Raw genomic sequence first — 144,179 nt, 5'->3', positions numbered from 1 at the left:
ATTGAGGGGATTTAACTTCGATGGGGATAGGGTACATATGGGATGCCCAGGTGATCAATCGGAATTCTTCAGGTGCTTAAGTATATACTGTACATCCGCTATTACGCACGTCTCTTCTTATATCTCCAGCTCAAACTTGCTTGTAGAACTATACAACGCCCAGGACCAGCTAGCACTGAATTGCAGGCCTGACACTGGCTTAGCCAGGCCCAAAGCAAACCCCGTTTGCAGGCAGGGACCACGGGCCCCTGTGGTGTAGATAAAAATGTGATAGTCCTAGTGCTAGCTGTCCCACATGGCTACCGATCCCAGTACCACCTCTTCAGCCCCTGCCAGCTCTCCAGGCTGCAGCTGCGTCGTTCCACTGCCCGTGCCACCACAGTCCTCCTTGCTGGCTTTGCACCCATCCCAGACTGCTTGCTCCCAGTCCTCCTGACAGTGTATCACTCACCAGCCTTCTTGGCTGCACCTCACTGTTCCTCCTGCAGACTTGCCAGGCAGTGTTCTCCTGCTGTCCTCTCCTTGCTTCCATGCCTCCTGTCCAGGACACCTCTATTGGTTGTAGGAAGGTCCCATCGGCACCCAAACCCAGGCCCATGGTCACCCCCCCCTCCCCCCCCCAGACTGGGGAGCTCCCTCAAGAGCCACAACAGGCTAATACCCCATCTCCAGCTTCCACCCAAACAACTGCTGGGCTGACCTAGAGTATTTGAGGGGGCCTGCCTCCTGCCAACCCAAGTTGGGAATTGGTCAGGGCCCTCGGCATACTCCAGGCAGCTCCATCAGCTACCAACCAAGCCTGCATAAATTCACCTATGCTGAAAACAAAAACCTATTTCTACTTCTAGCACTAGAGGGTACTATAAATGCTTTTCACCATGTTCGCACTCTTATTGTCTACAATTCACAGAAATCAGCCTCCCATGCTGTCTACATTTTGTGATTACATGGCCTTACTAACCCTTCCTCTTTTCCAATGCTGATTACTAGATAACAGAGCACAGACAGGAGTCAAAAATGGTGCTATGCATTTACCAAGGCATGTTATATGGCTGTTTAATGTTCTTAGAATAACTCTAATGCTTCATACACACTGTCGGACATTCCGGCCACAAAATCCGTCGGATTTTCTCTGATGGATTTTGCCCGAAACTTGTGTTACATATAAAGTTGTGCTGCACAAAGTTGACGGAAAATCCGATCGTTCTAAAATAAGGTGACGTCAAACATGTACGTCGGAACTATAAATGAGCCAGTAGCCAATAGCTTTCGTCTTAGTTTATTCTGAGCATGCGTGGCACTTTGTCCATCGGAATTGTCTACAAACTATTGGAATTTACATTAATAGTATAACACATACTGTTGTCGGAAAATTTTAGATCTTGCTCTCAAACTTTGTGCGTCAGAAAATCCGACGGATAAAGTCAGATGGAGCCCACACATGGTCGAATTTTCCAACAACATGATCCGATCGCACATTTTCCGTTGGAAAATCTGACCGTGTGTATGGGGCATAACTGTCACTTTCATTTTTAGCACATTTTTGACAGACATCTTCCCTTTTCTTAATTGACATTGCTGGGCAACATGTTCATGATGTCATAAGGTTTATGCTGAATTTAATTCAAAACCTCTCTTCTATCCAAACGTTGTTACCACTCATGTATATGACCACTCAGGAAATAATACCACTTGTTCTAACTGATGTTATACTCAGTGACGAAACAAGGTCATCTAGAGCCCAGGTCGAACATACCAAACTGCACCAACCCCCCAAAGTGTATGAGCATTATAGCATTATGTGACACCAAACCCCCCCCCCACAAAAAAATTGCACTGATCTGTATGTTTGTCCCCCTTCTTCCAGTACAGGTCCTCCCCCTGCTAGAATACCCCCTACCAGCACAAATTCCCCCCCCAACCCCCAAATCCCCCCCCACCCAAAAAAAAATAGAAAAAAATCACCCTAGCAACAAATCCTCTACCCCTCAAATTTCCCCTCCAAGTACACATCTTCTCCTCCCCACCCACTCCAAATACCCCCTCCTAGCACAAATACCCCCCCCCCCCCCCATTTCCCCTCCTAGCACAAATACCCTCCAGTCGTCCCTACTAGCACAACACCCCCCCCCCCAAAAAAAAAAGTTTCCCCCCCAAGCACAATTCCCCTCCCCCTCTATCATCTCTTCTAGTACAACACCCCCCCAAATTTCCCCTTCTAGCACAAATCCCCCCCGGCCATCCCTTGTCATACTCAAATATGTATCTCATCTTAAAATATAGTAAAATCTTTCTTTGTAAATTAAATATGAAAGGCACATCAAAAAGTAAACACTGCAATAAAAACCTCAAAGGATGGGATCACTGAAAATGCATACAGGCGTACGCTCTCCCATTAAATGTAGGTGAGTAAGATTTCATTTATACTTAATTGGGCATGGAATCTTGAGCAGCCAATTACTTTTGTGTGGGCTAGAAAGGTACTTTTTAAGCTTATACTTGTTAATGCATCCACAAATATGCAAATACCAGGTCATAAGCAGATAATGATTATCTACTTATTGTACAACAGTACATCAGGGAGCTGTTGAGGTGATTAGGAAGAGGTCATCTGGCACGGTGCCCTATGTACACGTGTGACCCATTAATCTTTGTCTCCAGACTCAGCAAAGGGCAAGATCAGATAGATACACTGATCACATGCATAGCTTGTTTGTACCTTGCAATTGCAAGTCTACAATAATTTTAAAATTATTACCATTTTACAGTTTTTCTTACAAAATAACTTACAATATTTAACTATTTCTCTACCAGGCCAATTCTGACATTTCTCTACTATATGTAAAAATCATCATTTTTGGGTTTACTTCCTCTTTGATTCCCTGGAAAGGTAAAGCATAATGGGCTACTATGCATCACATAGTAGTCCATTATGTGTCACTTACCTGACACAGGAGCCAGCGAAGTCACCGCTGTCCACTGTAGTCCGGAGCATCCATCTTCTTGGTGGGTCTCGCTGCTCCAGCGCTGTCATTAGTCAGAGCTGCGATGACGTCACTCCCGCGTATGCGCGCAGGAGCCGCCACTCGCGGCATATCGCCGTTAACTGCGGCGCGCTCAGTGCGCCTGCGCGCCACTGTCTACGGCGCATGCGCCGTAGACAGCAGTGCCTGTCTTTCGGCAAATATCTCCTAAACCGTGTAGGTTTAGGAGATATTTCTTGGACCTACAGGTAAGCCTTAATCTAGGCTTACCTGTAGGTCAAAGTGGTTTGTAAGGGTTTACAACCACTTTAAACTCAATGTTTTGGGAAAAAATACACACAAATGAACTTTTGTGCACACAAACATAATATAATACCCATTTTTTTGTCTGTAGAATCTAAAAGATGATGTTACATCAAGTAAATAGATACCCAACATGTCATGTTTTAAAATTGCGCACACTCATGGAACAGCACCAAACTAAGTTACCAGTTTAGAGTTACACAGGAGGTCTGCCACTTGAATTATTGTGCTCTCTCTGAAGTTCACGACGATGTCACATGTGTGATGTGAACACTGTTTACATATGTGTGCTGACCTATGTATGCGTTCGCCTTTGCACATTATTATTTATTTATAGATATATATACTGAGCTATGCCTATGTCAGAAATTGTTGAATATGTCAAAATGGCTTAAATATATCAAAATTACTTAAATATATACGGTCGGAGATTCCGACGGAATGTTTCCTATCGGACCGTTTTGTCGGATATTCCGACTGTGTGTGGTCTCCATCGGACTGTTTCCGTCGGAATATCCGACGGACCAACTTTTCCATCTTGCAGGTAAAATTTTCCGACAAAATGCTCCTATCGGACATACTCCGATCATGTGTAGCCTACTCTAATGGACAAAGTGCCAGGCATGCTCAGATCAAATTCCTAGACCAAAGCTATTGGCTACTAGCCTGAACGTAGTCCCTTCATAACGAAATAACGTCATCACGTTCTGTACAATCGGATTTTCCGACAACTTTGTCCGACCATGTGTATGCAACAGTTTCGGACAAAATCCAACGTATTTGGTTATCAGAATGTCCGACCGTGTGTACAAGGGCTTACAGGAAACATGTGGAAGGTGCACTTGAAATTGCACTGAAAGTGAACCTGGAAGTGCAGTCTTTGTAAATCTGAGGGGTAGATCTGAAATGAGGGGAAGCTCTGCTGATTTTATTATCCAGTCATGTGCAAGCCAACATGCTGTTTTTTTATTTTCCTTGCATGTCCCCCTCGGATCTACAGCAACTGCACTTCCAAGTGCAATTTCAAGTGCACTTTGGACTTGTAGTTTGCACATGTAGTGCAAAGTGGATTTGCCTTTAGTAAATAACCCCCATAGTGTCTAGTCGCCGTCTGCTGGAAACTCTGGGATGAAAAAGAAAAGCACCGTCTCTACCAAGATGGCTGCCATCCGCACAGAGATGTGGTGCAGTATAAGGTATGGTAAAGCAGTAATGGTGAAAGTTCAGCTGCAGAGAAACCACAGGAAACACCAGTGACAAGACCTCTGCCTGCTTTGTTTAGGCACCCATTCCAGAGTTCAGTTCCACCACACTAGTGTCCTGATCACCGCTATACCAGTATATCCTGATCACTGCCATACCAGAGTCCTGTTCACCACCGCACTAGTGTCAACAGAGCTAGTGTACCTGATTGCAGTGAAGCCAGACCGCTATATAACAGCACTGATGTCCTGATCACAACACTACAGTCCCTGACAAAAGTCTTGTCGCTTGTGTACAAATTGACCTGAAGTGCCGCTAAAATATATTTCTAATCAAGATTTTGTTACAAGAAATGGGTCATTTTAATCCCAACAGCTTTTGTAATAATGTTTCAGTGCAAAATGAAACTGACAAAAAGTATTATAATATTTACAGCTTGGTAAAGCCCATTGAGTCAATTTTTGCCAAGACATAAGTGTTGTCGCCTTGTTATATGAGCTTCACCTGTGACTAATAATGGATCAATTAGGTCTCAGGTGTGTATAAAAAGAACACCAGTACTCTAGACCTTCTCAACTGCAACTAGACCTCTGCAAACATGCCTAAGATTCACACGGAGACTAAAGTGTTGATTATCAAGAGGCTGAAGACCAGATCCACTGCTGATGTGGCAGACACCTTCAAAGTGTCTCAGCGTCAAGTTCAGAGGATAAAAAAAAGATTTGAAGAGACTGGAGACGTTTTGGACAAGGCCAGGTCAGGCCGACCCCGCAAGACAACTGCTTGAGAGGACCGTTTGTTGGCTCAAAAATCCAAGTCCAGCCCATTTTCCACTGCAGCAGAGCTCCACGAGACCTGGTCACCTGAAGTCCCTGTGTCAACCAGAACAGTTTCTCGGATTCTGTCTTGAAATGGCCTCCATGGTCGAATCAGTGCCCATAAGCCAGCACTAAACAAAAGACAATTGAAAAACCGTGTGGCATTTGCCAAGGGCCACAGCCTGCTAAAAGGATGGACTCTGGAAAAGTGGCAGAAGGTGGATATTTCAGATGAATCTTCTGTTGAATTACACCACAGTCGCTGTAAATATTGCAGGAGACCTACTGGAACCCACATGGAGCAGAGATTTACCCAGAAAACAGTGAAGTTTGGTGGAGGCAAAATCATGGTCTGGGGTTACATCCAGTATGGGGGTGTGCGAGGGATCTGCAGGGTGGAAGGCAACATCAATAGTCTAAAATACCAAGAAATCTTAGCTACCTCTTATATTCCCAACCATAAAAAAGGCCAAATTTTGCAGCAGGATGGTGCTTCCATCTCCACATCAAAGTTCCTTAAGGCAAAGAAGATCAAGATGCTCCAGGATTGGCCAGCCCAGTCACCAGACATGAACATCATTGCGCATATGTGGTGTAGGATGAAAGATGAAGCATGGAAGACGAAACCAAAGAATATTGATGAACTCTGGGAGGCATGCAAGACTGTTTTCTTTGCTATTCCTGATGACTTCATCAATAAATTGTATGAATCCTTGCCAAACCGCATGGATGCTGTCCTTCAAGCTCATGGAAGTCATACAAGATATTCAATTTGGATCTCACAGCACCACTACTTAATTTGCTGACATATTTTTGGATTTTCAGTAAAGTTGTTCAATTTCTGTATAGGCGACAAAACTTTTGTCTTGCCAAAATTTGACCTGTCTGTCTTGATTAAATGATAAATCTTTTTTCAGTGAAACTAATTTATTTCAGTGCATTAAACATCATTTGGGAGGGCTTTAGCTTTTCATATGAGCTATTTCTAACACCAATTGATTAATTAAAAGTCAGGTTAATAGCAGGAGTTTCTACAAAATAGAGAAGTGACAAGACTTTTGTCAGGGACTGTAGTGTGTAAAAATACAGTGCCTTGCGAAAGTATTCGGCCCCCTTGAACTTTTCAACCATCTGCCACATTTCAGGCTTCAAACATAAAGATATAAAATTTTTATTTTTTGTGAAGAATCACCAACAAGTGGGACACAATTGTGAAGTGGAAAGAAATCTATTGGATTTTTAAAACTTTTTTAACTAATAAAAAAATGAAAAGTGGGGCGTGCAAAATTATTCGGCCCCCTTGCGTTAATACTTTGTAGAGCCACCTTTTGCTGCGATTACAGCTGGAAGTCGCTTGGGGTATGTCTCTATCAGTTTTGCCCATCGAGAGGCTGAAATTCTTGCATATTCTTCCTTGCAAAACAGCTCGAGCTCAGTGAGGTTGGATGGAGAGCGTTTGTGAACAGAAGTTTTCAGCTCTTTCCACAGATTCTCGATTGGATTCAGGTCTGGACTTTGACTTGGCCATTCTAACACCTGGATATGTTTATTTGTGAACCATTCCTTTGTAGATTTTGCTGTATGTTTGGGATCATTGTCTTGTTGGAAGATAAATCTCCTTCCTAGTTTCAGGTCTTTTGCAGACTCCAACAGGTTTTCATCCAGAATGGTCCTGTATTTGGCTGCATCCATCTTCCCCTCAATTTTAACCATCTTCCCTGCTGGAGAAAAGCAGGCCCAAACCATGATGCTGCCACCACCATGTTTGACAGTGGGGATGGTGTGTTGAGGGTGATGAGCTGTGTTGCTTTTACACCAAACATATCGTTTTGCATTGTGGGCAAAAAGTTCGATTTTGGTTTCATCTGACCAGAGCACCTTCTTCCACATGTTTGGTGTGTCTCCCAGGTGGCTTGTGGCAAACTTTAGATGAGACTTTTTATGGATATCTTTGAGAAATGACTTTCTTCTTGCCACTCTTCCATAAAGGCCAGATTTGTGCAGTGTACGACTGATTGTTGTCCTATGGAAAGACTCTCCCACCTCAGCTGTAGTTCTCTGCAGTTCATCCAGAGTGATCATGGGCCTTTTGGCTGCATCTCTGATCAGTCTTTTCCTTGTCTGAGCTGAAAGTTTAGAGGTACGGCCAGGTCTTGGTAGATTTTCAGTGGTCTGATACTTCTTCCATTTCAAAATGATCGCTTGCACAGTGCTCCTTGGGATGGTTAAAGCTTGTGAAATCTTTTTGTATCCAAATCCGGCTTTAAACTTCTCCACAACAGTATTACGGACCTGCCTGGTGTGTTCCTTGGTCTTCATGATGCTCTCTGCGCTTTCAACAGAACCCCGAGACTATCGCAGAGCAGGTGCATTTATACAGAGACTTGATTACACACAAGTGGATTCTATTTATCACCATCAGTCATTTAGGACAACATTGGATCATTCAGAGATCCATGCTGAACTTCTGGAGTGAGTTTGCTGCACTGAAAGTAAAGGGGCCGAATAATTTTGCACGCACAACTTTTAAATTTTTCATTTGCTAAAAAAAGTTTAAAATATCCAATAGATTTCGTTCCACTTCACAATTGTGTCCCACTTCTTGGTGAGTCTTCACAAAAAAATTAAAATTTTATATCTTTATGTTTGAAGCCTGAAATGTGGCAAAAGGTTGAAAAGTTCAAGGGGGCCGAATACTTTCGCAAGGCACTGTATATATATAATGTTTGGGGGTTCTAAGTCATTTTCTAGCAAAAAAATACGGATTTTAACTTGCAAGCAACAAATATCAGAAATAGGCTTAGTTATGAAAAGGTTAAGTTGGTTAAAATCTTGTTGTTTAATAAAAGGCCATGGAGGTTACAGGAGGGTGGAGTTTGGAGAATGTGGTTTGGAAATTTAGATTAATAAAGTGAGCTCTGAACTACCCTAGTCAAGGATTAGGGCCCATACCAGTGTCCCAGGGGTACTTTTAAATCCTGTATGCTAACTTCAAATTTGTCAGCATCTAAAATCCCATCCATTTTTACAGAGCAGTCAAGTCTGTCAGCAACGCAAAATTTTAGGTCCATTCATTCATTTTTTTTTTCTTACATTTTTTTTTTTTTTAATCAATTGCGGATCGATGCCTGGTGTGCCCTATGGCCAGTCTGAGCCTGGTTGCCACAGAGCTGAAAATGAGTCATCCAGCTTGCAGATTGAAGAGATTTTGGCCCTAAAATGGAAAGATAATCTGGATGCACATGTCCTTTCCTCCATTGACAGTGGCTCCTCAGTAAAAAAAAACCTAAGAAGGTACCATCCAGTCTACAAACCTGATTGCATACACAACTACAATTAGTTCATGAGAGGTGTGGATTATAATGATCAAATGTTACAGTCCTACTTAGCCGAAAGAAGATCCATCCAATGGTAAAAAGAAGTATCCATCTACCATTTCCCCTTGGCCCTGTACAACTTCTACATCCTTTATCACAAGACCACAGTGCTTTTTAATCTAACATACCCATAGTTGCCAACTGTCCCGAATTTCCCGGGGCATTCCTGGGATTATGACGCTTGTCTCGATTAAATTTTGTCCCGGGAAATATCCCGGGAAATTAGATTATTCAAGATTTTTCGCTGTTGGCCGCTAGAGGTCCGCAGTCGCCATTTTAAAGAAGACCAGAAGGCATGCCGGATGGCTACAATAGAGATGCTGTGGCGCCACCCACCCCTGCCCCACTGGCAGTGTCTGTGAACTGTAATGGAAAGGGGCGGAAGGTGGGCGGCGCCGTAGCTCAATCTCTTTCCGCGTGGCAACAACGGTCTGGATGTCAGAGGGGAGCTAGTCTGGATGTCAGAGGGGTGCTAGTATGGATTTCGGGGGCAGTCTAGATGTTGGGGGGTCAGTCTGGATGTCAGAGGGGGCAGTCTGGATGTCGGGGGCCAGTCTGGATGTCAGGGGGCAGTCTGGATGTCAGAGGGGGCTAGTCTGGATGTCAGAGGGGGCTAGTCAGGATGTCAGAGGGGGACTAGTCTGGATGTCAGAGGGGGGCTAGTCTGAATGTCAGAGGGGGGCTAGTCTGAATGTCAGAGGGGGACTAGTCTGGATGTCAGAGGGGGGCTAGTCTGAATGTCAGAGGGGGGGCTAGTCTGAATGTCAGAGGGGGGGCTAGTCTGGATGTCGGGGGGCAGTCTAAATGTCGGTGGCCAGTCTGGATGTCGGGGGCATTTTCACATTTGCCTATGCCACGCCTATAACCACATGTCCCGCCCCCAAATTATAATACAACTCCACCTACAGCCAAAAGAGTGTCCCAGAATTTTTTTTTTTATAATTTTGGCAACTATGCATGCCTCACTATTGTATTTCTCCAGTATCCACTACCTGATATTTCCCTGTATGACCATGCCTCTACCTGCTGCCTGAACTGACACTGTCCTCTTAATCGACCATGCCTCTGCCTGCCACATGAACTGACCCTGGTCTGTTAATTGACCATGCCTCTGCCTGCTGTCTGAACTGACCTCAGCCTGTTAATCGCCTGGACTGATCACCTGCTGCCTGGACTGATCTTTTACCCTGTCATTGTAGTAGTGGGATTCAAGACAACACAGGGGTTTCAGAGCGAGGGACTCCAGAATAGTGTTTCCCAGTGAAGAAAACTAAGCTTTTGGTTTTCTCTCGGGTTTCGTAAATCCTAGATCAAGGTCTGAGATTTGAAGTAGCCTCTACTCCTGTGTCCAGTCATACTTGATTAAGGCCCCAAGCCTGATGTTTCTGCCTGACCCAATCCTTTGGCTATTTGCTAACCATGTGTCTGCCTGCTGTCTATAATGACCCTAGCCTGTTTATGGACTATATTAAACAAAAAAAATTCTGTGCTTAGGTATATATATAGCTGCAGCCTCCCCATGTGGTGCCCAAAGAATAAATAGTCAAAAAAGGTGAAAATGGTGCCGTAAAAGGTTTTAAAATAAATATTTAACAATATGAGGCAACAATATAATATGAGACAATAAAAAAGTAAATATATAAAAGGTGAGTCCGTAGGTGGTGTAATAAATACTGTTTCCAATGTGCTAGAGTGGGAGTGAAAAACCTCTAACCACATCAAAATAATTGCAACTGTCCACCATATAACTAATGCCAAGTGCTGTTGTTAGACAAAATGAAACGCCTATAAACAGATGAATAAAGTGATAAAAATATATGAATCAAATATATAGTAATAGTGAACATTCAGTCCATATATAAAAATGCTGTGTAGAAAATATAATACTTATGAGCAAGCGCATGCCGCCCAGACCCAGGAACTTGTCTGTAAGCTTTTCACATGATCGGGTCAATTTGAGCCCTATATGTTTATGCCGATGGAACTTTTTTAATATTCGTTTAATCATGTTAAATAACTAATAATTTTACCAGATTTACACTATGGATGTCCATTTTTGGGTTTTATTCAGTCAGTTTTAAGAAACTTTAAGGTGCTCATTGGGTGTTGAGCCCCTCTGTGTGGCTAGGCTATGAAAAAGTCTCATACATACAGTGGTGTGAAAAAGTGTTTGCCCCCTTCCTCATTTCCTGTTCCTTTGCATGTTTGTCACACTTAAGTGTTTCGGAACATCAAACCAATTTAAACAATAGTCAAGGACAACACAAGAAAACACAAAATGCAATTTGTAAATGAAGGTGTTTATTATTAAAGGTGAAAAAAAATCCAAACCATCATGGCCCTGTGTGAAAAAGTGATTGCCCCCTAAACCTAATAACTGGTTGGGCCACCTTTAGCCGCAACAACTGCAACCAAGCGTTTGCGATAACGTGCAATGAGGCTTTTACAGCGTCCTGGAGGAATTTTGGCCCACTCATCTTTGCAGAATTGTCCTAATTCAGTTACATTAGAGGGTTTTCGAGCATGAACGGCCTTTTTAAGGTCATACCACAACATCTCAATAGGATTCAGGTCAGGACTTTGGCTAGGCCACTCCAAAGTCTTCATTTTGTTTTTCTTCAGCCATTCGGTGGTGGACTTGCTGGTGTGTTTAGGATCATTGTCCTGCTGCAGAACCCAAGTTCGTTTCAGCTTGAGTACACGAACAGATGGTCGGACATTCTCCTTCAGGATCTCTTGGTAGACAGCAGAATTCATAGTTCCTTTTATCACGGCAAGTCTTCCAGGTCCTGAAGCAGCAAAACAGCCCCAGACCATCACACTACCACCACCATATTTTACTGTCGGTATAATGTTCTTTTTATGAAATGCAGTGTTCCTTCTACGCCAGATATACTTGGACACACACCTTCCAAAGAGTTCCACTTTTGTCTCATCGGTCCACAGAATGTTGTCCCAAAAGTCTTGGGGATCATCAAGATGTGTTGTAGAGAAATTTAGACGAGCTTTGATGTTCTTTTTGCTCAGCAGTGGTTTTCTCCTTGGAACTCTGCCATGCAGGCCATTTTTGCCCAGTCTTTTCCTGATGGTGGAGGCATGAACGCTGACCTTAACTGAGGCAAGTGAAGCCTGCAGTTCCTTGGACGTTGTTGTGGGGTCTTTTGTGACCTCTTGGATGAGTCGTCGCTGCGCTCTTGGGGTAATTTTGGGCGGCCGGCCACTCCTGGGAAGGTTCACCACTGTTCCATGTCTTCGCCATTTGTGGATAATGGCTCTCACTGTGGTTCGCTGGATTCCCAAAGCTTTGGAAATGGCTTTATAACCCTTTCCAGACTGATAGATCTCAATTACTTTCTTTCTCAATTGTTCCTGAATTTCTTTGGGTCTCGGCATGATGTGTAGCTTTTAAGGATCTTCTGGTGGACCTTACTGTGTCAAGCAGCTCCTATTTAAGTGATGCCTTGATTGTGAACAGGTGTGGCAATAATCAGGCCTGGGTGTGGCTAGAGAAATTGAACTCAGGTGTGGACAACCACAGTTATAGTATGTTTTAACAAGGGGGGCAATCACTTTTTCACACAGGGCCATGATGGTTTGGATTTTTTTTCACCTTTAATAATAAACACCTTCATTTACAAATTGCATTTTGTGTTTACTTGTGTTGTCCTTGACTATTGTTTAAATTGGTTTGATGTTCCGAAACACTTAAGTGTGACAAACATGCAAAGGAACAGGAAATGAGGAAGGGGGCAAACACTTTTTCACACCACTGTATGGTATCGCCATACTCCGCCCTAGCAAATCCCTGTGGGAGACTGCCCAGATGGTGTGTCAGGAAAGACAGGTCTGCAGTACACTTAGAGGTTATCAATGTACGCACATGCGCACTAGCACATGGGCGTACGCACATGCGCACTCGTGCATGCGCCAGGCGGGCTATTTAAACTAAGCTCTTGCATAGACTCATTGCTGTTTGGTCTGCAGCTTCTGTGTGTTCTGGCCGGTTACCTGTGCTGACCTCTGATCTTGATCTGGCTTGTTCTCAATAACGCTGTCTGCTTGATACCCCGACCCCGGCTTGTTTTGGACTCCTCTTCTGCCTGCTGCTCTGTCTATCTGCCTGAACATTACTGACTCGGCTTGCCTGACCCTGCACCTGCTCATCTAGCCTGTCACGGCTCTGCTCTGCAATCCACATCTGGATCCTGCTCTAGCTGCAATCCCAGCCCGCCATGGCCCTTGTCTGCCTAACCACCACCTGCCCGCCTGATGCACATCCATCCACGGACTACCAGCCATACAGACTACAGGATTGATCTCAGACACTCCTACGCCGCCATGCTTCTGTGGCTGCTGTCTCACCTTCAGTAACCCACAAGCCGGTGTGGTACGAGAGGCCCTCCTCTACTCGTCAGGCTCACGAACCAGGTACATGACATGGTGGCTGGTAGAGTGCATAAATATTATGGGAGAGCAGTCTTCTTCCCCAGCTGGAGGGGTTCCCAGCCAGAAGCTAGCTGTTCTAGTGAAGGTTCTGCCTGTCCCATTGAGATCCCAGCTGTGCTTAGCTAGGGGAGGGGGGGCTATACTGCCACAAATTCTTTAAGAGTCAAAAGATGGGTTCTACTGAGATTCTGATCTGGAAGCTTCACAGAGGAGTCTGTCTGTCTGGTTCTGAGGGAGATATTCAAGCCCTGGGGGCACTGTGAGTACAGACCTAAGGGAAAGGGATCCCAGTGACTGTCACTGTTGATAACCCCTGCCTAACTAAGTTTGAGGCTTGCCTGGCCTGGAACATTGCTAACGGTGTCCCAGAGCTGTTCACCTTATGTCCTACTGCTCAAATTAATGTACTGTATTTAAAAGCAGCTGCAAAGGGAAGAGTGTCCTCACATTCCTCTGTAGTGTTCTGGAGTATCCCACAGCTTCCCTAAACCCATCCAAGTTAATCTGCAATAAAAAAAAAAAAAGAACCACTGTTTTCTGAGTCAGAGGAGTGGTTGAGGGGGTTAAAAAATGAATACATTGACTCAAAACTCTCAAAGTTTCCTTTTAAACAGGGAAATATTTCAAAAATTCTCCTTCCTGTCCCAAGGCCTGCAGCACTTTTTCACATACAGTACAAATCATTGCCTCTATTTTCCTCCTTGCTAACCAGCCTGCATTTTTTCCTAGTTGCAGTAGCTGTTTCGAAAAATAATGTACAAAGATTCCACTATAAGCATTGTAAAACTATGATGTATTGGCATCCATAGCAAAGCATGTTGTAAATACAAGCTTTGTGTTTTCATATGAGCATCAGAGTAATATAAAATGCTGCTTTGTTCCAGATGAAAACCATTGATAATAAAAAAAGAAAAAAAAAAGAAAAAATAGATGAAACAATCATTGCTAGTCAGTAAATTGGGTACTGAGAGTTACTTTCTCTGGAACAAAATTTCTCTTAAAATTTTATAGTAAAACAGGGTCATAATAAAATTGCTCAATCTCGTACATATCCCTCTGAAAGTATAATTATAACTGGATTCTTTGCTGTGTTCTTGCTCCTGTTCCCTACTGTACTCCTTTTATTTAGATGTCCTTGGTTTTCCAAGTCAACCTAGGCTGTCTTGGACCTGGCCCCATTCTGTGAATGGGCAGTGAAAAAGAAACTGCACTATTATGTTTATAAAACTACTTTCTCCTCCTATCAGCATCCTCCTTGTCAGCACATGAACTGATTAGCTTCTTTTCACATCAAAAGCTTTTATTGCAAAATAGAAACATGTGTTGTACAAAACACGAGACAAGAATACAACAGCACAGTTGATAACAATTCTACTAAGAGATACTTATGATGCACAACGAGATTCTGTCTTTACCACGGATCCCTCTGTCAATACGTACTCAGTTCGCTTCAGTTTTATTACATTGACATTTAGAGCGCGTTGAGCAAACAAAAACCCTATGCCATTATCACAGCTTTACTTTAGAGAGATCCGGTCCAATTGCACCATGTGGTATAATAAACTATATAGCCAGAGTAGGTCTGACCACTTCTATAATCAGGAAAGGTAGCAGAGTTAGAAGGAGAGTAGTATGAGAAGGAGATAGAAGAACAGAAGGAAAAGAAAGAAAGAATGATATGGAATGAAAAGGAAGAAGGGTAGTCTGCTGAGAAAAAAGGAAGAGAACAAGGAACGACTTAGTGAACCTGAAGCAGCTCAGCGTACTGCCTGGAGTATCTGAACACAATCCAGGGGGTCCAGATAGCATGAAATAGATCCACATTCTCATGAGCCTGTGCTACTGTTTCTTCCATTATATACAGATCTGTCACTCTTTTCAGCCATTCTGATACTGTGGGGACTCTGAGAGAACGCCAATGCAGCGGCACTAGTGCTTTTGCTGCATTTAAAAGATGCTTGAGAAGAGAATTTTTATAGCTCTTCCGTGGTGTATCGGTAATGTGTAGGAGACAACAAGCTGCATCTAACGTGGTGGAGGTGCTCCTGATTTGCTTAATTATGGACCTCACTGCGTCCCAAAAAGGTGTTAGTTTTGGGCAACTCCACCAGATGTGTGTTAGTGTCCCTACCTCGCTTTGGCACCTCCAGCAGTGTTCTGGCACCTGAGGAAACCACCTATGAAGCCTGTCCGGTGTATGATACCACCTGATCAGTAGATTGTAACCCAACTCTTGCGTGTTAGTGTTAACCGAGCATCGGTGCGCCAGTGCACAAGCGTTCCCCCATTGTGAGTCCGTAATCTGTCTACCGAGCTCTCGAGACCACTTACTCTTAGAGTCATCCCCAGGGAGCTTGGAAAAGTTTTGTAGCCATGAATAGGCCATCGAGGTGGTTTTAACCTGTCTCTCGCCAGACGCACACACCTCCTCAAAGTCTGTCAATGGTCTTGTAAATTCCCCCTTATGTCGTGAGGAGTTAACATAGCTCCTGAGTTGGAAATATGTCCAAAGAGGAAGGTTGGGTATTCCCCAGTCTCTCTTAAGAACAGATAGGTCTTTCAGCCTGCCCCCAGTGAAGCAATTCTTTGCCACTGTTGGGGAGTCTAACTTCTGATCGGTGAAGATAGCATTACCCATTCCCGGTAGGAAGTCAGGGTTATCCCTTAACGGAGTCAGTGGGCTATTCTGGGTCATCACTGCTGAGTGTTTCATAGTTATATGAAGTAATGAGAGTGTAGTCTCAGTAAGGGGGTTTAAGCTGAACCCCTCCCTCAGCTTGGTCAAGGGGATCCATGGAGAAAAGTGCAACCTGCGTCCAAGCATCCTTTCTTCTAAACGTACCCAGTCCTTATCGTCTCTGTGGCAATGCCAATCAACTATTCTGGTCAGGTGTGCCGCTATCTGGTAGTTCTTGAAATTTGGCAGGCCCATCCCTCCCTTATCTTTGGGTGTCGTCAATAGCGTGAATTTAGTCCTAGCCCTCTTTTTGTTCCACAAGAAATTCAACGCCAGCGAGTTTAATTTATTAAAGAAACTTCTCGGGATCTTAACTGGTAGTGCCCGAAATAAATATATTAGTCTAGGTAAGATTGACATCTTCAGGATTGCTGCGCGTCCAAACCAGGAGAACCATCCCGCTCCCCATTTGCGCAAATCTTCTTCGATCTTTCTTAACAAGGGGGGAAAGTTAAGATCGTAAATTGTAGCTACGTTCGGGGCTACCCACACACCCAGGTATTTTAACGCTTTTTCCTCCCAGCGAAACGGGCAACTCCCCTTGATCCTGTCAAACTCTTCGGTGGTGAGACCTATATTCAATGCTTCTGATTTAGCATAGTTGATTTTTAAATTAGATATGTACCCAAATATCTTAAAAGCGTGGAGCAGGTTAGGAAACGTCGTGTGTGGGTCGACTAGGTAGAACATCAGGTCATCGGCGTATGCTGCCACCTTGAACTCTCTGTCTTGTACCCTGAAGCCCCTAATCGATTCCTCTCCTTTAACCACTCTTATAAACGGCTCTAGAGATAGAATAAACAAAAGTGGGGACAGAGGGCAGCCCTGCCTGGTCCCATTCGTGATCTTCACCGGGTCGGAGAGGGAGCCATTAATCTTAACTCTGGCTGATGGACTCTGGTAGACGGCCGAGATCCAAGACAACATTCTTGTTCTCATCCCCACCCAACTGCACGTGGCCATCATATAGTCCCAAGCCACCCGATCGAAGGCCTTCTCCGCGTCCGTAGACAGGAGAAGGCCTCCGATCTTCCTTGCTCTAGCAGTCTGGGCTAGCAGGAGTGTTTTAATGATATTGTCTTTGGCCTCTCTTCCTTGCATGAAACCCACTTGCCGGCCCTATCAGTCCTGGTAGCAATGGACCCAATCTATTGGCCAAAATCTTTGTTAAAATGTTTAAATCCAAGTTCAGCAATGATATAGGTCTATAGTTTGAACAGATAGAAGGATCTTTGTTGGGTTTAGGTAGCACTGTTATATGTGCCGAGAGGAAATCTGGGGTAACTTGTCTAGGCGTAGACAGAGAGTTCAAGGCTTTCTTGAGTGGGACCGCTATAATGTCACGAAAGGTTTTGTAATATATGGCCGTATAGCCATCCAGCTCAGGGCTCTTCCCCGATTTCAGTTCGTTAATGGCCCGCTTCACTTCCTCGTCAGAGATCGGTTCATCAAGGGTACCCCAGTCATTCTCCTCAAGAGTTGGAAGTCCGCTTTTTTCTAGGAAGTCTGCAATAATTTGACGTCTATTTCCAGTCAAGTCAGGAGGTTTGTGTTGAAGAGGTAGGTTGTATAATTCCGTATAGTACTTATGGTAGTGGGCCGCTATAGAGTCATTGTCAACCTCGAGGGAGCCGTCCGAAGCCCGGATTCCACTGATAACCTGACTGGAGTAGTGTTCCCGAAGGGCCCTCGCCAGCAGTCGACCAGTTTTGTTGCCCCCCTCATAATATATCTTTTTCTTAAAAAATAATAGGCGTTTGGTTTTGTTGTGTAGTAGATCATGTAGTTGTTTTCTGGTTTCCAGTAAGTCAGTGGCCGTCTGTGCGCACAGTGTGCGCTTGTGTAGGGTCTCAAGTCTGTTAATTTTGTCCATGAGTTCTCTCACCACCCTGTCCTGATCCCGTTTACGTTTCGCTCCTAGACTAATGAGCACTCCTCTGATGGTGCATTTCTGTGCTTCCCAAAGCACCAAAGGATCTGTGTCTGGTAAGTCATTGAGTAAGAGGTATGTTTTTAGTGCTTCTTCAATTAGAGGCAGGGTGGTCGGGTCCGTCAATAGGGAGAAATTTAGTCTCCAAGTGGCAGAGTGTCGTTTGAGCAGGCTAAAGTCCATTGTCACTGCTATCGGTGCATGATCTGAGATCACCTGTGTGCCTATCTTGGCCTCACTAATCGCCTGTAAATCCCTTTGCGTCACAAACAGATAATCGATACGGGAATATTTGTTATGTGGTTTAGAGAAATATGTAAAATCTCTGCCCTCAGGATTCAGCAAACGCCATGAGTCTATCAGTTGCATAGATTGCAGAAGCTTTTTGATCCGCTTCAATATCTGAAATGTGACGCAAGATTTCCCCGTGGACGTATCTGTCAGCGGATCTAGAGGGGTGTTAAAGTCCCCGCCCAATATAGTACACCCCACTGCAAAACCTTGCAACTCTCTAATAAGACGTTTACAAAATTGCAAGTGGTTTCTGTTGGGGAAGTAGGTATTGGCCAAAGTTAGAGGTCTACCCCTGTAGGAACCCTTCAAGAACAGGTAGCGGCCACCTTGGTCCGAAAGGGTCTCAGAGACCTCGAATGGCGTGTCCTTGCCCAGGAGTATGGAAACTCCCTTCGTCTTGGACACGTCATTCGTCGCATGAAATGTTTTCGTAAAATATTTGTTGGTCAGCCTATGCGTCTGGCGAGTAACAAAATGCATCTCCTGAAGGAAAACACACTGCGGCCTACCTTTCTGTAGCTCCCTGAGGACTGTGGATCTCTTTTCCGGAATATTCAGCCCCTGCACATTATGCGATAGCACGAAGGGTACAGGGCCCAGTTCCTTGTACACCATTGTAAGAGTACTTCGAAAAGAGAAAGAACAAAATATGATAAACAGTAAGTGATTAGAATAGGTTCTTCAGAACAACCAACCTCCGATTCAATTCGGACCAATATTCAAGATTATCAGGTATCTATGACAGAAAGGTGGGTAGAAGGAGGAGGACGAGGAGAAGAAAAGATGAAGAAAGAAAAATAGAGGAAAAGAAGAAGAGAGAAAGAAGAGGAGACTCTAGAAAAGAGGAAATGAAATCAGGAAGCAACAGAGAGAAGAAGCTGCCTCCAAGAGGTAAGTAATTAGAGATAGAACCTCAGTAAACCAAACACAGCCTACCGGGTTGCAAAGTAGCCTTTCCCAAGATCAGGTGAACTACCCGGTCTGGAAAATCTTGGTAGGGTCGTGGGGTGATCCGAAAAGCGACTCGCTTTGTTTGTGGATCTGACCCAGGCTCGCCTTGAACAGTAACACCGTGTAATCCCTTATAAAAAAAAAAATAGAGAAAACGATCACAGTGTAAAAAAAAAAAGGAAAATAATTCAACAAATAACATAGAGAGATGGGATAGAGAGTCAGCAATTAAAAACCAATGGAATGTAAAAGTCTGTCTTCTTCTTTTCTGTGGTTCAAATCTAAAGGACAAGGGCTCAAACCCCCCTGTGTAATTGTCCCCGGGCCATCTGCCATCTGTATCCGTAGTGACGTGCTGCAGCCGGTAACTAGGTGAAGTGGGAAGAGTGTTGGCCAAGTTTCAATAGCCCCAAAGTATTCCGGAGCCCAACGGAAACAAGGTACCATTAGCAAGCTGTTAAACAATCCCCGGCGTAAGCCGTTCTCAATCCACATGCAGGGAAGGTATGACCTCACATTAATGGTACGGCAAAAGGAATGCAGCCAAACTAATCCTGCTTTTTGGTGGGATTTGGAATCATGGGACAGTCTGCAGCGGTCCCAGCAGTGAACAAAAAGCTCCATAGTCTATACTCCCATCCACCCATGATGACAGTATCGCAACCTTCCCCTTAGCGTAGTAGTCCATATGTAAAAAGGTGAAACAGATCACAAATATGGAGAGGGGCCCAAGGGTAAGCAACATCCCACAACCGTTTGCAATAATGCGATCTGTACACTGAGCCATGTAGTAGGAAAAGCAGGTCTAGAGTAGCGTAGTGTCCCCCATTCAGTGTGGGTCAGTAGACAGCCCCCGCTATTGCTCCCTTCAGATAGGCCAAGACTTCCCTCTGCGTAAGCCAGCAGTCACACAATCAGCACCCAATATGGCCCGAGAACATCACACGGTACGGTGGAACACAAGCAAATTAATCCCCCCCCCCCTGATTCTGGAGGGAGTGGGTCTGGGATTAGGAGTGTAACGGCTCCCCTAATATAAAGGGGGTTAAGGCCGTTTACGATGTTCCCTCTCCGAGACACACATCCACTCGGTACCAATATCCACAGCTAAACGACCCTTTCCTATAGGAGCCGATCCCTCTGGCAAAAAGACGAGACGCACTCTGTCTCTGCTGTAGTAGGAATGAATTTATTAAAAACCAACATTGTATTTTTATACACAATTCAAGGCACATGCTTTAACATGAACAAGAGCCCAGCTCCACCCACACATCCCAATACGTCTGCTAGGCTTCAAACGATCCCACCCAATACACATCTTTTCACAAAGGGTTAGCAGCCAGTCTGTCTGGCACTTTACAATACACACAAGGATAGACTTAAATGAACAATAGAAATGCAAAACAACTTAATTCCTCACAGCAATGACACTTAACCCCCACATACAGTATACATCCAATTTATACACAATGAATTATACAGCCTTGAATATGGCTATCACAGACCATATCGGGGGTTTCTTTTATTCACCCTGCGTCCAAAGTGACCCCACTGTCACAAGGAGTATCCATAATGGAGTGGCTCCCTTTGTTGCTTCTCATACGTTTCGGCAGCTGTTTCTCAGGAGTCGAGCAGGCCGAGCCATGGGGTTCCTGGGAGCTCACAGGCAGGGCAAATTCCTGATACCACTCCGGTAAGGCTGGAGGCTCCAGACGTAGGGCGGTACAAAACTCTGGTAGGTCACTTGGGGTACGCAAGGACAACTGTTTACCCCCATGTGTTACCACAAGAGCGAAGGGGAAGCGCCATGTATACCTGATCTCACGCTCTCTGAGTATATCCAGTAACGGGCGTAGTGCTCTCCGGTTGCGCAATGTGATTTGAGACAGGTCCTGGAAGAGCATAATGGCTGCCCCGTTGAAGACAATGCGGTCATTCCCCCTTGCTCTTCTCATTATGTCCTCTTTTAGAGGGAAGTTCTGGAGGCAGCAAATAATATCTCTGGGGGGTGCAGAATCTGGGCCTCTTGCTCTAAGTGCTCTGTGAGCGCGCACAAAATCTATGGCCGCATCTTCCTGTCTGTCTAGGAGACTGTTAAAGAGTCTTTGTAGGGCAGGAATGATCTGGTCAGGTTCCACAGATTCGGGGATCCCCCTTACCCTGATGTTATTCCTCCTCCCCCTATTGTCCAAATCCTCCAAATGGCGGTTCATTTCTATGAAATGTGAGGAGTGTGCCTCTGCCACCGACTCCAATGTGCGGATGTCTCTGTCCCTCCTTCTCCCTGCTGTCTCCCCTGCTGTGATTTTTTCAGTCAGTACTAGCAGGTTAGTCTTCAGATCTGTTATGGCTGCTGAAAATGTGGATTTTATGTCTGCAGCGAAACCGGACATGTGGTCATAAGTGAGGGGTTTAGAGGAGTGAGAGAGACCCCTACCTGTGTCCTCCGAGGCAGACTGGGAGTCCTTGCTGAAATCTTCCTCCTCACCATGCGGCTGCGCCATCTTGTCAGGGCCGTTCGCCCGCTGTATAGTCTGAGAGTTAAAGATCTCGTTGATATTCCGGGCCGCTCCGCTGCTCGGATTCCTCCGGGCACTAGCGTGAGGCGTTAGCTGGGTTTTTTTGCCCATTTTTCGCGGTGTAAGAAGGACAGATAAGGCTGTTTGCTGACTCTCTCTCTCCGGAGCTCTGTTAATGCGCCGCCATCCTCTCCGCCGGCCAAGCCACACCCCCCTGATTAGCTTCTTGTGCTGATTCTCCCTTCTGCTCTCTGAGCTCTACTGTAAAGGGACCTCAAGAGGCTGATACCAGGTTAAATTCAGGTACTTACTCTACATGTATTTGAAAGAAAAATTAAGATTGTGTCACTTATTATAGAGCCTTCTGTTTAGAGTTCAGCTTTAAACTATTCAGGGGGTGCAGTGGCAGATCTGGAAAATGCAACAGGTATGAGGCATGACAGCTGACACACAATTGGATACATTATAATGCATGTTAGGTAAACGCATCCTAATGTGATTATATATCTTACACAAGATTTATCCTGTGTCATAAAGTCATCAAAAAATGTATTGTCACGAAGATAAAAGCATTACTATAGTTACATAGTAGGTGAGGATGAAAAAAAAGACACAAGTCCATCAAGTCCAACCTATGTGTGTGTGATTATATGTCAGTATTACATTGTATATCCATGTATGTTGCGGTCATCCAGGTGCTTATCTAATAGTTTCTTGAAGCTATCCGCCTGTGGAAGGGAATTCCACATCCTTGCCGCTCTTACAGTACATAACCCTCTACGTAGTTTAAGGTTAAACCTCTTTTCTTCTAATTTTAATGAGTGGTCACGAGTCTTGATAAACTCCCTTTTGCGAAAAAGTTTTATCCCTATTGTGGGGTCACCAGTATGGTATTTGTATATTGAAATCATATCCCCTCTCAAGCCTCTCTTCTCCAGAGAGAATAAGTTCAGTCCTCGCAACCTTTCCTCATAACTAATATCCTCCAAACCCTTTATCAGCTTTGTTGCCCTTCTTTGTACTTCTCCTTGCTCCTCATCTGGGATCTCTACCCTTACGATACCTCAAGGCTTCACGAAAAACCTGCACTGAGAGGAATGATGATATTGCAATGGGTGCCACAAGTACTTGCAGCCAATCTGCTAGCAGTACACCACCTGTTTATTTCAGCAGGCAAATTTTGCCACCCCAGTTGCTGAGCCGCAAAAACAAATGCTGTCCCAGCCATCCACATGCTCAGCGGCTAAATGCTAGCTTGGCCAATGTGCTAGCACTACAACTGCTGCCTTTTCATCTGGTAGACTCTGCCCCCTTTTGTGAATTTGTGGAATGTGCTATACCACAGTGGTAGGTTCCAAAAATAAATTTCTTTTCACGCAAGGCCAGTCCAGCTCTCTACCTTCATGTGAAAGGCAAAGTTTTGGCCTCATTGGACAGGGCAGTCAGCAGCAAGGTTCACATTACTGCCTGGTCCAGCATGCATGGTCAGAGAAGTTAAATTTCCTTCACGAAATACTGGGTAACTCTGCTGGCAACTGGGAAGGATGACAAGGTTTGGTACTGGAGCTTGTTCCACCACCATGCCTCCTAAAAGCTGGTGGTGATTCTGGCACATCTGTCTGCTCCAACCTCTCCTCTTCTTCTTACTCTATGGCCTCCTCTGCTGAATTTTCCTCTGAACCAGCAGTGCTCCCTAAGCATTCAAGGGGCTATGCAAGCAGTTAGGCTAAAAGATGCCATGTGGTGCTTCACTTGGTCTGTCTAGGGGACAGGAGCCACACTGGGGCAGAGATTCTGTCAGCTCTGCAGGGGCAGGCTCAGAGGTGGTTGACGCCACGGTAGCTTGAGCCAGGAATCGTTGTATTCGACAATGGCACCAACCTTCTCTCCGCCCTCCGACAGGGACACTTGACACATGTTCCATGCTTGGCACACGTCCTGAGTTTGGTGGTGCAGCCTTTCTTGAACAGATACCCAGGTTTACAAGATCTTATGAGGCAGGCTAGAAAAGTCTGTGGCCATTTCCGACAGTCACACAATCCCAGTGCTTGGCTGGCTGACATTCAACAGGAATTCGACCTGCCCACCAACTGCCTCATTTGGGATATGCCCACGAGGTGGAACTCAACATTGGCAATGCTGCAGCGGCTGCAGGACCATCAATGAGTACCTGTGTGAGTATGACTCAAGGACAGACTTAGGGGTGCTTGGCTTCTTTTCGCCACACCAGTGGTTACTGATAAAGGGTGCATGCACTGTCCTGACACCATTTGAGGCCACAAGGATGGTTAGCAGTGACAATGCATGCATCAGTTACACTGGCCTTCTAGTCTTCCTGCTGTAGCACATGCTTTGTGAGCAGCTGCAGTCAGAAGGGCTATCAGGGCCATAAAATGGCTGACTGAGGTAAGTAGCTGCATGTAGGATATCTAGCACCAGAGACTTTCTATCTTTCTACAATATAGGGGCCCACGGCCCCTGCCTGTAAAGGGCAATTGCTAAGGCCTGGCTGAGCCAGAGTCAGGCCTAACCATGCAGTGCTAGTTGTGCCTGGAAGCTCATGCAAGTACAGTGCTGGAGGAGCTTAGCAGTAATAGTCTGCAGTAAGAGTTGTGCTGGAGGAAGAGAGGCCTGTATATACCTGAGAGTATATAAATTGTCCCATTTGATTGTTCTAAAATTCACTGGGCATCCCCTACTTTCTATAACTTATTCAAGTTCAATCCCCTCAGTAAAAATAAAAACAAAGCTAATTGACTGTTCATTGCCTTGGAGTGACTGAGGAATGAATGCCAGGCTGGACAGGGTGACAGGTGGACCACAACACAACACTCAGCAGCCCCTAAATAATCTATCAGTCGAGAGTATATAGTGCCATCAGTGTAGTATACATGATACATTGCAGAGTATATAGTGCAGTCAGTGTAGTATATATAATATAGTGGAGAATACTGTATATAGTGCAGTCAGTGTAGTATATATAATACAGTGCAGGGTATATAGTGCAGTGCATATATACAAGACAGTGTATTGAAGTGGTTATGGGGAACCCTATGACAGAATTAAGAAAAAAAATATTATTTTTTTTAAATGGTGTGGGGTCCTCCCAAAATCCATACCAGGCCCTTTTGGGGCCTATTGCACATGGGGGTAGCCATGTTTTACTCATCTGAACACAGGTGCATTGTTGTCTATGAAAATATGCACATGACTGCATAAAGATCAGTAATACAGAGCCGTTATGATTCCTTTTGAGCCTTTACGTTTGAGTGCAGTCTTTATGCGCATATGCGTGTATTCAGAAGTATACTGTACGTGCGGATATTGCAACATTGGCAACTAAAAGAGGATGAAGAAGAATTTTACGCATTTATAGCATATGCATACGCATATTTACGTACATATATGCATGTAGCCAGGTCCCCTGGGGCCTAATGGTGACCTCCAGAGTTAGGGACAGCTGACATCCTTCTGTTTAGAGTGGGTTACAAGGCATGGTGGGTGTAATGCAAGATGAAATGGTGGGCGTCAGACACTTTTTGAATGCAAAGAGATTTATTGTCTCTTGAACAGAACTGTGGGAGAGAGGGTTAGTGCCAAGACACCCTTAATTAGATGCAATGATAATTGGCAGACTTCGAGACTTCTATAGGTAAACAGCTATACAGGTGAAGGCCTCCAGCCAGACATCACTTATAGTACTGTATAGGTAGGACAGCTGTCTCCTATGGCAGCAATCTTGTAGCAATTACTAACGGTAGTTGTATTCAACTATTGGCAACCCAAACAGTTCCCTGCCTACTGCACAGTCACTCACTGTGGATCTTCACTCAACAAACTCCCAGTCTTTCACTAGACTTCAGGTCCCAATAGTTGGACTACAAGCCATCAGTCACAACCCTAGGCTGCTTCTCCTGCTCCTGGATAGGCCCCAGGCAGCCTAGCAGCCAGGTGTCCCCGGAATAGGCCTCAGGCTTCTGGAATAGCAGGGGTACAACAAGTCAAGATTTAGAGAGGAATTAATTGATCTCATAACAATTGGCCAAGGCAACTATTGCCTGGCAACTAAATTTGATAGAAACCCTGCCTAAACCCCAGGGTGCTACATATGCAAGGCCCTTGCGGAACTTTTTTATTCAAGGTCTTTCCATCAACAAGATCCAGGGCTCGAGTCCTGCGGGAACGCATGGGAACGGCGTTCCCGTACTATTCCCACAGCGGGAACGCCGTTCCCATTAGCTGCCTGAGGGCTGAAGCTATGCAGCGCGTAGTTCGCCGCTGCTCCTCAGCCGCCGAGTGACTGGTTGCTAGGCAGGGGCAGCTCCGCATCTAGCAACCGGTCACATGACTTCGGCCGTGCACGTGGGCACGCACTGGCGCGAGTCAGTGGGCAGGCTGACACACGCTGCGCGCCTGCTTGGATACGGAGTTCCGGACTGTCCCCCCTCCTCCCCACTACCCAGTGCCAGTCAGTCCTGGCCTCCTGGGGCCACACGCTGCACTTTTCCAGTTTACTTCTCCCCGGAGAACAGAAGGGAAGAGAATACCAGGTTAGTCACTAGTGTGTAAGTTGCACTCTGCAATACCCTGCCAATACTTATCAATACTCTGCAATACCCTGCCAATACTCATCAATACTCTGCAATACCCTGCCAATACTCATCAATACTCTGCAATACCCTGCCAATACTCATCAATACTCTGCAATACCCTGCCAATACTCATCAATACTCTGCAATACCCTGCCAATACTCATCAATACTCTGCAATACCCTATCAATACTCTGCAATACCCTATCAATACTCTGCAATACCCTATCAATACTCTGCGATACCCTGCCAATACTCTGCAATACCCTATCAGTATCAATACTCTGCAATACCCTGCCAATACTCTGCAATACCCTATCAATACTCTGCAATACCCTATCAATACTCTGCAATACCCTGCCAATACTCTGCAATACCCTGCCAATACTCTGCGATACCCTGCCAATACTCTGCGATACCCTGCCAATACTCTGCAATACCCTATCAGTATCAATACTCTGCAATACCCTGCCAATACTCTGCAATACCCTATCAATACTCTGCAATACCCTATCAATACTCTGCAATACCCTATCAATACTCTGCAATACCCTATCAATACTCTGCAATACCCTGCCAATACTCTGCAATACCCTGCCAATACTCTGCAATACCCTATCAATACTCTGCAATACCCTGCCAATACTCTGCAATACCCTGCCAATACTCTGCAATACCCTGCCAATACTCTGCAATACCCTATCAATACTCTGCAATACCCTATCAATACTCTGCAATACCCTATCAATACTCTGCAATACCCTGCCAATACTCTGCGATACCCTGCCAATACTCTGCGATACCCTGCCAATACTCTGCGATACCCTATCAATACTCTGCGATACCCTGCCAATACTCTGCGATACCCTGCCAATACTCTGCAATACCCTATCAGTATCAATACTCTGCAATACCCTGCCAATACTCTGCAATACCCTATCAATACTCTGCAATACCCTGCCAATACTCTGCAATACCCTGCCAATACTCTGCAATACCCTGCCAATACTCTGCAATACCCTGCCAATACTCTGCAATACCCTATCAATACTCTGCAATACCCTGCCAATACTCTGCAATACCCTGCCAATACTCTGCAATACCCTGCCAATACTCTGCACTACCCTATCAATACTCTGCACTACCCTATCAATACTCTGCACTACCCTATCAATACTCTGCAATACCCCGCCAATGCTCTGCAATACATACCCTGCCAATACTCTGCAATACCCTGCCAATACTCTGCAATACCCTATCAATACTCTGCAATACATACCCTATCAATACTCTGCAATACCCTGCCAATACTCTGCAATAAATACCCTATCAATACTCTGCAATACCCTGCCAATACTCTGCAATACATACCCTGCCAATATTCTGCAATACCCTATCAATACTCTGCAATACCCTGCCAATACTCTGCAATACCCTCCCAATAGTCTGCAATACCCTGCCAATACTCTGCAATACCCTGCCAATACTCTGCAATACCCTGCCAATACTCTACAATACCCTGCCAATACTCTACAATACCCTGCCAATACTCTGCAATACATACCCTGCCAATACTCTGCAATACCCTATCAATACTCTGCAATACCCTGCCAATACATACCCTGCCAATACTCTACAATACTCTGCCAATACTCTACAATACATACCCTGCCAATACTCTGCAATAACCTGCCAATACTCTGCAATACCCTATCAATACTCTGCAATACCCTGCCAATACATACCCTGCCAATACTCTGCAATACCCTGCCAATAGTCTGCAATACCCTATCAATACTCTACAATACATACCCTATCAATACTCTGCAATACCCTGCCAATACTCTGCAATACATACCCTGCCAATACTCTGCAATACCCTATCAATACTCTACAATACCCTGCCAATACATTCCCTGCCGATGCTCTGCAATACTCTGCCAATACTCTTCAATACATACCCTGCCAATACTCTGCAATACCCTGCCAATACTCTGCAATACTCTGCCAATACTCTTCAATACATACCCTGCCAATACTCTGCAATACCCTATCAATACTCTGCAATACCCTGCCAGTACTCTTCAATACTCTGCCAATACTTATTCCTGTTTGTGGGATATTTTCTAATGGGCTGTGTAACAGCATTTGGAACAGGGTGTATTTGTGGTAGAAATTCCCTGCGAGGGAAAGATCATCACCCATTGTGTTGATTGTTTTGTTTGACACGTTATTTTGTTTTTGTAAACTGGCACTTTACAATAAATGTTGTACTGTATTTTCTGTGAAGTATATATGCATATGGTGGGAGAATGGATCTTGGGTGGGAGTTCCCACACTTTTTTTCCCAGGACTTGACCCCTGACAAGATCCTTAACATAACCATCAGTAAATTATTATATCGGTGTGCAAGAGACCTTAGAGTTCAGTGGATGGGATCTACTGAGTGTGTTTCTTAGCGAGGAAGTCCTGGTACACAACTAATTACACAGATGAATCACATACATATGATTTTTTTTCCATTGCATAAGAAAAATACAGTAATTGCTTAGTGAGCCACTCAACCAAGTCTGTTGATTGGATAGTGAAGGAGTATCAGTATAACAATGAGGTTTTGTTTGTGCTCTCCCACCTGTAAGCATTTTAAAAGAGGTAGAAACCTCACTTCTTTGCTAATCCTGCCTCTCCCTGTGTGAGCACTAAAGTGAAGAAAGTTCTGGGCGGCCAATATAAAGACATTTTAAAGTGCTTGTTAACCCACTCTGCTAACTTTATATAATCCTGTGTGTTTCCTAATGATAGTTGCCCCTGTCTCTGGTTTATAGAAAAAATCCCGGCTATACCTGATTTCAGAGCGCCACTTGGCCCTCACGTGACTGGTCAGCTCTCTCCTCTCCATGTCTGACAGCTGCAGCAGGCGGGGCCAAGATTCCCCCACTGACGTCAGTCTGAACGAGAGGAGGAGAGAGGCCGGTCACATGAACACCAAACGGCTCTCTGAAATCAGATATTACAGGCAATATTTTTATAAAACACAGACACAGGAGCACCTATCATTAGGAAACACACAGGATTATATAAGATATTAAAGAGGAAGTAAACCCTGATGAGTTTACTTCCTCTTTCATTCCCTGCAAAGGCAAAGCATAATGGACTACTGTGCATCGCATAGTAGTCCATTATGTGTCACATACCTGACACAAGAGCAAGCAATGTCACCGCTGTCCCCTGTAGTCCGGCGCATCCATCTTCTCGGTGGGGTCTCGCTGCTCCGCCGCTGTCATTCGCCAAAGCCGCGTGATGTCAACCCCGCGCATGCACACGGGAGCCGACACGTGCGGCATCTTCGTCATTGATGATGCTGCGCTCAGTGCGCCACTGTCTACGGTGCATGACAGCAGTGCCTGTCTTTCGGCAAATATCTCCTAAACCATGTAGGTTTAGGAGATATTTCTTGAACCTACAGGTAAGCCTTAATCTAGGCTTACCTGTAGGTCAACGTGTGTTGTAAGGGTTTACAACCACTTTAAAAGTTATTTTAGCAGCAGGAGGGGAAGGTTCGGGCACTTGACACAGAGCTGACAGGCAGGAAGGGAGGAGAGGAGCACTGGAGAACTGCGAATGGCGGAGGCACGTAAACTAACCACGGTGTCAGTGCTCAGCAGCCATGATAAACTGTGTTCAGTTTACGGGGGAGGGCAGAACCAGGCAAGATCCGCCAGGTTATTTTAGGTGATGCAGGGGGCCAAATTACACAGCACAAGCACTGTGCTGTATAACATAATTTAAAGATCTTTTTTTTTTTTCCTTAGGGTAACAAACACTTTAACTTATTCTAAAGTTAGCAATATTAAACTAAGAAAATCCTGCATTCAGTTTGCATAAAAATCCAAACTAGGAAGCTGCACCTAAGAGCTATACAGTATAAATACCAAATACTCTAAAAAACTGTATATTCCTCCTGCCCCAGCCAATCTTCAGCTTTCGGCTCTGTCACACTTTGAAAGACATTTGCGTGGTCATGAAACACTGTACCCATAAGACATTTAATAATTTTTGTATACACAATTTATTTTATTTTTTTGGTGTTTATTACCAGTGGGTTTTTTATTTTTTGGTTAACGAAAAAATTATTTTTTTGGTTTTGTTTTTTAAAACGTGTTTTTCTTTCTTTCTGTTATAAAATTTTGCAAATAAATAATCCTTCTTAATATATGTGTTCTTCTACATTTCTTTGGTGAAAATAACCCAAATCAGTGTTTAATATTTAGTCTGTAAGAAAGTTCACAAACTATGGCATATACAGTTAGGTCCATATTCATTTGGAATCAGTCACAGTTTTCATTTTTTTCAGGTGCTACCAAAACCTATTCAAGCTATAGTTGTATAATGAATATGGACGGAAAGTGCACACACATCCAAATCAGAGGAAGGGTTTAGGAATTACAGCTCTTAAAGCGGTGTTCACCCAAAAGTGGGACTTCTGCTTATCTGATTCCCCCCCCCCCCATCCGGTGCCACATTTGGCACCTTTCAGGGGGATGGGGGAGCGGATACCTGTTTTTGACAGGTACTGTGTCCCCATTTCCGGGAGACCGGCTACGGCAAAGTACTTCATATATCCGGGCCCCTCCTCCTCCCTCCCCTTCTGCCAGGCCAGGGAGAGAGGGCAGTCAGCTTCATGCATGCGCAGTAGGGAACCGGCCATGAAGCTGCAAGGCTACACTGCCAGGATCCCTTACTGCCAATGGCGGTGGCAGCACCCAATAGCTCAGTGGTCCCCAACCTTTTTGGCACCGGGGACCGGCGTAGTTGAAGAAAATTGTGCCAAGGCCCAGGGGGGCGTATGCAGCTTTTCGCGAGCAATTTATCGGGCGATGGCTGGCGTTGGCACTTCAATCATCCCGGCACCATCATTGATATGATGTCAGGATGATTGAAGCGCATTATTTCTATTATTACATTGTAATATATAATGAAATAGTTCAACTCACCATAACGCAGAATGTGCCAGAGTGTCACTTGCCACGTCGCCTGTCACCAGATGCAGATTGTCACTTTCCACGTCGCCTGCCTTCAGATGCAGCTTGTCACCAGAAGCATTTTGTCCCTTGCCACGTCGCCTGGCACCAGATGCTTTTTTGTCCCTTGCCATGTCACCTGCCACCAGATGCAGCTTGTCCCTTGTCACGTCACTTGTCACCAGATGCAATTTGTCCCTTGCCACGTCACCTACCACCAAATGCGGATTGTCACTTGCCATGTCGCCTGCCTTTATATGCAGCTTGTCACTTGCCATGTCATCTGCCACCAGATGCATTTTGTCCCTTGCCACGTCACCTGCCACCAGATTTGGATTGTCACTTGCCACGTCCCCTGCCATCAGATGCAGCTTGTCATTTGCGGCATCGCCTGCCATCAGATGCAGCTTGTCATTTGCCATGACACCTGCCACCAAATGTGGATTGTCACCTGCCACCACATGACTGTTGTCACTGCAGTGGTGGCAGCACAGGTGTGCACATTAGTTCAGAGGCAAGCCTGCACTAATGGATAGTAAGGAAGAACAGCAGTGGGGCGCCAGTAGTGAGCAATGTTCTCACCTGCCTCAGCTTCAATAGTGTATCAGTAAAGCGGGCGGGCAGTGAGAGATGAGCTCATCTCTCTGTTCCCCCGCCTCAACTCCAGCGTTATAGCATCCCCGCTGTGAGTGCGGAAAAGCGGCGATGCGGGCGGGCGGAGATGATCTCATCTCACTGCTCGCTCGCCTCCATATAGCGGCCCCGCTCTGAGCGCGGAACAGCGGTAATGCGGGCGGGCGGTGAGAGATGATGTCATCTCTCTGCCTGCTCCGCCGCCGCTCATCAGAGTGCAGCCTTCGCGGCCCGGCTGCAAGCAGGCCACGGCCCGGCAGTGGGCCGCGGCCCGGGGGTTGATGACCCCTGCAATAGCTGATGTAAACATTGGCTGCGGTGCAGACATTGTAGTACTCCAGGCATGGGCAAGCATGCCTTCCAGTGGCACTGGGACATTGGCGTTTATTGATAATGGTACAGAAGGCAGAAGCAGCCGGATGAATTCTGCAGTGTTTAGAGATTTAGAGTAAGCCCAGATTCAGCCAAATACAGCAAAGTTGATTGGATGGCGCTTCACAGTACAGATGGACAATGATCCAAAACACACTGCAAAAGCAACCTAGGAGCTTTTAAAGGGAAAGAAGTGGAATATTCTTCAAGGGCCGAGTCACCTGATCTCAACCCAATTGAGCATACATTTCACTTGCTGAAGGCAGAAAGACCAACAAACAAAGAACAACAGAAGGCAGCTGTAGTTAGAGCCTGGCAAAGCATCAGAAAGGAGGAAACCCAGTCTTTGGTAATGTCCATGGGTTCCAGACGTCAGACAGTCATTGCCAGTAAAGGATTCCCAACAAAATATTAAAAATTAACATTTTATTTATGATTATATTCATGTGTCCAATTACAATTGAACACCTGAAAATGGGGGGGCTGTGTATAAAAATATTTGCAGTTCCTAAAATGTGTACTTGATATTTATGATCAAACCCCTTAAATTAAATCTGAAAGTCTGCACTGCAAATTTGTTTGGATTGTTTTGTTTTAATTTTATTCTGGTGGCATACAGAGCCAAAAGTATGACAATTGTGCCTTTGTCCAAATATATATAGACCTAACTGTACAGATGCATCTCAAAAAATTTGAAAATCATGAATTATTTCCGTAATTCAATTCAAAAAGTGAAACTCATATATTATATAGATTCAATACACACAGAGTGATATATTTCAAGCATTTCTTTCTTTTAATTCTGATAATTATGTCTTACAGCTAGTGAAAACCGAAAATTTTAATATTGTAAAAAATATTTCAATATTGTAGATTTATGGTGTCACACTCTGATCAGCTAATTCCCTCAAAACATCTGTAAAGGTTTCCTGAGCCTTAAAATGGTATCTTAGTCTGGTTCAGTAGGTTACACAATCATGGGGAAGACCGCTGACTTGACAGTTGACCAGAAGACAATCATTGACACCACTCCACAAGGAGGGTAAGTCACAAAAAGCCATTGCTGAAGACACTAGCTGTTCACAGAGTGCTGTATTAATGTAAGATTGAGAGGAAGGAAAAAGTGTGATAGAAAAAGGTGCACAAGCAACAAGGACAACTGCATACAGTAGGTGACCGGAAGAAGAACGGAAGGCGGTGGCGGCAGCGGCGGCGGCGACAGAAGACTGGGCCACCGCTAGTAAAAGAGCTGGAAGAAGAATCGATGGCCCGACAAGAAGAACCGAAGAGGGGGACAAGATCCCCCCCCCCGAAGTCGGAAGAAGAGGGCGGCGACGAAGAAGAAAGCCGGGCTCCTCCGCTAGCAAAAGAGCTAGCAAAAGAGCAGAAGATAGCGGAGGAGTCCAGTGAGAAGACCCCCGAAGACGGAAGAAGACCCCCGGAGCTGTGCAATAAACTATTTTAACCCTTGTGTGTTGTGTTTTTTTTTTACATTTTTTTCACAGGTGAAAGGGTATGGGTACATTGTACCCCATACTCATTCACATAGGGTGGGGGGCCCCCTTATTAAAGGGGGCTCCTGGATTCCGATAAGCCCCCCACCTGCAGACCCCAACAACCAACGGCCAGGGTTGTCAGGAAGAGGCCCTTGTCCTCATCAACATGGGGACAAAGTGCTTTGGGGTGGGGGGGCCGCGCGCCCCCCCTTCCCCAAGGCACCCCCCCATGTTGGGGGCATGCGACCTGGTACGGCTCAGGAGGGGGGGCGCTCGCTCATCGCCACCCCCTTTCCTGACTGGCCGGGTTGCGTGCTCGGATAGGGGTCTGGTATGGATTTTGAGGGGACCCCACGCCGTTTTTTTCGGGGTAGGGGATTCCCCTTAAAATCCCTACCGGACCTAAGGGCCTGGTATGCCCCCGAGAAGGCATGCAGGCTTCATGAGTGAGGCAACATTATCGCCGCTCTCTCGCTACTATAGGAAAATTCCATTTTCCTATTGCAGCCAGCGCGAGAACCAGCGCCGGTTAGAGAAGCCTGTCGCCGGGAACCAGCGCAACAGCTGGAAACACAATATCGACAGCACCTACTGTACTTGAGAGGATTGTGAAACAAAGGTCATTCAAGAATTTGGGGGAGATTCACAAACAGTGGACTACGACAGGTGTCAGTGCTTCAGGAGCCACCTCACATAAATGTATCCAGGACATGGGCTACAATTGTCACATTTCTTGTGTCAAGCCACTCCAGAACCAGAGACAACGTCAGAAGCGTCTTACCTGGGCTTAGAAGAAAAAAGATTGGACTGTTGCTCAGTGGTCTAAAGTCCTCTTTTCAGATGAAAATAAATTTTGCATTTCATTTAGAGATTAAGGTCCCAGCATCTGGAGGAAGAGTGGAAAGGCACAGAATCCAAGTTCTAAAAACAAAAATCCAGGCGCACAGTTCAGAGACAAGTGAAAAGTCAAAAATCAATATTTCATGTAGCTGTGGCCGCTGCCTTCCAAAACTCATGGACAAATGAGGACAAAAGATATAATCAAAGGGGTGAACAGCGCTAATCAGCAGACATAAATAGGACCCTCAGAGGCAAAGTAAAAACGTTTTATTATTGTTAAGAAAGGCATACAGCAGTCAATTAATGGTCATGTTGAGACTTGGATTAAAAAAACTGACAGTACCTGGAGGCTGGAGCCTCATGGATACCACATGGACTTAGGGAAACCCAGCACAAAGCCATTGGACAAAGAACACAGGAGCACCACTGGTGGGGGGCCCATCCAGGACCATAAGGCCAGGGGTCCGATGAAGGGGGAACCAAACTGCAGGCACAGGAACTGTTGGGGTCAGTATACAGCAGCCGAGCGCACTGTGTATGAAGCTCGGAAGTGGTGTCACTGCCTGGCGGAAGTCAGCCAAAGGAATCCAAAGAGTATGGGCAAACCCTGCTCCTGGGGCCATTTAGGAGCTGCCGATGCCAAGTGAGTCACACATCGCCGACTGGAGACACTACATGTTTCGGGGACATGCCCTTTCTACAGGTTATCCTGAGGCCCTGTCTGCACCATGTGATCACCGTGACCAATCACAATCATATACAATGAATGGCATGAATGGAAGCCTTCCATTGTTTACAATTGTCATGCGATCTGCTGTGATTGGTCCCAGCGATCATATGGTACTGGCAACGGGCCGGAATAGTGATTAGTGGACTGGTCTGATGGACACAGTCAGTGACAGATCGTCCACTCAGAGGGAAGAAAGGTCCGCCCGGCCATCAATCTGCTCTAGAATGGGCAGGAAGGTGTTAAGACAGGTAAAAATATAATCCTATCATCATAATATGAAATATCATAAAATCTTTCCAAAAAAGTGCCCTTCCCTTTAAGAAAAACAAAAGTCCATAAGTGAAAAAATCTAAATAAGGCATATGAGTGAAATCATGAATATATATTAAATATTATATGATGTGCATATCCCTTTAAAACAAAGTCCCTGAGTGAGTTTTTTTCTGTTTTCAATACATAAACTTCAGTAACAACATGTTCACTTGCTGCCTAATATATTGTATCCCATCTACTTTCAGGTGCCATTGTCACAAGAAAAGCAATGTTATTGGCTATACCTGTCAGTGGTCAGAACATTATAGTCACATTGGCCACAATGTAAAACTTTATGAACACAGGCAGAAGCTAAGCAATTCTTATACCTGTAAAACAATAGAAGACTTCTACTGTCATTTAGCCTGTGCTACATTTTTCACTTTCATTAAAGAGGAACTGCAGTCTGCTCACATTATTTGTAATAAAAAACATCTTTGCCATTCTGAAGCTTCCCTCCAACCACTTTGCATATTATTTTATATATAATATGATTCTGTACTTGCCAAATATGCTGCAGAAATCTCCTTCCACTGAATCTGGCTGCAACCATTTTAACTGTGGGCAGCTGAAGCTGCTGCCTGTTCACTTCCTGGATTTACACAGACACACAGAGGCACACCTCCAGTTCTGCAGCTCTAATTGACTCTCTTATGACTCATCCTCCCTCCTTTCCTGGCAAACTCTCACCAGAGTGAGAGAGAGAGCTGTGCATGATGTCATAAGCCTAGACATTTTACCAGATAATAATCAAGAGGTGGGCTGTATAAGGTATTCACAGAAAAAAAAATGTTGTATTATCCTGAGTTAAAACAACAAGAGCAGACAACAGTAAAATCAGTCTGGATATGCAGTAAAGCATGTTTGTGGAACCTAACGGGTTAATCTGCAGTCTCATAGGACAGTCAGAGTAGAACGGAAAATCCTCCTATAAGCTTTAACCAGACACTGATAGAAGTCAAAAGACTGCTATATACTTCTATTGAGAAAAGGTATTTAGCAGTTTATATTTACTGTAGCACTGACCCCCGAAGGAGCTGCTGGTTATGTTGGGTTTACCGTTACCTTCTTGACCTCGCTCGTTCTAGGGGTTCCCGTGGTATATGGCCCAAAGAAATGCAGAAATTGACACTGAATCTTCTTTTGGGTTATTTATTTAGAAGATATCACAGTCTCTTAATGCAGGATAGAGGGTTAGGAAGGAAGTTCAGGTACTTTTGGAACTGCAAAAATTAGAAAGACTGTTATAGAGGAAATCCAGAGAATGAACGTTTCACAGCTGGATTCTCACAACCCCCGGATAGACCTCTGCCAGGTCTATCCGGGTCAAGTCTCTGCCACAGACTTGGATATAGAACGCTTGAGAAATAAAGTCTCTGCCACAGACTTGGATGTAACTGAGGGAAGTAGACAAATTTAGAGAACTATCATATGATACCAGTATCTCTCAGCTGGTCCGGCGATACCGTATGAATATAGATCCACAAAGTGTCCTTCAACTGAGCCTCCAGGCTCCTTCAGAGAAGCAGGCCTTGCGCATGGCCTTCTCCCGAAGAGTCCTCCCCTGGATGCTTCTCCAGTTGCTGGGCCTCTCCTCAGGTGAGACGGCACCGGACCCCCCTTGGATCATTAGGGCCTCAAATCCATTCAGACCTGTCCCTGCAGTTGCTTTGCCTCGGGCAATCCTGCCCCCAGGCTCAGAATTGCATGGATCCGCACCCGATGCCAGGAGGGCCATGAGGGTTGGTCAGGAGGACCAGGACCAAACAAACAGAAAATCTCTTCTGGACCGGACCCCCGAAGCACGTGATCTCAGTACCTTAAATACCTCCACCCAGAATACACAGCAGGAAAAACCCTCCCACTGGGCTGGCTCCTAGAAAGGGATGGCACTCAATACACCCAACTAGACGGCGTTCTACCACTTGCTGGCGGTGATAGCGACACCTGCAGCCCAGGAGAACTCAGTGCAATCCAGCCAGACTGGTACTGAAACCAAAATTTAGCAAAATTAGCCCTAAAATCCAACTGTGGTTTTAGGAATATTCATTTTCAAAACATATAGCGCGTGCTCGTCAGGAGTCGGCGCGACATTACTAAAACGATTGCATTTCCATGTTCTGTGTACTGTGGGAGACCAGATATATTGAATGCAGGATCCTGGGTTTAGTAACACTTGATATCTTAGGCAAAGCAAGATGGAACAGTAAAAGTGTTTTCAACATTCTTAATCTCCAGGGTTTTCTACGGTTGCCAGGAAGAGCTTTGGTTTTGCTAATGCAGAAATAAACAAATTGCAGTGAATTGCATAGCATATAAACATTTAATGCTACACTCAGAGGTGAGGTGTGATGCAAACAATGATCATAGTCATGAACTCTTTTATTGTTCACTGATTATCTTTTTCCCAACTGTAATGGATGATCTCTTGTAGCCCCTGCTATGAAGAAATGTGAAAACCTTGTTCTCTAGAGAAAAGCAGAGATAGACTTGTTTTTATACACATTATCTCAGCAATAGGGATGAGCTTCGTGTTCGAGTCGAACATACGTTCGACTCGAACATTGGCTGTTTGTCCGTTCGGCGAAGTCCGAACATTTTGGTCCGTTCGTGTCAAATTCGTGTGGCGCTCACGGCCCACAATGCACTGCGATGGCGCAGTGCATTGCTGGCTCATGATTGGCCAAGCATGCACTGTGACCCCGCATGCTTGGCCAATCGCAGCGCCAGCAGCGAGGAGAGCCATGATTGGCCACAGGCAGGATGCCTGTGGCCAATCATAGCTCAGGCTGTGTAGTGCACGCCCCACACTATATAAGGCCGCCAGCGCGGCCGCCTCGTGTAGTGTGTTGGCGTCCGAAGCAGTGGATGTTCTGTGTACCTTCAACACAGTACACGCCGATCGTTTTCGGCCGATTTTCGATCTTGCTGTTGTGTAGTGGTTATTGTCTGCCTGCCCTGACCGCAGTATACACCGCTATATTCACCTCACCTATATAGCTAGTGATCTATCTTTTATAATAGAGCTTGCAGTCAGTAGTGTTAGGAGATAGTGCGTGCTGTCTGCGTGCTCTGTACCCAGTACATACCGCTATATCCACCTACATAGCTGTTCTCTATTTGAGCCCACTTGCCATCTGCAGGAGTTATTGGAAGTTGTGTGTGCTTCCAGCACAGCACAGTATACATCTGTATATACCCCTTTATCTCTGGTGTTCTATAATAAAGGCATCTGCAGGAGTTAGTGGGTGTTCTGTGTACCTTCAACACAGTACACACCGATCGTTTTCGGCCGATTTTCGATCTTGCTGTTGTGTAGTGGTTATTGTCTGCGTGCCCTGACCGCAGTATACACCGATATATTCACCTCACCTATATAGCTAGTGATCTATCTTTTATAATAGAGCTTGCAGTCAGTAGTGTTAGGAGATAGTGCGTGCTGTCTGCGTGCTCTGTACCCAGTACCTACCGCTATATCCACCTACATAGCTGTTCTCTATTTAAGCCCACTTGCCATCTGCAGGAGTTATTGGAAGTTGTGTGTGCTTCCAGCACAGCACAGTATACATCTGTATATACCCCTTTATCTCTGGTGTTCTATAATAAAGGCATCTGCAGGAGTTAGTGGGTGTTCTGTGTACCTTCAACACAGTACACACCGATCGTTTTCGGGCGATTTTTGATCTTGCTGTTGTGTAGTGGTTGTTGTCTGCGTGCCCTGACCGCAGTATACACCACTATATTCACCTCACCTATATAGCTAGTGATCTATCTTTTATAATAGAGCTTGCAGTCAGTAGTGTTAGGAGATAGTGCGTGCTGTCTGCGTGCTCTGTACCCAGTACATACCGCTATATCCACCTACATAGCTGTTCTCTATTTGAGCCCACTTGCCATCTGCAGGAGTTATTGGAAGTTGTGTGTGCCTCCAGCACAGCACAGTATACATCTGTATATACCCCTTTATCTCTGGTGTTCTATAAAAAAGGCATCTGCAGGAGTTAGTGGGTGTTGTGTGCCTCCAGCACAATATAAACTACCCAACTGCTGTTTTACCCAACTCCCTGCAGGCCATTACCATGTCTGGAAGGCCAGCAAGGAGAGGCAGACAGGCGTGAGCCGATAAAAGAGGGCAAGCAGGCTCTGTGTCTAGAGACAACAGTGCTGGTCGTGGACGCGGTGCATTGTCATCAGCACGTGGCCATGGGACATGCTTGTCCTTCTTTTCGGCAGCTGGACATGTTGAACCGCAACATGCCAACGACTTGGTAGAGTGGATGACCAAGCCCTCTTCATCCTCCTCATCCTCTCTCACCCAGTCTCAGGGTAGTAGCAAAGCAGCTGCCAACGCATCGTCTTCCCTCCTCTCAATGTCATCATCAGTGACTCCTTCCCTAGACCAACCACGTCCTCCTGAGGAGTCTCCTGAACTCTTTGAGCACAGTGTTGGGCACATGCTCCAGGAGGATGCCCAGTGTTTTGTGGGCTCTGATGATGACACTCAGCTAGAGGAAGGCAGTAGCGTGAGCGCAGAGAGAGGGGATGCTCAAGAAGGACAGCAATCTGGCAGTCATGTTCCACAAGCTGCAGCATACTGCCAGGTTTGCTACAGCGATGAAGAGGGAGGGGATGATGAGGGCACTGACTCCACGTGGGTGCCTGGAAGGAGGGAGGAGGAGGAGGAGGAGGAGGCACATGTCCAACGAGGCAGGATGCCCTCCGGGGGCCAGCTTAGGGGCAGCACACCGACTGAATCACACCGCAGAGCTCCGCCTGTGCAGAGCGCTGCCTCTGCGCGTTATTCTAAAAGTTCTTTGGTGTGGGCCTTTTTTGAGACGAGTGCATCAGATCGCACCGCTGCTATTTGCAACATATGTCTCAAGCATATCTCACGTGGCCAAAACATCAGCCACTTGGGCACCACATGCTTGACCAGACATATGTTGACCTGCCATGCAGCTCGTTGGCAAGCGTACCTCAAAGACCCACACCAAAGAACAAAGCGGACCTCTCCTTGCTCCTCATCAGCTGGCATCTCCAACCCCACTAGACCTTCAGTCCTCTCTGAAACCTGCTCTGAGAGGAATGAAGGTGTAGAATTAGGTGTGTCACAGCCAAGTGCTTCCGGGAACTCTGCTAGCGGTACACCCACGTCCGATTATAGCAGGCAAATGTCCCTGCCCCAGCTGCTGGACCGGCAAAAGAAGTTCACTACCAGCCATCCACATGCCCAGCGGTTGAATGCTAGCTTGGCTAAATTGCTAGCACTTCAACTGCTGCCTTTTCAGTTGGTAGACTCGGCCCCCTTCCGTGAGTTTGTACAATGTGCGGTTCCTCAGTGGCAGGTCCCCAAACGCCACTTTTTCTCACGGAAGGCGATTCCGGCTCTCTACCGGCATGTGGAAGGCAATGTCCTTGCCTCGCTGGACAGGGCGGTCAGCGGTAAGGTGCATATTACCGCTGACTCATGGTCCAGCAGGCATGGACAGGGACGTTACCTGTCTTTCACGGCCCATTGGGTCACTCTTCTGGGAGCTGGGAAGGATGCAGGACAAGGTGCAGTAGTGTTGGAGGTTGTTCCGCCACCACGCCTCCAAAATGCTACTATTGGTTGTGACACACCTCTCTCCTCCACCCCCTCCTCTTCTTCTTCCTCCATGGCCTCTTCCAGTGCTCTGTCCTCAGAACCAGCGGTGCTCCGTAGGCGTTCCAGGGGCTACGCAAGTACGCAGGCAAAACGATGCCATGCCGTGCTTGCGCTGGTTTGTTTAGTGGACAGGAGCCACACTGGGGTGGATGTTTTGTCAGCTCTGCAGGGGCAGGCCGAGAGGTGGTTGACGCCACGCCAGCTTAAGCCAGGAATGGTGGTTTGCGACAATGGCACCAACCTCCTCTCCGCCCTCCGACAGGGACAACTGACCCATGTGCCCTGTGTAGCTCATGTCCTTAACCTGGTGGTGCAGCGGTTCTTGGGCAGGTACCCCGGCTTACAGGATGTCCTGAAGCAGGCCAGGAAAGTCTGTGTGCATTTCCGCCGATCATTTAATGCCTGTGCTTGGCTGGCTGAGCTCCAAAAGGAGTTGAACCTGCCCAAGAACCGCCTTATATGTGACATGCCCACCAGATGGAACTCAACATTGGCCATGCTGCAGTGGCTGCACACGCAGCAGAGGGCCATCAATGAGTACCTGTGCGACTACGGCACCAGGACAGGGTCAGGGGAGCTTGGTTTTTTCTCACCACGCCAGTGGGGCATGATCAGGGATGCATGCACTGTCCTGTCACCGTTTGAGGAGGCCACAAGGATAGTGAGCAGTGACAGTGCATGCATCAGTGACACTGTACCTCTTGTCCACCTCTTGGAGCATACGCTGCGTGGAATAATGGACAGGGCACTTGAGGCAGAACAGAGGCAGGAAGAGGAGGACTTCCTTGCCTCTCAAGGCCCCCTTTATCCAGACAGTGTTCCTGCTGTGCCACCCATCACACAGGAAGAGGATGAGGAGGAGGAAGAGGAGGAGGAGGATGATTGTGTCAGCATGGAGGTGGAGGCTGGCACTCAGCATCAGCATCAGCAGCAGCAGTCTTGTAGGGATGATTTACAGTCCCAAGAAACACGTGGACTTGTACGTGGCTGGGAGGAGGTAGCTGCGGATCATGTTGTCCTTAGTGACCCAGAGGACTCCGGACCGAATGCCTCAGCTAACCTAAGCTGCATGGCCTCCCTGATCCTGCAAAGCCTGCGGAAGGATCCTCGTATTCTTCGGATCAAGGAGAGGGACCATTACTGGCTGGCCACTCTCCTTGATCCACGGTACAAGGGTAAGGTTGCCGACCTTATCTTGCCATCGCAGAGGGAGCAGAGGATGAGACATCTCCGGGAGGCCTTGCAGAAAGGTCTGTGCAACGCGTTCCCAGAGACTGGGAGGTTAAAAACTCCTGGTCCTGGACAACGTGTTGCTGAGGCATCGGTCAGAAGGAGCGGTGGAGAAGGTGGCCGTCTGACTGATGCTTTCAGACAATTTTTTAGTCCGCAGCCCCAAGGTATGATCGGTTCCAGCACCCATCGCCAGCGTCTGATTTACATGGTGCAGGAATACCTAGGGGCAAGGTCAGACTTGGACACCTTTCCCACCGAAAATCCTCTGGCTTACTGGGTCTTGAGGATGGATCACTGGCCAGAGCTTGCACAGTATGCAATTGAGCTACTGGCCTGTCCTGCATCCAGCGTTCTTTCGGAACGCACCTTCAGTGCTGCTGGTGGCTTTGTTACCGATCACAGGGTGCGCCTGTCCACCGAATCAGTTGATCGACTGACCTTCATCAAGATGAATCAGTCTTGGATCACCCACAGCTACCAAGCACCTGAAGCTGATGTAACAGAATAATTTTTTTTGAAATATCACATCCCTTCAAGACTGCCTATGCTGATGCTGAGTGACTGTCCTGTTATGTTGATTGTCTATCCTCTTCCTCCTCCGCTGATATGTTGGAAGAACATTTCTGGTTCTGGTTGATGCCATCAGCCCAATTTTTCTGCCCCTGTTTAACAGGGGCGTTTAAGTACAATTTTTGATGCAATGCTTTGCAGCAGGGCTAATTCCTGCAATCAAACAAGAGTATATGGGAGAGGTTGCAGTGTGGTGGCACCAGCACCAGTGCCTAAGGCCCAATTGTTCTGCCCCTGTTTAACAGGGGCGTTTAATTACAATTTTTGATGCAATGCTTTGCAGCAGGGCTAATTCCTGCATTAAAACTAGAGTATATGGCAGACGTTGCAGTGTGGTGGCACCAGCACCAGTGCCTAAGGCCCAATTTTTCTGCCCCTGTTTAACAGGGGCATTTAAGTACAATTTTTGATGCAATGCTTTGCAGCAGGGCTAATTCCTGCAATAAAACTAGAGTATATGGAAGAGGTTGCAGTGTGGTGGCACCAGCAGCAGTGCCTAAGGCCAAATTTTTCTGCCCCTGTTTAACAGGGGCGTTTAAGTACAATTTTTGATGCAATGCTTTGCAGCAGGGCTAATTCCTGCAATAAAACTAGAGTATATGGCAGAGGTTGCAGTGTGGTGGCACCAGCAGCAGTGCCTAAGGCCAAATTTTTCTGCCCCTGTTTAACAGGGACATGTAATTACAATTCTTGATATAATATTTCACAGGAGGGCCCCTTCCTGTGCCCACCCAGAGTAACGGTGAGGACTTATAGTGTTGTGGCACCAGCACCACAACCACCAAAGGTCAATTTTTCTACCACTGTTCAACAATGGCATGTAATTACAATTCTTGATATAATCGTTCACAGCAGGGCGCTCCAGCGCCCACCAAGAGTCACTTTGAGGGCTTACAATGTTGTGGCAAAACCAACACCTTGTTCCGCCATTTCTGCAGAGCATATAGGGCAGGCCCCTACTTTCAAACATCCAATTTACAAACATCTCCTACTTGCAAACGGAAGGAGACAACAGCAAGTGAGATGAAAAAAGATGGACGACAAAACAAATTATACAGGGGTGATAACCCTTCCCTATGTTTTCCAAAAAGCTTAAAAATAGTTTTTTGGACTGGAGCTACACTTTAAAAATGTACCAGTTGAAAATTACAAACAGATTCAACTTAACACAACAAACCCACACAGTCCCTGTCTTGTTTGCACCGCCTGTATACTGCTGTTCTGAGTATATAGGGCCTGGGGGCCACACGCATTTCCTTTTTTTAATATGGGTACAGGGTTCCCCTTAATATGCGTACAAGACCCAAATAGGCTGGTAATGGGCAGGGAGGGCTACCCATGCCATTTTTCTCAATGTTTTTTAACCATATTGCAGGAACCAGATATAACATTAAAACCGCAAGCAGTTTTAAATGGTGTTATTTCCGTTTAATGTCATTTTGTGTAGGGACTGTTCTAAACACGGGAAACACGTGGCACTTCACAGGCATACTACAGACACCCCCCAGGCACCATATTTAAGGGAATATTTCACTTTTTTTTTCACTTTAATCGTCATTAAAATCAGTGCTCCCGCCAAAACGGACATTTTTAAAAAAAATTTAGGCATTGACCCATGTCCCCTGGGGCAGGAGCCAGGTCCCCAAACCCTTTTTAGGACAGTATCTTGCATATTAGCCGTTAAAATTAGCACTTTTCATTTCGAACGTTTGAGTCCCATAGACTTCAATGGGGTTCTAAAGTTCGTTCGAATTTGGGGTCCGTTCGAAAGTTCTGGTGCGAACCGAACCGGGGGGTGTTCGGCTCATCCCTACTCAGCAACTGGAAGAGAAACAAATTTATTGCACTCTGAGTGTAGAAACAAAGCAACAAGGAAGCCACCTAGGGATGAGCCGAACACCCCCCGGTTCGGTTCGCACCAGAACTTTCGAACGGACCCCAAATTCGAACGAACGTTAGAACCCCATGGAAGTCTATGGGACTCGAACGTTCGAAATGAAAAGTGCTAATTTTAACGGCTAATATGCAAGATACTGTCCTAAAAAGGGTTTGGGGACCTGGCTCCTGCCCCAGGGGACATGGGTCAATGCAAAAAAAAGTTTTAAAAACGGCCGTTTTGGCGGGAGCACTGATTTTAATGACGATTAAAGTGAAAAAAAAAAGTGAAATATTCCTTTAAATATGGTGCCTGTGGGGTGTCTGTAGTATGCCTGTGAAGTGCCACGTGTTTCCCGTGTTTAGAACAGTCCCTGCACAAAATGACATTTAACGGAAATAACACCATTTAAAACTGCTTGCGGTTTTAATGTTATATCTGGTTCCTGCAATATGGTTGAAAATCATTGAGAAAAATGGCATGGGTAGCCCTCCCTGCCCATTACCAGCCTATTTGGGTCTTGTACGCATATTAAGGGGAACCCCGTACCCATATTAAAAAAAGGAAATGCGTGTGGCCCCCAGGCCCTATATACTCAGAACAGCAGTATACAGGCGGTGCAAACAAGACAGGGACTGTGTAGGTTTGTTGTGTTAAGTTGAATCTGTTTGTAATTTTCAACTGGTACATTTTTAAAGTGTAGCTCCAGTCCTGTATAATTTGTTTTGTCGTCAATCTTTTTTCATCTCACTTGCTGTTGTCTCCTTCCGTTTGCAAGTAGGAGATGTTTGTAAATTGGATGTTTGAAAGTAGGGGCCTGCCCTATATGCTCTGCAGAAATGGCGGAACAAGGTGTTGGTTTTGCCACAACATTGTAAGCCCTCAAAGTGACTCTTGGTGGGCGCTGGAGCGCCCTGCTGTGAACGATTATATCAAGAATTGTAATTACATGCCATTGTTGAACAGTGGTAGAAAAATTGACCTTTGGTGGTTGTGGTGCTGGTGCCACAACACTATAAGTCCTCACCGTTACTCTGGGTGGGCACAGGAAGGGGCCCTCCTGTGAAATATTATATCAAGAATTGTAATTACATGTCCCTGTTAAACAGGGGCAGAAAAATTTGGCCTTAGGCACTGCTGCTGGTGCCACCACACTGCAACCTCTGCCATATACTCTAGTTTTATTGCAGGAATTAGCCCTGCTGCAAAGCATTGCATCAAAAATTGTACTTAAACGCCCCTGTTAAACAGGGGCAGAAAAATTGGGCCTTAGGCACTGGTGCTGGTGCCACCACACTGCAACCTCTGCCATATACTCTAGTTTTATTGCAGGAATTAGCCCTGCTGAAAAGCATTGCATCAAAAATTGTACTTAACCACTTCAGCTCCGGACCAATAAACACCTTAAGGACCAGAGGTCTTTTTGCAATTTCGCACTGCGCTGCTTTAACTGGTAATTGCGCGGTCATGCAATATTGCACCCAAACGAAATTTGCGTCCTTTTCTTCCCACAAATAGAGCTTTCTTTTGATGGTATTTGATTGCCTCTGCGATTTTTTTTTTTTGCGATATAAATGGAAAAAGAGCGAAAATTTTGAAAAAAAAGATATTTTCTTCTTTTTGTTATAAGAAAAATCGAATAAACTAAATTTTAGTCATACATTGAGGGCAAAATTTATTCAGCCACATGTCTTTAGTAAAAAAAATGTCAATAAGCGTATATTTTTTGGTTTGCGCAAAAGTTATAGCGTCTACAAACTAGAGTACATTTTCTGGAATTTACACAGCTTTTAATTTATGACTGCCTATCTCATTTCTTGAGGTGCTAAAATGGCAGGGCAGTACAAATCCCCCCCAAATGACCCCATTTTGGAAAGTAGACACCCCAAGGAAATTGCTGATGGGTAGGTTGAGCCCATTGAATATTTTTTTTTTTTGTCCTAAGGGATTGAATAATGACAAAAAAAAAAATTTTTTTACAAAAAGTTGTCACTAAATGATATATTGCTCACACATGCCATGGTTATATGTGGAATTGCACCCCAAAATATATTCTGCTACTTCTCCCGAGTATGGGGATACCACATGTGTGGGACTTTTTGGGAGTCTAGTCGTGCACGGCACTCCGAAAACCAATCACCACCTTCAGGATTTCTAAGGGTGCAAATTTTTGATTTAACTCCTCACTACCTATCACAGTTTCGAAGGCCATAAAATGCCAAAATAGCACAAAACCCCCCAAAATGAAACCATTTTGGAAAGAAGACACCCCAAGCTATTTACTGAGAGGCATGTTGAGTCCATGGAATATTTTATATTTTGCCACAAGTTGCAGGAATATTACAAACTTTTTTTTTTTTTTGCACAAAGTTGTCACTAAATTATATATTGCTCACACATGCTATGGGCATATGTGAAATGACACCCCAAAATACATTCTGCTGCTTCTCCTGAGTACGGGGATACCACATGTGTGGGACTTTTTGGGAGTCTAGTCGCGCACGGCACCCCGAAAACCAATCACCACCTTCAGGATTTCTAAGGGTGCAAATTTTTGATTTAACTCCTCACTACCTATCACAGTTTCGAAGGCCATAAAATGCCAAAATAGCACAAACCCCCCCCCCCCCAAATGACCCCATTTTGGAAAGTAGACACCCCAAGCTATTTACTGAGAGGCATGTTGAGTCCATGGAATATTTTATATTTTGCCAAAAGTTGCGGGAATATTACAAACTTTTTTTTTTTTGCACAAAGTTGTCACTAAATGATATATTGCTCACACATGCTATGGGCAGAAGTCAAATGACACCCCAAAATAAATTCTGCTGCTTCTCCCGAGTACGGGGATACCACATGTGGGGGACTTTTTGGGAGCCTAGCCACGTACGGGACCCCGAAAACCAAGCACTGCCTTTCCGGATTTAAATATAAAATGCTACCAAAAAACCTGTTAGCGATGGCAGGGATCAGGCCTGACTCTGCGATCGCTAGAGTTATGTGTTTAGTGTTTTGTAAGTGACAGTGATCGATCGATACTGCACTTGGGTGGGCTGGGCAGAGGGGCAAAACGCAGGTGCTAGCAGGTATCTGGGCTGATCCCGCTAACAATGCGTTTTTTTGGAACCCTAAACTGCTGGGGACGCTAGTATAGATCTGATCAGATCAGATATTGATCTGTTCAGATTCTATAGCACTACGGGAGGTGTATGCTTTTCGTGTGGGTGTTAGCGGTACTGGCACTAACCTAGCGCTGCCTGGGGCGACGCAGACCCTGACCCTAAAACCTAATTGATATCACCCGCCGGGTGATCAGGGGGTTAAACCTTTATTGGGTAATAAATGGTGGGTGCCCTGATGCTATAAAAAACAAACTAACCAGAGTCACCCGTAACACTTATACGGTGATCAGTGGTGAAAGGGTTAACTAGGGGCAATCAGGGGGTTCAAATTTTTATTAGGTAGTATATGGGGGTCCCTGGCGCTATATAAAAACCTGACGGGGAACCTAAATAACTAACTGGCTAACCAGCGTCACCAGTGACACTTATACTGTGATCGCTGGTGAAAGGGGGTGAAAGGGTTAACTAGCAGCAATCAGGGGGTTAAAACCATTATTGGGTAGTATATCGGGGTACCTAGCGCTATAAAAACCTGGCGGTGAACCTAAAAAAATAACTAGCTACCTAGCGACTGTAGCGACACTAATGCAGCGATCAGAAAAACGATCGCTTAGTGACACTGGCAAAAGGGGTGAAAGGGTTAACTAGCGGAAATCAGGGGGTTAAAACCATTATTGGGTAGTATATCGGGGTACCTAGCGATATAAAAACCTGGCGGTGAACGTAAAAAAATAACTAGCTACCTAGCGACACTAGCGACACTGATGCAGCGATCAGAAAAATGATCGCTTAGTGACACTGGCAAAAGGGGGTGAAAGGGTTAACTAGCGGCAATCAGGGGGTTAAAACCATTATTGGGTAGTATATCGGGGTACCTAGCGCTATAAAAACCTGGCGGTGAACCTAAAAAAATAACTAGCTACCTAGCGACTGTAGCGACACTAATGCAGCGATCAGAAAAACGATCGCTTAGTGACACTGGCAAAAGGGGGTAAAGGGTTAACTAGCGGCAATCAGGGGGTTAAAACCATTATTGGGTAGTATATCGGGGTACCTAGCGATATAAAAACCTGGCGGTGAACCTAAAAAAATAACTAGCTACCTAGCGACACATGCAGCGATCAGAAAAATGATCGCTTAGTGACACTGGCAAAAGGGGGTGAAAGGGTTAACTCTAGGGGCAATCAGGGGGTTAAATCTTTATTGGGGGGTGATAGGGGGCTACCCTGGACCTAACACTAACTGTCCTGACAGTTTTTACTGTCACAACTGACACTGAATGCATTGATCAGTAAAGAAATGATCAATGCAATCAGTGACACTGTGACTGGGGGGGGAGGGGGGGCGGGGGGGGGATCGGGGGGCGATCGGGGGGGGATCGGGGGGGGGTTTGTGTGCCTGTGTGTACCTACATGTCAGTGTAGTGTTGGTGCACACTTACTATTAGTCTTCTCCTCGTAGTCCGGTCAAAAAGACCGCCCCGAGGAGAATGACATCACTTCCTCCTTCCTGTGTAAACAATACACAGTGGGAGGAAGCTTCTCATTGGCCAGGAGCGATCCAGAGGGGGTGGCCGAAAACCAACGGCCATCCCCTCATCACGGAGCGCTCCTGGAGCGAACCGGACCGTCGTATCCAACGGGAGGGGGTCCTATCGGACTCCCCACCCGCTGGAAGGCAGGCACGTACATTTACGTGATTGTGCCTGCCTGTGCCATTGTGTTGACGTACATTGGCAATACGGCGGTCCTTAAGTGGTTAAACGCCCCTGTTAAACAGGGGCAGAAAAATTGGGCCTTAGGCACTGGTGCTGGTGCCACCACACTGCAACCTCTGCCATATACTCTAGTTTTATTGCAGGAATTAGCCCTGCTGCAAAGCATTGCATCAAAAATTGTAATTAAACGCCCCTGTTAAACAGGGGCAGAAAAATTGGGCTGCTGGCATCTCCCAGAACCAGAAATGTTCTTCCAACATATCAGCGGAGGAGGAAGAGGATAGACAATCAACATAACAGGACAGTCACTCAGCATCAGCATAGGCAGTCTTGAAGGGATGTGGTATTTCAAAAAAAATTATTCGGTTACATCAGCTTCAGGTGCTTGGTAGCTGTGGGTGATCCAAGACTGATTCATCTTGATGAAGGTCAGTCGATCAACTGATTCGGTGGACAGGCGCACCCTGTGATCGGTAACAAAGCCACCAGCAGCACTGAAGGTGCGTTCCGAAAGAACGCTGGATGCAGGATAGGCCAGTAGCTCAATTGCATACTGTGCAAGCTCTGGCCAGTGATCCATCCTCAAGACCCAGTAAGCCAGAGGATTTTCGGTGGGAAAGGTGTCCAAGTCTGACCTTGCCCCTAGGTATTCCTGCACCATGTAAATCAGACGCTGGCGATGGGTGCTGGAACTGATCATACCTTGGGGCTGCGGACTAAAAAATTGTCTGAAAGCATCAGTCAGACGGCCACCTTCTCCACCGCTCCTTCTGACCGATGCCTCAGCAACACGTTGTGCAGGACCAGGAGTTTTTAACCTTGCAGTCTCTGGGAACGCGTTGCACAGACCTTTCTGCAAGGCCTCCCGGAGATGTCTCATCCTCTGCTCCCTCTGCGATGGCAAGATAAGGTCGGCAACCTTACCATTGTACCGTGGATCAAGGAGAGTGGCCAGCCAGTAATGGTCCCTCTCCTTGATCCGAAGAATACGAGAATCCTTCCGCAGGCTTTGCAGGATCAGGGAGACCATGCAGCTTAGGTTAGCTGAGGCATTCGGTCCGGAGTCCTCTGGGTCACTAAGGACAACATGATCCGCAGCTACCTCCTCCCAGCCACGTACAAGTCCACGTGTTTCTTGGGACTGTAAATCATCCCTACAAGACTGCTGCTGCTGATGCTGATGCTGAGTGCCAGCCTCCACCTCCATGCTGACACAATCATCCTCCTCCTCCTCTTCCTCCTCCTCATCCTCTTCCTGTGTGATGTGTGGCACAGCAGGAACACTGTCTGGATAAAGGGGGCCTTGAGAGGCAAGGAAGTCCTCCTCTTCCTGCCTCTGTTCTGCCTCAAGTGCCCTGTCCATTATTCCACGCAGCGTATGCTCCAAGAGGTGGACAAGAGGTACAGTGTCACTGATGCATGCACTGTCACTGCTCACCATCCTTGTGGCCTCCTCAAACGGTGACAGGACAGTGCATGCATCCCTGATCATGCCCCACTAGCGTGGTGAGAAAAAACCAAGCTCCCCTGACCCTGTCCTGGTGCCGTAGTCGCACAGGTACTCATTGATGGCCCTCTGCTGCGTGTGCAGCTGCTGCAGCATGGCCAATGTTGAGTTCCATCTGGTGGGCATGTCACATATAAGGCGGTTCTTGGGCAGGTTCAACTCCTTTTGGAGCTCAGCCAGCCGAGCACAGGCATTAAATGATCGGCGGAAATGCACACAGACTTTCCTGGCCTGCTTCAGGACATCCTGTAAGCCGGGGTACCTGCCCAAGAACCGCTGCACCACCAGGTTAAGGACGTGAGCTACACAGTGCACATGGGTCAGTTGTCCCTGTCGGAGGGCGGAGAGGAGGTTGGTGCCATTGTCGCAAACCACCATTCCTGGCTTAAGCTGGCGTGGCGTCAACCACCTCTCGGCCTGCCCCTGCAGAGCTGACAAAACATCCGCCCCAGTGTGGCTCCTGTCCCCCAAACAAACCAGCGCAAGCACGGCATGGCATCGTTTTGCCTGCGTACTTGCGTAGCCCCTGGAACGCCTACGGAGTACCGCTGGTTCTGAGGACAGAGCACTGGAAGAGGCCATGGAGGAAGAAGAAGAGGAGGGGGTGGAGGAGAGAGGTGTGTCACAACCAATAGTAGCATTTTGGAGGCGTGGTGGCAGAACAACCTCCAACACTACTGCACCTTGTCCTGCATCCTTCCCAGCAGCCAGAAGAGTGACCCAATGGGCCGTGAAAGACAGGTAACGTCCCTGTCCATGCCTGCTGGACCATGAGTCAGCGGTAATATGCACCTTACCGCTGACCGCCCTGTCCAGCGAGGCAAGGACATTGCCTTCCACATGCCGGTAGAGAGCCGGAATCGCCTTCCGTGAGAAAAAGTGGCGTTTGGGGACCTGCCACTGAGGAACCGCACATTGTACAAACTCACGGAAGGGGGCCGAGTCTACCAACTGAAAAGGCAGCAGTTGAAGTGCTAGCAATTTAGCCAAGCTAGCATTCAACCGCTGGGCATGTGGATGGCTGGGAGTAAACTTCTTCCGCCGGTCCAGCAGCTGGGGCAGGGGCATTTGCCTGCTATAATCGGACGTGGGTGTACCGCTAGCAGAGTTCCCGGAAGCACTTGGCTGTGACACACCTAATTCTACACCTTCATTCCTCTCAGAGCAGGTTTCAGAGAGGACTGAAGGTCTAGTGGGGTTGGAGATGCCAGCTGATGAGGAGCAAGGAGAGGTCCGCTTTGTTCTTTGGTGTGGGTCTTTGAGGTACGCTTGCCAACGAGCTGCATGGCAGGTCAACATATGTCTGGTCAAGCATGTGGTGCCCAAGCGGCTGATGTTTTGGCCACGTGAGATACGCTTGAGACATATGTTGCAAATAGCAGTGGTGCGATCTGATGCACTCGTCTCAAAAAAGGCCCACACCAAAAGAACTTTTAGAATAACGCGCAGAGGCAGTGCTCTGCACAGGCGGAGCTCTGCGGTGTGATTCAGTCGGTGTGCTGCCCCTAAGCTGGCCCCCGGAGGGCATCCTGCCTCGTTGGACATGTGCCTCCTCCTCCTCCTCCCTCCTTCCAGGCACCCATGTGGAGTCAGTGCCCTCATCATCCCCTCCCTCTTCATCGCTGTAGCAAACCTGGCAGTATGCTGCAGCTTGTGGAACATGACTGCCAGATTGCTGTCCTTCTTGAGCATCCCCTCTCTCTGTGCTCACGCTACTGCCTTCCTCTAGCTGAGTGTCATCATCAGAGCCCACAAAACACTGGGCATCCTCCTGGAGCATGTACCCAACACTGTGCTCAAAGAGTTCAGGAGACTCCTCAGGAGGACGTGGTGGGTCTAGAGAAGGAGTCACTGATGATGACATTGAGAGGAGGGAAGACGATGCGTTGGCAGCTGCTTTGCTACTACCCTGAGACTGGGTGAGAGAGGATGAGGAGGATGAAGAGGGCTCGGTCATCCACTCTACCAAGTCGTTGGCATGTTGCGGTTCAACATGTCCAGCTGCCGAAAAGAAGGACAAGCATGTCCCATGGCCACGTGCTGATGACAATGCACCGCGTCCCCGACCAGCACTGTTGTCTCTAGACACAGAGCCTGCTTGCCCTCTTTTATCGGCTCGCGCCTGTCTGCCTCTCCTTGCTGGCCTTGCAGACATGGTAATGGCCTGAAGGGAGTTGGGTAAAACAGCAGTTGGGTAGTTTATATTGTGCTGGAGGCACACAACACCCACTAACTCCTGCAGATGCCTTTTTTATAGAACACCAGAGATAAAGGGGTATATACAGATGTATACTGTGCTGTGCTGGAGGCACACACAACTTCCAATAACTCCTGCAGATGGCAAGTGGGCTCAAATAGAGAACAGCTATGTAGGTGGATATAGCGGTATGTACTGGGTACAGAGCACGCAGACAGCACGCACTATCTCCTAACACTACTGACTGCAAGCTCTATTATTAAAGATAGATCACTAGCTATATAGGTGAGGTGAATATCGCGGTGTATACTGTGGTCAGAGCACGCAGACAATAACCAGAAAACAGCAGAGATAAAGGGGTATATACAGATGTATACTGTGCTGTGCTGGAGGCACACACAACTTCCAATAACTCCTGCAGATGGCAATTGGGCTCAAATAGAGAACAGCTATGTAGGTGGATATAGCGGTATGTACTGGGTACAGAGCACGCAGACAGCACGCACTATCTCCTAACACTACTGACTGCAAGCTCTATTATTAAAGATAGATCACTAGCTATATAGGTGAGGTGAATATCGCGGTGTATACTGTGGTCAGAGCACGCAGACAATAACCAGAAAACAGCAGAGATAAAGGGGTATATACAGATGTATACTGTGCTGTGCTGGAGGCACACACAACTTCCAATAACTCCTGCAGATGGCAATTGGGCTCAAATAGAGAACAGCTATGTAGGTGGATATAGCGGTATGTACTGGGTACAGAGCACGCAGACAGCACGCACTATCTCCTAACACTACTGACTGCAAGCTCTATTATTAAAGATAGATCACTAGCTATATAGGTGAGGTGAATATCGCGGTGTATACTGCGGTCAGGGCACGCAGACAACAACCAGAAAACAGCAGAGATAAAGGGGTATATACAGATGTATACTGTGCTGTGCTGGAGGCACACACAACTTCCAATAACTCCTGCAGATGGCAATTGGGCTCAAATAGAGAACAGCTATGTAGGTGGATATAGCGGTATGTACTGGGTACAGAGCACGCAGACAGCACGCACTATCTCCTAACACTACTGACTGCAAGCTCTATTATTAAAGATAGATCACTAGCTATATAGGCGAGGTGAATATCGCGGTGTATACTGCGGTCAGGGCACGCAGACAACAACCAGAAAACAGCAGAGATAAAGGGGTATATACAGATGTATACTGTGCTGTGCTGGAGGCACACACTACTTCCAATAACTCCTGCAGATGGCAAGTGGGCTCAAATAGAGAACAGCTATGTAGGTGGATATAGCGGTATGTACTGGGTACAGAGCACGCAGACAGCACGCACTATCTCCTAACACTACTGACTGCAAGCTCTATTATTAAAGATAGATCACTAGCTATATAGGCGAGGTGAATATCGCGCTGTATACTGCGGTCAGGGCACGCAGACAACAACCAGAAAACAGCAGAGATAAAGGGGTATATACAGATGTATACTGTGCTGTGCTGGAGGCACACACTACTTCCAATAACTCCTGCAGATGGCAAGTGGGCTCAAATAGAGAACAGCTATGTAGGTGGATATAGCGGTATGTACTGGGTACAGAGCACGCAGACAGCACGCACTATCTCCTAACACTACTGACTGCAAGCTCTATTATTAAAGATAGATCACTAGCTATATAAGTGAGGTGAATATAGTGGTGTATACTGCGGTCAGGGCACGCAGACAATAGCCACTACACAACAGCAAGATAGGAAATCAGCCGAAAACAATCGGTGTGTACTGTGTTAAAGGTACACAGAACACCCACTGCTTCAGACTCCAACACACTACACGAGGCCGCCGCAATGGCGGCGTTATATAGTGTGGGGCGTGCACTACACAGCCTGAGCTATGATTGGCCACAGGCATCCTGCCTGTGGCCAATCATGGCTCTCCTCGCTGCTGGCGCTGCGATTGGCCAAGCATGCGGGGTCACAGTGCATGCTTGGCCAATCATGAGCCAGCAATGCACTGCGCCATCGCAGTGCATTGTGGGCCGTGAGCGGCACGCGAATTTGACACGAACGGACCAAAATGTTCGGATTTCGCCGAACGGACGAACAGCCAATGTTCGAGTCGAACGTACGTTCGACTCGAACACGAAGCTCATCCCTAAAGCCACCATAGCCCTCACTTGCTGCATAGGCAAGGGTATACAACAATTATGTCACTTCCCAGACTAGCAACATATGGGGTGGAATCATTGTAAGTGGGCACAATTAAAGCTGTGGGCTACACAGAATAAGCTGTCTCAGGTGGCATACAAATGAACAGTATAGTCACCTGCTGACTTGGCACCATTCGCATGCAGCTTAACTCTTCAATAAGACACACAAGTTGAATCCAACACAATTTTACTTCAGCTAACTGGTAGAAAAGTTATTGTATTCTTAGGCCGTGTACACACGGGCGGACTATCCGTCCAACTAAGTCCGTCAGACAATCCGACAGACAGTCCGTCCTACTTTTGAATGAACGGACTTGACCACACACGACGAACAGACAGTCTGCTGAAAGCTTGCGCGATGACGTGTACGGCACGTACGACGGGACTAGAAATTCGACGTCCAATACACTGCAATGCAACCTTCGGCCGTGTAAATCCTTTCTGAGCATGCGCCATACTTACTGAAACCAAGTTTGGACGGACAATATTACGGAAATTCCGAAAGACTTAGTCCGCCAGACTGTCCGCTGAAAAAGTCCGCTGAAGCCCACACACGAGCGGATTGTCCGCTGAAACACGTTTCAGCGGACCAAGTCCATCAGACAGTCCGCCCGTGTGTACGCGGCCTTAGGCCTCATGCACACGAGACGCAGTTAAACGCGTGTTCAGAGGCAGTTGGACACTTTTTTCAACTGCTCCTGAACTCATTCAATGTTATCCTATGTTTCCATGCACACAGTCTCTTTTTTTGCTGTTTTTATGCAGTTGCGTTTAACCTCGTTTTTCCAGAAGCAAAAAAATGGGTTCAGACGCAAAAGTTTCCACGTTTCAGACGCAAAACGCTGCAAAACGCCGCTACCGCGTTTTTCTGCGTTTTCGTTTATAAGCGTTTTTAAAGGTGACCTTTTTTTTACATTAAAAATCTCAAAAATGATTGCAAATGATGAAAAACCATTAGAAAAATATTTTAAACAATTGCAGTTGCAAGTGGACAATCCACAACTTGTGGCAAGTGACATGGCAGGTGGCAAGTGACGTGGCAAGTGGACAATCCACAACTTGTGGCAAGTGACATGGCAGGTGGCAAGTGGACAATCCACAACTTGTGGCAAGTGACGTGGCAGGTGAAGTGGCAAGTGACGTGGAAAGTGGACAATCCACAACTTGTGGCAGGTGATGTGGCAAGTGACCTGGCAGGTGACGCGGCAAGTGACCTGGCAGGTGACGTGGCAAGTGGAAAATCCACAACTTGTGGCAGGTGACGTGGCATGTGACGTGGCAAATGGACAATCCATAACTTGTGGCAGGTGACGTGGCAAGTGATGTGGCAAGTGGACAATCCACTTGTGGCAGGGGACGTGGCAAGTGACGTGGCAAGTGGACAATCCACTTGTGGCAGGGGACGTGGCAAGTGATGTGGCAAGTGGACAATCCACAACTTGTGGCAGGTGATGTGGCAAGTTATGTGGCAAGTGGACAATCCACTTGTGGCAGGTGACGTGGCAGGGGACGTGGCAAGTGACGGGGCAAGTGGACAATCCACAACTTGTGGCAGGTGACGTGGCAGGTGACGTGGAAAGTGATGTGGCAAGTGGACAATCCACAACTTGTGGCTGGTGACGTGGCAAGTGGACAATCCACAACTTGTGGCAGGTGACGTGGCAGGTGACGTGGAAAGTGATGTGGCAAATGGACAATCCACAACTTGTGGCAGGTGATGTGGCTGGTGACGTGGCAAGTGGACAATCCACAACTTGTGGCAGGTGGCATGGCAGGTGACGTGGAAAGTGGACAATCCACATCTTGTGGCAAGTGACGTGGCAGGTGATGTGGCAAGTGATGTGGCAAGTGGACAATCCACAACTTGTGGCAGGTGACGTGGCAGGTGATGTGGCAAGTGATGTGGCAGGTGATGTGACAAGTGGACAATCCACATCTTGTGGCAAGTGACGTGGCAAGTGACGTGGCAGGTGACGTGGCAAGTGGACAATCCACAACTTGTGGCAGGTGATGTGGCTGGTGACGTGGCAAGTGGACAATCCACAACTTGTGGCAGGTGGCATGGCAGGTGACATGGAAAGTGGACAATCCACATCTTGTGGCAAGTGACGTGGCAGGTAATGTGGCAAATGACGTGGCAAGTGGACAATCCACAACTTGTGGCAGGTGATGTGGCAAGTGACGTGGCAGGTGATGTGGCAAGTGGACAATCCCCAACTTGTGGCAGGTGACGTGGCAAGTGACGTGGCAAGTGGACAATCCAAAACTTGTGGCAAGTGACGTGGCAGGTGACGTGGCAAGTGGACAATCCACAACTTGTGGCAGGTGACATGGCAAGTGGACAATCCACAACTTGTGGCAGGTGACGTGGCAAGTGACGTGGCAGGTGATGTGGCAAGTGACGTGGCAAGTAGACAATCCACAACTTGTGGCAGGTGATGTGGCAAGTGACGTGGCAGGTGATGTGGCAAGTGGACAATCCACAACTTGTGGCAGGTGATGTGGCTGGTGACGTGGCAAGTGGACAATCCACAACTTGTGGCAGGTGGCATGGCAGGTGACGTGGAAAGTGGACAATCCACATCTCGTGGCAAGTGACGTGGCAGGTGATGTGGCAAGTGACGTGGCAAGTGGACAATCCACAACTTGTGGCAGGTGATGTGGCAGGTGATGTGGCAAGTGGACAATCCCCAACTTGTGGCAAGTGACGTGGCAAGTGGACAATCCAAAACTTGTGGCAGGTGACGTGGCAAGTGACGTGGCAGGTGATGTGGCAAGTCACGTGGCAAGTGGACAATCCACAACTTGTGGCAGGTGCCGTGGCAAGTGACACACTAAATGTAAGTACACTGCAGCTCTCACAGCTGCTGCTACTCACTCTGGTCTCACAAAATTGCTGAAATAGTTAATAATACTGTTTTTTGAGCTGGGGAGGGTCTATGATGTTAGCTTAACTAAAGGCTTCTAGACGCAAACGCGGTAAAACGCTGCTAAATCGCGGTAAAAATCACGGCAAAACGCGCGTTTCTAAACGCCGGTTTCAGCTTTTAAAAACATGTGTCCAGCAGAGTTTGCATCTGCGTCTCGTGTGCATGAAGCCTTAGTCATATTTCTGTGAAGATCTAACACTGACTGATGGAACATGAAAGAAGTGTGTGGGGGTGGGGGGGATCTAACTTGGAATAAACTAACCAACACCCCAAGCTATTTGCTGAGAGGCATGTTGAGTATTTTCTCACAAAGATTTGAAAATTGAAAAAAGAAAATAAAAAATTGCTTTGCTTTCCTTATTTTCAAAAACAAATGAGAGCTGCAAAATACCATGCCTCTTAGAAAATACCTTGGGGTGTCTACTATCTAAAATGGGATCATTTGGGGGGGTTTTATGCTATCCGGGCATTTCATGGCCTCCGAAACTTTGATAGGTAGTGAGAAGTGACAACTTTGTGGGAAAAAAAATGTATTGTAATTTTCCCGAATCTTGTGGCAAAATATACAATATTCCATGGACTCAACATGCCTACCAGCATATGGGGATGAGCCGAATACCCCCCGGTTCGGTTTGCGCCAGAACCTGCGAACGGAACGAAAGTTTGCACGAACTTTAGAACCCTGTTAAAGTCTATGGGACTCAAACGTTCAAAATCAAAAGTGCTAATGCAAGTTATTGTCCTAAAAAGAGTTTGGGGACCCAGGTCCTGCCCCAGGGGACATGTATCAATGCAAAAAAAAGTTTTAAAAACTTACGTTTTTTCGGAAGCAGTGATTTTATTGATGCTTAAAGTGAAAAAAAGTCAAATATTCCTTTAAATATTCAACCTGGGGGGTGTCTATAGTATGTCTGTATAGTGGCACGTGTTTCCCTGCACAAAATTAAAACTTTAAAGGAATAAAAGTCATTTAAAACTGATTGCAGCTTTAATGTAATGTCTGGTCCCGGAAAAATGGATGAAAAGCAGTGAGACAAACGGAATGGGTAGGAGTCGATTGAATTTGGATGTTTGAAAATAGGGGCCTGCTCTAAATGCTCTGAAGAAATTTGGGCCTAAGGTGTTGGTGTTGCCACAACACTGTAAGCAGTCACAGTTACTCTTGGTGGGCACTGAAATGCCCTGCTGTGAACTATTATATCAAGAATTGTAATTACATGCCATTGTTGAACAGTGGTAGAAAAATTGGGCCTTTGGTGGTGGTGGTAGTGTTGCCACAACACTGTAAGCCCTCACAGTTACTTTTGGTGGGCGCAGGAATGGGCCCTTCTGTGAAATATTAGATCAAGAATTACATGTCCCTGTTGAACAGGGGAAGAAAAATTGGGCCTTAAGCATTGGTGCCACAACACTGCAACACCTCACAGAAACTCTAGTTGGAGCGCAGGAATGAGCTCTGCTGCAAAGTGTTGCATCAAAAATTGTAATTACATGCCCCTGTTAAACAGGGGCTGAAAAATTGGGCCTTAGCCACTGGTACTGGTGCCACAACACTGCAACCCCTCACAGATACTCTAGCTGGAGCGCAGGAATGAGATCTGCTGCAAAGTATTGCATCAAAGTATGTAATTACACGTCACCATTAAACAGGGGCTGAGATCAAGCTCAAAGATCAAGCTATCAGCATGATATTTGAGGAGGAAGAGGATAGTCACTCAGCATAACAGGATAGTCACTCAGCATCAACATAGGCAGTTTTGAAGGGATCTGACATTTAAAAAAAAATATTCGATTACATCAGCATCAGGTGCTTGGAAGCTGGTGGTGATCCAAGACTGATTGATTTTTATGAAGGTCAGTCGATCAACCAAGTTGGTGGACATGCGCACCCTATGATCAGTCACAAAGCCTCCAGTAGCACTGAATGTGCGTTCCGAAAGAACGGTGGATGAAGGACAGGCCAGTAGCTCAATTGCATACTGTGCAAGCTCTGGCCAGTGATCCATCCTCAAGACCCAGTAACCCAGAGGATTTTCGGTGGGAAAGGTTTCCAAGTCTGATCTTGCACCATGTAAATCAGACGCTCGCAATGGTTGCTGGAACCGATCATACCTTAGGGCTGCGGACTATAAAACTGTATGAACGCATCGGTCAGACGGCCACCTTCTCCACCGCTCCTTCTGTGACTGACCGAAGCCTCAGCAACACGTTGTCCAGGACCAGGAATTTGTAACCTCCCAGTCTCTGGGAACGTGTTGCACAGACCTTTCTGCAAAGCCTCCCGAAGATGTTTCATCCTCTGCTCCCTCTGCGACAGCAAGATAAGGTCTGCAACCTTACCCTTGGATCAAGGAGGGTTACCAGACAGTAATGATCCCTCTCCCTGATCCGAAGAATATGAGGATCCTTCCGTGGGCTTTACAGGATTAGGGAGGCCATGCAGCGTAGGTTAGCTGAGGCATCCGGCATCCGATGACATGATCCGCAGCCACCTCCTCCCAGCCACGTACAAGTCCATGGGTTTCTAGGGACTGTAAATGATCCCTTAAAGACTGCTGCTGATGCTGAGTGATAGGCTCCACCTCCATGCTGGCACAATCCTCCTCCTCCTCATCCTCTTCCTGTGTGATCAGCGGGCCAGCAGGAACACTGTCTGGATAAAGGGGGTCTTGAGAAATAAGGAAGTCCTCCTCTTCCTGCCTCTGTTCCGCCTCAAGTGCCCTGTCCATTATTCCACGCAGCGTGTGCTCCAACAGGTGGACAGGAGGGACAGTGTCACTGATTCATGCACTGTCACTGCTCACCATCCTCGTGGCCTCCTCAAATGGAGACAGGACAGTGCATGCATCCCTGATCATGGCCCTCTGGCATGGGGAAAAAAAACAAGCTCCCCTGACCCTGTCCTGGTGCCATAGTCGCACAGGTACTCATTGATGGCCCCCAGCTGCGTGTGCAGCCACTGCAGCATGGCCAACGTTGAGTTGCATGTCACATATTAGGCGGTTCTTGGGCAGGTTCAATTCCTTTTGGAGGTCAGTCAGCCAAGCACTCGCATTAAATGACCAGTGGAAAGGTACCTGCCCAAGAACCACAGCACCACCAAAGTTAAGGACATGAGCCAAACAGGGCACATGGGTCAGTTGTCCCTGTCGGAGGGTGGAGAGGAGGTTGGTGCCATTGTCGCAAACCACCATTTCTGGCTTAAGCTGGCCATTTATGGATCTCCGTTTTTTCTGGTCTGTGATTGGCCAAAGCATTCAAGTCATAGTGCATGCTTGGCCAATCAGCAGCCAGCAATGCACTGCGATGCCGCAGTGAATTATGGGCCGTGACACGCCACTCGAATTTGGCGCGAACGGCCCATAATGTTCAGAATTCGGCTAACAACCAAACAGACGATGTTCGAGTTGAACATGGGTTCGACCTGAACTCGAAACTCATCCCTATCATAAAATAGCTTGGGGTGTCTACTTTCCAAAAAGGGGTCATGGGGGGGGGGGGGGGTTTCATCTGTTCTGGTATTTTATGCACAACATTAGACACTTATGCCACACATCACCCACTCTTCTAACCACTTGAAGACAAAGCCCTTTCTGATACTTTTTGTGTAAATGAAAAAATATTTTTATTTTGCTAGAAAATTACATTGAACCCCCAAACATTATATATTTTTTTAAAGCAAAGGCCCTACAGATTAAAATGGTGGGCACAGCGATTTTTCGAATGCAATTTCTGCATTCTCAGGTTCCCCGGTGGGACAGGAGAGCACGAGAAAATCATGGAAGACAGTGGGAAGGGGGTGACTTTCCCTCCCACTTCTTGTAAAAGCGGTGTAGGGGCTAATTAGCTGTACCTGTTCTGGTATTTTATGCACAACATTAGACACTTATGCCACACATCACCCACTCTTCTAACCACTTGAAGACAAAGCCCTTTCTGATACTTTTTGTGTAAATGAAAAAATATTTTTATTTTGCTAGAAAATTACATTGAACCCCCAAACATTATATATTTTTTTAAAGCAAAGGCCCTACAGATTAAAATGGTGGGCACAGCGATTTTTCAAATGCAATTTTTTTTGAAAAAAAAATACACTTTTTTGAAATTTAATGCACACTATACACACTATATTGCCCAAATGATTGGCAAAATATAAAATATGATCTTATGGCAAGTACATAGATACCAAACACGACACGATTTAAAATTGTGCACAACCGTGCAGCGGCAAGGAACTAGATACATTTTTAAAAGCCTTTACAGGTTAGATTTACAGAGGAGGCCCTCCTCCTAATGACTGCCCTCAAATTGATGTTCTCAGTGATACCTCACATGCATGATGCAATTGCTGTTTACATATGACACAAGACCGAAGCTTGCGTATGCCATTGCATGCAAGCAAGGGGGGCAGGGGGGCTTTTTTTTTTACTTAGTGACAGGTACTCTTTAAAATAAATTGGGGTCTATTAGACTCTAGATCTCTGTGATACGATGCTTTCCTAATTTCACAATGGCGCTGTTTATATCCCACAAAACCGAAGTCATGAAATGCTTGTAGCTTCCAGTTTCTTGGGCCATAGAGATGATTGGAGCCATTCTGGTATTCTATCAGCTCTATGATCAGCTGGCGGAACCACCAACTGCATTCTCAGGTTCCCCGGTGGGACAGGAGAGCACGAGAAAATCATGGAAGACAGTGGGAAGGGGGTGACTTTCCCTCCCACTTCTTGTAAAAACGGTGTAGGGGCTAATTAGCCGCTAGGATTTCTTTTAGATGAAAGCTTACCGCTGGCTGAAAAGAATGATGCCAAGATGATACCTAAACTTGCAGGCATCATTCTGGTATAACCACTCAAAGTCCAACAACATACCAGTATGTTACTGGTCCTTGTTGGGCATATATTGTAATGTTCTTTTTTTTCATGCAGCCTGTGGGCTGAACGAAAAAAAGAAATTGATTGGTGGGTATGCCCACCATTAGAATACCGCCCTGCATCCACACATGCACCGTTTTTTGTTTTTTTTAACTGTGGTGGTGAAATCACCTCCTAAAGTGCTGGAGTCGATGATTTATGTATCGTGAGAGCAAACGCTGTTGCTGTCAATATAAATAAATCAGTGCTGCAGCTGAATGGCATACCTGAAAAGAAAACAATGGTAACATTAAAACATTAACTAAATAAAGCAACAATCTGCGCCAAAAAAAAAAGAGTAAAAAATATATTCTGAAGCATGGGGAAATCCATCCTTAATGTTAGGGGCATCACTTCCCTTGCCTGTGTTTACACTTACAGGCAGGGGAAGGATTTAATTCACCAGAACCGATCAGCAGGTCCAGGTCAATGATTTATGGAAGATGAAGATTGATTGGTTCTGGAACAAATCCGATGGTTGTGAGCATGGCAGGGGCACAAGGGCACGCCCCATACCTATACAGGGTTTCACGCAGCGGTGCCGTTGTGCCCCGTATATGTAGGCAAGCTGGTCGGGATCGGTTAAAGTATAGGTTCCCTTTCACATTAAGTACAGTTATCCTTCTTCCCTAGTCCCTGCTTTCCTTCCCTAGTCCCCCTGCCCCTGACCTCATATAACCCACCCTCCCCCAACCCAGATTCATACTTACCTAAATCTGACAGCTGCCGCAATGTTGACTTCCCAGAAAATGTTCTTGCAAATGTTCAGTTGAATCTCATATGCCCCATACACACGGTCACACATTCCGACCACAAAATCGGATTTTTTCCAACGGATTTTGGCCGAACCTAGTCTTGCATATACACGGTCGCACAAAGTTGTTGGAAAATCTGATCGTTCAGAATGAGGTGACATTCGTAACGTAAGATGGGACTATGTAGAGACCAGTAGCCAATAGCTTTCGTCTCCAATTTTTTTCTGAGCATGCGTGGCACATTGTGTGTCGGAATTCTCTACACACGGTCAGAAAAAGTCAGATTGAATTTTGTTGTCGGAAAATTTTAGATCCAGCTCTCAAACTTTTTCTATGGATGCGTTTCTGGAGAATCCCATAAACTTCTATGGATCTGTTTCTGGAGAATTACATAGTCTTCTATAGATCTGTTTTTGGAGAATCCCATAGACTTCTATGGATCTGTTTCTGGAGAATCCCATTGACTTCTATGGATCTGTTTCTGGAGAATCCTATAGACTTCTATGGATCTGTTTCTGGAGAATCCTATAGACTTCTATGGATCTGTTTCTGGAGAATCCCATAGACTTCTATAGATCTGTTTCTAGAGAATCCCAGAGACTTCTATGGATCTGTTTCTAGAGAATCCCATAGACTTCTATCGATCCATTTCTGGAGACAGACCCTATGTAATCAGGTTTTGTGTGCATTACTGACAGAACTGTCCTTCAAAGTCTGGGGTGTAATTGCTCCTTTGTTTGAGAGACACAGGTATTCTGAACACAAACACATACAAAAACAGCAACCCATGTAAATAAATTGGCCAGAATAGTTTTTTTTTTTAAATGGCATGGAGTTTCCCCCATAATTTATGCGGTCCGGTATGAATTTTATGGGAAACCACACAAAAAAAGAAAGAAAAAGAAACAGCATTTTTGTCCCCTATGTCATGGAAAAAAATAAGTAGGAAAAAAAAAGATGTTTTCATTAATTGTAAAAAATTAAAGTTACACCCAAGCACATAAAGTACCCCCCCCCCCCCAAAAAAAAAACAACAACAACATTTAGGCCACCCCCACATATAGGCATGTACAAATGTAAACGGTGGTGCGCCTACACCTGGAAACGTCAATTGCCTTAAACATGTTACATATCGCCGAGCACGCCATATTGAGAGTAATAATTCTAGCACCAGGCCAAACTGATGGATTATAAGGGGTTTTAAAGTGTCACCTATGGAAAATATAGTGTACTGAACTTTGTCCCCATTTCCTGGGCACATGCAGATTTAAAGTGATTGTTCAGTTTCATTTTTTTTTTAGTTAAACATAACAAACATATTATACTTACCTGCCCTGTATAATGATTTTGCACAGAGCAGCCCAAATCCTCCTCATCTCGGGTTCCTTTTCAGCTCTCCTGGTCCCTCCCTCCTGTTAAGTGCCCCCATAGCAAGCAGCTTGCTATGCACACGCGCCCGCCTGCCGTGAGCTCCGTGACCGTGGGACCCGCGGACTCAATCACCACGTGGATACCCACGATCGTGTGACAGAGCTCAAGAACGGGGAGATGCCAATGTAAACAGCATCTCCCCGTTCTGCCTAATGACAGGACACTGATCATCTGCTCCCTGTCATTGGGAGCAGCGATCAGTGTCCACATCACACAAGCCAATCCCCCAGACAGTTAGAAACACTCCCTAGGACACACTTAATCCCTCCCTACCCCCTAGTGGTTAACCCCTTCACTGCCAGTGACATTTTTACAGTAATCAATGCAATTTTATAGCATTAATCACTGTATTAATGCCAGTGGTCCCAAAAATGTGTCAAAATTATTCGATGTGTCCGCTATAATGTCGCAGTCACAATAAAATTTGCTGATGCAGCTTATTGTGTTTTTTTTTTACCAAAAATATGTAAAAGAATACATATCGGCCTAAACTGATATATTATTTATATTTTTGGGGGATATTTATTATAGCAAAAAGTAAAAAAAATGCATCTTTTTCAAAATTGTCGCTATTTTTTTGTTTATAGCGCAAAAAATAAAAACCGCAGAGGTGATAAAATACCACCAAAAGAACGCTCTATTTGTGGGAAAAAAAAGACGCCAATTTTGTTTGGGAGCCACGTCCATGCAATTGTCAGTTAAAGTGACGCAGTGCCGAATCGCAAAAAGTGCTCTGGCCAGGAAGGGGGTAAATCCTTCCGGGGCTGAAGTGGTTAAGATAAAAAACGTTCTGCCTTTACAATCCCTTCAAGGTTTGACATGTTGAGTATCTATTAACCTCAACTTTTATATTTTACAAAAAAATGTGGTAATTTATTGCATGTTTGTGCCCCCTAAAATTAACTTTTAACCTTTGCGTTAATATCATGTGAAATAAAAATTTGGAACTACTGTACCACTATTTTATCCTCTAGGGTGTCTGCTTTGAGAAAATATATCATGTTGTGTGGGGGTTTATGTAATCTTTAGGCTAAATGTGTGCAAAAAAGCGCAAAAGCGTCTCACTGCTTTGTTAGTTAAGAAAAAAACTGTTTCCTAATTGAAAAAAAAAACAGTTTCCTAACTTTTTTTTAGCTGGCTCCTAGATTCAAAGCAAATTTGTCAAGCCCTGGATTAGCAAATCATAAACATAGAGCCAGGATCATAGCACTGAGATCACTGACAGACATATTTTGCATGTGGATAGTATAACATAGCAATGTGAAATTCACAGCAATCTGGTTATGTTGCATGGAAATGTTATTTTAAAAGAGAAGTATGGAAATTAGTTTTTTGCAGAATCATACTTACCTAGGTGGATGATGCATCTGTCGGCTCTAAGGGAGAGAACCGAGCGTTCAGACACAGATGATCGCTTGATTCTCACAGCTCCCTGAACAGAGGGCTGGTAACTGCCAGAGGTTCTCTGCTCTGCCCCTCCATGTTCAGTGGATCGCTGGGCTGCGGATGGGACGAGAGCATCTGGCTCAAGCTCTCACCGGCTCAGCCAGGTCCCGGTCCAGGCATGTGGGCAGATCCCGTACTTCTCGAGCCTGGACCAGCTCAGCTTCAGCCCGCTGTCTCCAAAAAAAGGGGTCACAGGAGAGCAGAACGAACTGTTCTCTAGTGATCCACAGGAGAAGTACAGCCAAACAAGCTTTAGCTGTACTTCTTGTAAACCCTCAAGGTTTTTCACCTTAATGCATTCTATTCAGCCCCCCTAAGCCCCCCTTTTCTTACCTTAACCCTTTTTTTTTTAGCGGCGGGGACGAGCACGCCAGCTCCAGCTGGTGTCTCGGGTCCTGATTGCATAGATTGATATTGCCATTGGCTCCCACTGCTGTCAATCAAATCCAGTGATGCAGGAGTCAGGGGCGGGGCCAAGTCCTGCTGTCTGTGTCAATGGACGCAGCAGCAGAACACGAGAGCGCGCCCTCACAGGTGCCCCGAGGGAGAGTGGCTCTCCAACGGGGCACTCGAGAAGAGGAGGAGCCAGGAGCTTTGCTTAAGGGACCCCAGAAATGGAGGATCGGGGCCACTCTGTATAAAATGCCCTGACATGTTAGTTTGGTTTTTTTGTTTTTTCTAACCGAACCTTTACATATCCTTCAAGGCTGCATTTATACTACAGCGAATCATGGGCAGATTTGCCATGGATCTGCCATAATTCAACAGCGCCGAAGTGTGACTGGCGAAATGCGGGACTCGCATTCAAGATGCCATTCATTTGAATGACACCTCAAATTGCGGCCTGGGTCTGCCGTGATTGTTGCGTGATAAAACGTGCTGCAATCACGGCAACCTGCATCGCAGGACACGATGCGGGTTGCAAAAATAGTTCAGGAGCTACTTTCGGGCACCATTCAATTGCAGCATGTTTTATCATGCAACAATCACGATAGACCACGATTTTAAAATTAATAGCATCTCGAATGCGAGTCCTGCGTTTTGTCATTCAAACCTCGGCAGTGTCAAATCACGGGCAGAGCCGTGGCAAATATGCCCGCGATTCAAAACGTTGTAGTGTGAATGCAGCCTGAGTGTTTGCAAATTCATGTCACTATATTCTTGCCACAGAGACAAGAATGTGCAGATGTGTACTTTCTAGAGTCCAGATTTAGTGTAAGATTTAATTAAAGGAAAACAGAATGATTTGGGACCAGTTTTATTTAAAAAGTGTTTTTAAGGTTTTGGAAAAGGAAGGTTTTTGTTTTGTTTTGTTTTTTTATTACTATTTTTGTCCTGTTGAGGAGATCCTCTTTAGAATAGTTCTCACCAGAACAGGTTTCCCCATTAGAGGAAATCCCCTTACCTCCTTTCTGATGGCAACTGTAAAATCTTTCCATTTCCCCTCACCTTATGATTTTCCTAAAAACAAATAGAAAGGATGAGTTTCTTCAATGAGGATACAGACAGCCATAAAACCTTGGTGGATTTTATTCATTTCTCACTCTTCCTATATACAGTGGGACTGTGGGGAATTTACAGGAAGTCTGATCACAGCAGCAAAAAAAAGGAATAGCACTGTACTTCCTGCTTTGAAAATACAACAGGAAGTGAGGAAATCTCTGCAAAGTGAGGAGAAATCCACTGTTGGGCAGAACTTGCAGGTACATGTGTCCCCATTGAAATATTTCCTCTCTATTCTTGTCCCAGTAACACTTCAAAATTATAGTTTCTTCCTATTTTTATTCCTGATTACAATTACCAGGACAAATGGAGTGAATCTTTCCAATTGGGACTCAGACGGCAAAAGCACCCTGGCAGGGATTCTAATACAACAACAAAAATTAGGAATTTATAGTTTAAAGAAGTACAGCCAAAGCTTGTTTGGCTGTACTTCTCATGTGGATCACAGGAGTGTAGTTTGTTCTGCGCTCCTGTAGACCATTTTCAGCTGATGTCACAGAGTGTGTCCAGGCTCGGACAATAAAGTCGGAATCTACCCACATGCCTGGACAGACACCTGGCTCAGTCTCTCAGTGAGTCACTAAGAGCTTTAGCCGACCACTTCCACCCCCTCCACAGCTTAGTGCTTCAGTGAGCGAGGAGGGGGCAAAGCAGACAGCAATGACTGATAGTCACCAGCTCTCTGCCTAGGGAGCCCTAAGAACTGAGCGATCGGTGGTGTTTGATCGCTCGGTTCTCAGTCTAAGAGTTGGCAGGGGGCAGCATCCACCTAGGTTAGCAGGATTTCAAAAATTTTAAAACAATCATGTCTTCATGTCACTGAAAATCACAAATAGATGTTATAGATGCTTGCAGATATTATTGGCAGTAGAACTACTTGTCTAGGCTTCCTCTCTGCAAAGCACTGGGCACCGCCATCTTGTTTGTGGCATCAGTTTTCCCCTGAGTGTGATGTTGAATTCCTAAATACAGGATCTATACTATAAAGCCGAGCCAGAACCTATGGGGGGGGGGGGGGGGGGGGGCATAAAGGGTACCTGCCCTGGGGGCAGTGTTGTCCTGTATACGTAAGGAGGTGCTGGAAGCTTGTGAGTGCCTTGTTCCCCATCAGCCTTGCATCACTCCTGTCATTCAGGCAGATGGAGAACAGGGCATCCGCAAGGGATTAAAGAAACCAGTTAGAAAATGTGTGAATTTTGGTTGAAAGCTGCATGAAAAAAAGTTTAAAAGCAGACCTCGTAAATTCATTTTAAAAGCAGGCTGCTCTGGTCTTAGTGCAGTAGCATAGAAGTAGGAAATAATGTAAATATCAAAAGAGAAAATTCCAGGGATCAAATACAACAATAGTACTGCAGATGTTGTGTTAATCATCTTTTTCTAAACTGACATTGTCCTTTAGTAAACTTATGGAGCAATTCTTTATCTTGGAAAATCCCTCTCGCAAAAAGAATGCTTGGCGGGCTTGTTTTATTTAGTTTAGCACAGTCATTTTGTAATAATGCTGAGATACTGTGGAGATAATACTGTGAAGCACAGTTGTAAATTATTATTTTATTATCCAAAACTTTCCTACCTGTAGTAAAAATAACCGACAATGAGATCCCTGTGTGACTGATAACTTATCTAAATGGTTTTTAAGCAGTTAGGCAAAATAATTGCACAAGACAATCTTTCATTCCTCTATGGCTAATCGGAAACTATCTGCATTTAATATAAAGCAAAAAAAAAAAGAGAAGAAGCATATAAAAATGTGAATGCAACATTAAAAACCACTTTAAAATAACCGCTACAATAATGGCCTGAATTATGTGCTAAAATATACACTATTTACTATGTACTTTTAAAGAAAATCTGTTACTTTTGCCTATTCGGGGCAAAATGATAGGTTTGTTAGATATATTTTGAGGATGAGGATGTGGGAGATGCTCTGGAGTTCAGTTTAAAACAACTAGTAGTTGCCCGCAGGGCCGTCTTTAATATTAATTGGACCCCGCGCAAACATTTTCCAAGCAATTTCGTTTCCACCAGCTCTGCGACATACAAAAAATAGAAGTTTACTGAATCAGATCAGGCAGCAATTGCGACTGGTTGCTAGAGGTTACAGTGTATCATTACTGCTCACTGACTGGTTGCTAGAGCTTACAGCACACATGGCTCACTGATTATTTGCTAGAGGTTACAGCACATGACTTCTGCTTGTTAATTGGTTGCTAGAGATTACTGTACACCAATACTGCTCACTGATTGGTTGCTAGAGGTTACTGGACATCCTTACCACTCACCAATTGTTTGTTAGAGGTACTACACATTATTGCTAATTGTTGATTGGTTGCCAGAGGTTACTGCATATCCTTACCGCTCAATGGTTGCAAGAGGTTAGTGCACATCATTACTGCTCACTGATTGGTTGCTTAAGGGCACAGCACATCATCTCCTCACTGTCTGCACACCATGGACTGGGGAGGTAAGGGGGGACCCATCAATAGACAGAAAACTCCTAGATCTCCTGGGATCAGTGGCAATGCTGGGGGGGGGGGTGATCAGTGGCAATGCTGGGGGGTTGATGGGATCAGTGGCAGTGGTGGGGTGATGGGATTAGTTAGGAGGCAGTACACTATGGCAAATTCTGAATCATGTAGAGCAAAGCTAGAAATCTTTGGCAAGTATATAGTGGTGGATTTTACGCTGACCACCAATGTAATGAGGAATTTACAATGACCACCAACACAAGAAGAGATTTACACTGACCACCAGCGTGAGGGGGGTTTGCACTGATCACCTTGTAAAGGGATATTTTAGGCCACCCACCAATATTAAGAGGGATTTCTACACTGACACCACTGTAATACCACACCACTGTAATAGGAGTATTTACACCCACCAGTGTAAGGGGGAATATATAATGACCTCCATGTAAGGAGGAATTTACTTAGACATCTATTGTCGAGGAGATTTGTACTGACTAAATGTAAGGTGACACTTCTACACCGACCACCAACGTTAGGGGGTTTACACTGACCAGTGACCACCAATGTAAAGGGGGATTTACACTGACCACCAGTGTATGGATAATTATGCACTTACCACCAATGTAAAGGGAAATGTACACTGATCACCAATGTAATGAATAATTTGCACTGGCAACCAATGTAATGGAGGATTTTACATCAACAACCAATAAAGGAGGATTTCTACACTGGCCACCAATGTAAGGGGGTGATTTACACTCACCAACAATTTAAAAGGGGCTTCTACATGGACCACCGATGTAAGGAAGGATTCGAAACTGACCACAAATGCAAGTTTTTTTCTCTTTCCCTTTTTACCAATATAAAGAGGAGTTTGTACACTGGCCACTAATGTAATGTGGATTTGCACTGGCCACTAATGGAATTAGCCCACTTGGCTGCTACAAAGATCTCTCAGGGAAAGACATAGGATAGGTTAGGCACAGCGCTGTCCTCCTGAAAGCTTGTGAATCCCTGGGTGTGATGATGTACTCACAAGGTCCTCCTTGTTCCCTGCTGCAAGATACCTCCTCAAAAGGAGACGCTGACAGGACCTTCCAAACCAGTCCTATCCGATTCTGGAGGCAGAGCCCCCCACCCCCAGACACAGGGGTCCCCCTCTTAGGCCACTGACAGTCTCTTCAGCACTCCATCATTTACCCGACTCCCCTGCTAGCAGGGCTCTCCCAAATTTAAGGGCTGACTCAGTCACTGTCAGGGTTGTGCCCGCACGAAAACGGGCAAATACGCGTGCGCGCATGCGCACAAATGCCACTGGGCAAGCCAGGCATCCCGCGTGTGCGCTTAAGCGCTGTTTGGCACCAGTGGCCCTACTTAAGGAGGGCAGCTGCACTTGCTCAGCGCTGTTTGTCTGCAGCTCTGTACCCGAGTCCCCTGTAATCTGCCTGCTGATCGTATTCTCTGACCCGGCTTTCGTTTGACCTTGCTAACCTCTCCTGTCCTGACCCCGGCCTGCCTGACCTTCCTTTGGATTGAACTTCTGTTACTGAACCTCTACCTGCCTGTACCTCGCTTCTGCCTGCTGGACATACCCGATTGCCTTATCTGTTGTGACCCAGCCTGTCTGACCATTCCTCTGCTCATTTCAAGTGTACTGCATCCTGGTCCTGCCGCTGCTGCTCCTGTGTCTGCTGACCACTGACTGCTGATCCATCATCTACTCTGCAGTTCCAGCTTCCGGAGGATCCAGCCGCTGCTTCCAGCTCAGACACTCCTACCTCGCTGCGCTCACGGGGCCACTGTCTCCATTCTAGTGGTCCCTAAACCAGAGCTGTAAGAGAGGTCTTCTTCTGTCAAGTCAGGCTCACCACCAGGTACCTAACAGTCACCCTGCCAGGACACTCTGCCTGGCGATTGGCCAAGTTCCCTCAAGTATGCAGATCAGCCCTCCCGGCCTCTGTGCACTAACTTCTAGATGCTTCTGTAAATTTCCAAAGCCAGGGGGAAGTACCAGAGACCTGCCCATGTAGAGCAATCCAGCCTGACCTGCAGTAACTCTGACCCAAATTCTGACTCACAAACTAACCATGAGCTATAGCTTAAATTTGCCTGCTACAATAACAAGCTTGGTTGATAAAACTAAACCCACATTATACCATCCCTCCCAACATTTTGAGACGAGAATGAGGGACACCTACTAACAAACGTATGTAGGCATAGGACACGCTCCCTGCCACACCCCCTTAAAGGAGAATTAACCAAAAAAAAGTTTAAACGCCTTTAAAAAAATTAATCCAATTGTGGTAGAGAGGAGGCACATGAAAATAACTTGTTTTATAGGGTGAAGGGCTGCTCTAAAATCTGCTAATGTGCTGGCTTTTAATAGTGTAGCACTACCTCCCAACATTTTGAGATGGGAATGAGGGACACCTACTAACAAACGTATGTAGGCATAGGACACGCTCTCTGCCACACCCTCTTAAAGGAGAATTAACCAAAAAAAAAGGTTAATCAAATCCACAAGGACTTTTTTTTTTTTTTTTACCACTACTATTCCTTTATATTGGCTTTTAAAATGTACAAATACAGCAATTTAGAAATTGGATGAGAGGTTTAGCACTGAGAAATAGTGATGGACGAACTTCCGACGAGACGTTTCACGAACGCGGACCGCGAACGTGGCCGATAGTTCGCGAACCGGAACGTTCGCGGCGGGCCCCATTGACTTCAATGGGAGGCGAACTTCGCAATCCTACAGGTCAAATTTGCAGCCACAAAATAATTAATAGCTGTGCAAACATAGTCCCACCACATGGCCAATGACATAACACATGTATGAGGTGAATCTGGGATCGACAACTACAAGCATTCTTTTTTTATATGGGAAATTGTTGTGACAATTCAGGACTGTGGAGCGCATGAAGGCAATGGAGAAGAGGGAAGGTCAGGGACCAGGGTAGGCAAAGAAGAGGGTGCAGGAGATGATCACCAGCAGCGTGACATACAGCAATGACACCTGCACCGTGATAGAGTGATCTGACAACAGCACCGTGATAGAGAGCACTGACATCAGCAGTGTGACATAAAGCACTCACACCAGCACCGTGATAGAGAGCACTGACAGCAGCACCGTGATAGAGAGCACTGACATCAGCAGCGTGACATAAAGCACTAACACCAGCACCATGATATACAGCACTGACAGCAGCACCGTGATAGAGAGCACTGACATCAGCACCGTGATATACAGCACTGACACCTGCACCGTAAGCAGCCCCAGGAGGAAGTCAGCATAGCACAGGGATGGTGGGAGCCCCTCATAATGAGCATAGCACAGGGATGGTGGGAGCCCCTCATAATAAGCATCCCCAGGAGGATGTCAGCATAGCGCAGGGATGGTGGGAGCCCCTCATAATAAGCAGCCCCAGGTGGATGTCAGCATAGCACAGGGATGGTGGGAGCCCCTCATAATAAGCAGCCCCAGGAGTAAGTCAGCACAGCACAGGGATGGTGGGAGCCCCTCATAATGAGCATAGCACAGGGATGGTGGGAGCACCTCAAAATATGCACAGCAGAGGTACAGCCCCAGGAGGAAGTCAGCACAGCACAGGGAAGGTGGGAGCCCCTCATAATATGCACAGCAGAGGTACAGCCCCAGGAGGATGTCAGCACAGCACAGGGATAGTGGGAGCCCCTCATAATATGCACAGCAGAGGTACAGCCCCAGGAGGATGTCAGCACAGCACAGGGATGGTGGGAGCCCCTCATAATAAGCAGCCCCAGTAGAAATATGACACCGCTCAACCTCTTCAAAGAGGAGGGTACGGGCATATAGTACGGTGTGCTTTTTTTGGACAAGGAAGTGAGCCAAATGAAGAAAGAAGGTTTCTGTGCTCGAGTAAAAAAATAGTTTATAGACATATACATGGTCTACTGGTCACATATGTTGAATTCCTCCGAGATCCATGCCTCATTCATTTTTAGAAATGTGAGGTAGTTAACACTGACGTGAGCTAGGTGAGTACGCTTAATCGGTCACGATCCCCCCTGCTGCGCTGAACGTACTTTCGGACAGGACACTGGATGAGGGGCAAGCCAACAGTTCGATTGCAAATTGGGCAAGCTCTGGCCAGAGGTCAAGCCTGCCCACCCAGTAGTCCAGGGGTTCATTACTCCTCAGAGCGTCCACATTGGCCGTTAACCCGATGTAGTCGGACACCTGGCGGTCTAGGCGTTCCCTGATGCTGGATCCGGATGACACCTGTCGATGGGTCGGCTGAAAGAATGACCTCATATCCGAAGTCACCAACACATCTTCAAACCGGCCTCTTCTTGCAGGCGCTGTTGGATTGGTACCCGCAACTCCTTCTCTGGGAGTGGGAATTGCTCCTCTGCCAGCGCACGCAAAAGCAGAATGCAGTATTTCTCGAAGCAAGGCCTGGAAGTGCTGCATTCTGACAGCCCTCTGTGACGGCGGTAACATTTCCGCCATTTTGTGTTTGTACCGGGGGTCTAAGTACGTTGCCACCCAGTACTGGTCCTTGACCCTTATGCTTTTTATACGGGGGTCCCTATTAAAACACTGGAGCATGAAGGCCCCCATTTGCACTAAAGTGGAAGCGGTGTGGTGGCCTGGCTCCTGCTCATCATCCAGGATAATGTCGTCCTCTTCATTCTCCTCTCCACATCCACGCACAACAGGGATCCCATAAAGGTTTAAAGCATGCTCTTCTTGCTCCTCCTCATCCGCCCCGGCACCATCCTCCTCTGACTCCTCTTCAGACTCCTGTTGTTCACTTGTCTCAGATAGAATAGCCCCCCCTGGGAATTCATCCAGCATTGCGACTTCCTCATCGCTCCTGCTCCTCCACAGCTTGATCAATGACACGACGCAATGCACGCTCCATAAAGAAGGCATAAGGTACCATGTCACTGATGGCGCCATGGCTGCGACTGACCAGTTTGGTGATCTCCTCAAATGGGCGCAGAAGTCTGCATGCGTCGCGCATGAGCAGCCACTGGCGTGGTGAAAAAAAACCCAGCTCCCCAGAACCGGTTCTGCCGCAGAGTTCATACAGGTAGACGTTAACTGCACGTTTCTGTTGGAGCAGCCTATCAAGCATATAGAAGGTTGAGTTCCATCGCGTCGGGCAATCGCAATTAAGACGTCTGACCAGCACATTGTGTCGCCGCTGAATGTCAGCAAGGCGAGCCATGGCCGTGTAAGATCTTCTGAAATGGGCCAAGATTTTCCTTGCCTGCCGCAAGATGTCCTGGACCCCAGGGTATTTGACAACGAATCGCTGCATGACCAAGTTTAAGACGTGTGCCATGCATGGCACGTGCGTGATTTAGCCCTGTTTCAATGCGCTAAGCAGATTGGCACCGTTGTCACACACCACTTTACCAACTGTCAAATTGAGCGGTGTTAGCCACTGATCTGCCTGTGAACGCAAAGCTGAAAGGAGTGCCGGGCCAGTGTGGCTCTTGGCTTCCAGGCACAACAGACGCAGCACGGCATGGCAACGTCTCACCTGGCATGTCGAATAGGTTCTGGGGAGCTTGGGCAGCGCAGCGGAAGAGACGCTAGCAGCGGAAAAGGAGGAGTCAGCCGAGGAGGAGAGGGAGGAGGATGGAGTAGGAGGAGGAGGAGAAGAAGAGTCAGGCCTGCATGCAATCCATGGCGGTAAAACCAAATCTACACGGGTGCCACGGGTTACATGCTTGACGGCCGTCAGAAGGTTCACCCAGTGGGCAGTAAAAGTGATATACCTTCCCTGCCCATGTTTGCTAGACCACATGTCTGTGGTCAGATGTATCTTGGCACCGACACTGTGTGCCAGAGATACATTCACTTGCCGCTGAACATGGCCATATAGCTCTGGGATGCCCTTCTCTGAGAAATACTTCCTTCCTGGGACCTTCCATTGTGGTGTTCCAATGGCCACAAATTTGCGAAAGTCCTCTGAGTCCACCAGTTTATATGGCAGTAGTTGGCGGGCTATCAGTTCTGACAAGCCAGCCGTCAACCGTTGGGCAAGAGGGTTATCCGGCGTCATCATTTTTTACGCTCGAACATTAGGCCCACGGAAGCCTTCCTTTTTGCGGAAAAACGTGAGCATGGCGTGATGGAAGGTGGAGTGGAGGACAATTGTGAGGAGAGAGGAGAAGGAGAAGTAGAAGACGAGGCTGGACGGTGAGAGCCTGCAGTGTGGCTTTGTGTGTTCCGTTGCTCCCACTCAGCTCGGTGATGGCTGCTCATGTGCCTTCTTAAGGCGGTCGACCCTAGGTGAGTGTTGGGCTTACCGCGACTAATGTGTTGACTGCAAAGATTGCAGATGGCAACTCTATTGTCAGCAGCGGACACGTTAAAAAAAGCCCACACTGCGGAGCCATGTGCCGGTGTCCTGGGAGCGCCAGATGTGACCGTACATGGTTGATGACTCGCTCCTGATACATTTGCAGTCTGCTTCTCCTCCCTATCTGCTGGTCCATATCTCCCTCTGAACTCCCCTCCTCTTCCTCTCTTGTGGGCACCCACGTGACATCACTAGACACGTCATCATCAACGTCACCTTCCCCACCGCTATAAGTAGAGATCTCGGAGTAGGCAGCAACACCGGGGACCAACCTCCTCCTTGGGCTGATCTGGGTACTGTCGTCAGACTGCTGAGTAGCGGTTGTTGCTGCCTCCTCTTCCTGATCCAATACCAAGAGTGGCTGCGCATCAGAAATGTCTTGATATGGATCGGAAAATAATTCCTGTGACTCAAGCGGAAGGTATGTGGTGGTGGTGGTGGTGGTGGTGGTGGTGTTGTTGGTGGTAGTGTCTTCCGGGGTGCACATAGCAGAGAGTGAAGAAGAGGGTGCAGATCGAGAGGATGAGGAGGCTGCAGAAGAGTAAGGCTGAGCGAACCACTCAACCAAGTCTGGTGCGTCCTTTAAAGTAATTGAACGCACCTTCTGCAACTTCCCACTTTGGCTCAAGCCTGTTGCTCCTACCCTACCCCTACCACCCCTGCGGAAGGGCCTGCCTCTTCCTCTGCCTGTCATTTTTTAAATGACCCTGTGACAAAACTCTCAGTCCCTATACCGATCAAGGACTGCTGCAGTATAGGGCAGCGGTCAGCAGTAGTGCAGCTCAACCCTATGTATTGTGGATCTATACCAGTCCTTATAGAGTAGCAGACTGTACCTCACTCAACCCTATGTACTGTAGCACCCTACACCAGGTTACCAGTCTTTATAAGGACCTTTGTGGACCAAGTAGGTTGTGTGTGAGTGATTAGCAGACTGTACGTCAGTCCCTATACCCATGAAGGACTGCTGCAGTATAGGGCAGCGGTCAGCAGTAGTGCACCTCAATCCTATGTATTGTGGACCTATACCAGTCCTTATAGAGTAGCAGACTGTACCTCACTTAACCCTATGTACTGTAGCACCCCATAACTTACCAGTCCTTATAAGGACTTTTGTGGACCAAGTAGGTTGTGTGTGAGTGATTAGCAGACTGTACGTCAGTCCCTACACCAATGAAGGACTGCTGCAGTATAGGGCAGCGGTCAGCAGTAGTGCACCTCAACCCTATGTATTGTGGACCTATACCAGTCCTTATAGAGTAGCAGACTGTACCTCACTCAACCCTATGTACTGTAGCACCCTAGACAGACCAAGTTACCAGTCCTTATAAGGAGCTTTGTGGAACAAGTGGGTTGTGAATGATTAGCAGACTGCAGCAGAAGGGCAGCAGTCAAGTATAATATTCTTTTTATATTTGGAAAAAATAATATTATACGTGTACAAGCCTATTACCATACCACTGATACCAGTCCTGAAAATAACCTTTGTGGAACTAATAGTAACAGCTACTGATTAAACTGACCCTCACTGCCTCACACACTGCTTCCTGCCTGTCCCTATATAAACTGACAAAACAGAGGCTACTGGAACAATAATTGAAATAGCACTTTTGTGGACCTGATAGTAACAGCTAATGACTAAACTGGCTGTCCCTGCAGCACACACCGTCCTGTCCCTTTCTCTAAACTGACAAAAGACACTCAGGCTGTTGCAACAATCACTAGCACAGCACTGCCTATCCTGAACTACACCTTACACCTATACCAGTCCTGAAAATAACTTTTGTGTACCAAATAGCTAGCGATTTGGGTCACTGTAATCTCTCCCTGCTCCACACAGCAACCTCTCCCTATAGTGACAGAAGAAAGAATGTAAAATGGCCGCCGGATCGGGTCTATTTATAAGTTAGGGGGAATGTCCAAGTGTCCATGTGCGGTAATGTCTCAATTGGCTGTCCTGTACCCCATGATGGATGTGTCATTATAGGTCAAAGTTCTTTTACACAGTAAACACGGAAGTCCGCCGGGCGAACGGCGCCAATAGTCCGCCGAACAGGGGGACCGCGAACAGCCGAAATTCGCCGCGAAACGACCGCCGGGCGAACCGTTCGGCCATCACTACTGGGAAACACTTTTTGAAAGATAAAAAGTGCAATTTATATACAACTATATAGATCAGACCAAAATGAGGGACGATTGAGGGGGGGGGGAAGAGGGACAGAGGGACATTGCTCCAAATCAGGCACAGTCCCTCGAAATCAGGGACAGTTAGGAGCTATGTTATACTATGTTATAATCTGTTCCAGAAATCCCAAGTGATTATGAAATCGCGTTAAAAACAGACAGCAAAATAAATTGCATAATGTAGGGGGCCAGAGCTTCTAATGATAGTTCTCTGTTGAATTACTGGCTACTTGAATATGTGTTGCTTTTACGCCTCATTTTTACCCTCTGCTGCTGATGACAAGCTTTTAGGATTAGAGCTGGAAAAATACCCTTCTCAGCTGGCTATTGGTGTTGGAGTGATGCAGAACCTGGAGATTGGACAGACACCTACCATACCCCTGGACACACACCTACCCCCATGTCCGTCCTACCAAGACAGCCCTGCCATTCCCTCGGTGCAGAAGGTTTAGGCTCTTTCCATGAAATCACAAGTAAGCAGCAGGGCCATCTTTATCAGTGGAAAAAATGAATTAATGAAAAACACCCTTCCGCCTAAGTTCCCAGAAAATGAATGTCAGCTTTCTAGTAACCAAGCTCTGTGAATAAACCATAACCTTTCGTCTCCCTCACGCCATTCAGACGGATGTAATATCCATTATAGAACAACGTGCTCCCTTCATCCCTTCCCCCTCAGTGAGGATCAATGTACCAGTCCCTCCCAGTCCTCTTCACCCTCCTTCCCAGTCCTCTTCACCCTCCTTCCTCTGCCTTGTATTGTGAGCACTCCCTACAAGCTTCACAAGCAGATACGCACAGCTCTGACAGCAAAGGTAATCAGCACACCATAGACAAGGTAATTGAACTCTTCTCATATACCTGACCCCACCATTCTTATGTTCTAGCTTATGTTCTGTTTACTGGACAAAAGCTACCATTTCTGACTTGATGCTCATTTTACAAGGTGTTAAAAGCTTGCAATCCATTTTATAGCCTGGAAATCTATATAAATAATTAAAGGGTGTGGATATTTAATGGCGCAGTACACCCACCGCCTGCCCAAATGGAACAGCTTTATTGCTATATAACAATGGCATGTCTTATGCGTCTTTGTGCCAGTGTATTATTACTACTATTATTCACTCTTAATGTTTTGATAATATTTCATTTAATAATTCTATTTAAGAAAAAGGCAAAAAGCATCAGTTTTTTTTTTTCTACATGATGCAGTTAATAATCTGTAGACTTCACCATAATTTAGGATTTATCGCAATGCTTACATCCATCATACTGACTTACGACATCCAGGATCCCATTGATGTATTCAGTGATGCTCCTGAAATGACCGTAACAATAGACTTCAGTCAATTGCATTGTGAAAAGCCATAGAATGTTTGGTCAACACAGGATCACTATGGCAAGAGAATGAAGTGAAGAATCGTCTTCTTTGATAGTGGGGTCCCTAATCTATCGACAGTCAGAGTATGCAGCATACAGCTTCATTTATTGTATGTGGTCTCAAAGGTTGGATTCATACAGCACTGTTACAATGTTTTTATGCTTCTAGGTAATAGGGGAAAGGAATTATATAACCAGAGCTTTTTTTTTCAGCTGGAACATGGGCGTACGCAGTTCTGGCACCTCCAGCAATGAATGCATATGCCAAGGGGTGCCTAGATGTACTGGAGTGTCTATTGATGCTGGGGGTCCTAATGTCACTGGGGTGTATCTATTGATGCTGTGGAGGGAGATCTGTTGTTTCTGGGAGACGGCGGTCAATTGTTGATGGGAGAGATCTACTGCTGAGCTGAGGGAGGGGGCTATCATTGCTGGCTGCTGGAGAGACTATTGATTCTGGATACTGGGAAATCTATTGTTGCTGGGTGGATCTAGTGTTATTGGTTATTTTCTTGTGGGGTGAGCTATGGTGGCTGTTTGGATCTAGCGTTGTTGGTTATTTTCTTGTGGGGTGATCTATTGTTGTTGCGGGGATCTAGTGTTATTGGTTATTTTTTTGTGGGGTGAGCCATTATGGCTGTTTGGATCTAGCGTTGTTGCTTATTTTCTTGTGGGGTGATCTATTGTTGCTGTGTGGATCTAGTGTTGTTGGTTATTTTCTTGTGGGGTGATCTATTGTTTTTGGGTGGATCTAGTGTTGTTGGTAATTTTTTTGTGGGGTGAGCTCTTGTTGCTGGGTGGATCCAGTGTTGTTGGTTATTTTCTTGTGGGGTGAGCTCTTGTTGTTGGGTGGATCTAGTGTTGCTAGGTTATTTTCTTGTGGGGTGATCTATTGTTGCTGGGTGGATCTAGTGTTGCTGGGGAGTCTTTTTGCTACTGGGAGGGATCTGTTGTTCCTGGAGAGATCTATTGTTGCTGGGGATTTCCACAGTTGCTGTGAAGGATCTATTGTTACTGGGGAGATCTGTTGTTGCTAGGGGGTCTATTGTTGCTGGCTGCAGGGGACCTATTTTACTGCTTTTCATTAGCAAATTCCATACAAACTACTTAGCACCAAAAATGATACTTTTCTGCATTCTCTAGGTAAAGTGTAGAACCAAGGAATGGTGCTCGTAGGTGGGTAGGGGGCAGATACTCAGGAAAGGGGGAGTACCTGCACCTATTCACTGAGAAAAAAAGCCCTGGATATAACCCTCTGAATAAATCTATGCAATGGGTACAAGGCTGTTGTTTACTATGGATACTGACAATATGGTCGGGATCCTTCCAGAGCCTAGAGTTCCCTGTGATGTCAGCTGATAGCGATCTATAGCCTGCTATCAGGTGACTCTGGGTGACAGGAAAGCAAAAGTATGCGCACTACTGTGACCCAGAAGAGACTTATGACCAAAAAAGATTTGGCCATGCTTCTTTTTTAAAGAGAAACTTCAGTCTCCCTTCATTTTGAACCTTCCCTCTCTTTGACATTGCCATCTTTTTCAATCTGGCACCATGTGCGCAGATGTGCTGGAGGGCTCTGGCTGGATTTCGGGTCTTAGCAGAGCCCTGTGGCACATCTGCAGTCAAACATGTGCAGTAGGGTTGCCACCTTTTCTTCAAGTCCTACCCGAACACTTTAGCGGCGCACAGCTATTTCTTTGTGGCCTCTGGTGTAAAGGGGAACTCTGATGCAAAGGGGGCTCTGGGAACCCTGATTTACCTTAGTGTACTCACTCAGAGGCAGGAGACAGAAGAAGGGAGACTTCAGTCACAGGCAGGGATGGATGGTGAGCTCACTCACCCCTTGACAGTCAGCAACTCTCATCCAGATGTATCTGAGCCTGCTGGACTTTAAATTTCCAGCACCCACTCTCCTTTTCTGAGGCACAGCCCTGGGGATTGGAGTGTGGGCAGACGCAGAGGGGTAAGGGTAGGAGGAAGAGGTTCAGATCGAGCCCTCTCTCTTCTCCCGTGTGTGTGTGTGTGTGTAGGGGGGGGGGGGGGGGTGGAATTGTTAGTGCTGGCTTTGGGCAGCATGAAAGAGAGTGTAACAGACACATTCAGCTTAGACAATTATAGCCAACAACCCTGCTGGGAAGCCATAGTCCAGTTTGAATAATGTGTCTGGGTTTCAGGCAGTCTAAAAACCCTTATGCATGATTCCAAACCCGAACTGTCCCGGACAGGTGGCATCCCTAATGTGCAGACATACTGAGATCTGGGACTTTCATACCTTCTCCATCCTAGCACACACACAGGAAACCCCTGCACATGCACAGATATACCGTAAGGCTATGCTGGGACCCACACCCTGACATCTGCACATGCAAGGAATTCAAACACACACATGCGTCTGCCAGTATAATTGCCTTCTTGGAGCAGGGGGCGAATGGCATTCTTGCCAAGGTAAGAAAAGAGGAAGTGCTGCACTGCAGCCCAAAACTGTTAAACACTTTAAAAAAAAAAAGATCTAATTGTGGGAGAGAGAGGGGGCTGGAGGCAGGTGAAAATAATTTGTTTTATAGGGTAAAGATCTGATTAAAAATCTGTTAAGGCCCGTACACACGATCCGAAATTTGAAAGTAAAATTTCATCGAACAAACGATCCGCCCTTTTTTTGGATCGTTGGTATGGTGCTTTCAACAGCCGATTGTGGTTTTCCGTCAGACAAAATCTGGATGTGCAGGCTATAAAATATTTGTCGTACGTGAACTCAACATCCGATTTTTGTTTAATTAGTATGGTTTTCGTACTAAAAAAAATTTAAGTGGAAGACTACGCATGCTAAGAAACGAAAGACTACATCCAAAACGAGTCAACACATAACGTCACTTCTGAAGTTGTATTCGTACGAGAATTTTCGTATGGTGAGAAACCTCTTCACTTTCGACGTGAGACTAGCATGCAACAAAAAGCAGACGTTTGGTCATCCGAAAATATGATCGTGTGTACGAGGCTTAAAGAGGAAGTAAACCCTGATGGGTTTACTTCCTCTTTCATTCCCTGCAAAGGTAAAGAATAATGGACTACTATGCATCGCATAGTAGTCCATTATGTGTCACTTACCTGACACAGGAGCCAGCGAAGTCACCGCTGTCCCCTGTAGTCCGGCGCATCCATCTTCTCGGTGTGTCTCGCTACTCCGCCGCTGTCATTCGGCGAAGCCGCGATGACGTCACTCCCGCACATGCGCACGGGAGCCGCCACGCGCGGCATATCACCGTTGACGGGTGCCGCGCTCAGTGCGCCTGCACGTCGCTGTCTACGGCGCATGCGCCTGTCTTTCGGCAAATATCTCCTAAACCTACACGGTTTAGGAGATACACCTTAATCTAGGCTTACCCGTAGGTCAAAGTGTGTTGTAAGGGTTTACAACCACTTTAAGTGTGCTTGCTTTTAATAGCAAGCTTGGGCGATAAAACTAAACTCACATTATACTTATATGTTATAATCACCTGTCCCAGAAAAATCCAGAGTGATCTTGGAATTGCGTTAAAAACAGCATAATAAATTGCTCAATATCCAATCATCCACACTTACTATTAGTCCTTACAGAAAAAGAGAAACACCTGCTGCCACAAGACAATGTCTCAACTATATCAATACACATAAACCCTTATCAAGGGGAACCGAGCTATAGCAAATATGATAAACCAATAACAGCAAAATATATATAAAATTCTTATCCGTGCGAAAAAAGTCCCACTTGTTATAAAGTCCAACATGCCACAATAAATGATAGCATAACTATAAGTGTCTTCCACTCTGGTGTACCCAAGATACTCACACTGCACTCACCAGATAAAATGGACTCCTTGAGTGAACAAGAGAGTCAAGTAAGGCCAAAAGAGGAAAATCTCACCGGCAAGTCTCCAACCGGCACCCTTTATATGCCGATGACACTTTATTTTCTCATGGACCAGAGATGCAAGGCAAGTCTTCATACAACCATAGAAAACACTTTCCTCACAGACAACGTTTGACTCAAACCCCCCACTCAGCCGTCGGCACTGTGGGTCGTAAACAATGTAGTGATAATATAAAGTACCGGGAAAGCGCTGCTTACGGTAAAAATCCTCTCTCCAATGACACCAGATGCTCCCCACAGCAGTGATCTTTCAGCCATAGGTGTGCGCAGCCTACTGCATTGGGGGTGTGCACCCCAAAGCTCAAACACACGTTTTTCTCTGAAGCCTCAGATGCAGTTGATGATTTGGTCTGTGCTGCGCGGCTTCCTGGTCATTCACAAACTGAAGCATAACAAATACAGTTTACATTCAGTTATGAATGGACACAGTGAGCAAGTGTGTTCATTTGGAAAGGGAAGGGACTGGTAAATTACATATTTACTAGCCCCTTCCCCTACTCTACATCCTGAAACATCCCCCGCAGCAGAGGGAAGCTAGCTGCACTGCAGGGCAGGGGGGGGCGGGCAGTAGGGGGAATTGGCACAGCACATAGGGATTATGGTTCAATAACATTTTTTATTGTTTGTTTCAGACATATGTATAGACAAAACAAAAAACAATAAAAAGAGTAGTAAAATAACAAAAACAGGTCCAGGTGCCTGACAATAGGCCTACTGGACTAATAAAGAATGTTACATAAAATTGTCAATATAGTGCAAACTGTTGGGTACAACCTGGTGACTTGAGGTTGCACCCAGAGGTATATTTGCCAGCTTAGCACACAGTGATTAGGGTGTGCACCACCTGGCATACCCCCTGCACATGTCCCATGCTTTCAGCACTGTGGGGGATGTGGCCCCTGATCCATTCACAAAACTAATAGTATTTTACATCTAGAATACAAGGCGTGTAAATGGGCAATGGAGACCTGTTATCCTCCCATTCACAGAACACCTTGCATTCTGGGAGAAAAAAGTTTTGTGATTGAAAGAGAAAACAGGAAGGGAAGGGTAAACAACACAGGTCCTTCACAGTTGCAGCCGCTGCTCTAAACTATTTGTTTGCAATCCTGGCATTCTACCCTAGACGATTCCCCTGTTTCAGGTTCAGCTTTGTAGCTTTTTGTATTACCTGCCAGGACAAGGGATTAGCAGAGTGATGGTAAAAAGATGTTGGTGTTGTCCAATGAAAAGACTGGAAGCAGTGAGAGAAGCTGCAAAGCTAAACCAGGAAATGGTCCTGTCATTTCTTGGCTGCGCTGTGCGAACCACAAGACTGACTGAATAGAATTGCCAATACTTTTGGCAGATAAAACACAAGTGATCTGTCAGAATTTATCCAGCCACAAAGTTCACTGCAGTGTTAAAATGTCTGTCAAGCTAAACGTTTATTCATTTTGGTTTTTAAATACAGTAAAACCTTGGATTGCGAGCAGAATTCATTCCAGAAGCACGCTTGTAATCCAAAGCACTTGTATATCAAAGCAAATTTCCCCATAAGAAATTATGGAAACTCAAATGATTCGTTCCACAACCATTTATTCATAAGTCCTTCAGTTTATAGTCCATATAAAAAGATTATACTAATGTGATGAGTTGTGTAACCATAAAATGTCCATCCACAAATGTTAGCCTGCACAAGGGGACTAGAAGCAAAATCCAGCAGGAGCTACAGAGCACAAATGTTAGCCTGCACAAGGGGACTAGAAGCAAAATCCAGCAGGAGCTACAGAGTATAAAAGAGAAGAGAGGCGCCTCTAAGTGTAGCAATATGTTGCTAAATGTTGTACCTTCATTAAATGTAACGATATCGCTACACTTAGAGGCACCTCTCTTTTATACTCAGTTGTGACATGACGCTACTTGTATATCAAGAATTTGCTTGTATATCAAGTCAAAATGTATTTAAAATTTTAGTTTGTCTTGCAAAACGCTCTCAAATCAAGTTACTCTCAAACCAAGGTTTTACTGTAGGTGGGGAAGGAATAAAAACCCCATTTTGGTTTTAACTGGTTTCAGGGACTCCGCTATAGGCATTTCCCTCCACTCCCTCTTTGGCAAATGTTTGGCTAATGTGGTCAGCAGGACAGGAAGTGAAAGTAAACCTATGACAGCAACACAGACAGAAATACAGTTGTTAGTAGTGTAAGGGAGTGCTAGAACACCAGATATTTCTTTCTTATTGTCCTTGTTGCAGAACTTTGCTTACTTCCTGGCTGGTGTGAGTAAATCTATCTAATGATCCTCCAAAATCTTTTGGGGGTTCTAGCCCTTCCTCATGAGCAAGTGGCACTGCCACAGGTTGAAGGCCTTCCTTTCACCTGCTGTAGGCTTCCAATCAGAGCTAGTTTGGTACCCTATGCCATGGCTTGTAAGGGGATTTTAGGAGAAGTTCTTCTATGAAACAATGTACCTTTTCATTTACTACATTGGTTAGTGGCTGTTGGAGGGGCATTCTATGTACAGGTACAGAGCTGATTGAAAGGGATACCCATCACAGTGCAGTGACATCACAGGACATGGTATTTAAAGGCATGGCATGCAGATTGGCACCAAATGCTAGCTACAAAAGCACACTGGTGCCATGGGCAAGTCTAAAGTTGTAATGACATGCGGCCTGCCAAGTTTGAGAGTCAGCTCATGGAAGGGAGATGCAGGAGTGTTTTTGAGCCCATGAGCAAGCAACTTGACCAAATGAAGACATAGAGAGCATGCTTCTGTATCGCCGGTACTCCTAATGAGTGCGCGCTATGTGTTTAAATTTAGTTTTTGCTCAAAACTGTAGTGAGTTTTGTGGCTAATTGTGCTAAATTGTACTTTGACATCAGTTTGGCAGGGCTGTATAGAAGTTCTGCCTGGTCATAGGTGGGGTTGTACACCTGTGGGAAGCTTTGGAACGAAGTCTGGTTGGACGCATTGGGTACCAATCTCTATCTCGGAGCCAATCAGTGGGCGCGTTTGTCTCACTGCGTAATCTGGGAAAGGGTACTTAAGGTGCTGAAGTCACGTGGTTCGGGGTTCTGGTCCAGAAGTTGTTGCTGACTCCGTGGTCCTGATCCTCCTGACCAGCCCCCGGGGGCCCTCATTGCCTGGTGTGCGGATCCATCAGTTTCCGAGCCTCAGAACTGTCTAGTTTGAGGCGCAGTAACTGGAAGGAGGATTCTAAGGTGTTCCGGTGCCGTCTCGGATTTGGAGAGGCCCAGCAACTCGTACACGCGACCAGGGGAGGACTCTTCAGTGAGAAAGCCACGCACAAGGCTGGCTGCTCGGTAAGAGCCTGGAAGCTGAGCTGCCATGGACATTGATTGAATCCTCAATTCTTACAGTATTACCAGACCGGCTGAAAGATTCTGGTACAGTAAGAAAAGTTCCTACTTCTACCTTTCCAGTTGTACCTAAGTTTCCAACCAAGTCTGTATGAGAGACTTTGAAAGCTAGAATTACCTGTTGGCTGCTAAACCCAAACTTAAGGATTTATCCAACAGCTAAAGAGTCCAGTTGCGAGCGGCTGTTCCCTGGATTGTGTACATAGAGAGAGACTTTTATTGAAGTCAGCAGTTCCAAGCACCTGAGCTAAACTTTACCCTGATACCCTCTATTCCCAACTTAGAGACCAAGTTTGTTCAACTGTTTTATGCAAAATAAAAATCCTAACAAGGAATTCAAGTGTCGGTCTCTACAGTTACTGGGTTATCAACCCTGGGAACCCCTAGACAAGGACAACGAGTACGAGCTGGAGGAGGTAATCGGTAAGCCCAGAAAAAATCAGCAGCCCGTTCAGGGGTTAGTGCTACACTTCCAATACCAGAACAATTGCCAAAGTATCAATGATTATGGCCTTGAAGTAGTAAAAGTTATAGTACCTGTTACCTTCTGTCCCTGCAACACTTTAAATTCCATTTTAGGGGTGAAGGTCCTTTATAATGATGCTTATCCTAACTAGGCCACCAAACCGGGGTACAAGCTGCTTTGCTTAGGTTTCTCTCATGGCTCTGTTCCTTTCTATAGATTCTTTTTGGCCCCATTTTAAATATTGTCCTCATTTATAAATACCCACCCTAAATATTGTCCTCATGCATAAATGTCCACCAAACACATGTGTCTGACTACAAGCTAATGTCTTCTGAAAATGATCCTTCCTTACAGCACAGTCTTGCCTTCCCGTTCATTTGTTGCCCATGTCCGTTCACAGAGCATCACTCTCAGAGCTTGGACAAGGGGAGCAACACAAAGAGATTGGGGGAAGGGGATCTGTGTTGGGTGGGGGGATTTGTGGGGCAGCAGGGGGTAAGAATTGTTCTAGGAGGGGAGATTTGTGGGGGGTGTACTAGGAAAGGAGGGATTTGTGTTGGGAGAGGTGGATCTGGGAAGAGGATTTGTGATAGGAAAGGGGATTTGGGGTGTTTGTGCTAAGAGGGGAATTCTTATTCGGGGAGAGGATGTGTACTCGGAGGGGAAATTTGAGGAGTAGAGAATTTGTGCTAGGAGGAGTGATTTTTTTTTTTGGGGGGGGGGGGGGGGACTTGAGAAAGAGAGAAGATTTGAGGGGGGATGGGGGGGCAAATATTTATGCTGGGAGGGGATTGCAGCAGGGGCTGAAAGATTTGTCCTGGGAGGAGGGGGAATTTATGCTTAAAGCGGAGTTCCACCCAAAAATGGAACTTACGCTGATTGGATTCCTCCTCACCTTCCGGTGTCATATTTGGCATATTTCAGGGGGGAGGAGATACCTGTATAATACAGGTATTTGCTCCCACTTCCGGGCATATATCAATGCAGGCTCGGCAGTGATCTACGCCATGTCCGCCCCGCTGTCTTCTGGGAGACACACAGAACCCAAACAGGAACTTTCTTAACACATAATGCTAAAATATCTTGGGGGGCGGGGGGATTTGACATGTTCGCCCTGGGCTATAGATGGCCTTGTCCTGGCAGTGGTCACTCTCACCTCCTTCTTTCACAATCTCACCTTTTCTAGCATAGCTGTGGACATTTTATGAATGAGCTGCTCATGTCCCTATCAGTTTGTTAGAGCACTCCAGGACCTACCTGATTATAAATGTTACATTAAGGTCCTGCTATAAAATATTAATATTTCTATGTAGTCAGTAAATGGCTTCCTGGCAGCAGGCAGAGCCTGCAGAACAAAGTAACCTATTCACTAGGCACACTGGTTTGGAATCTTTTAGAAAATAAAATGACTCAGGAAGATAGGCATTGCCAGGTTTAGGCAAGCATGGGCATTCTTACAATCCGTCACCTCAGCAGATATCACGAGAGGGTTCTTTTTGTCCTACGCAGATGCTAATCCAGTCAGTGCTACAAACACCCTCACTTCCTCTGGTCTGTGCTAATGACTCTGCTTGTACTGCATGGACAATTCAATGTTAATTTCCACTAGGCAAACAGGAGATGCATTAACGTTAACGGGCGAGCTCTAACGTTTCCATAGTGACGATTCCACTTCAATATTTCTGAAGTGGAAACACATCTGAGTGTGTTATTCTGTATTTAAATCCATAGATTTCAGTTTAAACATAAATCATAATACTGGCTGCTGTGATCTACTAAAGATTACCAATAATTCAGAGCACATTTCTCCGCCATGATTGCTTTTTAGTTCTATTGAAGTCAGGCTGCGGTTGTAATTTTCCTTGCAGTGTGTTTGTGTATAATAAGTAGAGGGAATTGCAGAGAGCAGATGGTTGAAGTCATGGGTTGCTATGGAGACGTCTATGCATAAAGGCTTTCAAGCCAACCTCTTATAGATCTCAGTGTTGTATAGAATGCTCTACACAGGGACGGCCTTGTTCAGAGTGTTATTTAACGCGTTCGTTCCTGGAGCTTCTGGATCTAGTCTTCTTTTTGCCAGTTTATACTTATATTGTATTATTTTTCCTATACTGTATATATTAATAAAGACTTGCTTCTAGGTGACATCATATTTTGCATGCCAGGCTTGTAAGTAAATATCCCAGGGCCCACACACTGGATTTTTAAAGCCATTGCATCGCCTTTGCACATAACCAAGGAAAGGACCTTTTTCAGCCTAATCGGATTGATCATCATCACAGGGCTGGTAGTTCTCATTAGTATGTCAAACACAACAGGAGAGATTTTATTAGCATTACGCATTGTGCTAATTAATAGACATTAAAGCAGACCGTGCCGTAAAAAGGCAAAAGGACAATATATCAGGGCCCCTTCCTTCCCACATAATTAATAGCAGCTTTAAAGTAAGGAAAAAAAAAGAAACTATAAAGAAAAAGTTATAAAATATATTTATCCTGGCTTTAGTACTGTAGGGGGTAAATCCACCATCTTTTCAGCAAGATCCCAGGGAATGGTGAGTACCCCAAGTCTTGAGATTTGACTCTGTGGAATTGTACAGGAGCACATCCCTAAAGGATTTAAGCCACCCATAGACTGTTGAAATCACGGCCAGTTCAGCAGGAACCAGCCGAGATTCAAACTGTGTACAGTGCCTTGAAAAAACTATTCGTACCCCTTGAAATTTTCCACATTTTGTCACGTTACAACCAAAAACGTAAATGTATTTTTTGGGAATTGTATGTGATAGACTAGCACAAAGTGGCACATAATTGTGAAGTGGGAGGAAAATGATAAATCATTTTCAATTTTTTTTTACAAATAAATATCTGCAAAGTGTGGCTTGCATTTGTATTTAGCCCCCCTGAGTCAATACTTGCAGAGCCACCTTTCACTGCAATTACAGCTGCGAGTCTTTTTGGGGATGTCTCTACCAGCTTTGCATTTCTACAGTGACATTTTTCTCATTCTTCTTTGCAAAATAGCTCAAGCTCTATCAGATTGGATGTGTCTGTGAACAGCAATTTTCAAGTCTTGCCACAGATTCTCAATTGAATTTAGGTCTGGACTTTGACTGGGCCATTCTAACACATGAATGTGCTTTGGTCGAAACCATTCCATTGTAGCTCTGGCTGTTTAAGGTCGGTGTCCTGCTGGAAGTTGAATCTCCACCATCTTTTGCAGACTCTAATGCCACGTACACACAATCGGAATTCTCGTCAGAAAAAGCTCCGATGGTTTTCCTGACGGAATTTCCGACGGAATTCGGCTCAAGCTGCCTTGCCTACACACGGTCACATCAAATTCCGATCGTTTATAACGCGGTGATGTACAACACGTACGACAGGACTAGAAAAGGGAAGTTCAATAGCCAGTAGCCAACAGCTTCTGTCTCGTAGTTGAATCTGAGCATGCGTGATTTTTGGCGTGTCGGAATTGCATACACACGATCGGAATTACTGATAGAACGTTTTTTCCGTCTGGAAAATTGAGAACATGCTATCAATTTTTGTCTGGCGGAAATTAGGACAGCTAAATTCCGATGGAACATACACACGGTCGCATTTTCCGATGAAAAGCTCTCATCTGTCTTTTTCTGGCCAGAATTCCGATCGCGTGTACACGGCATTACAGGTTTTCTTCCAAGATTTCTCTGTATTTGGCTCCATCCATCTTTATATCAACACTGACCAGCTTGCCTATCCCTGCTGAAGAAAAGCATCTCCACAACACTGCCACGACCATGTTTGGGTCATGGTGGGGATGGTGTGTTCAGGGTGATGTTACTTTTCCGCCACACATTTAGACCAAAAAGTTCAATTTTGGACTCAGCTGACCAGAGCATCTTCTTCCACATGTTTGCTGTGTCCCCCACATGGCTTCTAGAAAACTGAAAACAGGACTTCTTATGGCTTTCTTTCAACAATGGCTTTCTTCTTGCCACTCTTTCATAAAGGCTCAACTAATAGTTGTCCTGTGGACAGATTCTCCCACCTGAGCTGTGGATCTCTGCAGCTCCTCCAGAGTTACCATGGGCCTCTTGGCTGCTCTGTGATTAATTCTCTCCTTGCCTGGCCTGTCAGTTTAGGTGGATGGACATATCTTGGTAGGTTTGTAGTTGTGTCATACTCTTTCCATTTTTGGATGATGGATTGAACAGTGCTCCCTGAGATGTTCAAAGCTTGGGATATTTTTTTATAACCTAATCCTGCTTTAACTTCTCCACAACTTTATCCTTGACCTGTTTGGTGTGTTCCCTGGTCTTCATTATGCTGTTTGTTCACTAAGGTTCTCTAACAAACCTCAGAGGGCTTCACAGAACAGCTGTATTTATACTGAGATTAAATTACACACAGGTCTACTAATTAGGTGACTTCTGAAGCTAGGGGTATCAGAGTAAAGGGGGCTGAGTACAAATGCACGCCACACTTTTCAGATATTTGTTTGTAACTAAATGTGAAAACCATTTATCATTTTCCATCCACTTCACAATTATGTGGCACTTTGTGTTAGTCTATCACATAAAATCACAATAAAATAGAATTACATTTTTGGTTGTAACATGACAAAATGTTAGAAATTTCAAGGGGTATGAATACTTTTTCAAGGCACTTATATTACTATAGGCAGGCTAAATGTACCCAATCGATCAAACAACTTGGGTGCAACCAGCCTGTTGGATTTTACATATGTTTATTGATAGCGGCTGTTCTAGCTGCTAGCCATTCTCTCTGTGATCTCCTGGCGGAGATGGCTCCTCCCCCAAGAGAACACAATAGTTCCATGGGAGAGTTTCCCCCATCAACACTGACTGTGTTGATATCGGAATCAAGCGATTTTGTCTATGGCTGGCCTTAGAATACTCAATATGCACTGGAATCTTGTTGGAGCGGTGATGATGTTACCCTTACAGGTGGAAGCAGAGAAATGTTAAGTATATTAATTAAGCTTTTAGTTTGAAAGATGCTGCAGATATGACTCTTACTAGACAAGATGGTGCTGGACACATTACTGAGCCATTTTTTTATTTGATTGGAAAACAACAGGAACACACAAAGACAGAAAATTGCACCTTAACCAGGTAGTTCCATAAGGAAGATACTTACAATTTTCGAGCATTACACATAATATTAGTACACTACCGCCAAGTGGCATAAGTACTAATCACAGTATAATATATGAGAATGGCTGTTGCACCTTTGTCTGCATAAACATCATGCCAACATTCTTTTGATACAGTTTTTTTTTCTTTATGCTACAACTGTATGTGTTAAGGGGGAGGAAGCTGTGATATATTAAGCAGACCATTCCTTTAACGGAAAGGATGAGGCATCACTTCATTTTTTACATTTTTATTAAATCCCCTATGGGACCTGGTGCATGTAGCACTTGTTCCTATTCTGATCCTTAGCCCCTTTGTGCATTAAAAACACATCTCTACTTCTGTTTGTGCTATGCTTTAGCTCCACCCCAGGTTGAAGCCCAATTTATGGGGATTTCTATGGGGAAGCTATAGCACAGCACTGTAGCCATTGACCTCTCTCTAAGCCCTTGTACACACGGTCGGATATTCCGATAACCAAATCCGTCGGAGTAATTCCGACGGATTAATTCCGGACGAGGTCTGGAAGTGATGTTGCATACACACGGTCGGACTAAGTTGTTGGAAAATCCAATTGTACATAACGTGATGACGTTATTTTGTTACGACAGGACTACGTTCAGGCTAGTAGCCAAAAGCTTTGGTCTAGGAATTTGATCTGAGCATGCGTGGCACTTTGTCCGTCGGAGTAGGCTACACCTGATCGGAGTATGTCCGATAGGAACATTTTGTCGGAAAATTTTACCGGCAAGTTGGAAAATTTGGTCCGACGGAAACAGTCCGATGCAGACCACACACAGTCGGATTATCCGACAAAATGGTCCGATAGGACACATTCCATTGGAATCTCCGACCATGTGTACAAGGGCTTAGATTCCCTTTATGAACAGATCTGTAGTGCTGAATGTTCATTCATGAATTCAAAAGTAATTAACCAGCTCTATGAATCTGTGATAGATCTCTGGTGAAGAGTACATTTAGCAGCAGCCACAGATCTATCTCACATCCCCAGATCACTGACTTATTGTTGTTTTTGAATTTATTAATGAGCAGTCAGCACTGGCAAGCCTGTGTTACTGGTCTGCAGCTGCTAGTAAACATATACTGTGCCAGCAAATCTGTTACATATCACCACAGTATTAACTGTTTATTCATAAACTGAATAGTAAACATGCAGTGCTATGGGGCTATGCAATAGATCTGCAGCTGCTAGTAAACATGCTGTACATTGCACTGCAGTGCTGGCTGATCTTCAGCTTGCTTTGTGAATTAACCCCGCCCTTATGTGTCCTAAATGGCGATGTTCATCTCCAGTGGGTGCCTGCTGCCGGAGACGAACGCTGTCCATTACTTCTTAACAAATATTCATCTCCTGGCTAGCAGGGGGTGAGTGGTCCTACCAAGCTACTCAACAATTGCAGGATGGAACAAGTGCAAGTCATACTGTATATGCATTTAGACTGCAGGTGATTAAAAAATAAAGTGATATTTCTTCTTTAAAGATAATTGTAGTGTTTAGTAGTACAGTTATCCTTAAAATTGTATCTTACCATCTATGACCCCCCCCTTCCTCCCCCAAGTCTGCCATTTACCTGTTCATGTTCCATGGATATCTTCACTGTAGGGGATCACCATAAAGAGTATCCTGGCCATGGCACATACATGCAATTGATTATACATTCATTCCTATATTAGGTTGCTTGTTGTCTTTAATGGACTATGGCCTTCACATAGGAAAGAAGGGGAATAGATTTACCATGGCAAGGCTGTGTGCCTCCTAACTGCCCCAGAGTGAAGATACAGCTGTAGTCTTTGGCCACATTCACTGGGACTTGTCCTGTAATGCTGAAGTTATTTTGCTGCTTATTTAAGCAGCTTCTATTTACTTAACCAAATAATACTTGGTTTGAATCATCCAGGTTTGTAAAAGCTTTATTTTAAAATCAACTGAAGTTATTCATTTCAAGTACTTAGAGTGGGCAGCATAACCAATAAATGAAACCTTTCGTGCACCATGCTGGAGTGTATTCTTGTGGGTCACTTGGTGATCCTGCCAGTAACATCAGGATACTCTCCATGGTGAGCCAACACTTGTTCATTGTACTGTATGTATAGAGGAGCAAAGTTTTCACCCTAGGACAAGAAGTGTGTTAAAGCAGAACTAAACCCTGCTATCCTGTCATGGATCTGCAATTGCCATGCTGCTGCACACATGACCAGTTATGATGACACCAGCTAATCGATGTTTTCACAGTTTGGTTGAGAACACAAGCAAGTGGGACAGTTAACATTCCCAACATGCTGAAAATGGAACTGTTTTTTGAAACCGTTAAATCGAAGGGTTTAGTTCTGTTTTCAGACACCCTTCCTCATTTCTGTAACACGGGGAAGGTGTCATGTGACAGTGGGAGCCAAGAACAATTCTAACCGATAACATTCAGCAGAGGAAGAATGTGCAGGAAGACCAAATGGGAACAAATAGACATTTCTGGGTTACGGTATACATACATTTTCATTTACAAAAGGCCTATTTTGCAATATAAAATAAATATATTTCATTAGCAAAAGTAGAGTTTCCCTTTAACAGATTACATAATTCATTCCATTCCTTACTCTAGAACATCATTCTGCTTCTGCATATTGGCAGATTATATTAAGAGTGCACACTGACAACATAGAGGAACGCTAATATGCTTTAATGCTCAGAGATAAATGTGCAAAGCATCCTTAACCCCCTCAATGCCGGACTCTTTAATACCCTTCCTGCCCAGGCCAATATTCAGCTTTCATCGCTGTCGCACTTTGAATGACAATTGCGTGGTCATGTAACACTGTAACCATATGACATTTTTACTTTTTTTTTTTTTTTAGACAGATAGAGCTTTCTTTTGGTGATATTTAATCACCACTAAATTTTTTATTTTTAGCTAAAAAACAAAAAAAGATTGAAAAAAAAAAACGTATACTTTGTTTCCGTTATAAGATTTTGTACATGAGTAATTTTTCTTCTTCACTGATGTGCGTTGATGGGCACTGATAAGGCAGCACTGATGGCCACTGATGAGACGACACTGATGGCCACTAATGAGACGGCACTGATGGCCACTAATGAGACGGCACTGATGGCCACTAATGAGACGGCACTGATGGCCACTAATGAGACGGCACTGATGGCCACTAATGAGACGGCACTGATGGCCACCAAAGAGACGGCACTGTTGGCCACCAAAGAGACGGCACTGTTGGCCACCAAAGAGACGGCACTGTTGGCCACCAAAGAGACGGCACTGTTGGCCACCAAAGAGACGGCACTGTTGGCCACCAAAGAGACGGCACTGTTGGCCACCAAAGAGACGGCACTGTTGGCCACCGAAGAGACGGCACTGTTGGCCACCGATGAGACGGCACTGTTGGCCACCGATGAGACGGCACTGTTGGCCACCGATGAGACGGCACTGTTGGCCACCGATGAGACGGCACTGTTGGCCACCGATGAGACGGCACTGTTGGCCACCGATGAGACGGCACTGTTGGCCACCGATGAGACGGCACTGTTGGCCACCGATGAGACGGCACTGTTGGCCACCGATGAGACGGCACTGTTGGCCACCGATGAGACGGCACTGTTGGCCACCGATGAGACGGCACTGTTGGCCACCAATGAGACGGCACTGTTGGCCACCAATGAGACGGCACTGTTGGCCACCAATGAGACGGCACTGATGGCCACTGATGAGGCAACACTGATGAGGTAGCACTGATAAGGCAGCACTGATGGCCAGCGATGAGGCAGCACTGGTGAGGTAGCACTGCTTTCCTTTCCTGAGACAGTGACAGCGCTGAGAAAAGGAAATGCCAATAACCATCATTTGTTTACTTATGATCAGCTGTGATTGGACACAGCTGATCACATGATAAAGAGGCTCTTTAGCCTGACTGTTTATGCGCTGTGTACAAGGGACAAAGCTCACCCCCGATCGATGCGCTGTACAAGAGCAGTTCTGCTCAGCTGTCATTGTACAATGGGTCAGACGGGAACCTGTTAAGAAACTATTTAATGTAAAAAATAAAATAAAAAGATTACAGGGCCAATAGGTAGTGGATGTGCATTAATTAGTTGTGGAAAGTTAGGTTATTGTTTAGTGTCACTTTAATGTGCTTTTACTGCTTTTTCTGAATATGTAAATCTTTTAGTGTGAATGATCTAACCAACAACTCGCTATGACAGCAACAAATTCTGTTAGAATTACCACCAGTCCGTAAATAAGGAAACTGGAAGCAATTAGGACCAGCTCTAAGCTGACAAATGGAGGTACCCCAGTCCTCAGAGAATGTGAACGCTTCCCGCAGACTGCTCTATCCCCGGCTCCATTCATCTGTGGGCTGGAAGATTTCCCAAGTCAAAAGCGAAATGTAACAAAAGGGTCGGGGAATACTGGTGATGTCATTACCCAAATATTGACATGCTTATATCTGGGAAATACCTTGAGTCACGGGGTGCATTACAGCCCCCGCTCTCAGGCTGATTCAGAGGAGTGTGTACTCACTTTGTTGCAGCAGCTGCTCAGCATGGATTCGATTTTATTTTTATTTATGTTTGATACATTGTTTTTATATTTTGCAAACAGGGTTGTTTGTGTGTATCCATAGAGGAGACTACAGGAGTGATTACCAGCTGACTCTGGTGTGATGCTGGCTATAGAAAGTGGGTGGCCTCTCGTAAATAATAAAAGATGATCTTTTCTAAGAGTGCAGCTTTCCAGATGTTTTCTCATTTACAGCTGGCTCTTCTGGGTATTGGACTATCTCACCCAGGGACTTCTGCCTTGGCTGTGCTGACCATCTGCATAGGTGTGGAGTGTTTTGGCTCCCATGCCCCAGCTGCACTAGGTTCCTCCCAACCTGTTTATATATATATATATATATATATATATATATATATATATATATATATATATATATATATATATATATATATATATATATATAATGTATGTGTGTGTGTGTGTGTATGTATATATGTCCACTAACGCCACCGATTACATCACTACAGGAAGGCTTAGTCTAAAAAAGAACCTAACACCCACTTACATAATTCCCTATTACCACACTCTTCTGGGACAGAGCCACCTAGTGGCAGACTAGCTAACTGCATCTGATTAAAGCCCCACCTCCTTTACAATGCCAATGCATTTCAGTGGTTCAAAAGACCTCCACTATGAGGGCTACAGTTCAACAAATAGACCTTAGATTAGCATTGTATTTTTAATAACCATAGTTATGAACTAAATTAATAAAGTCTTAGCTGATAAAATGAACATAAAACAATAAAACTCCTAAAGTGACTCCTTATGACTAACAGACACTAAAAACGATAAAAATATCAATCTTAAAGGCTCTTAGCTGGCTAAAAAAAGAATTAATTTATAATGAAGTGCTATTACCAATATGAAAATCTGGACTTTTGTCAAAAGTCAGTAACTAAGCTCCATCCATTGTAATCACAAACCACTTTACCTGGCTGCTGACATTCAGAGAGCAGTAACACATGACTATCACAGGAAGGGCTGTCTCTGCTATGTAGACTGTGACTTGCAGCCACCCTTTACTTTTTCTATCTTTTAATATAGGCAAGATGGCAGTGTTTAATAGGGGCATAACTGGATCTTTGAGGGCAGACTGGAGCAGAGTTTCTGTTCACTGATTATATATCAATGAACTGGTTTTAAGCTAAATAGTTCATATTTAGCAGTGGTTTCTGCAAATACTGGCAAAGGAAACTGTTAATATCTTCATTAGCATCAGTAGCTGAAGCTTGCTCATTCCAAAACAGGCAAGGTTGGGGATATTACAAATACTTTTGGATGTGCAAAGGGAGGCGTACATATCCAGAGTGTGGAATATATATAGCTTATGCCCTGGGTACCACTTGAATAGGGGCTCTAGCTCAGCCCCTATAGATATGTGGACGGTAGGTGAGTGCTGGTGTGTTAGGCACCCATAGTGGGCCACCATCACACCCGTTGGCTAATAGTGGATCAGAGTAATGGGCACAGCCCTCTCTCTGCACAGTGCCTGGCTCTGCTGGTACTGGAAAAGATCCTCCCCACTGAGCTTTACAATGCGGATGTCATAAGGCAGTGCCTGATTCTGGTGGTGTGTGTGCCGAGGATGTTGCAGCCCAACACTTGAGATTGGGGGATCTAGTCTATAATTATATAACTGAGACCCCACCGTGTAATGGGGATCCTATTATTTTGCCAGGATAGCATTATATAGAGATCCATTCTATACCGGGAATTCAATTTGTACCAAAGATATTTATCACTCCAGCTGTTCTGTCTTAATCTACAGGAAGGAATGTAACCGGCAATCTGGGAGAGATACTATGTAATAGTATGATAGGGCACCAATACAGCTTGGGGAATGGGGTGTAGTCATGGTGTCATATGGCAGTTTCAGTGTTGTAGTGTCAGTAGGGTGTAGTATTGGTGGTCTGTAATAGTGGTGTGGTGAGTGCAGGTAGTGTTGGTGTGATGGTGTGTAGTATTGGTGGTCTGTAATATTAGTATGGTGGTCTGTAGTGTTGGTGTGCAGTATTAATAGTCTGTAATATTGGTGTGGCAATCTGTAATATTGGTGTGGTGGGTGGGGGTAGTATTGGTGGTCTATAGTATTGGTCTAGTGGTCTGTAGTAGCTGTGCTATCCAAAAATAGACATTGTGCAACATTAGAGGGACTATTCGCCATTCTGTGGGTCTGCAAAAGTTCACCAACTCACAGAGACTGCAGAGATAGGGGGAGAGCATCGTCCCAGTTTGAGCATTGCTAAGGACACAACCTAGAGTCTGGAGCGACTGTATGTTTTACATAGTTCAGTGGAGGATTAGCCTGGGTCAGTAAATCCACAACTTTCTGTTATCAGATGTTTGAACAGGGACACAATTTTAGTGGTTGACATAGGTGCTATTTTCCATAGATACGCTCCTAGGTGTGCGGAGGGTAGGGAGAGACAGGTAGGGTTGGAGGTACGTTAGCTTTGAAGTAAATATGAGTGAAGAGAGATGTCAGCATGGGGGTAAAATGAGTGGGGGAAGGAAAGAGCTCTACATGGAAGGTAGGGTGGTTTAAGAGGGATGGATGTCAGTGTGTTGGATGAAAACATGGGAGGTAAGATGGATGGGGAGAGAGATGTCAGTGTGGAGGGTAAGATGGGTGGCGATGGAGAGATGTCAAGGTGGGACATAAGAAGGTTGAGGAGAGTCGGATCACAGTGTGAGGGACAAGATGGGTTGGGGGTGGGGGTTGATGTCATTGTGGAGGGTAGGATGGGTTGAGAGGGAGAGATATCAATGTGAGATGTAAGAAGATTGAGGAGGGATGGATTCCAGTATGGGATAAAGTGGGTAGGGAGGGAGAGATGCCAGCATGGAGGGTAAGGTGGGTGGGAGAAGCCATTCAAAAAAAAGTCACATGAGCATGTATAATGTCGTAGAATGTTGCATTGTCCTGTACGTAGTGTCAGAAGTAAATTTAGCAAACATTCAGCCAGAAGGAGATGAGGAGGGATTACTAAGCAGGAGGGTGAGAAGAGGGAGCTATCATGTGTTCTGGGAAGTGTGACATCAACGGCTGGAAATAGCTGTCAGCTACGTTAATAATACACTTCTGTGCCACCCTCCTGCAGTACACAGTGTAATGGGGCTCTACACATACACATTCATCACATGTTAAGAAAAATGGCAGCAGCACATCTAGTTTCAAACAAAATTATTAAGTGGGTCACCCAATAAAACGGTTGAATACTGATGTCACTGATTATGTAAATCTAGAATATTTGTGTAGTGTTAACCCCTGCAGGAGCCGCTGATATTGATGGGTCCTCTGTTCTGCCACGACTCTTCAACCGCTCTGTCCACACTGACACACCCCGTTAGAGGTAGAGAACCATGTACGCCTGGACAACTTAAAGTGGTGATAAACCCCAAAAAAAAATTCTGCCAGCCCCTCCGTTCTATCAAGCCATACTACACTGTTTACATTTGTATAAAATTATGCCTCTAAAATCTTTTTTTCAGTTTGTTTCTGGCCGGCCACGTAACTTCCAACCGCTCTCCTCCCCCGATCTAAGGGCTACAACAGGAGGGACAGAGATCCCCCTCTAACGTCAGCCATGGAGGTCAAGCGACCGCTGTGCTATCCGCTCAGCCTTTACTTCTGTAGCCCTTAGATCAGAGGAGGAAGGCGACCCAGGGTCATGTGACCCTAGAAACAAAATGAAAGAAGGTATTTAGAGGCATAATTTTATATAAACATGTGCACAGTGTAGAAAGAAAAGGGGGCGTGCGCCTGAATAGGGGGTGGCAGTGGTGGCCATGGATAGATTCATGCAATGCATGAATCTATCTATCTATTGGTGATAGAGGGGGTGCCTGGAGATTGGGGGTGCCTGGAGAGAGGGGGTGGTGGATGCACCGCCACTGAGTTCCACACAAGATGGTACCTAACCCCGTATAAAATAAACTCTTCGATCCATTGATCTGGGGTTGCCCAGATCAAGGTAACTTTTTTTTTTTTATCTCATATATATCTTTATTTGATTTTCAAAATTACAAAACATACAAAATACACAAACCTATTACATTCAAACGACATATTGAGGGGACCTTCTAGGCTCCCCCTACATAACAGTTTTATAGGTCTATCATTTAATCACCCCTAATCTAACAAACACACCCATCGCACCTCCATACTTCTGATACCTCCATCACTCACCACTACATCCGTCCCTCAGCAAGATGCTTATCCTTAATCCCAAATTTCTGGTCTCACCCACATTACCCCATTCATACAAGTTATTATTTCTCTATCCACAGTTTCCAGATCTTATCATATTTGACACTTCCTTGTTTAATATATATCGTCGTTTCCTTGAGAATGACTACATTCATACTTTGTTCCCATTCCCTACAGGATGGGGGGGCAAGGGACTGCCACCTCTGGGCAATTAGTCTCCTAGCCTGGAAAAGGCATCTCAGCATTGCTAACTCTGTATCTCTCGGTTTACCCTCTCCCTCTATCCACCCCAATACACACAGTAAGGGGTCCATATCCATTTGAATTTTAAACACTCGACCAATAGTATCCACTACCTCCCTCCAATATCGGAATCATTTTAGACATTTCCAAAACAAATGAATAAGATCCCCCCTATTCTTCTGCATCTTGGGCAAGTGTTGTCTTTACTCCGACCAAACCAAAAAAGTTTTTGTGGCGTATAATAAACCCTGTACAGCAAGAAAAGATGCAACATCTTCTGGGGTGGGGAGAGCGATACCCATGGAGCTACTTCAAGAATCCTTTCCCATTGCAATTCCGATATGTCCCCAACGTCCTTGTGTCCTCTTAGCACAGTATCCCCTAGCAAGAATAATCTAGTCTCAACCCTTCACCCAGGGAAAAAAAGTCCTGTCTCTCCTCCTCTGTAGATAAGGATCTTGGCTCCTGTAGTTTGGAGTCCTTCCCTCTGCCATTCAATGGTATTGTGCTATGCTCTTTAGGAAACTACACTTCTCAGTGTCCTCAGTGCAATACAGCAAGATTTCTTTCCCATGCTCCAATTGGTTCAGACTTTCCTGTTCCTTGATTGGCTCAAGCTCTCATTCTTCCTAATTAGCTCAAGCAAAACATTAAAAATACGTGCCTATACTGTTTATAATCCAATAATACAGTGGGGGTTATTTACTGCAAGTGCACTTGAAAGTGCAGTTGCTCTAAATCTAAGGGGTAGATCTGAAATGAGTGCAAGCTCTGCTGATTTTATCATCTAATCATGTGCAAGCTAAAATGCTGTTTTTTATTTTCCATGCATGTCCCCCTTGGAACTACAGCAACTTTACTTCCAAGTGCACAAAAGTGGATTTTCCTTTAGTAAATAACCCCCCACTGTCTTACCCTGCTCTCCACATGCTTGGTTGCTCTCTGTTATTTGGTACTGTGCCTAAAATCAGAGCCACTAGAGGCCGATCTGCTGACGGCCTAAAGATTTACTGCTGCTCGAAGGGCCTCTGGGCTTCAGCAAAATTGCAGCCTCAAGCAAAAAGAAACAGGAACAATGCTGGAGACAATACAGCACACACTAATTTTGGTAGCATAATTATTATTGTGAAATGTATGTTCCTTGCTTAAGAACATTATCTTTATCAAGTTGTTATGGGTAAAGTTCCGCTTTAAGCAGAAGGTTAAATTGGAATATTAACAGTAGTTTGACAGTAATGATAGACCCAATCACGAAACTCTTCAGTAAATCTAAAAGTCATTGTTGTGCCGCGTACACACGATCAGACTTTTCGACGGACTACCATTGGATATTACGATCATGTATGGGTTCCTGCTGACTTTTTTTCCGCAAAAGTCCGATGGACCTAGAAATAAAACATGTTTCAAATCTTTCCGACAGACTCGAGTCCGGTCAAAAAATCAGTTTGTCTGTATGCTAGTTCGATGGACGAAAACCGAAGATAGGGCAGCTACTGGCTATGAAATTCCTTATTCTAGTCCGGTTGTACGTCATCATGTTCGAATCCGTCAGACTTTGGTGTGCTTGTGTGTGGCCAAGTCCGTTCACTCGGAAAGTCAGTCGGGAAGACCGCTGGACCTAGTCCGTCGAAAAATCCGGTCGTGTGTACGCGGCATTACTCTGTCACATATGCTTCTAATGAAGGCCACAAGTGACCAATTTACTACAAAAAAACAATGCCGAAAAGGGCCCTGGAGCCAAAAATAAAGTACACATACACACCAAGGGATTCCTGGTCTGCTTTCACAAAAGCAATATTTAGGAAGGACAAAGAAAGGAAAACCTATGATATGTCAGCTCCATGTAAAACAATAAGGCTTTATTTACAGAAGCGCATAATCTGCTACCTACCTCCCTGCAGAGGGTTGTATTTATGCACCTGGGGAATGACAGATGTTCTGTGCAGCCAGCATGTCTAGATCAATGACAGCCAGTACGGATCTTACGTATGGATCTTATATACGCAGCAGCTGTTTGCCGCCCCCCCCTGTTCCCACATCCATTCACAGATCACCTTGTATTTTGTAAGGGAGGTGGATAAAGAACAGTACATCTTCTGTGTATGACAGCCCCAACGCCGCAGCAAGAGCTATACTTCCTGGCATGAATTAAATGGTAAAAAATAAATGGCAGTGATCCTGGAGGTAGCATACACCTTAGGAGAGTTACCTTTTTTATACAGCATATTTTAATAAAAAAAAACAAAAAAAAAAAACTTTATTATATTTATGTATGGGAATGGAACACTTTTTTAATTTACAGATGGACGAAATAACAAACACCGTTAAAGAACCGTATACTGTATATACATAACAGAAACTTGACCCTCTTGTCTGACCTCTGTATGGCCACTGCAGAAATAGCCCTTTATTTCTGGAAACACAGTTGACCTTTCGTTCCCTGATGCCTACATGCTCCTGGCCTCTGGCTTCTTGCCTCCCATTTGCAGCTTTGCCAGTTGAATTACAAGATGCTAAATGGAATGAAGTGGTGTCAAATGCCCAATTGTTTTCCTTCTTCCAATGTTCTGCATTTCCTCATATTGGTAACCTTCTGTTTCCCTATCACTCTTCCTTTTTACAGAACTGATAATACAAATGGCTTTTTGCTATTTTATCACAACTATTATTTTTGCTTAATTCTAGGTAAGTGTAAGTAAACCCAATCATTAAATCTCATATAATTTTTAACACATTATTGTAATTTTAAAAAGTATTTTTTTTATCTGATCCTGCCATGAAGAGCTTTGTTCAGGCACTTCCTGTTATAGGGTGTCAGCTGTCCCTGTTTCGTAATGTCAGCTAGTCACACAGACTTCTGCTAGAGGCTACAAGTGGTAATTTCAACACATTATGTAGGGACAGTGGTGTATTTTTATTTTGTGCCACTCTAGGCAAGACTAAAATCGGGCACCCTCGCTCATCTAAATTTGTCCCACCCCTTCCTCTCTAGCCTACCACAGTGCTCTGATAACCTGCCACAGTGCTCCCCCCCTCCAATAGCCTGCCACAGTGCTCCCCCCCATCCGATAGCCTGCCACAGCGCCGCCCCCCTCCCATAGCCTGCCACAGCGCCGCCCCCCTCCCATAGCCTGCCACAGCGCCGCCCCCCTCCCATAGCCTGCCACAGCGCCGCCCCCCTCCCATAGCCTGCCACAGCGCCGCCCCCCTCCCATAGCCTGCCACAGCGCCGCCCCCCTCCCATAGCCTGCCACAGCGCCGCCCCCCTCCCATAGCCTGCCACAGCGCCGCCCCCCTCCCATAGCCTGCCACAGCGCCGCCCCCCTCCCATAGCCTGCCACAGCGCCGCCCCCCTCCGATAGCCTGCCACAGCGCCGCCCCCCTCCGATAGCCTGCCACAGCGCCGCCCCCCTCCGATAGCCTGCCACAGCGCCGCCCCCCTCCGATAGCCTGCCACAGCGCCGCCCCCCTCCGATAGCCTGCCACAGCGCCGCCCCCCTCCGATAGCCTGCCACAGCGCCGCCCCCCTCCGATAGCCTGCCACAGCGCCGCCCCCCTCCGATAGCCTGCCACAGCGCCGCCCCCCTCCGATAGCCTGCCACAGCGCCGCCCCCCTCCGATAGCCTGCCACAGCGCCGCCCCCCTCCGATAGCCTGCCACAGCGCCGCCCCCCTCCGATAGCCTGCCACAGCGCCGCCCCCCTCCGATAGCCTGCCACAGCGCCGCCCCCCTCCGATAGCCTGCCACAGCGCCGCCCCCCTCCGATAGCCTGCCACAGCGCCGCCCCCCTCCGATAGACTGCCACAGCGCTGCCCCCCCCCTCCAATAGCCTGCCACAGCGCTGCCCCCCCCTCCAATAGCCTGCCACAGCGCTGCCCCCCTCTGATAGCCTGCCACAGTGCTGCCCCCCACTCTGATAGCCTACCACAGTGCTGCCTGCCCTCTGATAGGTTGCCAATAGTGCTCGACCATCCGATAGCCTGCCACAGTGCTCCTGCCCTCCGATAGCCTGCCACAGTGCTCCTGCCCTCCGATAGCCTGCCACAGTGCTCCTGCCCTCCGATAGCCTGCCAGAGTGCTCCTGCCCTCCGACAGCCTGCCACAGTGCTCCCCCCAAACACCATACTAGCCTGCCACAGTTTCAACCCCCCCCCCCCCCCTCACTAGGAGAAGAGATAGGAATAAGAAGGAGAGAGAGATGGGGGACATGTAAAAAGAAAGAAATGGAAGAAGAGGAGCAAAGAGGGGGAGGGGGTGAGAGAGACACCCCCAGTGCCCCCGCACTCACCTCATACACCACCAGTGCCCACACTGGGGCTGATCTGGGTGACAGCTAGGGGGTGCCTGGTGTCTGAGCTATGTTCCCCCTTTCCTGGCTCTCCTGCACGCCCTTCCAGGGATGGATCAGGAAGCCCCCTGCAGGCAAGCCTCTCCTCCTGCTTTCTCCTCCCTCCTTATGGCCACAACCACAGGTTAGGAAGTAGGGGTCCACAACAGTCTAAACTGTGGTTTAGGGCTTGCTGGCCCACTTTGAACAAAATAAAGGTAGGGTAAAGCAAAGTATTTTACATCAGGATTTCTCATGCAGGGGTTGCAGTTTCACACAGCAAAATAGGTAACAAAAATGCCATGCCACCTGGCTCCTTCTTTGCAGCACCGCTGCTCTTTTTTCACTGGTTTTTCAGACTGTCTTACATAGCTCTCCTGGCTCACTCAGTTTGTAGTTACAGCACCATGCTGCACAGGCCCACTCTTTGACCTTTCAATTGTGGATATCCTGGCTCCCTGGGCTCTCTCACTCCTCCAAGATTTACAGACCCCCTCATTTCCCTGGACTCGCCTAGTCACCTCATCTCTTCCAGTTCTCCAGACTCGCTAAGCTGTCCTGACTCTCTCAGTCCTGTAGGTAAAGAATCTCTCCTCCAACATGGAGTGCTGTCTCCTAGGTAGAACACCTCTCCTAATGAGAGTATGCCTGCCTCCTGGATGGAGCACATACCTGTGTCCTGATGGAAGCCCTGGGCTATTGTCGGGTCCTTGCTTATAATGATTGTGCACACCTGCTCACTCAGCCAGCCTGCAGTTTTCAAATAAAACCTGGACACAGCATTGAAGGTTTCATTCCACCCAAGACACTAAAGCCTTTGGGACCCTAATCCAGGATTATGGAAAATAGTTTTCACTGTTCGGACACAATATGCCGGAGCCCTCTGCATTAATATAAACTGTGATTCTTTTCAATACTCACACAGTGGCGTTGCCTAGCAGTTAGGGGGGCTGAATTTAATTGCAGCATCGATGCATTGCAATGCGGCCATCCACGATTCGGTATCAATGCTGCAACCAAAATAATTGATTTTGGGGTGACGTCATGTGCACGACGTGCTGTGCCCTGCCTCTCCAAACTGAGCTGAAAGTAGCCGAAAGGCGCTGTGCCCTGCCTCTCCACACTGAGCCAAAATGATACTAGACACTATTTAATATCTATCGGGAAGTATTTATTATTTGCAAACTGATGTTACATTCCATCAAAAATAAAGAAACAATAGCATAAGCACCAGATCATACTGTAAGGGCTCATGCACTCTGCATCTCAAAGAAGCCGCTCCTACAGGCTTTTGAGCTTTTTTGAGCTCTCATTTTTTCTGCCTGGAAACTCCCCTCCATGTTAGCCAATGTGTCCATACACACTATGGCTTTTTCAGGAGTTTTGGAGAGGAGAAAAGATGCCTAAGTGCCCAAAAACCTGTGAAAAAGCATGAAAAAGTGCAAAGATGCTTGAAAACACAACAAAAAAAAGGAAAAATTAGCTGAGGGATGGGTTTGTAAAAAGAAATACTTATGCTCAAAAAATCTCAAAGAAGCTTAATAAAAACGTGCAAAGGAGCACAAAAAAGCACAAGCTTCTCCTAACTTTTAGGCAGAGAAATAAAAGCTCAAATGCCTGTAAGCAGCTTTTTTGAAGCTGTGTAACATTGTTACTTGCGGTTTCAGAGATAATTTTAAATATGATCCACTCTGATTGGCTCCTGGCTTGTAAAAACAGGAAGGAAAGTTGCCATGCTGACAAGGGGTACATGCAGAAGTCTGCTCTAAGGCATGCACAGTGTGTGGGTGGTGTGTGATCTGCTGTTTTGGATAAATGGCTTGGAAGCTTAAAAAAAAGTATTTAAACTGGTACAAAGGTGAAATAGCAGCTGCCAAGACTCCTAATGAGATGGAACAAAACAATCAGAAAGTGATATATTTGAAATAATGTCCAAATCACCTTGAAGTGGAACTGAACTCAAAACGTGAATATTTGCTATATTATTGGTAAAATTTAGAAATGGTAATTGTGCTTTAGACGTACCCTGAACATGTGCATTTTGTCTGGAATTTCTTCTGAAAAATAGTGAAAACAAAAAAATGTGTAATGTCAGCTTAAAGCTGGCTATGCACGGATAGAATTCGTTTGAGCTTTTGTACAGAATTTCAGTAACAAATTGAATTTGAAGTCACTTAAAATTTTTAATGTTTTTCTAATATATTCTATTGAAAAATATTTGAACAGTTTGAAGAGTATCTTTGAGGCAGTATATTAAAGGAGAAGTATGGGTTTGGCTTTTTTCCCATAATTATACTTACCTAGGTGGATGCAGCATCTGTCCCCCGCCGTCTCTGCACTGAGAACCCGGCCATCGAACACCGCCGATGACTTGGTTCTCGCAGCACCCCGAGAGGAGGGCTGCTGCCTGTCAATCAGCAGCTTTCCTCCCTGATCCTCCACACTCATTGGAACACTGAGCTGTGGAGGGGTGGGGAGCAGCCATCTCAGTGGCTCGCTGAGAGGCTATGACCGCCATCAGTCCAGGCAACTGATAGATCCAGACTTCCAAAGTCGGAATGATGCGGTGCCTGGACTGATCTTGGTGACGTCAGCAGAGAGTGGACTTCAGACCACTCTCTGCTGAAAACGGGTCACAAGAGTGAAAAACAAATTGCACTCCTGTGACCCATAGGAGAAGCCCAAGCTTGACTTTGACTCCTTTAAGTAATGCAGTACAAAAATTGTTACATAAACATTGAGGATTAGCCAGAAGAGTAAAATAGCTTCAACAGCCCAGAAATAACAATAGGCATTCGGAGGGGGACCTTAAAATGTCATAAATTATTATCTATTCTATTGACTATATCAGACCTAGGTGGGTGGAGGGCAGAAATAAAAACGGTTCCCCTCACCCTCCTCTCCTCTCCTCTCCTCTCCTCTCCTCAGTTTCTCCTTGTGTTGGTTGAGTATACTGCATGGACTGCATATTATGGTCTTCTAGAAGAAGTCTAGGCATACCTGTAGATACAGGGGTATGGTAGCTATGGCGTAACGGATAGGAGGGAATGGCATGTGGGAAAAGGTGGGTGGGATAGAGGTTTCACAGTATGTGGATAGCTTAATGGGTGTTGGGGTTATGTAGCTTTAGTGGATTAGAGAGAGAGAGAATTGGAAATAGGGGGTAGGGTTGGATAATATAGGGAGGGGGCTCCAGAGAATATGATGCTGTCTCCTTTTTCCCTATTATTTACAACCGTGGCTGTTTGTAAAGAGGTTGTACGACAATTCTTCTCTACTTTATGGTTATGACAAATTTATTTGAGTATGGCCTCATATATTAATATAAAATAGAAAAGTACCATCATCCAAATGAAATATGAGAAATTGGGAAGGTGGAAATATGGGGGCAAATGACCAAATGGTTATGATAAAAATTCAAACTTTAATACATATCAAAAAAGAATAGACATACAGAACTATTAAAAATACACCACAAGAAACTAAATACTAGCGGGTTCCCCCGGTAGAGCTTCTATTGAAGTGGAGTATAAATTATTTCCTCTACCAATTACGCTGTAAAAAACGCTTTTTCAGGAGGAATGGTCTATAAAACAGGTAATACATTTAGACAAAGCATAATTAAATTTTGAAAACATATTACAATCAGAGTTAAGATAGAGATAAGATATCTCTGCAATTCTAGTTGGTACTAGTGTGCATAAGTGTATTTGCTTTAGAAGAAGAAATTACCTCCAATTTTGAGTGTCCTACATGTGCCAATGCTACCAAATTATGTACAACTATTAAAATAGTTTTTTTACACCCCATCGTGGCTTCCCATGCTGGGCGGCAGCCTCCTGTTCTCCTGCCCTCCACGGTTCTCCACAGCGGCGGCTTCGGTTTCCTCCCTCCTTCACAGCGGCCAATCAGAAAACACCCGCTTCTGATTGGCCAGATTGAGGATCAGTGTTACAAAAGCGAGTATTCATTTACTGTTGTAACACCTGGGTGGGGTCATGGCGCAAATGCTTTTGTTCCTTGATTGGCTCAAGCTCTCATTCTTCCTAATTAGCTCAAGCAAAACATTAAAAATACGTGCCTATACTGTTTATAATCCAATAATACAGTGGGGGTTATTTACTGCAAGTGCACTTGAAAGTGCAGTCGCTCTAAATCTAAGGGGTAGATCTGAAATGAGTGCAAGCTCTGCTGATTTTATCATCTAATCATGTGCAAGCTAAAATGCTGTTTTTTATTTTCCATGCATGTCCCCCTTGGAACTACAGCAACTTTACTTCCAAGTGCACAAAAGTGGATTTTCCTTTAGTAAATAACCCCCCACTGTCTTACCCTGCTCTCCACATGCTTGGTTGCTCTCTGTTATTTGGTACTGTGCCTAAAATCAGAGCCACTAGAGGCCGATCTGCTGACGGCCTAAAGATTTACTGCTGCTCGAAGGGCCTCTGGGCTTCAGCAAAATTGCAGCCTCAAGCAAAAAGAAACAGGAACAATGCTGGAGACAATACAGCACACACTTATTTTGGTAGCATAATTATTATTGTGAAATGTATGTTCCTTGCTTAAGAACATTATCTTCATCAAGTTGTTATGGGTAAAGTTCCGCTTTAAGCAGAAGGTTAAATTGGAATATTAACAGTAGTTTGACAGTAATGATAGACCCAATCACTAAACTCTTCAGTAAATCTAAAAGTCATTGTTGTGCCGCGTACACACGACCGGACTTTTCGACGGACTACCGTTGGATATTACGATCATGTATGGGCTCCAGCTGACTTTTTTTCCGCAAAAGTCAGATGGACCTAGAAATAAAACATGTTTCAAATCTTTCCGACAGACTCGAGTCCGGTCGAAAAATCAGTTTGTCTGTATGCTAGTTCGATGGACGAAAACCGAAGATAGGGCAGCTACTGGCTATGAAATTCCTTATTCTAGTCCGGTTGTACGTCATCATGTTCGAATCCGTCAGACTTTGGTGTGCTTGTGTGTGGCCAAGTCCGTTCACTCGGAAAGTCAGTCGGGAAGACCGCTGGACCTAGTCCGTCGAAAAATCCGGTCGTGTGTACGCGGCATTACTCTGTCACATATGCTTCTAATGAAGGCCACAAGTGACCAATTTACTACAAAAAAACAATGCCGAAAAGGGCCCTGGAGCCAAAAATAAAGTACACATACACACCAAGGGATTCCTGGTCTGCTTTCACAAAAGCAATATTTAGGAAGGACAAAGAAAGGAAAACCTATGATATGTCAGCTCCATGTAAAACAATAAGGCTTTATTTACAGAAGCGCATAATCTGCTACCTACCTCCCTGCAGAGGGTTGTATTTATGCACCTGGGGAATGACAGATGTTCTGTGCAGCCAGCATGTCTAGATCAATGACAGCCAGTACGGATCTTACGTATGGATCTTATATACGCAGCAGCTGTTTGCCGCCCCCCCCCCCCGTTCCCACATCCATTCACAGATCACCTTGTATTTTGTAAGGGAGGTGGATAAAGAACAGTACATCTTCTGTGTATGACAGCCCCAACGCCGCAGCAAGAGCTATACTTCCTGGCATGAATTAAATGGTAAAAAATAAATGGCAGTGATCCTGGAGGTAGCATACACCTTAGGAGAGTTACCTTTTTTATACAGCATATTTTAATAAAAAAAAAACAAAAAAAAAACTTTATTATATTTATGTATGGGAATGGAACACTTTTTTAATTTACAGATGGACGAAATAACAAACACCGTTAAAGAACCATATACTGTATATACATAACAGAAACTTGACCCTCTTGTCTGACCTCTGTATGGCCACTGCAGAAATAGCCCTTTATTTCTGGAAACACAGTTGACCTTTCGTTCCCTGATGCCTACATGCTCCTGGCCTCTGGCTTCTTGCCTCCCATTTGCAGCTTTGCCAGTTGAATCACAAGATGCTAAATGGAATGAAGTGGTGTCAAATGCCCAATTGTTTTCCTTCTTCCAATGTTCTGCATTTCCTCATATTGGTAACCTTCTGTTTCCCTATCACTCTTCCTTTTTACAGAACTGATAATACAAATGGCTTTTTGCTATTTTATCACAACTATTATTTTTGCTTAATTCTAGGTAAGTGTAAGTAAACCCAATCATTAAATCTCATATAATTTTTAACACATTATTGTAATTTTAAAAAGTATTTTTTTTATCTGATCCTGCCATGAAGAGCTTTGTTCAGGCACTTCCTGTTATAGGGTGTTAGCTGTCCCTGTTTCGTAATGTCAGCTAGTCACACAGACTTCTGCTAGAGGCTACAAGTGGTAATTTCAACACATTATGTAGGGACAGTGGTGTATTTTTATTTTGTGCCACTCTAGGCAAGACTAAAATCGGGCACCCTCGCCCATCTAAATTTGTCCCACCCCTTCCCCTCTAGCCTACCACAGTGCTCTGATAACCTGCCACAGTGCTCCCTCCCCCTCCGATAGCCTGCCACAGCGCTGCCCTCCTCCGATAGCCTGCCACAGCGCTGCCCCCCCTCCGATAGCCTGCCACAGCGCTGCCCCCCCTCCGATAGCCTGCCACAGCGCTGCCCCCCCTCCGATAGCCTGCCACAGCGCTGCCCCCCCTCCGATAGCCTGCCACAGCGCTGCCCCCCCTCCGATAGCCTGCCACAGCGCTGCCCCCCCTCCGATAGCCTGCCACAGCGCTGCCCCCCCTCCGATAGCCTGCCACAGCGCTGCCCCCCCTCCGATAGCCTGCCACAGCGCTGCCCCCCCTCCGATAGCCTGCCACAGCGCTGCCCCCCCTCCGATAGCCTGCCACAGCGCTGCCCCCCCTCCGATAGCGCTGCCCCCCTCCGATAGCCTGCCACAGCGCTGCCCCCCCTCCGATAGCCTGCCACAGCGCTGCCCCCCCTCCAATAGCCTGCCACAGTGCTGCCCCCCCTCTGATAGCCTACCACAGTGCTGCCTGCCCTCCGATAGGTTGCCAATAGTGCTCGACCATCTGATAGCCTGCCAGAGTGCTCCTGCCCTCCGATAGCCTGCCAGAGTGCTCCTGCCCTCCGATAGCCTGCCAGAGTGCTCCTGCCCTCCGATAGCCTGCCAGAGTGCTCCTGCCCTCCGATAGCCTGCCAGAGTGCTCCTGCCCTCCGATAGCCTGCCAGAGTGCTCCTGCCCTCCGATAGCCTGCCAGAGTGCTCCTGCCCTCCGATAGCCTGCCAGAGTGCTCCCCCCAAACACCATACTAGCCTGCCACAGTTTCAAACCCCCCCCCCCCTTCACTAGGAGAAGAGATAGGAATAAGAAGGAGAGAGAGATGGGGGACATGTAAAAAGAAAGAAATGGAAGAAGAGGAGCAAAGAGGGGGAGGGGGTGAGAGAGACACCCCCAGTGCCCCCGCACTCACCTCATACACCACCAGTGCCCACACTGGGGCTGATCTGGGTGACAGCTAGGGGGTGCCTGGTGTCTGAGCTATGTTCCCCCTTTCCTGGCTCTCCTGCACGCCCTTCCAGGGATGGATCAGGAAGCCCCATGCAGGCAAGCCTCTCCTCCTGCTTTCTCCTCCCTCCTTATGGCCACAACCACAGGTTAGGAAGTAGGGGTCCACAACAGTCTAAACTGTGGTTTAGGGCTTGCTGGCCCACTTTGAACAAAATAAAGGTAGGGTAAAGCAAAGTATTTTACATCAGGATTTCTCATGCAGGGGTTGCAGTTTCACACAGCAAAATAGGTAACAAAAATGCCATGCCACCTGGCTCCTTCTTTGCAGCACCGCTGCTCTTTTTTCACTGGTTTTTCAGACTGTCTTACATAGCTCTCCTGGCTCACTCAGTTTGTAGTTACAGCACCATGCTGCACAGGCCCACTCTTTGACCTTTCAATTGTGGATATCCTGGCTCCCTGGGCTCTCTCACTCCTCCAAGATTTACAGACCCCCTCATTTCCCTGGACTCGCCTAGTCACCTCATCTCTTCCAGTTCTCCAGACTCGCTAAGCTGTCCTGACTCTCTCAGTCCTGTAGGTAAAGAATCTCTCCTCCAACATGGAGTGCTGTCTCCTAGGTAGAACACCTCTCCTAATGAGAGTATGCCTGCCTCCTGGGTGGAGCACATACCTGTGTCCTGATGGAAGCCCTGGGCTATTGTCGGGTCCTTGCTTATAATGATTGTGCACACCTGCTCACTCAGCCAGCCTGCAGTTTTCAAATAAAACCTGGACACTGCATTGAAGGTTTCATTCCACCCAAGACACTAAAGCCTTTGGGACCCTAATCCAGGATTATGGAAAATAGTTTTCACTGTTTGGACACAATATGCCGGAGCCCTCTGCATTAATATAAACTGTGATTTCTTTTCACAGTGGCGTTGCCTAGCAGTTAGGGGGGCTGAATTTAATTGCAGCATCGATGCATTGCAATGCGGCCATCCACGATTCGGTATCAATGCTGCAACCAAAATAATTGATTTTGGGGTGACGTCATGTGCACGACGTGCTGTGCCCTGCCTCTCCAAACTGAGCTGAAAGTAGCCGAAAGGCGCTGTGCCCTGCCTCTGCACACTGAGCCAGAATGATACTAGACACTACTTAATATCTATCGGGAAGTATTTATTATTTGCAAACTGATGTTACATTCCCATCAAAAATAAAGAAACAATAGCATAAGCACCAGATCATACTGTAAGGGCTCATGCACTCTGCATCTCAAAGAAGCCGCTCCTACAGGCTTTTGAGCTTTTTTGAGCTCTCATTTTTTCTGCCTGGAAACTCCCCTCCATGTTAGCCAATGTGTCCATACACACTATGGCTTTTTCAGGAGTTTTGGAGAGGAGAAAAGATGCCTAAGTGCCCAAAAACCTGTGAAAAAGCATGAAAAAGTGCAAAGATGCTTGAAAACACAACAAAAAAAAGGAAAAATTAGCTGAGGGATGGGTTTGTAAAAAGAAATACTTATGCTCAAAAAATCTCAAAGAAGCTTAATAAAAACGTGCAAAGGAGCACAAAAAAGCACAAGCTTCTCCTAGCTTTTAGGCAGAGAAATAAAAGCTCAAATGCCTGTAAGCAGCTTTTTTGAAGCTGTGTAACATTGTTACTTGCGGTTTCAGAGATAATTTTAAATATGATCCACTCTGATTGGCTCCTGGCTTGTAAAAACAGGAAGGAAAGTTGCCATGCTGACAAGGGGTACATGCAGAAGTCTGCTCTAAGGCATGCACAGTGTGTGGGTGGTGTGTGATCTGCTGTTTTGGATAAATGGCTTGGAAGCTTAAAAAAAAGTATTTAAACTGGTACAAAGGTGAAATAGCAGCTGCCAAGACTCCTAATGAGATGGAACAAAACAATCAGAAAGTGATATATTTGAAATAATGTCCAAATCACCTTGAAGTGGAACTGAACTCAAAACGTGAATATTTGCTATATTATTGGTAAAATTTAGAAATGGTAATTGAGCTTTAGACGTACCCTGAACATGTGCATTTTGTCTGGAATTTCTTCTGAAAAATAGTGAAAACAAAAAAATGTGTAATGTCAGCTTAAAGCTGGCTATGCACGGATAGAATTCGTTTGAGCTTTTGTACAGAATTTCAGTAACAAATTGAATTTGAAGTCACTTAAAATTTTTAATGTTTTTCTAATATATTCTATTGAAAAATATTTGAACAGTTTGAAGAGTATCTTTGAGGCAGTATATTAAAGGAGAAGTATGGGTTTGGCTTTTTTCCCATAATTATACTTACCTAGGTGGATGCAGCATCTGTCCCCCGCCGTCTCTGCACTGAGAACCCGGCCATCGAACACCGCCGATGACTTGGTTCTCGCAGCACCCCGAGAGGAGGGCTGCTGCCTGTCAATCAGCAGCTTTCCTCCCTGATCCTCCACACTCATTGGAACACTGAGCTGTGGAGGGGTGGGGAGCAGCCATCTCAGTGGCTCGCTGAGAGGCTATGACCGCCATCAGTCCAGGCAACTGATAGATCCAGACTTCCAAAGTCGGAATGATGCGGTGCCTGGACTGATCTTGGTGACGTCAGCAGAGAGTGGACTTCAGACCACTCTCTGCTGAAAACGGGTCACATGAGTGAAAAACAAATTGCACTCCTGTGACCCATAGGAGAAGCCCAAGCTTGACTTTGACTCCTTTAAGTAATGCAGTACAAAAATTGTTACATAAACATTGAGGATTAGCCAGAAGAGTAAAATAGCTTCAACAGCCCAGAAATAACAATAGGCATTCGGAGGGGGACCTTAAAATGTCATAAATTATTATCTATTCTATTGACTATATCAGACCTAGGTGGGTGGAGGGCAGAAATAAAAACGGTTCCCCTCACCCTCCTCTCCTCTCCTCTCCTCAGTTTCTCCTTGTGTTGGTTGAGTATACTGCATGGACTGCATATTATGGTCTTCTAGAAGAAGTCTAGGCATACCTGTAGATACAGGGGTATGGTAGCTATGGCGTAACGGATAGGAGGGAATGGCATGTGGGAAAAGGTGGGTGGGATAGAGGTTTCACAGGATGTGGATAGCTTAATGGGTGTTGGGGTTATGTAGCTTTAGTGGATTAGAGAGAGAGAGAATTGGAAATAGGGGGTAGGGTTGGATAATATAGGGAGGGGGCTCCAGAGAATATGATGCTGTCTCCTTTTTCCCTATTATTTACAACCGTGGCTGTTTGTAAAGAGGTTGTACGACAATTCTTCTCTACTTTATGGTTATGACAAATTTATTTGAGTATGGCCTCATATATTAATATAAAATAGAAAAGTACCATCATCCAAATGAAATATGAGAAATTGGGAAGGTGGAAATATGGGGGCAAATGACCAAATGGTTATGATAAAAATTCAAACTTTAATACATATCAAAAAAGAATAGACATACAGAACTATTAAAAATACACCACAAGAAACTAAATACTAGCGGGTTCCCCCGGTAGAGCTTCTATTGAAGTGGAGTATAAATTATTTCCTCTACCAATTACGCTGTAAAAAACGCTTTTTCAGGAGGAATGGTCTATAAAACAGGTAATACATTTAGACAAAGCATAATTAAATTTTGAAAACATATTACAATCAGAGTTAAGATAGAGATAAGATATCTCTGCAATTCTAGTTGGTACTAGTGTGCATAAGTGTATTTGCTTTAGAAGAAGAAATTACCTCCAATTTTGAGTGTCCTACATGTGCCAATGCTACCAAATTATGTATAACTATTAAAATAGTTTTTTTACACCCCATCGTGGCTTCCCATGCTGGGCGGCAGCCTCCTGTTCTCCTGCCCTCCACGGTTCTCCACAGCGGCGGCTTCGGTTTCCTCCCTCCTTCACAGCGGCCAATCAGAAAACACCCGCTTCTGATTGGCCAGATTGAGGATCAGTGTTACAAAAGCGAGTATTCATTTACTGTTGTAACACCTGGGTGGGGTCATGGCGCAAATGCTTTTGTTCCTTGATTGGCTCAAGCTCTCATTCTTCCTAATTAGCTCAAGCAAAACATTAAAAATACGTGCCTATACTGTTTATAATCCAATAATACAGTGGGGGTTATTTACTGCAAGTGCACTTGAAAGTGCAGTCGCTCTAAATCTAAGGGGTAGATCTGAAATGAGTGCAAGCTCTGCTGATTTTATCATCTAATCATGTGCAAGCTAAAATGCTGTTTTTTATTTTCCATGCATGTCCCCCTTGGAACTACAGCAACTTTACTTCCAAGTGCACAAAAGTGGATTTTCCTTTAGTAAATAACCCCCCACTGTCTTACCCTGCTCTCCACATGCTTGGTTGCTCTCTGTTATTTGGTACTGTGCCTAAAATCAGAGCCACTAGAGGCCGATCTGCTGACGGCCTAAAGATTTACTGCTGCTCGAAGGGCCTCTGGGCTTCAGCAAAATTGCAGCCTCAAGCAAAAAGAAACAGGAACAATGCTGGAGACAATACAGCACACACTTATTTTGGTAGCATAATTATTATTGTGAAATGTATGTTCCTTGCTTAAGAACATTATCTTCATCAAGTTGTTATGGGTAAAGTTCCGCTTTAAGCAGAAGGTTAAATTGGAATATTAACAGTAGTTTGACAGTAATGATAGACCCAATCACTAAACTCTTCAGTAAATCTAAAAGTCATTGTTGTGCCGCGTACACACGACCGGACTTTTCGACGGACTACCGTTGGATATTACGATCATGTATGGGCTCCAGCTGACTTTTTTTCTGCAAAAGTCCGATGGACCTAGAAATAAAACATGTTTCAAATCTTTCCGACAGACTCGAGTCCGGTCGAAAAATCAGTTTGTCTGTATGCTAGTTCGATGGACGAAAACCGAAGATAGGGCAGCTACTGGCTATGAAATTCCTTATTCTAGTCCGGTTGTACGTCATCATGTTCGAATCCGTCAGACTTTGGTGTGCTTGTGTGTGGCCAAGTCCGTTCACTCGGAAAGTCAGTCGGGAAGACCGCTGGACCTAGTCCGTCGAAAAATCCGGTCGTGTGTACGCGGCATTACTCTGTCACATATGCTTCTAATGAAGGCCACAAGTGACCAATTTACTACAAAAAAACAATGCCGAAAAGGGCCCTGGAGCCAAAAATAAAGTACACATACACACCAAGGGATTCCTGGTCTGCTTTCACAAAAGCAATATTTAGGAAGGACAAAGAAAGGAAACCTATGATATGTCAGCTCCATGTAAAACAATAAGGCTTTATTTACAGAAGCGCATAATCTGCTACCTACCTCCCTGCAGAGGGTTGTATTTATGCACCTGGGGAATGACAGATGTTCTGTGCAGCCAGCATGTCTAGATCAATGACAGCCAGTACGGATCTTACGTATGGATCTTATATACGCAGCAGCTGTTTGCCGCCCCCCCCCCCCCCCCCCCCGTTCCCACATCCATTCACAGATCACCTTGTATTTTGTAAGGGAGGTGGATAAAGAACAGTACATCTTCTGTGTATGACAGCCCCAACGCCGCAGCAAGAGCTATACTTCCTGGCATGAATTAAATGGTAAAAAATAAATGGCAGTGATCCTGGAGGTAGCATACACCTTAGGAGAGTTACCTTTTTTATACAGCATATTTTAATAAAAAAAAAACAAAAAAAAAAAACTTTATTATATTTATGTATGGGAATGGAACACTTTTTTAATTTACAGATGGACGAAATAACAAACACCGTTAAAGAACCATATACTGTATATACATAACAGAAACTTGACCCTCTTGTCTGACCTCTGTATGGCCACTGCAGAAATAGCCCTTTATTTCTGGAAACACAGTTGACCTTTCGTTCCCTGATGCCTACATGCTCCTGGCCTCTGGCTTCTTGCCTCCCATTTGCAGCTTTGCCAGTTGAATCACAAGATGCTAAATGGAATGAAGTGGTGTCAAATGCCCAATTGTTTTCCTTCTTCCAATGTTCTGCATTTCCTCATATTGGTAACCTTCTGTTTCCCTATCACTCTTCCTTTTTACAGAACTGATAATACAAATGGCTTTTTGCTATTTTATCACAACTATTATTTTTGCTTAATTCTAGGTAAGTGTAAGTAAACCCAATCATTAAATCTCATATAATTTTTAACACATTATTGTAATTTTAAAAAGTATTTTTTTTATCTGATCCTGCCATGAAGAGCTTTGTTCAGGCACTTCCTGTTATAGGGTGTTAGCTGTCCCTGTTTCGTAATGTCAGCTAGTCACACAGACTTCTGCTAGAGGCTACAAGTGGTAATTTCAACACATTATGTAGGGACAGTGGTGTATTTTTATTTTGTGCCACTCTAGGCAAGACTAAAATCGGGCACCCTCGCCCATCTAAATTTGTCCCACCCCTTCCCCTCTAGCCTACCACAGTGCTCTGATAACCTGCCACAGTGCTCCCTCCCTCCGATAGCCTGCCACAGCGCTGCCCTCCTCCGATAGCCTGCCACAGCGCTGCCCCCCCTCCGATAGCCTGCCACAGCGCTGCCCCCCCTCCGATAGCCTGCCACAGCGCTGCCCCCCCTCCGATAGCCTGCCACAGCGCTGCCCCCCCTCCGATAGCCTGCCACAGCGCTGCCCCCCCTCCGATAGCCTGCCACAGCGCTGCCCCCCCTCCGATAGCCTGCCACAGCGCTGCCCCCCCTCCGATAGCCTGCCACAGCGCTGCCCCCCCTCCGATAGCCTGCCACAGCGCTGCCCCCCCTCCGATAGCCTGCCACAGCGCTGCCCCCCTCCGATAGCCTGCCACAGCGCTGCCCCCCCTCCAATAGCCTGCCACAGCGCTGCCCCCCTCTGATAGCCTACCACAGTGCTGCCTGCCCTCCGATAGGTTGCCAATAGTGCTCGACCATCCGATAGCCTGCCACAGTGCTCCTGCCCTCCGATAGCCTGGCATGAGTGCTCCTGCCCTCCGATAGCCTGCCAGAGTGCTCCTGCCCTCCGATAGCCTGCCAGAGTGCTCCTGCCCTCCGATAGCCTGCCAGAGTGCTCCTGCCCTCCGATAGCCTGCCACAGTGCTCCCCCCAAACACCATACTAGCCTGCCACAGTTTCAAACCCCCCCCCCTTCACTAGGAGAAGAGATAGGAATAAGAAGGAGAGAGAGATGGGGGACATGTAAAAAGAAAGAAATGGAAGAAGAGGAGCAAAGAGGGGAGGGGGTGAGAGAGACACCCCCAGTGCCCCCGCACTCACCTCATACACCCACCAGTGCCCACACTGGGGCTGATCTGGGTGACAGCTAGGGGGTGCCTGGTGTCTGAGCTATGTTCCCCCTTTCCTGGCTCTCCTGCACGCCCTTCCAGGGATGGATCAGGAAGCCCCATGCAGGCAAGCCTCTCCTCCTGCTTTCTCCTCCCTCCTTATGGCCACAACCACAGGTTAGGAAGTAGGGGTCCACAACAGTCTAAACTGTGGTTTAGGGCTTGCTGGCCCACTTTGAACAAAATAAAGGTAGGGTAAAGCAAAGTATTTTACATCAGGATTTCTCATGCAGGGGTTGCAGTTTCACACAGCAAAATAGGTAACAAAAATGCCATGCCACCTGGCTCCTTCTTTGCAGCACCGCTGCTCTTTTTTCACTGGTTTTTCAGACTGTCTTACATAGCTCTCCTGGCTCACTCAGTTTGTAGTTACAGCACCATGCTGCACAGGCCCACTCTTTGACCTTTCAATTGTGGATATCCTGGCTCCCTGGGCTCTCTCACTCCTCCAAGATTTACAGACCCCCTCATTTCCCTGGACTCGCCTAGTCACCTCATCTCTTCCAGTTCTCCAGACTCGCTAAGCTGTCCTGACTCTCTCAGTCCTGTAGGTAAAGAATCTCTCCTCCAACATGGAGTGCTGTCTCCTAGGTAGAACACCTCTCCTAATGAGAGTATGCCTGCCTCCTGGATGGAGCACATACCTGTGTCCTGATGGAAGCCCTGGGCTATTGTCGGGTCCTTGCTTATAATGATTGTGCACACCTGCTCACTCAGCCAGCCTGCAGTTTTCAAATAAAACCTGGACACAGCATTGAAGGTTTCATTCCACCCAAGACACTAAAGCCTTTGGGACCCTAATCCAGGATTATGGAAAATAGTTTTCACTGTTTGGACACAATATGCCGGAGCCCTCTGCATTAATATAAACTGTGATTTCTTTTCACAGTGGCGTTGCCTAGCAGTTAGGGGGGCTGAATTTAATTGCAGCATCGATGCATTGCAATGCGGCCATCCACGATTCGGTATCAATGCTGCAACCAAAATAATTGATTTTGGGGTGACGTCATGTGCACGACGTGCTGTGCCCTGCCTCTCCAAACTGAGCTGAAAGTAGCCGAAAGGCGCTGTGCCCTGCCTCTGCACACTGAGCCAGAATGATACTAGACACTACTTAATATCTATCGGGAAGTATTTATTATTTGCAAACTGATGTTACATTCCCATCAAAAATAAAGAAACAATAGCATAAGCACCAGATCATACTGTAAGGGCTCATGCACTCTGCATCTCAAAGAAGCCGCTCCTACAGGCTTTTGAGCTTTTTTGAGCTCTCATTTTTTCTGCCTGGAAACTCCCCTCCATGTTAGCCAATGTGTCCATACACACTATGGCTTTTTCAGGAGTTTTGGAGAGGAGAAAAGATGCCTAAGTGCCCAAAAACCTGTGAAAAAGCATGAAAAAGTGCAAAGATGCTTGAAAACACAACAAAAAAAAGGAAAAATTAGCTGAGGGATGGGTTTGTAAAAAGAAATACTTATGCTCAAAAAATCTCAAAGAAGCTTAATAAAAACGTGCAAAGGAGCACAAAAAAGCACAAGCTTCTCCTAACTTTTAGGCAGAGAAATAAAAGCTCAAATGCCTGTAAGCAGCTTTTTTGAAGCTGTGTAACATTGTTACTTGCGGTTTCAGAGATAATTTTAAATATGATCCACTCTGATTGGCTCCTGGCTTGTAAAAACAGGAAGGAAAGTTGCCATGCTGACAAGGGGTACATGCAGAAGTCTGCTCTAAGGCATGCACAGTGTGTGGGTGGCGTGTGATCTGCTGTTTTGGATAAATGGCTTGGAAGCTTAAAAAAAAGTATTTAAACTGGTACAAAGGTGAAATAGCAGCTGCCAAGACTCCTAATGAGATGGAACAAAACAATCAGAAAGTGATATATTTGAAATAATGTCCAAATCACCTTGAAGTGGAACTGAACTCAAAACGTGAATATTTGCTATATTATTGGTAAAATTTAGAAATGGTAATTGTGCTTTAGACGTACCCTGAACATGTGCATTTTGTCTGGAATTTCTTCTGAAAAATAGTGAAAACAAAAAAATGTGTAATGTCAGCTTAAAGCTGGCTATGCACGGATAGAATTCGTTTGAGCTTTTGTACAGAATTTCAGTAACAAATTGAATTTGAAGTCACTTAAAATTTTTTATGTTTTTCTAATATATTCTATTGAAAAATATTTGAACAGTTTGAAGAGTATCTTTGAGGCAGTATATTAAAGGAGAAGTATGGGTTTGGCTTTTTTCCCATAATTATACTTACCTAGGTGGATGCAGCATCTGTCCCCCGCCGTCTCTGCACTGAGAACCCGGCCATCGAACACCGCCGATGACTTGGTTCTCGCAGCACCCCGAGAGGAGGGCTGCTGCCTGTCAATCAGCAGCTTTCCTCCCTGATCCTCCACACTCATTGGAACACTGAGCTGTGGAGGGGTGGGGAGCAGCCATCTCAGTGGCTCGCTGAGAGGCTATGACCGCCATCAGTCCAGGCAACTGATAGATCCAGACTTCCAAAGTCGGAATGATGCGGTGCCTGGACTGATCTTGGTGACGTCAGCAGAGAGTGGACTTCAGACCACTCTCTGCTGAAAACGGGTCACATGAGTGAAAAACAAATTGCACTCCTGTGACCCATAGGAGAAGCCCAAGCTTGACTTTGACTCCTTTAAGTAATGCAGTACAAAAATTGTTACATAAACATTGAGGATTAGCCAGAAGAGTAAAATAGCTTCAACAGCCCAGAAATAACAATAGGCATTCGGAGGGGGACCTTAAAATGTCATAAATTATTATCTATTCTATTGACTATATCAGACCTAGGTGGGTGGAGGGCAGAAATAAAAACGGTTCCCCTCACCCTCCTCTCCTCTCCTCTCCTCAGTTTCTCCTTGTGTTGGTTGAGTATACTGCATGGACTGCATATTATGGTCTTCTAGAAGAAGTCTAGGCATACCTGTAGATACAGGGGTATGGTAGCTATGGCGTAACGGATAGGAGGGAATGGCATGTGGGAAAAGGTGGGTGGGATAGAGGTTTCACAGGATGTGGATAGCTTAATGGGTGTTGGGGTTATGTAGCTTTAGTGGATTAGAGAGAGAGAGAATTGGAAATAGGGGGTAGGGTTGGATAATATAGGGAGGGGGCTCCAGAGAATATGATGCTGTCTCCTTTTTCCCTATTATTTACAACCGTGGCTGTTTGTAAAGAGGTTGTACGACAATTCTTCTCTACTTTATGGTTATGACAAATTTATTTGAGTATGGCCTCATATATTAATATAAAATAGAAAAGTACCATCATCCAAATGAAATATGAGAAATTGGGAAGGTGGAAATATGGGGGCAAATGACCAAATGGTTATGATAAAAATTCAAACTTTAATACATATCAAAAAAGAATAGACATACAGAACTATTAAAAATACACCACAAGAAACTAAATACTAGCGGGTTCCCCCGGTAGAGCTTCTATTGAAGTGGAGTATAAATTATTTCCTCTACCAATTACGCTGTAAAAAACGCTTTTTCAGGAGGAATGGTCTATAAAACAGGTAATACATTTAGACAAAGCATAATTAAATTTTGAAAACATATTACAATCAGAGTTAAGATAGAGATAAGATATCTCTGCAATTCTAGTTGGTACTAGTGTGCATAAGTGTATTTGCTTTAGAAGAAGAAATTACCTCCAATTTTGAGTGTCCTACATGTGCCAATGCTACCAAATTATGTATAACTATTAAAATAGTTTTTTTACACCCCATCGTGGCTTCCCATGCTGGGCGGCAGCCTCCTGTTCTCCTGCCCTCCACGGTTCTCCACAGCGGCGGCTTCGGTTTCCTCCCTCCTTCACAGCGGCCAATCAGAAAACACCCGCTTCTGATTGGCCAGATTGAGGATCAGTGTTACAAAAGCGAGTATTCATTTACTGTTGTAACACCTGGGTGGGGTCATGGCGCAAATGCTTTTGTTCCTTGATTGGCTCAAGCTCTCATTCTTCCTAATTAGCTCAAGCAAAACATTAAAAATACGTGCCTATACTGTTTATAATCCAATAATACAGTGGGGGTTATTTACTGCAAGTGCACTTGAAAGTGCAGTCGCTCTAAATCTAAGGGGTAGATCTGAAATGAGTGCAAGCTCTGCTGATTTTATCATCTAATCATGTGCAAGCTAAAATGCTGTTTTTTATTTTCCATGCATGTCCCCCTTGGAACTACAGCAACTTTACTTCCAAGTGCACAAAAGTGGATTTTCCTTTAGTAAATAACCCCCCACTGTCTTACCCTGCTCTCCACATGCTTGGTTGCTCTCTGTTATTTGGTACTGTGCCTAAAATCAGAGCCACTAGAGGCCGATCTGCTGACGGCCTAAAGATTTACTGCTGCTCGAAGGGCCTCTGGGCTTCAGCAAAATTGCAGCCTCAAGCAAAAAGAAACAGGAACAATGCTGGAGACAATACAGCACACACTTATTTTGGTAGCATAATTATTATTGTGAAATGTATGTTCCTTGCTTAAGAACATTATCTTCATCAAGTTGTTATGGGTAAAGTTCCGCTTTAAGCAGAAGGTTAAATTGGAATATTAACAGTAGTTTGACAGTAATGATAGACCCAATCACTAAACTCTTCAGTAAATCTAAAAGTCATTGTTGTGCCGCGTACACACGACCGGACTTTTCGACGGACTACCGTTGGATATTACGATCATGTATGGGCTCCAGCTGACTTTTTTTCCGCAAAAGTCAGATGGACCTAGAAATAAAACATGTTTCAAATCTTTCCGACAGACTCGAGTCCGGTCGAAAAATCAGTTTGTCTGTATGCTAGTTCGATGGACGAAAACCGAAGATAGGGCAGCTACTGGCTATGAAATTCCTTATTCTAGTCCGGTTGTACGTCATCATGTTCGAATCCGTCAGACTTTGGTGTGCTTGTGTGTGGCCAAGTCCGTTCACTCGGAAAGTCAGTCGGGAAGACCGCTGGACCTAGTCCGTCGAAAAATCCGGTCGTGTGTACGCGGCATTACTCTGTCACATATGCTTCTAATGAAGGCCACAAGTGACCAATTTACTACAAAAAAACAATGCCGAAAAGGGCCCTGGAGCCAAAAATAAAGTACACATACACACCAAGGGATTCCTGGTCTGCTTTCACAAAAGCAATATTTAGGAAGGACAAAGAAAGGAAAACCTATGATATGTCAGCTCCATGTAAAACAATAAGGCTTTATTTACAGAAGCGCATAATCTGCTACCTACCTCCCTGCAGAGGGTTGTATTTATGCACCTGGGGAATGACAGATGTTCTGTGCAGCCAGCATGTCTAGATCAATGACAGCCAGTACGGATCTTACGTATGGATCTTATATACGCAGCAGCTGTTTGCCGCCCCCCCGTTCCCACATCCATTCACAGATCACCTTGTATTTTGTAAGGGAGGTGGATAAAGAACAGTACATCTTCTGTGTATGACAGCCCCAACGCCGCAGCAAGAGCTATACTTCCTGGCATGAATTAAATGGTAAAAAATAAATGGCAGTGATCCTGGAGGTAGCATACACCTTAGGAGAGTTACCTTTTTTATACAGCATATTTTAATAAAAAAAAAACAAAAAAAAAACTTTATTATATTTATGTATGGGAATGGAACACTTTTTTAATTTACAGATGGACGAAATAACAAACACCGTTAAAGAACCATATACTGTATATACATAACAGAAACTTGACCCTCTTGTCTGACCTCTGTATGGCCACTGCAGAAATAGCCCTTTATTTCTGGAAACACAGTTGACCTTTCGTTCCCTGATGCCTACATGCTCCTGGCCTCTGGCTTCTTGCCTCCCATTTGCAGCTTTGCCAGTTGAATCACAAGATGCTAAATGGAATGAAGTGGTGTCAAATGCCCAATTGTTTTCCTTCTTCCAATGTTCTGCATTTCCTCATATTGGTAACCTTCTGTTTCCCTATCACTCTTCCTTTTTACAGAACTGATAATACAAATGGCTTTTTGCTATTTTATCACAACTATTATTTTTGCTTAATTCTAGGTAAGTGTAAGTAAACCCAATCATTAAATCTCATATAATTTTTAACACATTATTGTAATTTTAAAAAGTATTTTTTTTATCTGATCCTGCCATGAAGAGCTTTGTTCAGGCACTTCCTGTTATAGGGTGTTAGCTGTCCCTGTTTCGTAATGTCAGCTAGTCACACAGACTTCTGCTAGAGGCTACAAGTGGTAATTTCAACACATTATGTAGGGACAGTGGTGTATTTTTATTTTGTGCCACTCTAGGCAAGACTAAAATCGGGCACCCTCGCCCATCTAAATTTGTCCCACCCCTTCCCCTCTAGCCTACCACAGTGCTCTGATAACCTGCCACAGTGCTCCCTCCCCCTCCGATAGCCTGCCACAGCGCTGCCCTCCTCCGATAGCCTGCCACAGCGCTGCCCCCCCTCCGATAGCCTGCCACAGCGCTGCCCCCCCTCCGATAGCCTGCCACAGCGCTGCCCCCCCTCCGATAGCCTGCCACAGCGCTGCCCCCCCTCCGATAGCCTGCCACAGCGCTGCCCCCCCTCCGATAGCCTGCCACAGCGCTGCCCCCCCTCCGATAGCCTGCCACAGCGCTGCCCCCCCTCCGATAGCCTGCCACAGCGCTGCCCCCCCTCCGATAGCCTGCCACAGCGCTGCCCCCCCTCCGATAGCCTGCCACAGCGCTGCCCCCCCTCCGATAGCCTGCCACAGCGCTGCCCCCCTCCGATAGCCTGCCACAGCGCTGCCCCCCCTCCAATAGCCTGCCACAGTGCTGCCCCCCCTCTGATAGCCTACCACAGTGCTGCCTGCCCTCCGATAGGTTGCCAATAGTGCTCGACCATCTGATAGCCTGCCACAGTGCTCCTGCCCTCCGATAGCCTGCCAGAGTGCTCCTGCCCTCCGATAGCCTGCCACAGTGCTCCTGCCCTCCGATAGCCTGCCAGAGTGCTCCTGCCCTCCGATAGCCTGCCAGAGTGCTCCTGCCCTCCGATAGCCTGCCAGAGTGCTCCTGCCCTCCGATAGCCTGCCAGAGTGCTCCTGCCCTCCGATAGCCTGCCACAGTGCTCCCCCCAAACACCATACTAGCCTGCCACAGTTTCAAACCCCCCCCCCCCCCTTCACTAGGAGAAGAGATAGGAATAAGAAGGAGAGAGAGATGGGGGACATGTAAAAAGAAAGAAATGGAAGAAGAGGAGCAAAGAGGGGGAGGGGGTGAGAGAGACACCCCCAGTGCCCCCGCACTCACCTCATACACCACCAGTGCCCACACTGGGGCTGATCTGGGTGACAGCTAGGGGGTGCCTGGTGTCTGAGCTATGTTCCCCCTTTCCTGGCTCTCCTGCACGCCCTTCCAGGGATGGATCAGGAAGCCCCATGCAGGCAAGCCTCTCCTCCTGCTTTCTCCTCCCTCCTTATGGCCACAACCACAGGTTAGGAAGTAGGGGTCCACAACAGTCTAAACTGTGGTTTAGGGCTTGCTGGCCCACTTTGAACAAAATAAAGGTAGGGTAAAGCAAAGTATTTTACATCAGGATTTCTCATGCAGGGGTTGCAGTTTCACACAGCAAAATAGGTAACAAAAATGCCATGCCACCTGGCTCCTTCTTTGCAGCACCGCTGCTCTTTTTTCACTGGTTTTTCAGACTGTCTTACATAGCTCTCCTGGCTCACTCAGTTTGTAGTTACAGCACCATGCTGCACAGGCCCACTCTTTGACCTTTCAATTGTGGATATCCTGGCTCCCTGGGCTCTCTCACTCCTCCAAGATTTACAGACCCCCTCATTTCCCTGGACTCGCCTAGTCACCTCATCTCTTCCAGTTCTCCAGACTCGCTAAGCTGTCCTGACTCTCTCAGTCCTGTAGGTAAAGAATCTCTCCTCCAACATGGAGTGCTGTCTCCTAGGTAGAACACCTCTCCTAATGAGAGTATGCCTGCCTCCTGGGTGGAGCACATACCTGTGTCCTGATGGAAGCCCTGGGCTATTGTCGGGTCCTTGCTTATAATGATTGTGCACACCTGCTCACTCAGCCAGCCTGCAGTTTTCAAATAAAACCTGGACACTGCATTGAAGGTTTCATTCCACCCAAGACACTAAAGCCTTTGGGACCCTAATCCAGGATTATGGAAAATAGTTTTCACTGTTTGGACACAATATGCCGGAGCCCTCTGCATTAATATAAACTGTGATTTCTTTTCACAGTGGCGTTGCCTAGCAGTTAGGGGGGCTGAATTTAATTGCAGCATCGATGCATTGCAATGCGGCCATCCACGATTCGGTATCAATGCTGCAACCAAAATAATTGATTTTGGGGTGACGTCATGTGCACGACGTGCTGTGCCCTGCCTCTCCAAACTGAGCTGAAAGTAGCCGAAAGGCGCTGTGCCCTGCCTCTGCACACTGAGCCAGAATGATACTAGACACTACTTAATATCTATCGGGAAGTATTTATTATTTGCAAACTGATGTTACATTCCCATCAAAAATAAAGAAACAATAGCATAAGCACCAGATCATACTGTAAGGGCTCATGCACTCTGCATCTCAAAGAAGCCGCTCCTACAGGCTTTTGAGCTTTTTTGAGCTCTCATTTTTTCTGCCTGGAAACTCCCCTCCATATTAGCCAATGTGTCCATACACACTATGGCTTTTTCAGGAGTTTTGGAGAGGAGAAAAGATGCCTAAGTGCCCAAAAACCTGTGAAAAAGCATGAAAAAGTGCAAAGATGCTTGAAAACACAACAAAAAAAAGGAAAAATTAGCTGAGGGATGGGTTTGTAAAAAGAAATACTTATGCTCAAAAAATCTCAAAGAAGCTTAATAAAAACGTGCAAAGGAGCACAAAAAAGCACAAGCTTCTCCTAGCTTTTAGGCAGAGAAATAAAAGCTCAAATGCCTGTAAGCAGCTTTTTTGAAGCTGTGTAACATTGTTACTTGCGGTTTCAGAGATAATTTTAAATATGATCCACTCTGATTGGCTCCTGGCTTGTAAAAACAGGAAGGAAAGTTGCCATGCTGACAAGGGGTACATGCAGAAGTCTGCTCTAAGGCATGCACAGTGTGTGGGTGGTGTGTGATCTGCTGTTTTGGATAAATGGCTTGGAAGCTTAAAAAAAAGTATTTAAACTGGTACAAAGGTGAAATAGCAGCTGCCAAGACTCCTAATGAGATGGAACAAAACAATCAGAAAGTGATATATTTGAAATAATGTCCAAATCACCTTGAAGTGGAACTGAACTCAAAACGTGAATATTTGCTATATTATTGGTAAAATTTAGAAATGGTAATTGAGCTTTAGACGTACCCTGAACATGTGCATTTTGTCTGGAATTTCTTCTGAAAAATAGTGAAAACAAAAAAATGTGTAATGTCAGTTTAAAGCTGGCTATGCACGGATAGAATTCGTTTGAGCTTTTGTACAGAATTTCAGTAACAAATTGAATTTGAAGTCACTTAAAATTTTTAATGTTTTTCTAATATATTCTATTGAAAAATATTTGAACAGTTTGAAGAGTATCTTTGAGGCAGTATATTAAAGGAGAAGTATGGGTTTGGCTTTTTTCCCATAATTATACTTACCTAGGTGGATGCAGCATCTGTCCCCCGCCGTCTCTGCACTGAGAACCCGGCCATCGAACACCGCCGATGACTTGGTTCTCGCAGCACCCCGAGAGGAGGGCTGCTGCCTGTCAATCAGCAGCTTTCCTCCCTGATCCTCCACACTCATTGGAACACTGAGCTGTGGAGGGGTGGGGAGCAGCCATCTCAGTGGCTCGCTGAGAGGCTATGACCGCCATCAGTCCAGGAAACTGATAGATCCAGACTTCCAAAGTCGGAATGATGCGGTGCCTGGACTGATCTTGGTGACGTCAGCAGAGAGTGGACTTCAGACCACTCTCTGCTGAAAACGGGTCACAAGAGTGAAAAACAAATTGCACTCCTGTGACCCATAGGAGAAGCCCAAGCTTGACTTTGACTCCTTTAAGTAATGCAGTACAAAAGTTGTTACATAAACATTGAGGATTAGCCAGAAGAGTAAAATAGCTTCAACAGCCCAGAAATAACAATAGGCATTCGGAGGGGGACCTTAAAATGTCATAAATTATTATCTATTCTATTGACTATATCAGACCTAGGTGGGTGGAGGGCAGAAATAAAAACGGTTCCCCTCACCCTCCTCTCCTCTCCTCAGTTTCTCCTTGTGTTGGTTGAGTATACTGCATGGACTGCATATTATGGTCTTCTAGAAGAAGTCTAGGCATACCTGTAGATACAGGGGTATGGTAGCTATGGCGTAACGGATAGGAGGGAATGGCATGTGGGAAAAGGTGGGTGGGATAGAGGTTTCACAGGATGTGGATAGCTTAATGGGTGTTGGGGTTATGTAGCCTTAGTGGATTAGAGAGAGAGAGAATTGGAAATAGGGGGTAGGGTTGGATAATATAGGGAGGGGGCTCCAGAGAATATGATGCTGTCTCCTTTTTCCCTATTATTTACAACCGTGGCTGTTTGTAAAGAGGTTGTACGACAATTCTTCTCTACTTTATGGTTATGACAAATTTATTTGAGTATGGCCTCATATATTAATATAAAATAGAAAAGTACCATCATCCAAATGAAATATGAGAAATTGGGAAGGTGGAAATATGGGGGCAAATGACCAAATGGTTATGATAAAAATTCAAACTTTAATACATATCAAAAAAGAATAGACATACAGAACTATTAAAAATACACCACAAGAAACTAAATACTAGCGGGTTCCCCCGGTAGAGCTTCTATTGAAGTGGAGTATAAATTATTTCCTCTACCAATTACGCTGTAAAAAACGCTTTTTCAGGAGGAATGGTCTATAAAACAGGTAATACATTTAGACAAAGCATAATTAAATTTTGAAAACATATTACAATCAGAGTTAAGATAGAGATAAGATATCTCTGCAATTCTAGTTGGTACTAGTGTGCATAAGTGTATTTGCTTTAGAAGAAGAAATTACCTCCAATTTTGAGTGTCCTACATGTGCCAATGCTACCAAATTATGTACAACTATTAAAATAGTTTTTTTACACCCCATCGTGGCTTCCCATGCTGGGCGGCAGCCTCCTGTTCTCCTGCCCTCCACGGTTCTCCACAGCGGCGGCTTCGGTTTCCTCCCTCCTTCACAGCGGCCAATCAGAAAACGGGTCTCACACCCGCTTCTGATTGGCCAGATTGAGGATCAGTGTTACAAAAGCGAGTATTCATTTACTGTTGTAACACCTGGGTGGGGTCATGGCGCAATGCTTTGTGCCATGAGCCACCCTATTTTGACGCCTATTAGAGCCTAAGGCTCTAATCAGGTGCCTCAAAAAAACACCCTGTCACTGTGATTCAGGCGCCTGGTATCCTGAAAGGTTGCGGATACCTGAATAGGGATTGGCTGTGGCGGCCATGGATAGATTTATGCTATGCATTATTCATATAGGGGGTGGCAAAGCTAGAGAGGGTGGCGCCCGGGCACCCCTACTGGATGGGCCGCCATTGGTGCCTTGACTGAAAAAAGGTTGATAAACTCTGATCTATGATAGCAAGTCTCAAATAATAGATAGGTGTTGTGATTTCCATATACCTGGAATCAAGGTTTTGGCTTCAGTTAGCAAATGTGGTTTAAATGAGCTTTTGTATTGTTTTAGGGTCATGGTGGTGTGGTGTAGTAGGAATAGGGCTGGGTGGCTGTCAATGGTTTTAGTGATGAGATGATATACCTCAATACAAAATTGTTGGATTAGTAAGCACTGCAGTGCCACCTTATGTGAATGAGGGTGCCCTTCAATTTATGGCATCTCCAGTACAAATCTGGGATGTTCTGTGATATTTGACGTAGAACTGTGAGTGTGTGTTTTGTACCATCGAAACCTAAGTTAATAATTCATCTCCTCAGTGTTGACATTAATAGAACATTATAACGATTTGTTGTTGATCTGTTCACCACTTTCTGCCCTAAAGTTTTGGTTGAGGTTTGTTTCCCATTATCTCAAAAATGGTAGAACTTCTGGGGACGCAGACAGGGCTAGAGTCTTGGCACAGAAAAGGCTTCCAAAGCATAGTCAAAGCATAAAAAATGCTAGACAGACAAAGAGTGTCTTGCCATGGTAGGTATAACAAATACATTCATCACTTAGTTCACATAAGATGCAAACTCTGAACATGTCTTCATAATACAGTAAAATCTGATTTCATTCAAACTAAACTTTGTTTTGTTTATTAAAGCGGTATTAGGCCCCTTTCACACTGTTGGACCGTTCAGGTCTGCCTTTCAGTTTTTTGACGGCGGACCTGAACGGGCGCTCAAAGTTAGTCTATGGAGCGATGGATGTCAGCGGTGACATGTTCGCTGACATCCGACCCGGTCCGATCCGCTAAAAGCAGACGATTGGCCCTACGTTTGTCTCCGTCGCTGGCGGATCGGATTGGGCGATCTCTCCATAGAGTCCAGCGGCGCTCGACAAGCCCCTCCCCGCTCAGTGAGCAGAAAGGGACCTGTCATCCATCGGCTCAGCGGAGATCAACAGAGAGCTCTCCCGCTGAGCTGGCAGACAGAGGCGGACTCCATACAAGCGGATCCGCCTCGTCTGAATGTAGTAAAAACCAAAAAACACAAACTTTAAATATTGCAACTTACCATTCGCAAACATATCTTAGGGTGTCTCCACTTGGACAGCAGCATTGTCATTCTAGGGAGAGAGTAGTGAGAGATGCACCAGCAAATTTTGGACTTGACTAACAAATTATAGTAGAACTATAAAACTTTTTTTTTTTCATTTTGGATAGAGTAAGTATAACCCCTGTAAGGTTTATGTTTGACATCTGTGTACCATTGGGGAGATTTATCTTTACTTCCTGTCCTATAGCCAAAACAGGAAGTGAAAGGAAATCCCTGCAAATAAAAGTTGATGTACATAAAACTGCAATTCTTATCTCTCTTCAAAGCAGTAAGTCCCGTGGCTTTCTCCTGCTATAAAGTCGATATCTGCCAGCACACCATGAACAAAAGTGGCGTCCAAAGGATTATTTATTACATTATCACAATATGCAATATAAAATTGGTTTGGGCGCCACTTCTGTTGATCCGTGTGCTGGCAAATTTCTACTTTGTGACTTGAACCAGTATCCAGTTGGTTGTTGCTACAAACTTTGAGAGCTTGCTTATAAAGGAACATGTGCGATGGGAATATGAAGTATTTCTCCTGCTATATTCCCCTCCTGGGTCTTTGGAGGATGATACACTGCAGCTCCCCTTCACCACTCCACCAGCAATCTCCTCCAGTCCCTTAAGGCCTTAACTCCCCATGCCACATCCACCATGTATAAGAACAGAAGGGGGGGCTCGCATACAGTGGTGTATTTTGATTTTGTGCTGCCCTAGGCAAGACTAAAATCGGACACCCCCCCCCCATTCAAATTTGTTCCACCCCTTCCTGTCCGTTGACACCCACCACCATCTGATCCTGCAAAAACAGGCGGAGTGGGGATTCATTCCCCATCTGTCTTGCAGATTGGATTGGATAGCAGTCTGATGGAAATGAACAGGTGATCCATTTCCATTCAACCGCCCCATAGAGAAAAGCAAGCTGTGTCTGTGTCCGCATAGCAGACAGATCCCCCACTGAGCAGGTGAATCTGCTTTACAGAACCTGTGTGAAAGGGTTCTTACTATGTTTTTGGTTTTATTGAAAAAAAAAAATACAACTTTGTTCATTTTTATTTGTACAGATATATTTTTTATTGGGGGGGGGGGGGGGGGAGATTTGGAGAGACATCAGGGATCTCTTTTTTGAGACAGGGAAAGGGCCTGAAGTCAGTCCCTTTCTCTGCAGCCTGGGCTGCACTGTGGATGGATGAGATAGGAGTCTGTATAGAGACTCCTATTCATTCATAAACTGAAATATAGTAAACAGTGTTTGCTATAGTTCATTTACTATGTGTCAGCAATTAATGTATACAGAAGCAATCAGTACTGTGATTGCTGTCTGTATTCCTTCAGGAAAGGGGCTGGTAAACACATGTTTACCAGCTCCCCACTCTCCATCCATCCAGATCTGTACTAGCAGCGGCTGCAGCAGGCGGTAGAGGGGGGGGGTGGAAGAGCCGACAAGCAGCTGCATGGAAGGGGCGTCTGGCAATCAAGGAGGTGGGGGGTGCTAAAGGGAGGGTCGGAGGAGCAGAGGGAGGATTTATGTGGACAAACTGATCCCTCTACCACATTTCTCACAGTAGCAGTGGCTGCATCAGGCGGGAGGGGGAGGCAGGAAAGCTGGTCAGCTGCTACATGGAGCAGCCTCCCGAGTCTTCATCCACCCACATTTCCCACATTAGCAGCTGCTGCACCCGGCGGGAGGGGGAGGTGGGTGAGCTGGCCAGAAGCTGCATGGAAGGGGTGTCTGGCAATCAAGGAGGTGGGGGGTGCTAAAGGGAGGGGTCAGAGGAGCAGAGGGGGGATTTATGTGGACAAACCAATCCCTCTATGGATGCCCTGCAGCTCCCAAAGTTGGCGGGAGGGCAGAGGAGGGAAGCTGATACCTGCAGGGCATCAAGTTTGCGGGGGTCGGTGCAGAAGGGTGAAGTGGCGGGAAGAGCGAGCCTGGGGGCAGGACTGCCCCGCTGAAAACTGCCACCAAAGCAGATACACCCCTGCTCACATAGTGTAATAACCTTTTTTTTATTATTAAAATAAAAGCATTCCTCTAATACATCACAATAATTTTTTTAAAGATTAAAACATGCAGTAAAACCAGGAAATGTTTCAGCCAACAAGAAATGATGTCACTGTGTTGTCCCATCCAATGCGTTTCTCCAGCCAATCAGGTGTCTTCAAGGGTATATACTGATATACTGTGTTTGTAGCAGCATGATAGGGACAGCACTGTGAATAGTGATTTATGGTTAGAAATTAGTTTGTTGAGATAGGAAGTTAGAATAAATGCCCATACTTCTCCTTTGAGTTTTCAGCAAATTATAATTGAAAATGTAATGAATGTTTTGAAAATTGTTTTTAAATGAAGTTCTACCCATATATGGCCAGCTTAAAGCAGAGTTCCAGCCTCTAAAAAAATATAAGAACACTTACCTGTGTGGGTATCCCACGATGTCGGCACCCCTAGCCGATTCGTCAATCTGCTTTTGGTGCATGCGCCAGCATGTTCACTAAAGGAAACAGACATATATTTATTAAAAGCACGATTCTTTATTTTCAGCAGCATATGGCTAGCTATTGTAAAATGAGACCCTGTGTATTGTAAAAAATATAACTCAAATATTTTACATTTTTCTTTCAGATGCCAAAAACATTTTGGGCCTGCCTTTTCCTTGTCTCTTGCTGTCTCGTGTTGACAGTAGCCTCAAAAAAAGGCGGAAAAGGCAAAACTGGTGGCTGGGGTAATAGCGGGAGCAACCAGAACCCAAGCTACCCAGGAAACACAGGCAGCAATTGGAATCCAAACCGTGGCCAGAACCCAGCCTACCCACCAAATACAGGAGGTGGCTACAATCCCCATTATCCAAACAACCCTGGATCCAACTGGAATCAAGGTGGTGGCCAAAATTATAACCCCGGAGGAAGCAGCTACAACAAACAATGGAAGCCTGACAAGAAAAAAACCAACATGAAGATGGTTGCTGGCGCAGCAGCAGTGGGAGTAGTTGGTGGTTTTGTCCTAGGAAATGCTATGAGCAACATGAGATACAACTTTGACAATGATATGGACAGTCGTTATTATAACTCCTACCGTAACCAGATGCCCAATCAAGTCTACAAACCCCAGTATCAAGGTAATGCATATGTGCCTGAAGATAGGTTTGTCACTGACTGTGTTAATACTACCATGGTTGAATATGTAGTCAAACCAAATGAGGCAAAGAACACCACTGAGGCAAATGAAACCGACATTAGAGTCAAATCCACCATCATTCGGCAGATGTGCGTCACTGAATACCGTCGTTCACCTGAATATTGGGGTAATTCTGGGCTGAAGATAATGTTTAGCTCAAGTCTCATCTTTTCCATTTCCCTCTTTGTGTATTTTGTGGTGCAATGATCTGAAACATTGGTGAAAGTCAATATGTATACTGTATATAAATATGAAAAAATACAGATATCCTGCTCCACTGCCTAAGCCAATATTTTCTCTACCAATTCCTTGTATAATCTTAGCTTTGGGATGACCTGAAATATATGCTGTGTACTAAGTTTGTGTAAACATTACCTATCACAGCTGTGTAATAAAAAAAAAGCAGTGGTTCCATCAGTCTTGCATGGACACAGATCTACCTTACAAGGGTGGTAAAATGTATATGTCTTGCAGCAAACCCTTTTTTATTATTATTATTATTATTTTTATTATTGTCATGTACCATAAAAAACTGCCTTCTATGTTTGCATGTTCATGCCCCACCATCAAGCTTTCATTTTATATCACATGACTAACTGGAAAGCACCATCACAGCCTTCCAAAGTAGACATCTACTTCTTGGTCTTCTCCTTCATGGACATTCCTGAGAAAAACTGTAGAATGTATCGATTACCTAAGGCTGCTGTGGAGAATGTAGCCTTTCTTGTGGTTTGAACTTCAGTTTCCAATGACACTTCTTACAGATTTCATGGCCAATTGAACATTTCATAATTACGAGGTCACTGATGGCCCTATCCTGAAGATACACATATAAAAAAAGATGGCAGCTGTGCTTTGCATCAGGATGGCGAGCAAGAGAGGCGATGCGGGACCGCAGCAAATGTGATACAATGCAACATCGAATTGTTCTATTACTGTTTACACTAATGGTCTTAAGGGGCAAAGTAAAGTAACCAATAGCAACCAATTCATTTTTCCAATTGCTTTATACTGATAAAAGATTAAATCTGGTTGCTTTGGGCTGCTGTGCTATACACACAATCACTGCTCTTTGCACTACTTTATTAGATCACTTACAGGCAGTCACTGGGTTACAAACAAGATTTGGTTCTGTAAGTTTGTTCTTAACCACTTCACCTCCCCCCTCCTTCATGACCACGCCATTATTTGCAATATGGCACTGCATTATTTTAATTGACAATTGCGCTGTCATGCAACGTTGTACCCAAATAAAATTGATGTCCTTTTTTCCCTACAAATAGAGCTTCCTTCTGGTGGTATTTGATCACCTCTGCGTGTTTTGTTTTGTTTTTTGCGCTATAAACAAAAAATAGACTGACAGTTTTGAAAAAAACAAAAACATTTTTTTACTTTCTGCTATAAAACATATCCAATAAAAAAAAATTGAAACAATCAAATTTCTTCATAAATTTAGGCCAATATGTATTCTGTTACATATTTTTGGTCCAAAAAATCCCAATAAGCATATATTGATTGGTTTGCGCAAAAGTTATAGCGTCTATAAACTATGGGATATTATTATTCATTTTAATTTATTTATTTTGTTACTAGTAATAGCGGCAATATTGCGGCGAACATTCAGACACTAACTGACATTTTTGACACATTTTGGGGACTAGTGACACTAATACAGTGATCAGTGGTACAAAATATGCACTGTCACTGTACTAATGACACTGGCTGGGAAGGGGTTAACATCAGGGGCGATCAAAGGGTTAACTGTGTGCCTTGCCAGTGTTCTTGTGTACTGTGGGAGGTGCTTTGACTAGGGGAAGACATGGATCCATGTCCCTGTTGTGCAAAGACACAGGATCCATGCCTTCCCTCCTGACAGAATGGCGATCTGCCTTTTTTACATGGTCAGGCAGGGGCGGACTGACCATTCAGGCACTCGGGCACTGCCCGAGGGCCCCATGTCACTAAGGGGCCCCATCAGGGTTGCCAGCCTCAATAAAACCAGGGACAGTATGTAAAAATCTGTGTTTTAAAAAAAATCTATCTATTTCCTGGGGGCCGCATAATCTCCTATTGCTTGGGGACCCCATAATCTCCTATTACCCGGGGGCCCCATAATATCCTATTGCCCGGGGGCCCCATAATCTGCTATTGCCTGGGGGCCCCATGAGTTGTCAGTCCGCCCCTGTGGGCAGGCCACTGTTCTGCCTCTGGACCGAACAATCGGCAGGTGGCGGCCTATAGAATCAGCGATACCCGCCAATCAGCTCCCGCTGTATACAATCACAGCGGAAGTGATCTGGCGGCTGCGCACATTCGCACCCACTACACGGAAGATTAAATTACTCTTCCGGGTAAAAAAAATATTTTTACATTTTTTTGGCTAGCATAGGAAAGGGTTAACACACTTGTAACATTTGTTTTGCTGTCTATGCCCCTGTTCATAAGATTTCACCTCACTTTCTGTCCCTGTGACAAAATTTTGGGTTGTCGCGAAAGCAGGGATTGGTGATAAAGCTTCAGTGGGGACACCTTTTTCCCATAACTCTTACAGGAGTAAATTTCCCTTTCTAGGGGTAGATTTCCTCTCACTTCCTGTTGTCTGCCTCCGATTGTAACTATGAGTCGGAGGTTTTAAACTCGGGGACAGCCTGTTTTGGCATAATAATTTGTTTACAGTCATTCAAAACAATATCTAACTGTGTAGTCAAGCTTGAACATGTAAAGCTGATTGTGTATCCTACACTCGAACTAAATAATTTGCATAATTGTTGGCAGTTTTATTATAACAATGTAAACATCAATGATGAAAAATGGAAGAAGCATGCCTGCTAACATAGCGGGTCACCTGTTGCTGTACTTGTACTGTATTAATAAAGGATGTTTTGATTTTCCATATGTTTTAATAATCCATATAATGTGGCTGGTGCCACTGTATGCATGCCTGTAAAATCCAGGAACTGCGTGAAATGCGTAGGTATATAACCACGCTGATTTACTGGTTTGTAGAAGTAAACACTGCAGGGTAAAGTGAAAAAGGATCACTTAGTTCTTCCCTCCTCCACGTCACCTTGCCTCTCTCCCCTACAACTTTGTTTGGCCACTAGGACTGGGTAAAGAAGACACAAACAATGTGTAAGTTCCAAACCTGTCATAGCTCACACAGGGCTGTGGACTCCCATGTGACTTCCCCTGGCCAATCTTGAGACCAACCTATACACAGGCCTATGCTGGTTATTTTACTTCCCTCTAGGTGGCCAAACAGAGCAAGGCAGAAGGGACTTATTTTGAGTATGTACTGCCAGGGACTGAGAGGAGTTAAAGGAGAAGTCCAGCCTGAGCTCATTTGGCTGGGCTTCTCCTATGGGTCACAGGAGTGGAATTTGTTTTGCATTCCTGTGACCTTTTTTCAGCAGAGAGTGGTCTGAAGTCGCCAAGATCAGTCCAGGCACCGCGTCATCTCTACTCTGGAAGTCTGGATTCGCCATGCGCCTGGACTGATGACTCTCTCAGCGAGTCGCTGAGAGGCTGAGATGGCTGCTCCCCGCCCCTCCCCGCCACTACACAGCTCAGCTCTCCAATGAGCATGGAGGAGCAGAGCAGGAGAGCTGCTGATTGACAGGCAGCAGCTCTCCTCTCGGGTAGGTATGAGAACCGAGCCATCGACGGTGCTCGGTGGCTCAGTTCTCAGTGAAGAGGCAGCAGGGGACCAATACTGCATCCACCTTGGTAAGTATGATTATGGCATAAAAAAAAAAAACAGCCAAAGCTTCTCTTTTAAAGCGGGAGTCCACCGGGACTCCGCGTTTTTTTTTTTTTTTTTTAAAAGCCAGCAGCTACAAATACTGCAGCTGCTGACTTTTAAATAGTGACACTTACCTGTCCAGCGCGCCCGCGATGTCGGCACCCGAAGCCGATCGCTCGCTCGGCTGCCGGGTCCCGCCGCCATCTTGGGTATGGGAATCAGGAAATGGAGCCTTTCGGCTTCATTTCCCGGTTCCCTACTGCGCATGCGCGAGCCGCGCGGCGCAATCCGGACGGTCCCCGCTGCCTCTGGGAGCTGTGTGTTTCCCAGCAGGCAGCGGGGCACTTGCTGAAGGGGGCGGGGCATTGCGGAACGGGGGCGTAACCTACGCTCGTTCCGCAGACAGCTAGCCCGGAAGTGGGTGCAGTTACCTGGATTATCCAGGTAACTGCACCCCCCTCCCCCCTGAAAGGTGCCGATTGTGGCGCCGGAGGGGGGGAGGGATCAGATGAGCGGAGGTCCATTTTAGGGTGGACCTCCGCTTTAAGTGACATTTTCCCCTTGCAAGCAATCACTTTAAAAGTATACTGTTATACAAAGTTAATAAAACCAGTGAGAGCTGCAGGAAACATCAACACTCTTGGAAGTATTGGTTTCAGTGTGGCCTTTAGCAGAAGACTTCTCGGCATCGGAGTGGAACTCAGCAGCAGAGTCAGTAGGAGAGGTGACTATATACACTCTTCATTTACAGAAATTGGTTTAATAAAAGATCACTTTAAACTTAACCAAGAATTTTTTTTTAAATCTGCAGGAGCACATTGAATCAGCGGTAAATTTCCTATAATTTGTTGGCACTGCAATTTTTAGAATTCATTGTAGTTTGTGTCTCTACCCATGTATTGGAGCCATAAAAGTTTCCCTTTCTTGCAAATTGTGTTCCTACTAGACATGTGCAATTCGTTTCGTTCCAAATTAGTTTAACCAATTTCGACAAATTTGTTCACTCACAATATCACATATCACAATATCACAATTAACAAAAACCCTTTTAACAAATTTTTCCAAATATTCAAAAATTTTAAATTCGAAAAAATTTTAAATTCGAAAATTTGTAATAATAACTATTACTATTAAATTATAGACATTGGAATTTCCTTTCAAATTTGGCTGTTAATGAATGTAACGAATACGAATTTATCCGAAGTTACAAATTATCCAAAATAACGAATGCCCTATCTAAACGAATGTAACATAACAAATTAATAATAATAAATAACAATAATTTTAAAAAAACGTTTTATTATTATTATTATTATTATTAATTCGATCCGTTCCATTTGTTTAGATACAGCATTCATTATTTTTGGATAATTCGTAACTTCGGATAAATTCGTACTCGTTACATCCATTAACAGCCAAATTTCAATACCTATAATTTCATAGTTAGTAATTATTAGTTATTATTATTTCGAATTTTTGCATTTTCGATCTTTTGAATTTTTGCATTTTCTTTCTTATTTTCGAATTTACAAATTTATGAATTTTGATCATAACGAATGACCTGAAAAACAAAAAAAACAAATGAAATTAAAATGAAAACGAACACATTTTTTGTCAGTGCACATTGTCTAATTTCTACGCCCTTGACAATCCAAAAGTGTAGTTTAAACCCATAATGTTATGGCTATAAGGATCTGATCTTAGAATATTATTATTAGAAGCCGGAGAAACTTGTTATCAAGCAATCAAGCAAAACTGAAATATGTGTTTGGTTAATGATTGCCTCTAAGCAATTTATTGGCTCAAAACTCTTCTCCAGAGGACTTCATTATGGAGATCTCTCTGTTAAAAACTGGTTGTTTCCCTTCAGCCATGCCTTCCTGCTGCATTCTCAGAACTTGACACCCCATAAAACATGGAAGGTAAGACCAATTATACTGGTGCCAATCTTTCCTCTGGTCAGGGACAGGTGCCCAGCCTTTACCAGTGAGGGATGGTTCTTAAAGTTCAGGTTCTTGTGCTGTCAGCCACAGAGTAGGGTGACCAGATGTCCCCGGTTTCAGGGGACAGTCCCTGGATTGAGGACACTGTCCCCGGACCAAGTCTGTCCCCAGATTTGACTTCAACAGGAGCTGGGGCAATATTCAAAGACAGTCAGTGCACAATAAAAAATAACTAAATCTGAATTACACACCCCGCTCCTACTAGCTTAGGAGGGTGTATTTTTTTCCATTATCTGTGTCCCTTTCTGATGATGATGTGCTGGTCAGAGCGGATGGACTATTTCTTCAGTTTCCGACACATGCCCATTCAGCTCCCCTCACATGTTCTTCTGCCTTGGCTCAAATCCCGGCCAGCCGCCTGCCTGCTTATCTCCTTGCCTTCCCCGGCAGAGTCATTTTCCTCCGCTCCCCACCCAGTAGACTGGGCCCAGAGAGTGAGACCTGAGAGGCTGTGAGGCCGGTGGAGGTGGCGACGGGCATAGAGAGGCAGCTGAGCTCAGCTGACCATGTCCAGCAGCAGGAATAGAGGGGAAGCAGATCCAATCGTGGG

The 144,179-nt window shown here is 45.5% G+C and overlaps 1 protein-coding gene across 2 annotated transcripts; it reads left to right on the top strand.

The window, feature by feature from the left end:
- The first annotated feature begins 80,301 nt into the window (after positions 1-80,301).
- Positions 80,302-140,775, top strand: PRNP (prion protein (Kanno blood group)). Of its 2 annotated transcripts, none has more exons than XM_077469488.1 (2): positions 80,302-80,466; positions 137,333-140,775. In XM_077469488.1, exons 1-2 carry the CDS (start codon positions 80,317-80,319, stop codon positions 138,089-138,091), a joined length of 909 nt encoding a protein of 302 aa, XP_077325614.1. In that variant the 5' UTR covers positions 80,302-80,316; the 3' UTR covers positions 138,092-140,775. The 2 variants fall into 2 exon arrangements, with proteins under 2 accessions (XP_077325614.1, XP_077325615.1); XM_077469489.1 differs by having other exon boundaries at positions 80,324-80,443.
- Positions 140,776-144,179: the final 3,404 nt, after the last annotated feature.

This window comes from Lithobates pipiens, unplaced genomic scaffold (assembly GCF_037356315.1).
Source record: "Lithobates pipiens isolate NorthernLeopardFrog02 unplaced genomic scaffold, aLitPip1_a1.2 Scaffold_8, whole genome shotgun sequence".
Classification (NCBI taxonomy): domain Eukaryota; kingdom Metazoa; phylum Chordata; class Amphibia; order Anura; family Ranidae; genus Lithobates; species Lithobates pipiens.
Note: the sequence above shows the minus strand (reverse complement) of the source record. Positions and strands in the feature narration are given on the sequence as shown.

Excerpts from the sequence above, each read along its gene's own strand:
- PRNP (XM_077469488.1), top strand. The coding sequence starts at position 80,317 with ATGTACCAGTCCCTCCCAGTCCTCTTCACCCTCCTTCCCAGTCCTCTT. Across the intron at positions 80,467-137,332 it reads ATCAGCACACCATAGACAAG|ATGCCAAAAACATTTTGGGC; the intron begins GTAATTGAACTC and ends TTTTTCTTTCAG.